Genomic DNA, 144,179 nt, shown 5'->3' on the forward strand with positions numbered 1-144,179 from the left:
TCTCCATAGAGTATACAAGTCTCTATGTATATTAAATGAATCATAACTCACCTTTACAAATATTTTAGGAGATTCAGAACAGTGTCAGATACACACACCAATATTTCTTTAGCAGAGCAAAATGTATGTTCTCCAGACACTGCAAACCATAAAGGCACAGAAAACCTCTAATTCTACACACATATTGCTCATGGTAACCAATCAAATCTCTTCCCTCTGTATTTTCAAACCAGCACCCTTCCCCCCTCAGCCCTTTCTACCTGTTACCATAGCAACTCCCTCCTCACTGAGCTCCCAGGGTTAAAAGTTTATTCTACAATGTTGCAAATCACCTCATCAAGGATGTTTGACCTGCTAATACACCAGCTTTTCTGGTGCAAGGTTTCTTTAAATGACTTTTTTTTAACCATTCAAATTACTTCTTACACAGAACACAACCATGCACCCTAACTTTCAGTTTTCAACTATCTCATTCTACCAATCATTGCTTGTGATTCAAGAGCACTGAAACTCCACAGGTTTTTTTTTGCAAACTCCTATTGTTCCAACTGCCATTTCTTTTCCACACTTCATCTGACTGCATCAGAATCTCCTCTCACCATGTATTCTGTCTGGATTATTGGACATAGCTATTTCCACTGGGATCAAAGGTATACAGCTACCAGAAATTTTCACAACCTTGACTTACCAAATGTGAAGATTAAATGGATTGGCCACAGAGGATCGAAATGTCACCAATTGATACCATTGGTGAAAACCTTTTTGCATTTGCCACACCCTGACCTTTTAATTGTGCACTGTGGAGGAAATGACTTGGGCACTTTGACTGGGGTAGGTCTGGAAATGCTTATAAAGGACACCTTTGATCAATTGATGGCACTTTTTCCTCAAACTGCCATGGTATATTCCAATATATGCCAAAGGCAGAAATGGAAGTGGTCCAATCAATTTTGTCCACAATTTGAGAAAGCACGGAAACATGTGAATAAATCTGTTTCTGCTTACATGAGAGACTATGGAATGGGTTCAATATACAATAATAACTTGCGTTACAACATAGAATATTCCTCCTGAATTTAAGAATGTGCATTGGTACCTACTTGTAGGTACCTAAATCAGCCACAGAACCCAAAAGCCCTTTTCAGGGCTACCCTATCTCTGATCACTCCAAAGGATTATCTTTTTCTAACTTTTTTCACTATTTTTCACCATAGTACGCTCCCCGGTACGCTTCCCGGTACGAGTTCCGGGCGCTCCCCCCGCGAAAAATAAAAACTTTTTTTTTTTGTTTGCCTATTTCGGCCTCCTAAGACCCCCTCAGAAAACCTAGAGGGTCAAGCAGTGCCTACGATGCCCCCTTATACCCATTCCCAACGTTCTTTGTCCTCCATTTTCTGTCTCAAGTCTACCGAAACACAAAATGGAGGACTCCCGTAGCGCTGCCGGTACGCGCTCCCAAAAAATGTTAAAAGTTAATTTACATAAAAAGCACTGGAGACACTTTCACCAAATATAGAATAGCTCAAACTACATACCAATCCCTACCATTTTCCCAAATTCGATGGAATTCCATTGAGCCATTTGAGCTGTAGCACTGTCTAAATATCCTGAGGTAAATTACTTCACAAAAACACATCTGAAGTGTTAGAATTGACAACCAATTAAAATGTTACTTTCATTTTCTACTTTTTTTACCTGACATTTGATTCGTTATGTACCTGAATATATATAAAGAAAGAGAGGGAAACACAGCCATTTTGACTACTACTTCCTGGTGTACATTTCAAAAGGATTTTCACTAATAACTTCAACTTCTTTTTAAAGGTAAGTTGTTATTTTGAAAACTGAAGTATATTGTGCACTTTAAGTTAATATGGAAAACTTTTTCTGATAGTTATATACTATCCCTCTGCAATAGTTATAGATTTAGATAGACTTCTCTGTTTTAGTTATGGATGGATTTAGGCTTGTCTTGTATAATTATGAATTTACTTGGGTTTCATCACATACACTTTTTCATATTTCTACTTCCAGCCTGATACCATACACTGCCCAAAGATAACTTCACTGTTAAAAAATCAAAACTATCTGTCTGAACTTAAACCCAACAGTGCCCTATCTCTACTGATATATTTATTTTTTATGCAATTTACATCAACATAATGGAAGGAGATCAAAATAAATGTAATATTTCTTTCGAACTTGATCTTCAGGACAACCCAGAGGAAGAGAATAACGATTCAGATTTTTGGATCAGTCTCTTGATGAAGAGTTTCTGAAATATGTGTAAGAAATGGGATCATGTAATCCAAATGAGGACATTCCCGTCGACATAATGTTGGAAGTCTTATTAAATTTAGAAAAATCAGAGCAATAAATTTATATTTAATAATTAAAAATTGTTCCAGACATTATTCTTTTTTATATGTAATCAATGAAATAGTACCAAATTGAATATAATATAATGTGAGACTTATAGTATACTGTGCAACTTTTTTGTTTTACATAGTAATGTTGCTCATAGATACTTCCTTTCTCCCACTATATCATCTCCAAAGTGTATTTGACATCTCTTTTTCATCTCCTGCCTCCATGTTCTTTATGTTTTCCTGACAGACTATGGTATGCATTCCATATACCACAATAACTTCTATAACAACATGCAAATTATCTACAGAGTAAACGGTGTACATTGAATTTAAGACTCTGCATTGGTACCTACATGTTGGTACTTAAATCACCCACACAACACAACAACTCTATTCAGAGATACCCTACCTCTAAGCACTTTAAATTATTATTTTAGTGTTTCACTGAGTTTTCCCCATGTGTGGGGTTGGGGGAGGTGTGTGTGGGGGATGTGCAGGGTGTGTCTGTGAGGTGTGTATGTGTGTGTGTGTGTGTCTGGGGGGATGAGGTGTATATCTGTGTGGGGTATGTGGGTGTGGGTGGGGATGTGGGTGTGTAAAGTGTGTGTGTGGGTGTTGGTGTCATTCCATATACCACAATAACTTCTATAACAACATGCAAATTATCTACAGAGTAAACGGTGTACATTGAATTTAAGACTCTGCATTGGTACCTACATGTTGGTACTTAAATCACCCACACAACACAACAACTCTATTCAGAGATACCCTACCTCTAAGCACTTTAAATTATTATTTTAGTGTTTCACTGAGTTATCCCCATGTGTGGGGGTGTGGGAGGTGTGTGTGGGGAATGTGCGGGGTGTGTCGGTGAGGTGTGTATGTGTGTGTGTGTGTGTCTGGGGGGGATGAGGTGTATATCTCTGTGGGGTATGTGGGTGTGGGTGGGGATGTGGGTGTGTAAAGTGTGTGTGTGGGTGTGGGTGTGTGGGGTGTTTCGGTGTAGGTGGAAGTGTGGGTGTGTGAGGTGTGTTTGGGGTCTGTGTGGGTGTGGGGAGTATGTGTATAGGATGTGTGTGTATGTGTGTGATGTGTGGATGTGTCTGTGAGGTGTGTGTGTGTGGGGGGGGGAGGTGTGTGGGATGTGTGAGGTGTGTCTGTGAGGTATCTGTGTGTGCGTGTGTGTGTGTTGGGGGGGTGAGGTGTGTGTGTGTCTGGGTGTGTGGGATGTGTGGTTGTGGGTGTGGATGTATAAGGTGTCGGTGTAGGGCTGTGGGGTGTTTGGGTGTGGGTGGAGGTGTGCGTGTGTAAGGTGTGTGTGGGGAGTGTGTGACTGTGGGGGTGTAGGGTTGTGTGCGTGTGGGTGTGTGTGGGACGTACTTGTGGGGTACCTAAAACAGCCACAGAACCCAAAAGCTCTTTTCAGAGCTACCCTACCTGTAATCACTCAAAATGAATTTTTTACGTTATTATTTTCACTATTTTTCACCAAAGTACGCTCCCCGGTGCGCGTACTGGGCGCTCCCCCCGCGAAAATCGAAAAAAATGTTTTACTTTTTTTTTTACCCGAGGGACCCTTTTATGGCCCCCACATCAAACCTAGGGGGCCAGGGGGGGGGGGGGGTTACCCTGCCCCCTTTTCATTATTTTCCCTTTTGTTTTTACCACCTCTTGTGTCTCGATCCTACCGAGACACAAGATGGCGGCCGCTGCGGACTGTTTCGAATGTTTACAGACACCCGAGAGCCAATCAGCTTCCCGTGCGCAGGTCGCGTGGCGCACCCGGAGCGCTCCCCAGTACGCGCACCGGGGCGCGCTTACAGATATATAAATTTTTTTGAACCTAAATTACTCTAAATCCTCTGGAGCACATATCTTGAGACATAGCAAAGGCACATCGGGCTACCAGTCCCTACAATTTTGCCAAGTTTGGTGAAAATCCATTTAGCCGTTCGAGCTAAAAGTGCGACAGACCGCCCTATGGAAATTAACATGGGAAAAACACGTTTTGGGACCCCCCTTTTATCTCGGCCCCCACTGACGAATCCCCCCAAACTTTCAGAGAAGGAGCGGAGCGCCGCGAGGCAAAGTTGCTGAAAAATTCAGGCTGATTCCTCAACCGGCGCCAAGTTATTTCAAATAGAATGTTGCGATTTCCCTATGGAAATCGATCCTAACTATAACTACCTACTGGCGACCGCCAGTAGGTAATATATATATATATATATATATATTCACTGAAAAAACCATAGGTTATAGACCATATATAGTTAGGAATTAGCATTTAAAAAACCATTGAAATTCCATATATAGTTAGTTGTACTAACTATATATCGCGCACCCGCAATCCACTGCTGATTATGTCACATATTACATCATTCATGACATGGTCAGTGACATCACTGATGACATCACTGATGACATCTCAAATGACATCACTGATGACATCACTGATGACATCTCAAATGACATCACTGGTTTTGTGTGAGTAAAAAAAGGTTTTTTAAATGCTAATTCCTAACTATATATGGTCTATAACCTATGGTTTTTTCAGTGAATTTCAATGGTTTTTTAATAGCAAATAACAAAAGCTTTAAAATGTATTTTTCTTTAAATCAAAAAATATATTTTAAATGTTTTTAATACTTTTTTTTTTTAATTATATTTTTTGTTTCGCTCCCGGTACGCGAACCGGTTAGCTTCCCGTTAGCGCAATTTGGTGCCGCGACCCGGTCCGCGAACCGGTAAACGTTCCGATTCCGCAACTGCTGCGTTAGAAAACAACATTGTGACGCGTCGCGTCAGCGTGACGTATCGCGTTGTCGCGTAATACGTCATATGACGCGCCAAGGTAGCGTACCCGGAAGCGAACTGGTACGCGAACCGAGGCGCGAAACGCTGCTTCCCGGAAGCGATCCGGGACGCGGCCCAAAGCGCGTAACGTAAACACAACAAGTCATGTGACTCGGTAATAACACTTTTCATTGGTTCATTTCACTTTTGTTTCCTAATGATGTAAGACTAGGTCATGTGACCTAAAAGTAACACTTTTCATTGGTTTAGAACTATTTTTTTTCCCAAATGATGAAAACCCCTCCTTCTTTCCTCACTCTGACTTTCATCTTTGTGAGAGAAAGACCCTTTGTGATTAGTGAGCAATGGCTTCATTAGTAGCTTCAGCTGGTGCTTCCCCACCACCTCCACCACATCCAAAGAAGAGAGGACCACCTGCTGAAGTTATTATTCAGCAAGAGGAGGAAGAAGAGGAAAGGAGGAAGAGCAGCAAGAGAGGCAATTTTTGCGTGAGGAGCCCAGGAGGTCTCATGTGAAAGTAAATTATATTTGGCAATTTTTTACTTATCCCCAGGGCCAAAAAAAAGTCAATGCACGGTACGTAACTTGCCTTATATGTAAAGAAAGCCTGTCCAGAGGCACCGAGAAGAAGTACAGTTACGGCAATTACACGATGCATCGCCATATGAGTAGGTGGCATCCTAACAACTACAGTGCTGCGCAGTTACGTGACCAGCAAGATAATCCTCCTTCTATGGCCAGAAGATCAGTTGTGCAGGAAGTGACGGGACCAGAGGCGAGGGAGTTGGTCCCAAATATACAGATGAGATTCGGGGAAGTGAAACAAGTGTGCGTGCATTGCAATGAGTTCATTTGCTACAGAGAAAGTAGCATCACTCTGATCAACAGAGCTATCGACAATCATGTTTGTCCGAAACGCCGCAGACAATAGATTCTTTTTTTTTTGTTGCTCCTGTTGAGCCCGCCCTTTACAATGAATCGTTTTCGTTTCCCCCCCAAAAAAAACCAAAAAAATATAAAACTGTTCAGAAAATACAAAAAAAAGTAAAAAAATGTTCAGAAAAATAATAAAAAAAATATAAAACAACAAAAACAATTTAAAAAAAAGTTCTTTTCAGAACTACCTCCCTGTTATAAAAAAATTGGTAGAATATTTGGAACTCTGCCAACCTCTATTTCTTTTGGTTCGCTTCCCCGTTCGCTCTCCGGTACGCGAACCGGGAGCGAACCAAAAAAAAAAAAAAAAAAAGAGTAATTATAAGGGAAGGAAACAGACAGTTATGTTAAAAGAAAGACAGCTATAGGGAGTCAAGTAGAGATACTGTTTAATAGATCTATTTACTGAAGAAAAGATTTAAGAGAGTATAATTGTGAAAAACAAAATAGATAAGGAAGTGAGAAAAAAAAAGAGAGTAGAAGAATAACAAATCAATCAATCAATCAATCATGGGCATTTATATAGCGCACTACTTACCCGGAGGGTCTCAAGGCGCTTGGGGGGGGGGTGCTGCTACTGCTCGAACAGCCAGGTCTTGAGCTTCTTCCTGAAGGAGAGGTGGTCTTGGGTCAGGCGCAGGTCGGTCGGGAGGGAGTTCCAGGTCTTGGCGGCCAGGTGGGAGAAGGACCTTCCTCCTGTTGTCGATCTTCGGATGCGGGGGACGGCGGCGAGGGCGTGACTGGCTGATCGGAGGTGGCGTTTGGGAGCGTAGAAGTTGATGCGGTTGTTGAGGTAGCTCGGGCCCTGTCTCTAAGAAACAAGAGTTTCTTAGAGAATGTGAATGAATAATCAAATTAAGATTAAAACATCGGAATAACAGAGAGAAAAAACACAATGCAGAAAAGAAGAAGTAACAGAAAAGGAATGATTGAAACAGCAAAGAAATGTAAATAACATAGGGGCATATTATCAACATAGGCGATAAAAATTTTGCTGCTTTTATCAGCAGAAATCTGACACTAAAGACGCTTTTGCGGCAGTTTTCTGCCAATAATTACTGCTTTTATCGGCAGAAAACTGCCGCTAAAGCCGCTTTTCCGGAAGAAAACTGCTGCTAAAGCCACTTTTGCGGCAGTTTTCTGCCGATAAAAACACTGATAAATGTATTGCCTGTGTTGATAATATGCCCCTTACTGTGCTTGAACTACAGAGAGAAAGCATAATGAACAAGTAGTGAAAGAGTGATCAGTCAGAAACAGTGAGAGTAATAGAGACAGAGTGAGTGAACAAGAGTGACGAAGTATGAGAAGAGAGGGACTGACAAAAATAGTGGAAGGAGTAGAGTAAGTAAGTAATAGAGAAAGGATTGAGGGAAGTAGCAAAGGCAGGAAAGTGAGGGTTAAAGAAATGAAGTAGTGAAACTAATAGAAGTTAAATGTGATAGAAATGTAACGAAAAGAGTACAAAACATTTACCTTATAATTGTCGTTAACTTAGTCACTTGTAATTTTTATACTTTCAATCTGTGAAAGAGAGAACAAACATTTGAAAAATATTAAAACATGTATTTAAAAATTAGAAAAGACAAGGGAAAAGATTGAAGGACAAACAGTTTTTCAATAACTTTGACACTTACAGAAGCCTCTGCTTCTCCATGCCCCTACACAGTCCTAAAAATATACATTTTAAACTAACAGTATCTTGATGCAGATGAAGTGAGGCCTATCTTGCAACATGGTGCATCTTTTGCACTGTTGCTGTCTCACAACAGTGATGCAATGGCAGCGCAAAAGAGGTGCAAAGCCATCATAAAATTGCCCTTAACATTTTAAATAATTGTTTCAGGATGCCAATAAGATGTGTCCTATCCAGAGGTTTGTTTCAGGTGAGGCCTACTCAGGGTTCCAAATGAAATTTCGAGTTGTTGAAGAGTACAGAGGAGATAATACATGTGAAGGCCTACCAATGAAGTAAGTCATGTCCACTTCACTCTTGAACAAAGGCCAGACCTCTTCTGTGTCCGTGGACAGACCTAAAGTTCATCTGCACAATGTCATTCGTAAACTTAGGAAACACAGGTGATGTAATTTAAAAATGTGGAGTTTCTTTTCCTCATTTCACAATCACATCACCTGTGTTTCCTTTGCTTAGGTACCTCATAGTGCAGATGGAGTCTAGCATATCAAAGAGTACACAGAAGTTGAGCAGTGTATACAACAATTTTGACATTTATAGAAGATTCAGCTTCTTATCTTGTTGGAGATGAAGTGAGGCCTGTCTTGCAACATGGTGCATCTTTTGCATCACTGCTGCATCGTTTCATGTGGCACAGGTTTTTTACAGCATGACACATCTGCCTAGATGCATTAATTTGTAATTTTGTCGCCTCATAGCAAATCTTTTCCACCGCCACTGCGTCACAAAAGTGACGCACAGTGGCGCAAAAGAGGCATACACCTATCATAAATCTGTCCCTAACATTTTAAATGATTAATTCAGGATGACGATAAGGTGTGGCCTCTCCAGAGGTTTGTTTAAGGTGAGGCCTACTCAGGGTTGCAGATCAAATTTACGCGTGTTGAAGAATACAAAGGAGATAATACATGTGAAGGCCTACCAATGAAGTAAGTCATGTCCACTTCACTCTTGAACAAAGGCCAGACCTCTTTTGTGTCTGTGGACAGACCTAAACTTAATCTGCACAATGTCATTCGTAAACTTAAGAAACACAGGTGATGTAATTGAAAAATGTGGAGTTTCTTTTCCTCATTTCACAATCACATCACCTGTGTTTCCTTTGCTTAGGTATCTCATAGTGCAGATGGAGTCTAGCATATCAAAGAGTACACAGAAGTTGAGCAGTGTATACAACAATTTTGACATTTACAGAAGACTCAGCTTCTTATCTTGTTGGAGATGAAGTGAGGCCTGTCTTGCAACATGGTGCATCTTTTGCATCACTGCTGCATCGTTTCATGTGGCACGGGTTTTTTACAGCATGACACATCTGCCTAGATGCATCAATTTGTAATTTTGTCGCCTCATAGCAAATCTTTTCCACCGCCAATGCATCACAAAAGTGACGCACAGTGGCGCAAAAGAGGCATACACCTATCATAAATCTGTCCCTAGCATTTTAATTGATTAATTCAGGATGACGATAAGGTGTGACCTCTCCAGAGGTTTGTTTAAGGTGAGGCCTACTCAGGGTTGCAGATCAAATTTACGCTTGTTGAAGAATACAAAGGAGATAATACATGTGAAAGCCTACCAATGAAGTAAGTCATGTCCACTTCACTCTTGAACAAAGCCAGACCTCTTCTGTGTCCATGGACAGACCTAAACTTCATCTGCACAATGTCATTCGTAAACTTAGGAAACACAGGTGATGTAAATGAAAAACGTGCAATTTCTTTTGCTCATTTCACAATCACATCACTTGTGTTTACTTTGCTTAGGTATCTCATTGTGCAGATGTAGTCCAGCATATGAAACAGTACCCAGAAGTGCAGCACTGCATGCAACAACTTCGACACTTACAAAAGCTTCAGCTTCTGCAGGCCCCCTACACAGTGCTAATTATATACATTTTAAACTGATGGTATCTTGCTGGACATGAACTGAAACCTATCTTGCAACATGGTGCATCTTTTACACAAAAGTGACCCACAGCGGCGCAAAAGAGGCGCACGGCCATCATAAATCTGACCCTAACATTTTAAATGATTGTTTCAAGATGCCGATAAGGTGTAACCTATCCACAGATTTGTTTCAGGTAAGTCCTACTCAGGGTTGCAGAAGAAATTTAGGTTTGTTGAAGAATACAGAGGAGATAATACATGTGGAGGCCTACCAACGAAGTGAGTCATGTCCACTGCACTCTTGAACAAATGTCAGACCTCCTCTGTCTCCTGGAACAGGCCTAAACCTCATCTACACAATGTGATGTGTAATGTTAGGAAACACAGGTAATATATTTGAAAAACTTGCAATTTTTTTTGCTCATTCCACAATCATATCACCTGTGTTTCCTTTGCTTAGGTATCTCATTGTGGAAATGTAGTCTATCATATGAAAGACTACGTAGAATGTGAGCACTGTATGCAACAACTTTGACACTTACAGAAGCCTCTCCTTCTCCATGCCTCCTACACAGTTCTAAATGTACATCATAAATACAAACAGTACAGAATTAATTATACATGTTAAATGGTTTATTTTTGCTGTTCTCAGAATGTATCAAATTTCACTAAAAACAGTGACTTGAAGGTATTCATCATATAACAGCGGGGAAAAAAAAACACAATCAAAATGATTGTGTTTAAAAAACCCATACAACATAACAAATCAGAATTCAGAACTCCTTAAAATTAACTTACTTTCCATGACGTCGAAGGATGTCCTATGAACAGCTTACACTCTGTTGTGCTGTTATTACTTTCAGCCCGCCACTTTCTGAAAGAAAACCTCCATCGTTTTGAAAAATATGTTACATACAATAAATGACTTCTCGCTCTCTACCACACGTTTCCACAAGGCCAAATCATGTAAGAGCCATTTATAACTCTTGGAATTCTTGTAAGCCAATCCCGTCATTTTGTATTTCCGCAACTTTCAGAATTAAAATGTTGAAGATCATTTTCACAATCCTGGACTAGTAATATCTTACCCTTCTTGCTCACTCATGTTCTACATTTCCTATGACACTGATACTGCTTACTATGAAGCAGACTTACACTACCTCTATGACTACTACAATTATTTAATTCTCTACATCACTTTTAATCACAAAGCAATATAAAACAGTAGACAGCATTGCAGACTTACATTCCCTCTACTCCATGTTTTGATTGGCTGCTTCAATTAGCTTATAAAAAGAAACAGTTTTTCTGAACTCATTCAAAGTGCAGTTATTTTTCCATGACGTCAGGTGTTATGGTAAGAAGTTATGTCTCTGTACTACACTTATCCTCAAGGCCAAATCGTGTAGGAGCCATTAGAACCTCTTGAAATTCCTCAGAGCACATCCAGAGATTCTTTCCCTAATATTTTGGTTTTAAAAACACCAGGTAAGAATTTTTAAGGTCATACGGCAATTTGTTTTTGAAAATTAAAACAGAATCGTTGCAGAATGACCAGCCATTTCTACACTTTAAATAAGCTGTGTAATGTCCTGATGTTATTGAAGGACCGTCATGATATATAATTGCTGCAGTTACAAAAGTCCTTCCTGATATTGACAACTGTGAAGCCACAACATTTTTAATTAAAGTTGTCAATTTTGTTCCATCAGGCCTACATCGTTGGAACATTAAAATGACATACTGGCCATATGTTCGTATAAATAATGTTGACATCATTTCAGATTTACATTGGCTACATTCCATGTTGTGATCAGCTGCTTTTACTAGCTTATTAAAGGAGACTGATTTACTGTCTGGCAAAGTTAAATATATAAATCTTTCTGAGTCTACACTAGTAGTACTTGATACCCTACAGTTCTCGCAGTCATGCTGCCATTGATAAGAAAGCCCAAACAGGTGATCTACATCTACACCTTCAGCATGCAATACATCAAGCATATACATTAAAAACTCCTGACAATCTTGCTGAATATTTTGAGAGAATTGTGTTTGACCTGAACATCTGTCTAACAGATTTCGAATTTCAGACACACTTTCTATTTTTGTTCTATCAGTGCTACATTTCTCTAACACAGAATTTAACAAACTGCAAAATCTTTGATCAGAATTGACCACGATCTCTTCTTTTACATTTTCTAGAGAAAACAAAACATTAACCACTACATTAGCATAGCAGTTGACACCAGAACTGTTTTCAAATTGAAAACCAACAACATCTTCAACAGAATCCTTTTTGTTTCTGCTTATAATTTCAGGTTCATCGACTTTTCGTCTTTTTGCTACAACCTCCCTAGTATTGGTCACATTTCTTCGTTTCCGGCCTACCACACGTTTCTCAAACAAAGGATATTGAGGCAAATGTGGCGCATACTCTCTTCTTAACCTATTGTATTCCTTAACACAATCTAGATCTGCACAAATGTTTGTGACATCACACTCAATCAAGTACAATCCCGATAAAGTTCTAACTCGTGACAATGCCACATATGCCATACCCTCCTTGAACACAGAACTGCCAATATTCACCAATGCATTGTCTACACTTAAACCTTGCGATTTATGGATTGTCACCGCATATGCCAAGCAAACAGGAAACTGCTTACGGCGAACATATAAGTCTTTTACAAGCAAAAATCTAGCAGAGCAACGACCAATTAGCTGTACTTCCTCAATGCCATCAAATTTAATTTTTAAAAATTCAATTCCATCTCTATTTCTGTATTTCACAAAATCAACAACATTACCCATTGATCCATTTACCAGACCTCTTTCAACATGTAAATTCCTTCTTAAAATTATACGGCAGTTTAAGCACACATTCAGACTCTTTTCAAAACCTGCAGTTTTAGATATAGTCTTCTCTAATGAATCCAATTTTGATTTCAAATTCTCAGACAAAATAATTGTTGATCCCATATGCTCTACTCTGTCAATAGCTTCCAGTTTCACAATCTCTTGGTTTTCTAAATTCAACATTTTGTTGTTGAAGATGGCACATTCTGCAAGAGTTGGCATCAAACATATTCCAGATTTCTTCTCAGTAATTTTCTGAAAAATATTCTCAGGCACAACATCTTGTTCTGGATATAAATTTGACAGTAATCGTGCATGTAAAGCTTCTTTCCCATGCTCGGTCACTTTTCCAATTCTAACATCTTGTAGAATATTCTTGTAAACTTCATCCTTCGCCTGACGCATATTTTCATGCAGTTCAGCATAATTGAAGTTTAACCATATATTGACGTTGCCAATGCTCCCTAGGCACTTCCTGGTATCTTCATGCGTGAGCATTTTGAACACAGGTTGTCCTTTCACTGGTGTCAGCTGCAGAAGATCTCTGAAAACAATGATGTGTTTGCCACCAAATAACACATCCTACTCTGTTTTGAGAACTTCTTGCATTCTCAAATGCACAAAGGCAAGCATGACATTGGAAACCATGCTTACTTCGTCAATGATAAGAAGTTTCATTTTCCTCAAGACTCTTGAAACTTCACAACAAGCATCTCCAGATAGCTTGTGATATTGTAATTTGTTGTCATGCTCCACTGGCAGCATCAGTAAACGATGTAAAGTAATCCCTTTAATGTTATGTGCTGCCAGCCCAGTTGGAGCGGTAACAACACAAGACAGCGGTGATTCAGTCCTTTTCTGCAGATAAGATGCAATTGCTTTAATCAGAAAACTTTTTCCAGTTCCCGCTTCTCCACTCACGTACAATCGGACAGGCTTCAACGACGTACATGAGCACTCTTTCTTCTCATGACTTAATCCATGATCAATTTGCTTGGTAACTTCGTCATATATTTTCCTCTGCTCAACGTTGAGTTGTCTTTCCAAGTCTTCTAAGTTAACCACATCCTCCTGAGCATGTGCCATGGCTCTTTCCACTTCATTCATGGCAGTGGCAGCTTCATTTTCGATAACAGGTCCTCCTAGTGGATCCTGACTCAATGAAACAGAACTCTGACTGTCCTGAGAACTGTCTCTGGCAATCTCGGCTGCAATCGTTACTTCCTGCTCGATTTCCGCATTCAACATTTCTACATATTTGGGAAAAGCAGGACATTCTATGGTCTCCTTGGCGGCAGTGAAAGACTCTTCGTAACAGAGGAAATCTCCAAGCAGTTCCTCTTCTGCACGCCAAGGCTTGAAAAGTTGCAAAAGTGCTAAATAGAAAAACTCCTTTTTTTCAGGAGATTCGCCACTCAATTTTCGATGGTTTACCAAGTGGCATTTTCTTTGCTTGACCAGACATCCCTCACTTCCAATTACAGCATACACTCCTTTCTCAGTATCTTCTTTGATGTTCCTCTTGAATATGTAATTTTGTAGAACCTCATACAGACAAACATTCTCGAGGTGACTGCTTCGATTTGGATAATATGTATCCAACATGTTGGTCTTCAAAATGTCGGTACTGTTTGGCTCCTTTTCCGCCAAATACTCAATTTCCCCGCACAGGTTTCAGAACTCGATTACGCGTTGCAGCAAGACCAAGACTCACCCAAACGATACTCCTAGATTTGGCATAGAGACTTGCTGAAGACAACCGGTCAGAACATTCGTAAGCTCCGATTTCTCGATGCGACAACATCTTCAGACTGAAACTGTACAACTTCTTACTGAGGCTCTTTTCATGGGAAATGTCCTCCCACATATCCTTCAATTCTGTCTTTTCTTTTTTGGTGATGTAAGATGTCACATACCGAGCCACAGCCATACAGTTATCAGCCACAAACTGTATATCCATGTTAGCATTCCACATGGACAAAATCACTGAGTTGTAGTCGTTGATGTACTTGGACTCTTCGTTCCTCTTCAAATTGTATGTGTTTTTAGGTGATTTCTTCATCACATTATGTCGCAGCGAAGACATCAAACTGATTACTCTTCCTTTAGAAATCACCGGTCGTGGAAAGCCGAAACGACATTTGGTGTAGAACTTGTCCTTGTTTCGGAATTTACGACGACAGTACTTTCCACAACGATGGCTTTGGAAACGTAGAACTTTTTCTCTTAGGCTTTTCTTCTCCTTTGCGTTTGGAACAGCACACGTAGAATACTGTTGTATGAAACTCATCACTGAGTCTTCTGGATCTGTTCCAAATTTAGGTGCATCCTTGATCCACAGCAGCATATGTATATGAGGAGCACCTCTTGCTTGGTACTCCTTTCTCCAGAAGAAATCCAACACCTCTCCAAGAGGTGGATTCTTCTTATTCATGATGAAAGACATCATAGCTTCAAATCTATGATTGAAGTACCTGCATACATTGACTGGATCCAAAGAGCACAGTTCTCCGGGTGTCTTGAATTCGATGTTTTCAATGTTTCCATTTGCCTCTCGTAGAAATTCAAGTAAGTCTTCCCAGCCATACTCGGCACAGCTCAGAGTGAGGAACCATGTGGGAGTTCCTAAGTTCCTCAGCATACATTTTAAATCACCATGACGACGGTACCAGTACTCATTAGTACCACGCTGACACGCCATGAGATTAATCAGGTGACAATCCAAAATACTGTCTTGGACATTGACTTTATCCATAAAGTCACTTGCCGAGATGTTTTGCATGTGTATACCACTTTTCAAGATGTGGTTCACTGCATATGACAGTCCAGACAGATCACTTTCAAACAGGAGATGAAACAAATAGGGAATACATTGTCGAAACCTAGCATCTCCTGCATGCAATCGCAAAGTCCGGTATTCAGAAGCAGGAATTTGATGAGGTCGCTCATCATATCTTCCTCCCTGACCTGTTGGAAAAAGCTGTGGGAAACACCGAGCTTCCAAACTTTCCTCCCAAACACTAATGGGACTCCCTTTGGCTTGTTTCATTTGAAACAACTCAATAGCATTCCCCATGACGTCCTTGGAATGCAAAGGATGAACACTATAATGTTCATATATTTCTTCACTAGTAGAGGGTTCTACTTTCTCAATTTGACCAGCACACAAATCGCTATCCTCTTCCTCACTTACTTCCTCTTCTGCAACATATACATTCTTATAGTACTTATTATTTTTTTTCAAATACAATGTTGCCTTTTTGACTTTCCTAACATCCACTAAATCTTGCCATATTTTCTTATTCTTTGTCGGAACCCCATTAACTAAGATAACCAGAGGTTCCTCTTCCACTTTTTCTACTCCAATTGTGTTAATGTTTTTCTTCAAATCTAGAGGCAAATAAACAACTCTTCCCTTTAATCCTCTCTGTAAATCTGATGGAGGCAATTTCCCTGTCTTTGGCTCCATTCTTACAATAGCCTGAAAGGGATGGATACTTTGAATCAAAATAGATTCATAAGTATTTAAATCCTTCAATTCAGAAGGAATCTGAACCAATTCCAGATTATTATGAACTGCTCTAGCAGGCATCTGGTTTTGATTTAATTTGTTACAACAATAAGTACACACACGTTGATCCGATCCCAAATCAAAACAATTTTCTACCATCAAGTATGTTGTGAAATCCTTCCATTCACTATTATTTTCCCTTTCACTTTTTGCATATAAATCCACTAACTTAGTCTGATTCTTATAATAAGTGCGTCGACAACACACGCAAGTGAAATTAGGCCTCTCACTTGATTTCACCTGAAACGTCGCAATTTCCCTCTGAAAATTATCTGTACTGGAAACCTGTACACTATCTTCCACATTACCCTCTTCTTCTTGGTCAATTTCAACATTCTCCTCTTTACTTCCAAAGTAACAAAACTCAATTTCTGCACAAGTATTCTTCACATCTACTTCTGAACCATGCAAAAGAGCAGCGCATAATTGTTTAAGCATAATTGCTGGACTCTTAGCATAATACAACATTATAACTAATTTCCTCACTTTATTATGATGCACTGCTAGCATCCTGAAATGATGAAAAACACTCTGGCATACTCTCCTGGAAAGACAAGCCAGTGAATGACCATGCAAACCTGTCACTCTGCAAGGATCTAATTCTTGCAACAACTTCATTTTCTGCTTCAAACTTTTCTTATTAAATGTCCGTACAAAATCACAAAGCAAATTGATGGAATCCTGTTGCACACTGCAAATACTACTACACTTCCAGGTGTACACAGGACCCTTAGGACGTCTTCCTAAAACCTCATTACCTAACACCTCTTCTGTCTCTGTTGTCTTAAGTTTTTCTTTTTCAACTGGACAACCATCTTTCACCTCATAAGCTCGACCGCTGGTGTCAACTGCATGCACCAAATCATTATCCTGGAAATAACTCTCCTCATTGAAAAATGCCTCACAACTTGAACTATGCATCCATTCTCCGGAAAAAACTTCACAAAAATTACTACGATTAACTATTCTCTTCCATCTACTATTTCTTTCGAAATCATAAATTGCCTTGTTTAGCTTCCTAATTCTATTGATTATCAAAATAAATAACTTACGTTTAATTTCAAATGCCTGATCAATAACTTTCTCAACTTTTTTTTTCTCTTATAAAAAACCACTTTCTGTTGACCTTTCTTAATATTTTTTAACAAATTGCCAATTATCCTGTTGCGGAACATTCGTTTACGAATGTCCCTAAACTGTTGTTTCCTTCTACTATCATGCACAGAGTTATCTCTTGCTCTAGCAGTAACACTTTTCATTGGCCTTTCCTTTCCGTTTAAATTGCTTCTCTTTTTCTGGACTGAAACATTTTCTGTAGTAATACTTTTTTTACTACAAATATTACTTATGAATGATTTCGTGGTCTTAACCGGTGTTTTCTTGGTGACTTGACAACTTTTTTTTGTAGAGGACTGCTGCAGTATTTGATACACCTGCTGTCTTTGACGTTTTGTAGCCTTTCTAATTCGAGCCTTAGTTGGCATTTTCAAATTTTGAAATGGTCTGCAGTTGAATCTGTGGTAAAATATAATAAAAAATGTTATTAACCACTATTACCAAACAGTAAATCAATAACAGTCGTCAAAAACTTAACACACTACTTGACATTTTTACATAGAATATTTTTTAGTGCGTTGGCAAATTTAGAATACACAAATAGCAGAAAAGAAATGGAATTCTTCTTCATTTACCTGTCCTGTTTTATATGTGAATCTGATCTAATTTTATGACCATATTTTAATATTTTATTGAAGACACTACACATAACCTGTTTTTGAAGGTGTGTTTAATTTAAAATTAAACAGTTTACATTTTTACTTTTCATATATTGTAAAAATAAATGTTTATAGTTCCATAGGCTCAAGCAGGTCAGCTTCCCACCCTATGTCATACAATTCTGACAAATCGGCATCCTCATCATATTCTTCATCATCCTCAGGATTTAAATCATCCAAGGGATCTACTTCCACTGACGTTTCAATTACAAGTTCAATGATGAGGTCGAGATCAACTGATTGCTGATTGTCGCTCATGTTGATGTTGTCGTTATCTTTAAAGAAAGATAACAACAATGACATGTTGCAGAGTAAGAGACAAATCTCAGAGATTATAATAGTAAAATTGTTTAACAAGAGTAACATTTTGCAGCTATTATTTAGCCATGTCCAGCGATGCTGAGGAGGTGAGGCCTATGTCCAAGTTTTCAGTGAACAGGACTCATCTCTTCTTAACCTTGGATAAGCCTCACCGACTCTGTGTCCCCTGCTGATACTTAAATGTACAGGGGCAGATTTATGCTAAGTGGCGCATCCCCACGGATGCACTAGTTAATGTGCACCGCTGCTCTGCCAGCCATAGTGTGCCGAATTTACAATGTGGAGCACCATTGAGCAAAAACAGCACAGATGCGTCACACATCTGTGCCGCAAAAGCAGCACATTGCAGGAATCACGTCATAAGCGCGACATGTCTACTGCAATGCACAGGAGGAACCCTCACATTGCATGGTGCATCACTTCTTATGCCTGTTTCAAACAGGCGTAAGGATTTGATTCAGCAATGCTATAAAGCTGACTCAGTGAAATCTTCTAAATTTCACTGTGTTAGTTTTACAGGGCTTTCTTGCAAATTAATGCATACCTTGCAACAAAACACCTATTTGAAAACTGACGCAGGTTTCATGTGGCACAGGACTTTACAGCATGACACATCTGCCTAGGTGCATCAATTTTTAAATATGTCGCCACATAGCAAATCTTTTGCACCACCGCTGCGTCACAAAAGTGACGCACAGCGGCGCAAAAGAGGCACACACCTATCATAAATCTGTCCCTAACATGTTAAATGATTGATTCAGGATAACGATAAGGTGTGGTCTATCCAGAGGTTTGTTTAAGGTGAGGCCTACTCAGGGTTGCAGATTAAATTTACCCTTGTTGAAGACTATAGAGGAGATAATACATGTGAAGACCTACCAATGAAGTAAGTCATGTCCACTTCACTCTTGAACAAAGGCCAGACCTCTTCTGTGTCCGTGGACAGACCTAAACTTCATCTGCACAATGTCATTCGTAAACTTAGCAAACACAGGTGATGTAATTGAAAAATGTGGAGTTTCTTTTCCTCATTTCACAATCACATCACCTGTGTTTCCTTTGCTTAGGTATCTCATAGTGCAGATGGACTCTAGCATATCAAAGAATACACATAAGTTGAGCAGTGAATACAACAATTTTGATATTTAGAGAAGATTCAGCTTCTTATCTTGTTGGAGATGAAATGAGGCCTGTCTTGCAACATGGTGCATCTTTTGCATCACTGCTGCATCGGTTTCATGTGGCACGGGACTTTACAGCATGACACATCTGCCTAGATGCATCAAGTTGTAAATATGTCACCACATAGCAAATCTTTTGCACCGCCGCTGCGTCACAAAAGTGACGCACAGTGACGCAAAAGAGGCATACACCTATCATAAATCTGTCCCTAATATTTTAAATGATTGATTCAGGATGACGATAAGGTGTGCCCTATCCAGAGGTTTGTTTGAGGTGAGGCCTACTCAGGGTTGCAGATGAAATTTACGCTTTTTGAAGAGTACAGAGGAGATAATACATGTGAAGCCCTACCAATGAAGTAAGTCATGTCCACTTCACTCTTGAACAAAGGCCAGACCTTTTCTGTGTCCGTGGACAGACCTAAACCTCATCTGCACAATGTCATTCGTAAACTTAGGAAACACATGTGATGTAATTGAAAAATGTGGAGTTTCTTTTCCTCATTTCACAATCACATCACCTGTGTTTCCTTTGCTTAGGTATCTCATAGTGCAGATGGACTCTAGCATATGAAAGAGTACACAGAAGTTGAGCAGTGTATACAACAATTTTGACATTTACAGAAGATTCAGCTTCTTATCTTGTTGGAGATGAAATGAGGCCTGTCTTGCAACATGGTGCATCTTTTCCATCACTGCTGCATCGGTTTCATGTGGCACGGGACTTTACAGCCTGACACATCTGCCTAGATGCATCAATTTTTAAATATGTCGCCACATAGCAAATCTTTTGCACCACCGCTGCGTCACAAAAGTGACGCACAGCGGCGCAAAAGAGGCATACACCTATCATAAATCTGTCCCTAACGTTTTAAATGATTAATTCAGGATGACGATAAGGTGTGGCCTCTCCAGAGGTTTGTTTAAGGTGAGGCCTACTCAGAGTTGCAGATCAAATTTACGCTTGTTGAAGACTATAGAGGAGATAATACATGTGAAGACCTACCAATGAAGTAAGTCATGTCCACTTCACTCTTGAACAAAGGCCAGACCTCTTCTGTGTCCGTGGACAGACCTAAACCTCATCTGCACAATCTCATTCGTAAACTTAGCAAACACAGGTGACGTAATTGAAAAATGTGGAGTTTCTTTTCCTCATTTCACAATCACATCACCTGTGTTTCCTTTGCTTAGGTATCTCATAGTGCAGATGGACTCTAGCATATGAAAGAGTACACAGAAGTTGAGCAGTGTATACAACAATTTTGACATTTACAGAAGACTTAGCTTCTTATCTTGTTGGAGATGAAATGAGACCTGTCTTGCAACATGGTGCATCTTTTCCATCACTGCTGCATCGGTTTCATGTGGCACGGGACTTTACAGCATGACACATCTGCCTAGATGCATCAATTTTTAAATATGTTGCCACATAGCAAATCTTTTGCACCGCCACTGCGTCACAAAAGTGACGCACAGTGGCGCAAACGAGGCATACACCTATCATAAATCTGTCCCTAACATTTTAAATGATTAATTAAGGATGACGATAAGGTGTGTCCTCTCCAGAGGTTTGTTTAAGGTGAGGCCTACTCAGGGTTGCAGATCAAATTTACGCTTTTTGAAGAATACAGAGGAGATAATACATGTGAAAGCCTACCAATGAAGTAAGTCATGTCCACTTCACTCTTGAACAAAGGCCAGACCTCTTTTGTGTCCGTGGACAGAGCTAAACTTCATCTGCACAATGTCATTCGTAAACTTAGGAAACACAGGTGATGTAATTGAAAAATGTGGAGTTTCTTTTCCTCATTTCACAATCACATCACCTGTGTTTCCTTTGCTTAGGTACCTCATAGTGCAGATGGAGTCTAGCATATCAAAGAGTACACAGAAATTGAGCAGTGTATACAACAATTTTGACATTTACAGAAGACTCAGCTTCTTATCTTGTTGGAGATGAAGTGAGGCCTGTCTTGCAACATGGTGCATCTTTTGCATCACTGCTGCATCGGTTTCATGTGGCACAGGTTTTTTACAGCATGACACATCTGCCTAGATGCATCAATTTGTAATTTTGTCGCCTCATAGCAAATCTTTTGCGCCGCCACTGCGTCACAAAAGTGACGCACAGTGGCGCAAAAGAGGCATACACCTATCATAAATCTGTCCCTAACATTTTAAATGATTAATTCAGGATGACGATAAGGTGTGGCCTCTCCAAAGGTTTGTTTAAGGTGAGGCCTACTCAGGGTTGCAGATCAAATTTACGCTTGTTGAAGAATACAGAGGAGATAATACATGTGAAAGCCTACCAATGAAGTAAGTCATGTCCACTTCACTCTTGAACAAAGGCCAGACCTCTTTTGTGTCCGTGGACAGAGCTAAACTTCATCTGCACAATGTCATTCGTAAACTTAGGAAACCAAGTGATGAAAGTGTTTTTTTAAAGCCTTTGCACCATTTTTGGGTCACTTTTAACATGACTATGTAACTCAAAGAATCAAAATCTAAATTTGCCAAGCACAGGTGCGAGCATATTTACAAGGAATTTGCACCACGGGGAAAGGTCTTAAATTAAAATGGGAAAAATAACATCAGAGACACTCAAATGCCTTATAAATATGCCCCAAACAACCTATGAAGCTCTAGCAGTACATATCCAGAAATGTAATTGATTTCAAAAAACGTTTTTAAACACAACATATAAATCAATTGTATACCTATATTCATGGGGAAATGACTTAAAATGTCCTTAAGACACATGAAAGCGTTTTTTGATTGCCCTTGCACTTTTTTTGGGTCACTTTTAACATGGCTATGTAACTCAAAGAATCAAAATCTAAATTTGCCAAGCACAGGTGGGAGCATATTTACAAGGAACTTGCCCCACGGAGAAAGGTCTTAAATTAAAATGGGAAAAATAACATCAGAGACACTCAAATGCCTTATAAAGAAGCATATTTACAACACGGGGTGGTGATGGACAGAGTCTCTGAATTAAGCAGAATACTCTCACCCAGTCAAGAGATCAGGGCTGGATCCAACACCGTTTTTTAGCTCATTGCACCATCCCAGTTTCAGAACCTGGCTGTATGCAAATTAGTCTGTCCCTGGCCCAGTGCATCATGGGAACAGGGCAGACCAGACTACAAAAGCCAATTCTTACACTGGGAAGGAAACCAGCTTCCGGGGACCGGTTTCTGGCATTTCAGCCGTCTTCGGCCCGGCTTGCTTGAATCCTGTTGGTGCAATGAGCAAGGGACTCACATCTGAGTATACCCTTCCACGCTTAGGGTGGACAAAAATATTTACAACACGGGGTGGTGATGAACAGAGTCTCTGAATTAAGCAGAATACTCTCACCCAGTCAAGAGATCAGGGCTGGATCCAACACCGTTTTTTAGCTCATTGCACCATCCCAGTTTCAGAACCTGGCTGTATGCAAATTAGTCTGTCCCTGGCCCAGTGCATCATGGGAACAGGGCAGACCAGAATACAAAAGCCAATTCTTACACTGGGAAGGAAACCAGCTTCCGGGGACCGGTTTCTGGCATTTCAGCCGTCTTCGGCCCAGCTTGCTTGAATCCTGTTGGTGCAATGAGCAAGGGACTCACATCTGAGTATACCCTTCCACGCTTAGGGTGGACAAAAATATTTACAACACGGGGTGGTGATGGACAGAGTCTCTGAATTAAGCAGAATACTCTCACCCAGTCAAGAGATCAGGGCTGGATCCAACACCATTTTTTAGCTCATTGCACCATCCCAGTTTCAGAACCTGGCTGTATGCAAATTAGTCTCTCCCTGGCCCAGTGCATCATGGGAACAGGGCAGACCAGACTACAAAAGCCAATTCTTACACTGGGAAGCAAACCAGCTTCCGGGGACCGGTTTCTGGAATTTCAGCCGTCTTCGGCCCGGCTTGCTTGAATCCTGTTGGTGCAATGAGCAAGGGACTCACATCTGAGTATACCCTTCCACGCTTAGGGTGGACAAAAATATTTACAACACGGGGTGGTGATGGACAGAGTCTCTGAATTAAGCAGAATACTCTCACCCAGTCAAGAGATCAGGGCTGGATCCAACACCGTTTTTTAGCTCATGGCACCATCCCAGTTTCAGAACCTGGCTTTATGCAAATTAGTCTGTCCCTGGCCCAGTGCATCATGGGAACAGGGCAGACCAGACTACAAAAGCCAATTCTTACACTGGGAAGGAAACCAGCTTCCGGGGACCGGTTTCTGGCATTTCAGCCGTCTTCGGCCCGGCTTGCTTGAATCCTGTTGGTGCAATGAGCAAGGGACTCACATCTGAGTATACCCTTCCACGCTTAGGGTGGACAAAAATATTTACAACACGGGGTGGTGATGGACAGAGTCTCTGAATTAAGCAGAATACTCTCACCCAGTCAAGAGATCAGGGCTGGATCCAACACCGTTTTTTAGCTCATTGCACCATCCCAGTTTCAGAACCTGGCTGTATGCAAATTAGTCTGTCCCTGGCCCAGTGCATCATGGGAACAGGGCAGACCAGACTACAAAAGCCAATTCTTACACTGGGAAGGAAACCAGCTTCCGGGGACCGGTTTCTGGCATTTCAGCCGTCTTCGGCCCGGCTTGCTTGAATCCTGTTGGTGCAATGAGCAAGGGACTCACATCTGAGTATACCCTTCCACGCTTAGGGTGGACAAAAATATTTACAACACGGGGTGGTGATGGACAGAGTCTCTGAATTAAGCAGAATACTCTCACCCAGTCAAGAGATCAGGGCTGGATCCAACACCGTTTTTTAGCTCATTGCACCATCCCAGTTTCAGAACCTGGCTGTATGCAAATTAGTCTGTCCCTGGCCCAGTGCATCATGGGAACAGGGCAGACCAGACTACAAAAGCCAATTCTTACACTGGGAAGGAAACCAGCTTCCGGGGACCGGTTTCTGGCATTTCAGCCGTCTTCGGCCCGGCTTGCTTGAATCCTGTTGGTGCAATGAGCAAGGGACTCACATCTGAGTATACCCTTCCACGCTTAGGGTGGACAAAAATATTTACAACACGGGGTGGTGATGGACAGAGTCTCTGAATTAAGCAGAATACTCTCACCCAGTCAAGAGATCAGGGCTGGATCCAACACCGTTTTTTAGCTCATTGCACCATCCCAGTTTCAGAACCTGGCTGTATGCAAATTAGTCTGTCCCTGGCACAGTGCATCATGGGAACAGGGCAGACCAGACTACAAAAGCCAATTCTTACACTGGGAAGGAAAGCAGCTTCCGGGGACCGGTTTCTGGCATTTCAGCCGTCTTCGGCCCGGCTTGCTTGAATCCTGTTGGTGCAATGAGCAAGGGACTCACATCTGAGTATACCCTTCCACGCTTAGGATGGACAAAAATATTTACAACACGGGGTGGTGATGGACAGAGTCTCTGAATTAAGCAGAATAGTCTCACCCAGTCAAGAGATCAGGGCTGGATCCAACACCGTTTTTTAGCTCATTGCACCATCCCAGTTTCAGAACCTGGCTGTATGCAAATTAGTCTGTCCCTGGCCCAGTGCATCATGGGAACAGGGCAGACCAGACTACAAAAGCCAATTCTTACACTGGGAAGGAAACCAGCTTCCGGGGACCGGTTTCTGGCATTTCAGCCGTCTTCGGCCCGGCTTGCTTGAATCCTGTTGGTGCAATGAGCAAGGGACTCACATCTGAGTATACCCTTCCACGCTTAGGGTGGACAAAAATATTTACAACACGGGGTGGTGATGGACAGAGTCTCTGAATTAAGCAGAATACTCTCACCCAGTCAAGAGATCAGGGCTGGATCCAACACCGTTTTTTAGCTCATTGCACCATCCCAGTTTCAGAACCTGGCTGTATGCAAATTAGTCTGTCCCTGGCCCAGTGCATCATGGGAACAGGGCAGACCAGACTACAAAAGCCAATTCTTACACTGGGAAGGAAACCAGCTTCCGGGGACCGGTTTCTGGCATTTCAGCCGTCTTCGGCCCGGCTTGCTTGAATCCTGTTGGTGCAATGAGCAAGGGACTCACATCTGAGTATACCCTTCCACGCTTAGGGTGGACAAAAATATTTACAACACGGGGTGGTGATGGACAGAGTCTCTGAATTAAGCAGAATACTCTCACCCAGTCAAGAGATCAGGGCTGGATCCAACACCGTTTTTTAGCTCATTGCACCATCCTAGTTTCAGAACCTGGCTGTATGCAAATTAGTCTGTCCCTGGCCCAGTGCATCATGGGAACAGGGCAGACCAGACTACAAAAGCCAATTCTTACACTGGGAAGGAAACCAGCTTCCGGGGACCGGTTTCTGGCATTTCAGCCGTCTTCGGCCCGGCTTGCTTGAATCCTGTTGGTGCAATGAGCAAGGGACTCACATCTGAGTATACCCTTCCACGCTTAGGGTGGACACAAATATTTACAACACGGTGTGGTGATGGACAGAGTCTCTGAATTAAGCAGAATACTCTCACCCAGTCAAGAGATCAGGGCTGGATCCAACACCGTTTTTTAGCTCATTGCACCATCCCAGTTTCAGAACCTGGCTGTATGCAAATAAGTCTGTCCCTGGCCCAGTGCATCATGGGAACAGGGCAGACCAGACTACAAAAGCCAATATTACACTGGGAAGGAAACCAGCTTCCGGGGACCGGTTTCTGGCATTTCAGCTGTCTTCAGCCCGGCTTGCTTGAATCCTGTTGGTGCAATGAGCAAGGGACTCACATCTGAGTATACCCTTCCACGCTTAGGGTGGACAAAAATATTTACAACACGGGGTGGTGATGGACAGAGTCTCTGAATTAAGCAGAATACTCTCACCCAGTCAAGAGATCAGGGCTGGATCCAACACCGTTTTTTAGCTCATTGCACCATCCCAGTTTCAGAACCTGGCTGTATGCAAATTAGTCTGTCCCTGGCCCAGTGCATCATGGGAACAGGGCAGACCAGACTACAAAAGCCAATTCTTACACTGGGAAGGAAACCAGCTTCCGGGGACCGGTTTCTGGCATTTCAGCCGTCTTCGGCCCGGCTTGCTTGAATCCTGTTGGTGCAATGAGCAAGGGACTCACATCTGAGTATACCCTTCCACGCTTAGGGTGGACAAAAATATTTACAACACGGGGTGGTGATGGACAGAGTCTCTGAATTAAGCAGAATACTCTCACCCAGTCAAGAGATCAGGGCTGGATCCAACACCGTTTTTTAGCTCATTGCACCATCCCAGTTTCAGAACCTGGCTGTATGCAAATTAGTCTGTCCCTGGCCCAGTGCATCATGGGAACAGGGCAGACCAGACTACAAAAGCCAATTCTTACACTGTGAAGGAAACCAGCTTCCGGGGACCGGTTTCTGGCATTTCAGCCGTCTTCGGCCCGGCTTGCTTGAATCCTGTTGGTGCAATGAGCAAGGGACTCACATCTGAGTATACCCTTCCACGCTTAGGGTGGACAAAAATATTTACAACACGGGGTGGTGATGGACAGAGTCTCTGAATTAAGCAGAATACTCTCACCCAGTCAAGAGATCAGGGCTGGATCCAACACCGTTTTTTAGCTCATTGCACCATCCCAGTTTCAGAACCTGGCTGTATGCAAATTAGTCTGTCCCTGGCCCAGTGCATCATGGGAACAGGGCAGACCAGACTACAAAAGCCAATTCTTACACTGGGAAGGAAACCAGCTTCCGGGGACCGGTTTCTGGCATTTCAGCCGTCTTCGGCCCGGCTTGCTTGAATCCTGTTGGTGCAATGAGCAAGGGACTCACATCTGAGTATACCCTTCCACGCTTAGGGTGGACAAAAATATTTACAACACGGGGTGGTGATGGACAGAGTCTCTGAATTAAGCAGAATACTCTCACCCAGTCAAGAGATCAGGGCTGGATCCAACACCGTTTTTTAGCTCATTGCACCATCCTAGTTTCAGAACCTGGCTGTATGCAAATTAGTCTGTCCCTGGCCCAGTGCATCATGGGAACAGGGCAGACCAGACTACAAAAGCCAATTCTTACACTGGGAAGGAAACCAGCTTCCGGGGACCGGTTTCTGGCATTTCAGCCGTCTTCGGCCCGGCTTGCTTGAATCCTGTTGGTGCAATGAGCAAGGGACTCACATCTGAGTATACCCTTCCACGCTTAGGGTGGACAAAAATATTTACAACACGGGGTGGTGATGGACAGAGTCTCTGAATTAAGCAGAATACTCTCACCCAGTCAAGAGATCAGGGCTGGATCCAACACCGTTTTTTAGCTCATTGCACCATCCCAGTTTCAGAACCTGGCTGTATGCAAATTAGTCTGTCCCTGGCCCAGTGCATCATGGGAACAGGGCAGACCAGACTACAAAAGCCAATTCTTACACTGGGAAGGAAACCAGCTTCCGGGGACCGGTTTCTGGCATTTCAGCCGTCTTCGGCCCGGCTTGCTTGAATCCTGTTGGTGCAATGAGCAAGGGACTCACATCTGAGTATACCCTTCCACGCTTAGGGTGGACAAAAATATTTACAACACGGGGTGGTGATGGACAGAGTCTCTGAATTAAGCAGAATACTCTCACCCAGTCAAGAGATCAGGGCTGGATCCAACACCGTTTTTTAGCTCATTGCACCATCCCAGTTTCAGAACCTGGCTGTATGCAAATTAGTCTGTCCCTGGCCCAGTGCATCATGGGAACAGGGCAGACCAGACTACAAAAGCCAATTCTTACACTGGGAAGGAAACCAGCTTCCGGTGTTAAAGGTCAGGCTACCAATCAGATTAAAAGATCCTTAAGTATTGCCCGGCGGTGTCGCCTCCTAAACCCACAAGATATTAATCAATGAAGAGGCAGGCGCTGGAGACTGGAAGGCAGGAAACAAGGGTTTTTATTCAGAATCTCTCCGGAGGAGAACACATCAGTTCGGACAGCAAGTATCGTCACGAGGTGCTCTAACCGCATCTCAGAGTCCTGGCCTCTTATACACAGTTAAATGAATTTTATTGCAGGTAACACAGTCTTGTAATGCTTTGAAGTATGAAAGGACATCCTCTGAATCTCCCCTACAGGCCCGTTCCCACACACATTTACAGTTGAAGTCCCCACCCCGGTCACAACAGGTGATGATTATCGCGCAGCTGGACATTCCACCGATTCACGGAATATGGGGGTTTGATCGGATCTCTTAGGGTGGGGACCTTGATCAACTCGGGGGTCCTTTGATGAGGGAAGCTTTCTACTGTACGGGGAGGGGCAATAAACAGTATCGGCAGAGCTAGGTGTCGGCCTGGGAAAGAGGAAGACAAACGGGCACACAGGAAAGGGGGTTTGTATCAAAGGGCCTGGGACCATGAAAGGAATGAAGGGAGGTGTCGCGCTGGGAACAGGATGGGGTTCCGAGGCAGAGCCGCGCTGAAGAGGGGTTTATGACCCAAGGCATGTGCGAGCGGGGGTTGTCAGCGCGCGGGGGGGTTGCCTGCGAGGTCGGGAGAGAGAGAGAGAGACGCTGGCGAGGGGCAGGGAGGCCATGGTGTACAAAATGGCTGCCGCTTACGCGCACGAATGGGCCCAAGGAGAGCAAGATGGTGCCGATAATGTTGACATTCTCAATCTAACTTTTAACAGTCCTCCCTTTTCAACATATCTAGCCAACTTGCCTACTCAATGTCAATCTTCATCAAATTCCCAACCTCGGCATCATATAATGCTCCCATGCGTTCGTTTCCAAAGTCCACGGCCTTAGGGCAAACACAGGGGTGGCAGACATTGAATTCCTAAGCATAGGCCACATATTACTACTACAGGAATTAGGATAATGGTGAACAGTCTCCAGCCCCAGTTCTTAACGGTGTTCCAGAACCAACCACCGAGCGACCATTCTTCCTGTTCCTGGTGAACTTCCGAAGAGAGTCTGTGAAGATGTTCGATGGCTTTGTACACTGAGGGCGAGTTGTCCGGTATGTATGTACAGCAGCTGGACCCAATAATGCGGCATGCTCCACCACGGTCCGCAAGAACCACATCTAGGACAAGGCGGTTCTGTAGGGCCACCAAGCGGACCGCTTGGAGTTCGGCGGTGTTGTTGGCAAAGATACCAGCTGTGATATTCATTGTTGTCTCAACTGCCTGAGTCAAATGTCGGATGGCCTGGCTGTTTGCCATCGGGCCCCAAAGAGGAACAAGTCCCTTCATAGCATCGAGGAACTGTGCTCCTGTTGAGTCGGCTTGCTCAATGTCCTTGGCTCGTTTTTGCCTATGATGATTCGCTGGGGCCACATAAGTCGGAGGAAGGACGAAGGAGATGAAACAAGTGCCCCCCCCAGCCTTTGGGGAGCCAGGTGTAGGCCTTTGTGCCGCAGACGAAATACATGTTTGGGGACGATACAAAGGAAGGTGGATCCGCAGTGTCCAAAGTTCGGGTAAATCGGCACGCGCTGCGGCCCACCAGCTGTGTCCCATGTCCTTCTATGCACATGTGGCCTGTGACGTTGATGACTGATAGGGCCACAGTCAGAGTGGCAGCCGTTCGTTTCCGCAGGTAGGAGAAGGTGGGTCTGGTTGGATTGTTGAACACCTGCATTTCAATTCGTTCTTTAGCAGGGATGTCCATGTGGATGGAGTCGTTGGAGGTCTGTGGGCAGAAGGGTGTCTTTGTTTTGTTTCGCCGGACCCCGTGGGAGAAAGGCGTTACGGTTTTGCTGGAGGTGGCATTGTCCTTATAGCTTTCTTGCAGGAGGATCAGCCAAGCAAGGCAGGAGCCATGAACCGAGAAGGGTGAGGGGATGAAGGGTATCGAGTGTCCAGTGGCGTGGGGTAGCAACCCACAGATCCAACAGTTGGTGGCATTGGTGGCGAGATTGTGCTGGTGAAGGAGCTGTACGAAAGAGTTATTCCAAAACTCCTTTCGCCTCTCTCTGAGTTGGGGAGAGAGCGAAATCAGATAATGTTCCTTCGTGGTGATAGGCTGAGCAGTGGTCAGGAATGTCTCATGAGCAGGTGCATTTTCTTCCACGATCCAGAGCGTGGTCATGAGGAGAAAGCAAAAAAGGATTGCGATGAAGAGTGCAATTGTCTTTGAGCTGTGGAGTCTGTCTGTTCTTGGGTTTCTGTAGTGGGTATTTCCTGTTGTCCCCATCATCTTCTTATTTGGCGCTTCCATCATCTTCTTATCTGGCGCTTCCATCATCTTCATTTTCAAGGTGCTCGGTAGTGGGCAGAACCACAGACTTAGTTTAGCCTCTCTCTAGGCAACCCTTGATTGCTTTGGGTCACCGTTTCGAGATTCAACTTAGTTTGTGGTTTACTTAGCCGAAGCTCCCTCCTTTCGACGCAGGAAATACCCTTCTCTGGATGGCACAGTGGGATCAGAGAATTTAGAAAGTTCAAGTGCTTCGGTATCAGGATAGCAGGTTAGTGACGGTCGGTCCTTGTTCAGGAGCTCTTCTTGGTCGCCGATGTTTTCTGCCATGGCCAGGGTCGGGGAGACCTTCTTACAGTGGTGCGCGTGCAGCCAATGCCTTTTCCCCTTCACACGAAGAGCCGTCCGGGTGGTGATTAACACTTGCCAGGGGCCCGTCCACCGGGGTTCCAAACTTTTCGTCCGCTGAAAGTTTCGAATCAGCACGAAATCCCCGGGTTGGATGGCGTGACCCGGACCCCTGGAAGCATCGGGGATGGCCTGCTGCACCTGCTGATGAATGACAGACAGAGTTTCAGTCAATTTATACAGATAATCAGACATTAGGACGTCCGGGACGTCGTGAATGGAAGTTGGTTTCGGTGCGGACCAGATACTCATGGGTCGACCGAAAACAACTTCATAGGGTGTTAAGTGATGTCTGGTGGGGGTGGAGCGCATTGATAGCAATGCCAATGGGAGGGCGTCTGGCCATTTCAGACCCGTGGTAGCCACTATCTTGGCCAGTTTAAGCTTTAGAGTGGCATTGTGTCGCTCAACTAGTCCAGCAGACTGGGGGTGGAAGACTGCGTGGAATTTCTGCTTGATGCCCAACCCCTTTAAGATGAACTGGATGACTTCGGCTATGAAGTGGGGGCCGTTATCGCTCCATAAAATACGACAAAGGCCGTAACGGGGGAAAAACTCCTTTAACAGTACTTTTGCGGTGGCCATAGCAGTGTTGTCACGTGTTGGGTATGCTTCCACCCATTTGGTAAAGGCGCACACCACGACAAGTACATATTTCAGGCCTTGGCACCTGTCTAGCTGGATGTGGTCCATTTGCAGGACCTCAAATGGGTGGTTTGGGACCCCAAATCCTCCCCGGGGCACTACAGTTCCTTTCCCGGGGTTGTGTTGCAGGCATATCAAGCATTGTTGGACCAGGCGTTTGGCGGAATCTGTGATTTTATCATTGTGCCAAACTCTGGAGACAAGTTCAATCATGGGGGCTGATCCTATGTGGGCAGGGGAGTGTGCCATAGCCAGTATGGGAATCAGGTATGAATCAGGTAGCAACCATTTGTTTGTGTCTCTTGTCCGCCAGCAGCCTTCATCGTCTTGTAATCCCACCCGTGTCCATTCAGTCAACTCGTGTTGTGTGCTAGCCGTTTGAATGTCCCTAATAGTGTCTCTAGCGTCAGTCCATTTTTCTGCTTGTGACCTGGTCACGTACATATGTGTTGTCGTCCTATTTTCAGCTGTCGTTCGGGCAGTGATGTCGGCTAGCGCATTTCCCTGCCCAATGATGTCTGTCACCTTTTTGTGTGCCTGGCATTTGACGACTGCAAGCTTGTTGGGGAGAAGGACGGCCTCGATCAAGGCGGAGACTAGATCCCCGTGCAAAATGGGGGTGCCGTGTGAGGTCAAGAATCCCCTTTCCCTCCAAAGGAGCCCAAAATGGTGAACCACCCCAAAGGCATACTGGCTGTCGGTGTAAATGTTCGCTGTAGTTCCTGTTGCCAGGATGCAGGCTCGGGTCAGGGCAATCAGTTCCGCCGCCTGGGCAGATCGTTGCGTGATACGGGCTGTCTCAACTACAGTTCGGGCCGTGGTGACTGCATAGGCAGCGGAAGTGGTGCCATCGGGGAGTTTGATGCAAGAACCGTTCACCCACAGCTCTCCGTCAGGGTCAGGGAAAGCCGTGTCTCTGAGGTCAACCCTACTTCTAGTCTGTTCGTCCGTAAGAGTCACGCAGTCATGTAGAGGGTGCACGTTGGGATCGTTCTCTGGCAAGGGTAACAGAGTTGCCGGGTTCAGCGTGGTGCATCTTTTCAGGGCGATATGGGGTGCAAGCAAAGTCAGTTCGTATCCAGTCAGTCGTGCACTCGTCAGATGTTGCGTCTTGGTTTGGTTCAGGAGGGTGTCGACTGCATGGGGTACCAGTACCGTGAGGGAATTCGAGAGTACGATCCCCTCACTCTGTCGGATAGAGATCGCAGCAGCAGCTACGGCTCAAAGGCAGGCAGGCAAGGCTCTGGCTACAGGGTCAAGAGTGGCAGAGAAGTAAGCACACGGTCGTTGCTTAGGGCCAATGGCCTGGGTCAGGACAGATAAAGCGCACCCCTCCCTTTCGTGAGTGTAAAGGGAGAAGGGCTTTTTGTAATCAGGGGTACCTAGGACGGGGGCTGAACAAAGGGCATCTCGTAGTTCCGTGAAGGAGGTTTGACACTCAGGGGTCCAAGGGAGTGGGAAAGGGACGTCTTTACCTAGCAGAGAAAGCAGTGGTTTCACAACGAGGCTAAAGTTTGGTAACCACTGTCGGCAGAAGGAGGTGAGGCCTAATAGGGAGCGAACCTGCTTCTGGGTCTTAGGGACAGGAGTATCTAGAATGGTTTGGATTTGATCAGGAGTGAGTTTTCTTCCTTCTTTGGACAAAAGGTGGCCTAGGTAAGTGACCTGGGGTTGGCAGAATTGCAACTTCTTCTTGGAGACCTTGTGGCCATTTTCCGCAAGGAAGTGCAGGAGTTGAATGGTGGCTGTGGCTGTGACTGCTAATGGAGTGGTGTCGGCCGCTAAGAGGATGTCATCGACATATTGTACTAACACCACTCCGTCGGGTAACTGGACTTGATCTAGTTGTCTCTTGAGGGCCTGGCTGTAGATGCTAGGGCTTTCTTTGTAGCCCTGGGGTGCTCGGCAGAACCTATATGAGCGGTTTTTTAGGGTGAAGCCGAAGAGGTATCGGCTGTCTGGGTGGATGGGGATGGAAAAGAATGCATTTTTGAGGTCAATGACAGTGAAGGTGGTGGCAGTAGAAGGAATCAAAGTCAGGATGGTGGTGATGTCCGAGACCACAGGGTACTGGGGTACCACCACTTTGTTGATCTCTCGAAGGTCAATGATAAAACGGTATGCTTTCTCATCTCCCTCTCCCTGTTTCTTGATGATGGGCAAGATAGGGCTGTTGCAAACGTTGCTAACTACTTCCTCCACCACTGCGGCGTCGACTAGCGACTGAATAATTTTTACCAATGCCTTCTCGCCTTCGGGCGATATCCGATATTGTGGAAGTTTTGGGAAAGTTGCGTCTGTTCGGACAGTAATGTGCACTGGGTCGATCAACATGCGCCCTACGTCCGAATCCGTCTTGGCCCATAGATATGGAGGCAGAGTGTCAAGTAGGGATGTGTCAGTGTCGGTGATGGAAAACATGCGTCGGGGAGGGCAATGTCTAAGCAGGACAGGGTTGTCGTAAAGAAAAACTCGAACTCCGTCTTGAGAACATCTAATCGTCGCTCGGAAGTGTTTCAATCGGTCAAGTCCCATAATGGCGTCAGGGCTATTGGAGGAAAGCAAAAACGTGGTGTCAGTGGTGTTGTTTTCTACGTCAAAGAGGATCGGGCGGACAAAGGGTTAGTGGAGGGCGTTCCATCGAAACCTGTCGATGTTATAAGTGAGCCAGACAAGGGTGCCCCCGGAATCAGTCGTTTAGATAACGCACTACGTGTTGCGCCAGTGTCTACCAGAAATGGAGACTTGGTACCCAGGACCTTAGCAGTGACGTAAGGGCCTTGCTGGTCAACATAGAGCTCGACTGGATCCCTCCCTTGCCCTTGGCGGTCCTATGCAAAGTTGTGGGTGTCATCATAGTCAGATTGCTGGTATTGGTTCTGCCTGGGTCGATCAAATGTATTTGGTCTACCTGATCTGTCGTTAGGCGTGTCATTTGGGGGCCCTCGCTGTTGTCCCTTATTTCTCGGCCCATTTGCTATGTCCTTGGGGTCTTTGTTTCTGACCATGTCCAGAAGAACTGGGCACTGGGATTTCCAATGGCCAGTCCCTTTACAGAAAGCACACTGGTCCTCTCTAATGTCTGTACGTCCACTGTGGGGAGTCGAAGTACGGTCTTGGGATTTAGGGGCGTTCGTCTGATAGTTTCCCCGGTATTGGTCTCGTCCTATAGTCACCCCTTGCAGCTGGGCTATCATCACCCTTTCTTTCAAATCCTTCTTCTTTCTCTCGGTTGCCCTATCGTTTTCATTTTTCTGATGTTCATAATATTGGGCCATCTGGAGGATAGCCGTAGGTTTGGAGGCTGCCCAACTACTCTCGCTAGCCTGCAGTTTGTGGGAGACCTCGGATGACAGACCCTTAACATAATTCTGGACAAACAGATGGTGTCCGGTTGCGGTGGTCATGTCCTGGCCGCTGTAATCGGAGAACACCGTTTCGAACCGGGAGAAGTATTCCGATACATCCTCCTGGGGTTTCTGGCGACAGGCCGTTACTATCGACCAGTCCACTTTCTTTTCTGGAATCAGGGTTTTTAATTTCTGTACGATTTTATCCGGGAGGTCTAAAATGGATTTCAAAGGCTTTTGTCCCGGTCCCCGTTGTTTGTCAATTTCCTCGAGTTGTGTCCAGGTATGTCCGAGCAGCTCAAGGTGGTCGACTTTCCGGATTTGCTTCCACACATCAGCTGGTAGACATAACCCGAATAACAAGTCGATGTCAGCCAGGGTCATAATCGTTGAACCTAGGGCTGTACCCAATTCAGTATAGAAGGCAGTGGGGTTTTTACGTAGGTCAGGCAGAGATTTTCGGAATGTCAGAATCTCTTGTCGGTCCCATGGCTGGTAGACCCAGTTGTACACTACTCTTCCTTTTGCATCTTGGTGGTTTGCATCATCGTGAGTCCCTGCACCTCGTGGAGGAACCCAGTAAGGGGCAGCCTCTCGTATTGGCATCATGGTGCTAGGTTGCTCAGTTTGTGGTTCGGTCGCCACGGATGTCGTGGGCTTAGTTCCCGATTCTCGTTCAGTGAGGTGGCGGAAAACCTCAAGCGTGCGCGTAAGGAGGTCCGTCACATCACACTCGCCCTCATCCCCAATATCGACCTTCCGGTACAGAGTCGCTAGGCTCTCGGGACCTTGGTCTCGATATCGGTCCTCGTATGCGTTCAAGACATGGTAACACAGTCGTACAGTAAAGTGTCGTCTGTGACTCCCTGTATATGATTTAAACATATCCGTGATGTACTCTTCGCCTTCCTTCCTTTCTACCAGTGTCCTTGCTATCTTATCGATCCCTGTTCGCTCATCTTTCCTTAGTCTGTTTATTCTTGCGGAACCGGCCCCTCGGGTCTCAGGGTCGCCCAACGTTGTTGTTTGCGGAGTATTTGGTACAAGGGGTTCGGCCGGCACAGGGACCATGGGGGCCGAAGCTGTGGCACTTCCCTCATTTGCACCTGGGGGTGGTGGGTGCTGTGCTAAGGGTTGGGAAGGGGCATATGGAGGGGGCATGTAGATGGCCGGAGGGCCTAACAGCAGATCATCGCTCGCTCGTTTTTGTCTCGAGGATAAATCAGGGTAGAGCATGGAGGGCGTTCTAACTGGGCACTGGCTTGATGTTTCCATTTCTAGTTTCTGTTTGGCTTTCTCTCTTTCCTTTATCTCTCCTTCTAGCTTCTGAGCAGCTAGGTGGGCTGCTTTTCGCAGCTCTTTTTCCAACCTACTCTCAATTTTCCTTTTATGTTGTTCAGTTTCTTTGCGCCACATGCCGAAACTATCAAGCATAGTGGGCGTTGTCCTATTTTTACCTAGGGCTGTTTCTAGCGCGTTTATTTTGTCATCATCGAAGGATCCTATCAGTGGCCACTGACTTTCTCCATTCTTTTTCGTATATTTATGCCACAGTTTGTTATAGGCTATAGCGATCAATCCATGCTTCATGAACATGTCCTTATTAGGGGTGCCTTCCGGTGGAGCCGGATGGTTCATCTCTAATAAGCGGTCCGGGCTAAACAGGCTACCGATCAGTGGGGAGAAGACAGACATGACGGCTCGCAACGAGGGACAAAAAGTCAGCACTGCCTATCTTATCACTGCGTGCAAAGACTGGACAGAATATTTCTATTCTACGTTGTTTGCAGGCAGTGAATACCTCATGAACCAATATCAAAAAAATAAAAAAACAATTCAGTGGGGAGAATAAGTAGGCTCGCAAAGGTCTGCGTTACCTACCCTTTCACTATCTGTAAAAAGGGGGGGAGAGGGGCTCTTTCCTGTTTTCAGACAGAGAATCTCCAGAAGACAGTCTGTGAACAATAGTTCAGTTTCAAGTAATTAATCAGTGGGGGAGAAAGATAGACACGACAGTTGCATTACCTATCCTCCACTGTTTACAAAGGGAGAGCCTGTTGTTTCTCCGTTTGCAGACAGAGGATCTCCAAATAAATTAACAAAGAGTAATACTAGTATTTTCTGGACAATTCAAATAACCATTTCGCAATTCGTCGTGTTTACACGACCTTACCCGGACCGCATGGACAGTTTCTTGTCTTCCGAATCCAGCGCCCGATCGTCCTCTTTTCCTCGTATTCCTCGCGGCACTCCTGATGGTTCCCAGTCAGGACCGTAGATCACTCGAGAGAGGTCTGTTCGGAACCAGTGAAGTTCGGATGATCGGCTGTCAGACGAGGGTCTATCGGACAGGCGCGCTCCCGATCGTTGCAGTCGTTCACTCTGTCGTCAGGACCTCTCCCACTAGATCCATGAGTCACTGATGGGCCCCACGTTTGGGACGCCAATTGTTAAAGGTCAGGCTACCAATCAGATTAAAAGATCCTTAAGTATTGCCCGGCGGTGTCGCCTCCTAAACCCACAAGATATTAATCAATGAAGAGGCAGGCGCTGGAGACTGGAAGGCAGGAAACAAGGGTTTTTATTCAGAATCTCTCCGGAGGAGAACACATCAGTTCGGACAGCAAGTATCGTCACGAGGTGCTCTAACCGCATCTCAGAGGCCTGGCCTCTTATACACAGTTAAATGAATTTTATTGCAGGTAACACAGTCTTGTAATGCTTTGAAGTATGAAAGGACATCCTCTGAATCTCCCCTACAGGCCCGTTCCCACACACATTTACAGTTGAAGTCCCCACCCCGGTCACAACAGGTGATGATTATCGCGCAGCTGGACATTCCGCCGATTCACGGAATATGGGGGTTTGATCGGATCTCTTAGGGTGGGGACCTTGATCAACTCGGGGGTCCTTTGATGAGGGAAGCTTTCTACTGTACGGGGAGGGGCAATAAACAGTATCGGCAGAGCTAGGTGTCGGCCTGGGAAAGAGGAAGACAAACGGGCACACAGGAAAGGGGGTTTGTATCAAAGGGCCTGGGACCATGAAAGGAATGAAGGGAGGTGTTGCGCTGGGAACAGGATGGGGTTCCGAGGCAGAGCCGCGCTGAAGAGGGGTTTATGACCCAAGGCATGTGCGAGCGGGGGTTGTCAGCGCGCGGGGGGGTTGCCTGCGAGGTCGGGAGAGAGAGAGACGCTGGCTATCGGCGAGGGGCAGGGAGGCCATGGTGTACAAAATGGCTGCCGCTTACGCGCACGAATGGGCCCAAGGAGAGCAAGATGGTGCCGATAATGTTGACATTCTCAATCTAACTTTTAACACCGGGGACCGGTTTCTGGCATTTCAGCCGTCTTCGGCCCGGCTTGCTTGAATCCTGTTGGTGCAATGAGCAAGGGACTCACATCTGAGTATACCCTTCCACGCTTAGGGTGGACAAAAATATTTACAACACGGGGTGGTGATGGACAGAGTCTCTGAATTAAGCAGAATACTCTCACCCAGTCAAGAGATCAGGGCTGAATCCAACACCGTTTTTTAGCTCATTGCACCATCCCAGTTTCAGAACCTGGCTGTATGCAAATTAGTCTGTCCCTGGCCCAGTGCATCATGGGAACAGGGCAGACCAGACTACAAAAGCCAATTCTTACACTGGGAAGGAAACCAGCTTCCGGGGAACGGTTTCTGGCATTTCAGCCGTCTTCGGCCCGGCTTGCTTGAATCCTGTTGGTGCAATGAGCAAGGGACTCACATCTGAGTATACCCTTCCACGCTTAGGGTGGACAAAAATATTTACAACACGGGGTGGTGATGGACAGAGTCTCTGAATTAAGCAGAATACTCTCACCCAGTCAAGAGATCAGGGCTGGATCCAACACCGTTTTTTAGCTCATTGCACCATCCCAGTTTCAGAACCTGGCTGTATGCAAATTAGTCTGTCCCTGGCCCAGTGCATCATGGGAACTGGGCAGACCAGACTACAAAAGCCAATTCTTACACTGGGAAGGAAACCAGCTTCCGGGGACCGGTTTCTGGCATTTCAGCCGTCTTCGGCCCGGCTTGCTTGAATCCTGTTGGTGCAATGAGCAAGGGACTCACATCTGAGTATACCCTTCCACCCTTCCTACAATTTTGCCAAGTTTCGTGCAAATCCATTCAGCGGTTCGGGCTAAAAGTGAGGCCAACCGCCCTATGGAAATTAACATGGGAAAAACGCGTTTTGGGACCCCCCTTTTTTCTCAGCCCCCCCTTGACGAACCCCCCCAAAATTTTCAGGGCCTGCCCAGAAACAGAATGTTCCATTTTCCTGAAAATTTCAGCCAATTCCGTCCACAAACGCCAAAGTTATTAGACATAGAATTTTCAAAAATCCCGTAGAGAAAAAATCCTAACTATATATACCTACTGGCGACCGCCAGTAGGTAATATATATATATATATAAACACATATACATATATATATATATTACCTACTGGCGGTCGCCAGTAGGTAGTTATAGTTAGGATTGTTTTCCATAGGAAATTCACAACATTCTATTGGGAATAACTTTGGCGCAGATTCAGGGATCTGCCTGTAATTGTCCTCAGATTTGCCTCGCTGCGCTCCGCTCCTTTCCTGAAAGTTTGGAGGGGATTCGTCAAGCAGGGGCCGAGATAAAAGGGGTGTCCCAAAACGTGTTTTCCCCATGTTAATTTCCATAGGGCGGTTGGACTCACTTTTAGCTCGAACGGCTGAATGGATTTTCACCAAACTTGGCAAAATTGTAGGGACTGGTAGCCCGATGTGCCTTTGCTATGTCTCAAGATATGCGCTCCAGAGGATTTTGAATAATTTAGGTTTAAAAAAATATATATATCTATAAGCGCGCACCGGGGAGCGTACCAGCGCGCACCGCGAGTTCGCGCGCGGAAAGCTGATTGGCTCTCGGGTGTCTGTACACATTCCAAACAGTCTGGAGCAGCCGCTATCTTGTGTCTCGGTAGGATCGAGACACAAGAGGTGGCAAAAACAAAGGGGGAAATGACCAAAAGGGGGCAGGGTAGACCCCCCTGACCCCCTAGGTTTGATGTGGGGGCCATAAAAGGGTCCCGCGGGACAAAAAATGTTTTTAATTTTTTTTTGATTTTTGCGGGGGGAGCGTACCAAAAGGCAAACCCAGTGAAACAGTAGAATAATAATTTAAAGTGCTTAGAGGTAGGGTAGGTCTGCATAGAGTTGTTGTATTGTGTGGGTGATATAAGTACCAGCATGTAGGTACCAATGCAGAGTTTTAAATTCAATGTAGATTGTCTCCTCTGTAGATAATTTGCATGTTGTTACAGAAGTTATTGTGGTATATGGAATCCATACCATAGTTTGTCAGGAAAGTAGAAACAACATGGAGGCAGGAGATGAAAAAGAGATGTCAAATACGCATTGGAGATAATATAGTGGGAGAAAGTGGGAGAAAGGAAGTAACTATGAGCAGAATTACTATGTAACAAAAAAAATTGCACAGTATACTATAAGTCTCACATTATATTATATTCATTTTGGTACTATTTCATGAATTACATATAAAAAAGAATAATGTCTGGAATTTTTTTTAATTATTAAATAATAATTTATTGCTGTGATTTTTCAAAATTTAATAACACTTCCAACATTATATCGTCGGAATGTCCTCATTTTCAGTCCATGATTCAATTTCTTCCACACAATTAACTAACTCTTCATCTAGAGACTGATCCATAAAGTCACAGTCTTCCTCAGGATTGTTTTGAGGAACTATTTCAGAAGAAATATTTGCTTCTCCTTCCATTTTCTTGCTGTAAATTGCATTAAAAATAAATATATCAGTAGAGTTAGGGCAGTGTTGGGTTTAAGTTTAGACAGGTACTTCTGAGTTTTTAACAGTGAATTTATCTTTGGGCAGTGTATGGTATCAGGCAGGAAGTAGAAATATCAAAAAAGTGTATGTGAAGAAGCCTAAGTAATTCCATATTTATACCAGAGAAGCCTAACTCAATCCATAACTATAACAGAGAAGCCTATCTCAATCTCTAACTATAACAGAGGGACAGTAAATAACTATCAGAAAACATTTTTACAAATTAACTTAAAGTGCCCCTTACAAATTAACAACTTACCTTATTAAAAGGTGATGAAGATAAATGGAGAACATTTTTTCAAGATGTACCTCAGGTAGGTGTAGTCAAAATGGCCGTGTTTCCCTCTCATTTTTCATTTATATTCATGTACATAACCAATCAAATGTCAGGAAAAAAAGTAGAAAATGAAAGTAACATTTTAATTGGTTGTAAATCCTAACACTTCATATGTGTTTTTGTCATGTAATTTACCTCAGGATATTTAGACAGGGCTACAGCTCAAATGGCTCAATGGAATTCCACCAAATTTGGGAAAATGGTAGGGACTGGTATGTAGTAGAGCCTATTCTATATTTGGTGAAAGTCTCTCCAGTGGTTTTTATGTAAATTAACTTTTAAAATTTTGGGGGAGCGCTCACCGGTGCGCGCCCCGGTACGCGTACCGGTAAGCGCAACGGGAGTCCTCCATCTTGTGTTTCGGTAGATTTGAGACACAAGATGGAGGACAAACAACATTGGGAATGAATAAAAGGGGGCACGGTGGACACCCCCCTGACCCCCTAGGCTTTCTGAGGGGGGCTTAGGAGGCCCATATAGGCTCCCCAAAAAAAAATATATTTTTTTTCGCGGGGGAGCGTACCGGGGAGCGTACTTTGGTGAAAATTAGTGAAAAAAGTTAGAGAAAAGTAATCATTTTGAGTGATCAGAGGTAAGGTAGCTCTGAAAAGAGCTTTTGGGTTCTGTGTCAGGGTCTGACCTGTGCCTACCCAGTTATGACAACACGAACTACATCTCCCAGAATTCTTATGGGCACCTGGAAGGGGAGAGTCTTTAAATATGTGTGAGACGCTGGGGGCGGTGCACGTGATTTGTCTTTGTTTGTCTTGGAGTTCGAGGGCGGTGGAAGCTCTGAGCCTTCGTGTCTTGAGAGACTTGGTTGTCCTGCAGTTACTTTACCGCTGCTGTGCTTTTTCCGGTTGGTAGTTACCGAGCCGGCTCAACAGCAGAGGATTCTTTGGCTGATTGTGTTGGACGCTTTGAACGGATCGGAGACGCGGGTTTCCTCCGATCTGTTGTTTGTGACATAGTGCTTTGGGTATCGCTTGGGACGCTGGATTTTCCCCCCTCGCGGTACTATTGATTTGGTACTTAGCAGACTCTGAGAGACGCTGGATTTGCACCCTCTCGAGTCAGTCTGCATTAGAACCGGCAGAGAGACGCTGGATTTCCCCCTCTCTGAACCGGAGGACGCAGGGTTGTTAATGAGAGGTGTAGAGCGTTCCCTTACTTGCAGCGGAGCGGCTTTCATCAAGGGTTCTGGTAAGACCCATGTCCTAAGAGTGGACGGCGACAGTCTTTTGAAATACTGTGACAATAATACTTTGTTTCTTGATTGCTATATCTTTTTACGTTTGGGACTATCACTGGAGTGTTACAAGTGTGGATCCTAGGATTCCTTTGTGCTACGGGGCGAGAACGTATGGTATGTATGTGGCGTTATGTGGATTGTGAGAGACATCGAGTGAGAGTCCAGTGGTGCCTCTAGAGTGTTATTCATTGTGCTTCTGTAATTACAGGCGCTTATCCTTAGAAGTGAGAGACGTCATCTCATGTACTTGAATAGAAGAAGGAAGGGCCTAGCAGCATCTGAGACGTATCAGGTGGGCACTTGTCCTAGGGTTGTAAGGGAGTAGGGGGTGGAGCGAGGACACTTCTAATACATGTTCTCTTGTCCTCTACAGATTCCCCTTCCATGACGGTTCCCGCCCCGGCTTCTTTTTTCCCTCACCTGCTGACCATCGTGCTCTGTACCTCAGTTGAGTTGGAGCACGGGGACAGCTGGAGGTGGACCCCATTATAGCATCTCATCGATCCTGAGGAATCGTTGGTCCGTGACAGAATCACGTGCCCAAGACATATTCCTCCTGATCGGTGTGAGATATGGCCTCTATGGATGACGTGATGGCGGCTCTGGTGTTAGTACAACAAGAGTTGGCTACCTCCCGCGCTGAAACCGCGGCTTTAAAAGAACAGGTAGAGAGACAGAACAGGAACCCTTTCAATGCCTCGGGGGGTGCTCAGCAAATCCAGGTCACTGTTCCGCCGCCTATTCCTTTAGCCAGCCCTGAGAGGTACTCAGGTGACCCACGCGCTATCCAGGCTTTCTTAACGCAGGTATCTTTGCATTTTTCCTGCCGTCCTGCTTCTTTTCCCACGAATTTGTCCAGAGTGGCTTTTGCCATATCGTATCTGTCAGGGGATGCGGCGAATTGGGCAGGGCCTTTGGTTCGGAACGACGATCCGCTTTTGTCGGATTGGAATGCGTTTAAGAGAGAGTTTGAGCGTGTATTTGATCGGAGGGCTACCACTCTAAGTGCGGATCGTGACCTCCTTACCTTGAAACAGGGCAGGAATGATTTGGTGACATATATGACATCGTTCAATAGATTAGTTGCGGAGACCGCGTGGCCTGAAGAAAAGAGAATGGCATTGTACTATCAGGGTCTGTCGGATGAAATCAAGGATGTGTTGGCACAAATTGATCCGCAGCCCACGACATGTACGGCCTTGATAAACTTAACATTAAGACTGGATCATCGTCTCTCAGATAGAATGGGAGATAGGAGAAGAGGGAATCGTAGTCATGGAGGAATGGGAGTAAGTGAGGTTGTTGGACAGGCGGACAAGGGAGGTTTGTCTGAACCTATGGAAGTGGGGGCGGTACGGGCACCTTTGTCTAGGGCAGAACGTGAAGCTCGTCGCTCCCAAGGACTCTGTATGTACTGCGGAAAAAAAGGCCATTATGTAAAGGATTGCACGATGAAACCAAAAAGAACGCGTCCTTTTGGCGCTGGAAAGAATTATTCTCTACCGGCAGTACAAACAGAGGAGAACGAGACTACAGTTAAAACGCCTACGGCCCTTGAGGGTGCTGGATGGCAATTGCCATCGTTGGCAGGCGCTGTTTCGGAGGGTGCGGTGTCACACATAGTGCTCACAATGTTCTTACAAGTAAGAGGAGAACAACATGCCGTCCATAGCATGATCGATTCCGGGGCCACCGGTAACTTCATCGATATGGGGTTAGTCAGTCGGTTGGGGTTGGTTCGGATCTCTATTCTAAAACCCGAAAGAGTGCTGGCGGTGGACGGCACTCCGTTGAAGTCCGGTCCAGTCACAGAACAGACTGAACGTGTAGAGCTGAGGTTACCAGGGGTTCCTTTGGATCATGTAGAGACCATCGTTTTGAACATTATTGAAGCCCCTCAATACGAGGTCATCCTGGGAATGCCCTGGCTAGGGTTACACAATTCTACGATGGATTGGAAACTCAGGACGGTTAGGTTCCTTTCAGAGGAGTGCCAGTCGACCTGTTTGAGAGAGGCGAACAGTCCTTTGGCTGCCTTGGCGCAAGGGTTGCAAGTGGCTACGGCAGCGGAGAAAGATGTAATCTTGCCATCGGTTTACAACGACTACAGCGAGGTGTTCAGTGAGGTCAAGGCGGCGGCGCTACCCCCCCATCGTGAATGCGACTGCCGCATTGATCTCATTGACGGGGCAGTGATGCCTTCTTGTAGAGTGTACGCACTTTCGGAACCAGAGACTGAGCACCTACAGGGGTATTTGAAACGGTTCTGTGAAATGGGGTATATCCGTCCATCCAGGTCCCCTGCGGCATCGCCTCTGTTTTTCATTGCAAAGGCGAACGGCGAACTGCGCACTTGCATTGACTACCGCATGTTGAATAAACAGACAGTGAGGAATCGGTACCCTCTTCCGCTTATCCCCGTGTTACTGGACCAGGTGAGAGAGGCCCACATTTACACCCGATTGGATCTCAGAGGCGCGTACCATCTGGTGAGAGTCCGTAGCGGAGATGAGTGGAAGACGGCCTTCAAGACGAGGTATGGTCTTTTCGAATACTTGGTTATGCCGTTCGGGTTGTGCAACGCCCCGGCGGCTTTCCAGTTTTTCTTGAACGACGTCTTGAAGGACTACATAGACCTGTTCGTCATCGTGTATATTGACGATATCTTGATATATTCGGTGTCTGTGTCACAGCATGCGGGTCATGTTCTTTTGGTCCTGAAGAGATTGTTGGATAACAGTCTTTACTGTAAGCTCAGTAAGTGTGAGTTTGGAGTGAGTGAAGTGGAGTTTTTGGGCGTTATGCTGAGTCCCAAGGGGTTTAAGATGGCAGACGGAAGGTGGAGGCAGTACAGCAGTGGCCTATTCCCAAGACAGTGAAAGAAGTGCAGAGCTTTCTCGGTTTTGCGAATTATTATAGGAGATTCATAGCCCAGTTCTCCTTGGTGGCAGCTCCGATCACTCGTTTACTCAGAAAAGGAGTTCCGTTTCAGTGGACCGTGGAAGCATCAAACGCTTTCGATCTTTTGAAAACTCTGTTTAGTACAGCTCCGATATTGCGACATCCGCAAATGGATGTGCCATTTGTGGTGGAGGTGGATGCTTCCGATACGGCGGTTGGGGCGATACTGTCTCAGAGGGACAGAGTAACAGGACAATTGCATCCAGTGGCGTTCTTGTCACAAAAGCTAACCTCGGCTGAACTGAACTATACGGTGGCGGAGAAGGAGTTGTTCGCAATAAAAAAGGCCTTCGTGGAATGGAGACACTATCTGTGGGGTGCAAGACACACTGTAACGGTGTACTCGGATCACAGGAACCTGGTGTATATGAAGACTGCCCGTCATCTCTCACAAAGACAGATGAGATGGACACAGTTCTTTGCTGGGTATGACTTCGTCATCACGTTCCATCCAGGGTCCGATAACCGGAAGGCTGATTCCCTCTCTAGACAGGAGGAAGGCAGCGCTTCCATCCGAGAAAAACCACAAGCCATTATATCACCTGAGAAGGTACTGTGTGCGGTCTCGGCAGACAGATTCGTACAGCAGGTAGTGGATTTCCGCAGCCCAGCACAGTGGAGGGTGTGGGCAGAGCAGGAAGCCTGTCGGACTTTGCAACATGGGGTTCCCCTGTATCGAGGAAAACTGTATCTCCCTTCGCACTCCCTTCGGTTGCAGGCGTTCAATTGGTGCCACAATGCAGTCATGGCCGGCCATCCCGGTAGAAGGAAGACGCTACTTTTGATGCAGCATCAGTTCTGGTGGGAAGGTATGGTGAAGGAGGTGAATGACTGGGTACAGCAGTGTGACACGTGTGCTCGCGCTAAAGGTGAACAGAACAAGACGAAGGGGAAGTTGATTACCTTACCCACTCCTGTCCATCCATGGCATACCATCAGTATCTACTTCATCGTGGGGTTGCCAACAGATCAGGGTTGTAACGCTATCTTGGTGGTCGTAGATAGTCTTACCAAAATGGGACACTTTATTCCCTGCCATAATCTACCCACAGCCAGTCAGACCGCTCACTTGCTGTTAACCCATGTGGTGAGATTACATGGAATACCTCGTGTTATCATCTCCGACCGAGGGCCTCAGTTTGTGGCCCGATTTTGGCACATGTGGTGTAAGGCCATGCACACGGAGGATGCTCTATCTACGAGCTTTCATCCGCAAACTGACGGACAAACCGAGCGGATGAATCAGACCCTGAAAAAATACCTAAGGTGTTACGCGAAGGAGGCGGAACAGTCCTGGGTTTCTATGTTGTGGTTGGCGGAGTTGTCCTACAACAACACTTGGCATAGTTCGATCAATGAGACTCCTTTTCGGGCCAACACTGGGTACCATGCCAATACTCTACCACTGGTGATCCCGGGGGAGATACAGAACCACCCCTCTGTGGCCGCACACATGAAGACTCTGCAACGACTCCATCGTGTGGTACAAAAGTCGTTGGATCGGGCCAAAGTCTCCTATAAGAAATGGGCGGATGTACACCGTCAGGTGGGACCAAAGTACAAGATAGGGGATCGAGTTTGGCTCTCCACTCGGAACATACGATTCCGGTACCGTAGCATATTTCACCCTCGCTTTATCGGTCCCTACGTTGTGATACGTAAAGTCAATCCGGTGGCATACAAACTCAAGTTGCCAGCTTCGTTGCGGATCCATCCGGTGTTCCACTGCAGCCTGTTGAAACCAGCTGGAAGGGCCAAGGTGGTGGCGACACCTCCGGTGATGAGAGACGGGCAACTGGAGTATGAGGTCCGCAGAATCCTGGATTCCAGGTTTCGGCAGGGGAAGTTGTGGTTCCTAGTCTCCTGGAAGGGGTACCAGGCGGAGGACGACTCTTGGGAGCCATGTACCGGGGTCCATGCTCCGGAGACGGTTCGGAGGTTTTTCTTGCTGCATCCGGGGAAGCCTGGAGCTAGGAGGCACCTGGGAGGGGGCGTACTGTCAGGGTCTGACATGTGCCTACCCAGTTATGACAACACGAACTACATCTCCCAGAATTCTGATGGGCACCTGGAAGGGGAGAGTCTTTAAATATGTGTGAGACGCTGGGGGCGGTGCACGTGATTTGTCTTTGTTCGTCTTGGAGTTCGAGGGCGGTGGAAGCTCTGAGCCTTCGTGTCTTGAGAGACTTGATTGTCCTGCAGTTACTTTACCGCTGCTGTGCTTTTTCCGGTTGGTAGTTACCGAGCCGGCTCAACAGCAGAGGATTCTTTGGCTGATTGTGTTGGACGCTTTGAACGGATCGGAGACGCGGGTTTCCTCCGATCTGTTGTTTGTGACATAGTGCTTTGGGTATCGCTTGGGACGCTGGATTTCCCCCCCTCGCGGTACTATTGATTTGGTACTTAGCAGACTCCGAGAGACGCTGGATTTGCACCCTCTCGAGTCAGTCTGCATTAGAACCGGCAGAGAGACGCTGGATTTCCCCCTCTCTGAACCGGAGGACGCAGGGTTGTTAATGAGAGGTGTAGAGCGTTCCCTTACTTGCAGCTGAGCGGCTTTCATCAAGGGTTCTGGTAAGACCCATGTCCTAAGAGTGGACGGCGACAGTCTTCAGAAATACTGTGACAATAATACTTTGTTTCTTGATTGCTATATCTTTTTACGTTTGGGACTATCACTGGAGTGTTACAAGTGTGGACCCTAGGATTCCTTTGTGCTACGGGGCGAGAACCTATGGAATGTATGTGGCGTTATGTGGATTGTGAGAGACATCGAGTGAGAGTCCAGTGGTGCCTCTAGAGTGTTATTCATTGTGCTTCTGTAATTACAGGCGCTTATCCTTAAGTGAGAGACGTCATCTCATGTACTTGAATAGAAGAAGGAAGGGCCTAGCAGCATCTGAGACGTATCAGGTGGGCACTTGTCCTAGGGTTGTAAGGGAGTAGGGGGTGGAGCGAGGACACTTCTAATACATGTTCTCTTGTCCTCTACAGATTCCCCTTCCATGACGGTTCCCGCCCCGGCTTCTTTTTTCCCTCACCTGCTGACCATCGTGCTCTGTACCTCAGTTGAGTTGGAGCACAGGGACAGCTGGAGGTGGACCCCATTATAGCATCTCATCGATACCTGAGGAATCGTTGGTCCGTGACATTCTGTGGCTGATTTAGGTACCTACAAGTAGGTTCCAATGCACAGTCTTATATTCAGGAGGAATATTCTATTCCCCTCATCTGAGAAGTGCACACCATCTCCTCTGTAGATATCTTGCATGTTGTAACGCAAGTTATTGTTGTATATTGAACCCATTCCATAGTCTCTCATGTAAGCAGAAACAGATTTATTCACATGTTTCCGTGCTTTCTCAAATTGTGGACAAAATTGGTTGGACCACTTCCATTTCTGTCTTTGGCATATATTGGAATATACCAAGGCAGTTTGTGGAAAAAGTGTCATCAATTGCCCAAAGGTGTCCTTTAAAACCATCTCCAGACCTACCCCAGTCAAAGTGCCTAGGTCATTTCCACCACAGTGCAAAATTATGAGGTCAGGGTGTGGCAGATGGTAAAAGGTTTTCACCAATGGTATCAATTGATGGCATCTCAATCCTCTTTGGCCAATCCATTTTTTGTGCACATTTGGCAAATCAAGGTTGTGAAAATTTCTGATAGCTGCATACCTTTGAGCCCAGTGAATGTAGCTACGTCCAATAATCCAGACAGAGTACATGGTGAGAGGAGGTTCTGGTGCAGTCAGATGAGGTGTAGGAATGAAATGACAGTAGGAGTTTGCAAACAAAATTTTTTTTTGAGTTTCAGTGCTCTGATTGATCTGGATTCAGATAGTTGAAAACTGAAAGTTAGGGTGCATGGTTCTGTTCTATGAAAGAAGTAATTTGAATGGTTAAGAAAAAGTCATTAAAAGAAAGATTGCACCTGATAAGCTGGTGTATTGAGAGGTCAAACATCCTTGCTGAGTTCATTTGCAACATTGTAGAATAAACTTTTAACCCTGAGAGGTGAGTGAGGAGGGAGTTGCTATGGTAACAGGCAGAAAGGGCTGAGGAGGGAAGGGTGTTGGTTTGAAAATAGAGAGGGACGAATTACAGGTTTTCTGTGCCATTCATGGTTGCAGTGCCTGCAGTACATACCTTTTGCTCTGCTAAAGAAATATTGGTGTGTGTATCTGACACTGTTCTCAATCTCCTAAAGCATTTGTAAAGGTGAGTTATGATTCATTCAATATAGATAGAGAGTTCAGATTAGGAAGCACATTGAGCTTTTTTGCTGTTGGTTTGTGTCATGCTTTTTAAAAATGCATGGTATCAATATTTGCAAGATAGAGGATTCGTATTTTGTAAAATAGTGAGGTTTTAGTAGTGAAATTGAATGCTTGTACATAGGACCTGCGCTCTGTTTCTAAAATGTTATTCAAAAAACGATTTTGGGGCAAATCAATGGCTTTTACATTTTTGAGAATGAATAAATAGTGTGTGCATGATTACATAAAAATATTTGAACTTTTCACAATCATGTCACCTGTGTTACCTCAGATTAGGAAGGACACTGAGCTTCTTTGCTGTTGGTTTGTGTCATTTTTTGGTAATGCTTGGTAGGAATGTTTGCAAGAGAGAGGAAATGTATGTTACCTGTGTTTCCTCAAATTAGGAAGTGGATTGTGCAGATGAGGTGAGGCATGTCCAGGGGCGCAAAGGAGTTGAGGTCTGTGTCCATGAGTGCAATTGAGAGGACTTACCTCCTCTGACCCTTAGACAAGCATTATCTAATCTGTGCCCCTTGGACAGGCCTCAATACATTGAGTATAATTGATGGTAACAGGGTGCAGATGAGATGAGGCGTGTCCAGGGGGTGTAGATGAACTGAGGCCTGTCTAGTGGTGCAGATGAGTTGAGGTCTATTCAGGGTTGCAGATGAGGTGTTGAAGAGTGTAGTGGAAGAGAGGTCTGTCCAGGGGTGGAAAGGAGGTGAGGGCTGTGTCTCAGAGTGCAGTGGGGGATAGGCTTCATGAAGTGCAGTCCAGTGCACTCTTAGACACCGGCCTCAGCACCTATGCTCCCCAGGACAGTCCTTACCTCATGTGTACAATCTGCTTACTAATCTGAGGAAACACAGGTGATATGATTGTGAAATGTGGAAATATATTTTTTTAATCATGCAGATACTATCGAATCATTGTGAATAATGTAAAACCAATTCATGTGCCCGAAATATTTTTTTAGAATTATATTTAAAAAACAGAGATACGGTCATATGTATAAGTATTATAGTGTTTATATTGTTTGCTTATTGTCATTGTTTTGTTTTTTGGTAATAGTGGTCTATAATGATTTTTTTATTTTATTTTTTGTTTTCCACAGATTAAAATCAAGATTTCAATAGTACGGAAATATGCCCTCAAGGCAAAGGAGACGAAAAGATGCTAAGCGGAAAAAATCTAAAACTGCAACGGAATTAAAGCAGTCTCCTACAACAAATACTTCAAAAAACAGGAAAAAAGCTCCTGGTAAGACAACTAAGTCTTTCTTACGGAACATATGTAGATACAAAAAAAAGGTTGGACAGAATGTAGAAAAAGAGAAGGAGAGAGCAAATTTGAAGAGGAAGGAAAGATTCCCAAAAAATGTTACTAGTGCAGCAGGAGACAATAATATGTATAGGAATAGAAGGCAAAATCAATTTAGGGACATTCGTAAACTAATGTTTCGCAATAGGGTGGTATTACATTTGTTAAAAAATATTAAAAAAGGTAAACAGAGATCTGCTTTTTATAAGAAAAAGAAAAGTGTAGAGAAGATTGTTGATCAGGCTTTCAAAGTTAAGAAAAAATTATTTATTTTAATAATCAATAGAATTAGGACACTTAACAAGACAATTGATGTTTTCAAATCAAACAGTAAATGGAAAAGAGTAATTTTTGTAAAGTTTTTTCTGGAGAATGGATGCACAGTTCAAGTTGTGAGCCATTTTTTAATGAGGAGAGTTACTTTCAGGAGAATGATTTAGTGCATGCAGTTGACACCAGTGGTCGAGCATATGAGGTGAAAGACGGTTGTCCGACTGAAAAAGAGAAACTTGTGCCTAGAGAACCAGAAGAGGTGTTAACTGATGAAGTTTTAGGGAGACGTACTAAGGGTCCAGTGTACACTTGGAAGTGTAGTAGTATTTGTAGTGTGCGACAGGAATCAATCGATTTGTTTTGTAATTTCTTACGTACATATAGTAAGAAAACTCTAAAACAGAAAATGAAGATGTTGCAAGACTTAGATCCTTGCAGAGTGAGAGAAAACACAGGTTTGCAAGGGCATTCGCTGGCTTGTCTTTCTAGAAAAGTCTCTCAGAGTGTTTTTCATCATTTTAGGATGTTAGCAGTGCATCATAACAAAATGAGGAAATTAGTGAGAAGGTTGTATTATGCAAAAAGTCCAGCACTTAAGCTTAAACAATTAAACAGTGCTCTTTTGCATGGAACTGAATTAGATGTGAAGAAGATTTGTGAAGAAATTGAGATTTGTTATTTTGGTGAAAAAGAAGACAGTGTAGAAATTGACACAGAAATTCAAGGTAATGTGGAAGACAATGTACAGATTTCAAGTACAGAAAAGTTTGACCAGGAAATTATCAGGTTTAAGGTGAAATCAAGTTAAAGGCCGAATTTTACATGTGTGTGTTGTCGACGAACTCATTATAAGCATCAAACTAGATTAGTTGATTTATACGTAAAAAGTGAAAAGATAAATAATTATGAGTGGAAGGATTTTGCAACTTATTTGTGGGTAGAGAATTCTTTTGATTTGAGTTCTGATCAGCGTATTTGTAAATATTGTTATGATAAATTAAATCAAAACTGAATGCCTGCAAGAGCTGTTCATAATAATCTGGAATTGGTAGACATTCCTCCTGAATTGATGGATTTAAATACATATGAGTCTATTTTGATTCAATGTGTCCATCCTTTTCAGGCAATTGTTCGCATGATGCCTAAGATAGGGAAATTGCCTCCTTCAGATTTACAGAGAGGATTAAAGGGAAGAGTTGTTTATTTGCCTCTAGATTTCAAGAAAAATATTAATACAATTGGTGTAGAGAAAGTGGAAGAGGAACCTCTGGTTATTCTAGTTAATGGGGTTCCGACAAAGAGTAAGAAAATCTGGCAAGATTTAGTGGATGTTAGGAAAGTCAAAAAGGCAATGTTGTATTTGGTCAAAAACAATGAGTACTACAAACATGTATGTGTTGGAGCAGAGGAAACAGCTGCAGATGAAGACAGTGATTGTTCAGCTGGCCAAATTGAAAAAGTTGATGTGTCTAGAAGTGAAGAAATATATGAACATTATACTGTTCATCCTTTGCATTCCAAAGAAGTAATGGGGAATGCAATTGACTTGTTTCAAATGAATTCAGCAAAAGGAAGTCCCATTGTGTATGGGAAGAAAGTTTGGAAGCTCGTTGTTTTCCACAGCTATTTCCAACAGGTCGAGGTGGACGATATGGCGATCGACCACTTCAAATTCCAGCATCTGAATACCGGACTTTAAGATTATATGCTGAAGATCCAAGGTTTCGTCAATGCATCCCATATTTGTTTCATCTATTGTATGAACGTGACTTTTCTGGGCTTTCTTATTCAGTAAACCATATACTGAAAAGTGGAGCACATCTGCAAAATGTTTCGGCGAGGGACTTCATGGAGAAAGTCAATCTGCAAGACAATATTTTGGAATCTCATCTAATCAATCTCATGGCATGTCAGCGTGGTACAAACGAGTATTGGTACCGTCGTCGTGGGAAATTGAAATGTATGCTAAGAAACTTAGGAACTCCTACATGGTTCCTCACTCTTAGCTGTGCTGAGTATGCATGGGATGACTTACTTCAATTTCTACGAGAGGCAAATGTAAACATACAAAATATAGAATTCAAAACACCTGGAGAACTGTGTTCTTTGGATCCAGTGAATGTATGCAGATATTTCAATCATAGATTTGAAGCTATGATGTCTTTCATTACCAACAAAAAAAATCCTCCCCTTGGAGAGGTTTTGGATTTCTTTTGGAGAAAGGAGTATCAAGCGAGAGGTGCTCCTCACATACATATGTTGTTATGGATTAAAGATGCACCCAAATTTGGAACAGATTCGGATAAAACAGTGATGAGTTTCATTGAAGAGTATTCAACATGTGCTGTTCCGAAAACTACTGAGGAAAACAGTTTAAGGCAACAAGTTTTACGCTTTCAATCCCATCGTTGTGGGAAGTATTGTCGTAGAAAATTCAAAAACAAGGAAAAGTTCTACACAAAATGTCGTTTCAGCTTTCCACGACCAGTGATTTCTAAAGGAAGAGTAAATAATTTGATGTCTTCTCTACGACATACTGTGACGAGGAAATCACCCAAAAATACATTCAATTTAAAAAGAAACGAAGAATCCAAGTACATCACCCAGTGATTTTGTCCATGTGGAATGCTAACATGAATCTTCAATTTGTTGCTGACAACTCTATTGCTGTGGCTCGATATGTGACATCTTACATCACAAAAAAAGAAAAGACAGAACTGAAGGAAATGTGGGAGGATATTTCACATGAAAAGAGTCTAAGCAAGAAATTATACAGTTACAGTCTGAAGATGTTGTCACATCGAGAAATTGGAGCATATTAATGATCTGATCGATTGTCATCAGCAAGTCTATATGCCAAATCTAGAACCATCATTTGGGTGAGTCTAGGTCTTGCTGCAACACGAAACCATAGAATGTCCTGTTTTTCCAAATTATCTGCAAATGTTGAACGAAGAAATAGAACAAGAAGCAACAATTGCTGCAGAGATTGCGAGAGACAGTTCTCAAGACAGTCAGAGTTCTACTTCATTGAGTCAGGATCCACTAGGAGGACCAATTATTCAAAATGAGGCTGCCACTGCCATGGATGAGGTGGAAAGAGCTATTTAAACAAGCTGAAGAGGATGTAGTTAACTTAGAAGATTTGGTGAAACAGCTAAACATTGAGCAGAAACAGATATATGACGAAGTCACAGAACAGGTTGAACATGGATTCAGTCATGAGAAAAAAGAGTGCTCATGTACATCATTTAAGCATGTCCGACTGTATGTGAGTGGAGAAGCGGGAACTGGAAAAGTTTTCTGATTAAAGCAATTGCAACTTATTTGCAGAAAAGGACTGAATCAGCGTTGTCTTGTGTTGTTACTGCTCCAACTGGGCTTGCAGCACATAACATTAAAGGGATTACTTTACATCGTTTATTGATGCTACCAGTTGAGCATGATAGCAAATTACAATACCACAAGCTATCTGGAGATGCTTGTTCTGAAGTTTCAAGAGTCCTGAAGAAAATGAAACTTCTTATCATTGATGAGGTACGCATGGTCTCAAATCTAATGCTTGCTTTTGTGCATTTGAGAATGCAAGAAATTCTTAGAACAGACTATGATGTCTTATTCGGAGGAAAACACATTATTGTTTTTGGAGATCTACTGCAGTTGACTCCAGTGAAAGGACAACCAGTGTTTAAAATGGTCACGCATGAAGATACCAGGAAGTGCCTAGGAAGCATTGGAAAAGTTAATATATGGTTAAATTTCAAATATGCAGAACTACTTCAAAATATGCGACAGGCAAAGGATGAAGATTATAAAAATATTCTACAAGATGTAAGAATCGGAAAAGTAAGTGAGCATGGGAAAGAAACTTTACATGCACGATTAATTTCAAATTTGTATCCAAATGAAAACATTCTTCCAGAGAATATTTTTAAGAAAATTAACGAGAACAAATCTGGAATATGTTTGATGCCAACTCTGAAAGAATGTTCCATTTTCAACAACAAAATGTTCAAGTTAGAAAATGAAAAGATTGTGAAACTGGAAGCTATAGATAAAATAGAGCATATGGGAGCAACAATTATTTTGTCTGAAAATTTGAAATCAAAATTGGATTAATTAGAGAAGAGTATATCGAAAACTGCTGGTTTTGAAAAGACTCTGAATGTGTGTTTAAATTGTCGTATCATTTTCAGAAGGAATTTAAATGTTGAAAGAGGTCTGGTAAATGGAGCAATGGGTCATGTTGTTGGTTTTGTGAATTACAAAAATAGAGATGGAATTGAAATTTTAAAAATTAAATTTGATGGCATTGACGAAATAGAACAAATTTGTCGTTGTTCAGCTAGATTTTTGCTTGTGAAAGACTTATATGTTCGCCGAAAACAGTTTCCTGTTTGTTTGGCATATGCGGTGACAATTCATAAACCTCAAGGTTTAAGTGTAGATAGTGCTTTGGTGAACATTGGAAGTTCTGTGTTTAAAGAGGGTATGGCATATGTGGCATTATCACGAGTCAGAACTTTATCAGGATTGTACTTGATTGAGTGTGAAGAAACAAAGATTTGTGCTGATCTAGATTGTGTTAAAGAATACAATAGGTTAAGAAGAGAGTATGCTCCACATTTGCCTCGATATCCTCTGTTTGAAAAACGTGTGGTAGGCTGAAAAAGAAGAAATGAGAATAATTTCAGTGAGGTAGTAGCAAAAAGACAAAAAGTAGATGAAACTGTAATTGTAAGCAGAAAGAAAAAGGATTCTGTTGAAGATGTTGTTGGATTTCAGTTTGAAAACAGTTCTGGTGTCAACTGCTATGCTAATGTAGTGCTTAATGTTGTTTTTTTTCTTCAAAATTTACAAGAACAGATTGTTGGAAATCGTTATCAAACATTCTGCTGTTTATTGGATTCTGTGTTTGAGAAATATAGCAGTGATAGAGCAAAAATAGAAAGTGTTTCAGAAATTAGAAATCTTCTAGACATATGTTCTGGTCAAAATAAATTTTCACAGAATATTCAGCAGGATTGTCAGGCATTTTTAATGTATATGTTTGATGTTTTGGAAGATGAAGGTGTAGATATAAAAAATCTTTTTAGCCTTTCTTATCAATGGCAGCATGACTGCGACAACTGTAGTTTATCAAGTAGTACTAGAATTGACACTGAAAGATTTATATATTTGAGTTTACCAGACTGCAAATCAGTGCCTTTTAATAATCTAGTTAAAGCAGCTGATCACAATATGGTGTGTACCCAATGTAAGTCTGCAATGCTGTCCACATTATTTTTTCAAACTTATGGTAAATATGTGAATTTAATGTTCCAACGATGTAGACCAGATGGAAGTAAATTGTCAACTTCTATTAAAAATGTTGTGGCTTCTCAGTTATCAATTTCAGGAAGAACCTTTGCAACTGTAGCTATTATTTATCATGACGGTCCTTCAACAACATCAGGGCATTACACATGCTATTTAAAAAGTCGTAAAGGTTGGACCCACTGTAATGACACTCATTTGACTTTCAAACAACGTTTGCCTTTTGACTTAAAAAATTCATACCTAGTGTTTTTAGAACCACAATTTAAGTAAAGGTAATTGGCCTATGAAGACGGGAGCAGTTAATAAAGGTTAGTTTGCTGTTTAAAATTATATTCTGAGTAAATGTGATCAAGATAATATAAAAAATTGAGTTGTCATATAGGTACTGTAAGTGGATCTCATAGTAAGTGATATCAGTATTATAGGAAATGATGAACATGAGTGAGTCAGAGATGGAATTACGAATATTTAAATATTGTGAAAATGTTGTATGAGACTTTCTTTCAGAACGTCGGAAAAACGGTAATTTCAGAGTTTCTTTTAATTAATTTGAAAATATAATGATATATCTGACACTATTTGGCCTTAAGGAAAAGTGAAGGAATGAGCAAAGAGTCATGACTGAAAAAAAGAGTATATGGAAATAATGAAAATATTTCAGATGTTCTTGGAGCTTTTCTTCTAGAAAGTCGATTAAATGGATTTTTTAGTGAACAGCAGAGTACTCTCCAACGAAAAGGACCTTCATGATATACTATTTGGCCTAAAGGAAAAGTAAGTGAATCAAAGATTAGTGTACATTTGTGATTTTTAAGTTTAGATGTTTTTTTTAAAACACAATCTTTTTGATTGTGGTTTTTTTCCCCGCTGTCATATGATGAGTAGTTTGAACTCACTTTTTTAAGTGAAATTCAATATATTCTGAGAACAGCAAAAATAAACTATGTAACATGTTGTAAAAGTTTGTATTGCGTAATTTAAATTGTATTCCCATTGTCTCACACTCACTTTCCTTTTTCCACCCTCTTTCAGCTCTTTTTACCCACTTATAATGTCTTTCTTTCACTCTCTTTCAGCCCCGTTCCTTTACTCCACTTCTTTCACAACCCCTCATTCTCATTTCAACTGTCTGCATCCCCTCTCTCCCTTGCATAACTATTCAGCTTTCAGTCTCTCTGCTTTACTTCCCTTTTCCGTCTTTACCTCCTTTGCTCTTTTAGTAATTCCTCTTTACTCACTCAGCAGTATTGTCGCACTCTATCACTATAAATCACCCACTCTCCCTCGCTTATCTTTGTTTGCTCCTTTCTTTTGACCTCTTCTCTCTATTTTCCGTTCACTACCTCTATGTCCTCAGTCCCTCACTCTCCTTGTGTTATGTTCACTTGTGTTTATCTACCTTCTATCATTTCTCTTACAACAACTTCACTGCTCCTCTCTCATCGTTCTTCAACCCATTTCTTTTAGTCCGGTTCCATTACTACCCCTCATTTCCTATCTTTCAGTGTCCTTCTCTTTACTTTCATCACCGAATCACTTTCTCTCAGTACCACTGCTTTAGTCCTCTTCTCCTCTCTTTCCTTCTTTTGCTCCCTTACTCATTTTTCTTTCCTCACTCATTGTACTCCACTTCACTCAGTCCTGCCCTTAGTCTCTCTGTCTACTAACTTCCTCACTCCTTTTCCCTCAATCCTTCTATATTATCCTCTCTCCCTTCATCCCTTCACTCTATGACTCTCCTTCACTTACTCTCGGTTATCTTCCATTCCTCATTCTTCTAAATGCATCCTTATTTAGACTCCTTTCCCTCTCAGTCATAATCTTTTTACTTACTCCTGTTTCCTGATTTAGTTTTGCTAACTCACATTCTTTTAGTATCTTTCTTACCTTCAGTTCATTTTTCTCTTCTTCTCTTCCTTTCTGTCAGTGAATCTATATGCCTTACTCTTAGTAATTTACTCTCCCTCTTTTTGTCCTTTTACCTTACTTTATTTCCCTTTCTGTGTCCTTCATTCTTACTTTATTTCTAAATACACTGTTATGATTTTTAACCTCTTCAATTGTATCTTTTATTTTAAAATATATATTTTACTAATTATAACTTATTATTTCTTCTCTCTTTCACAGATACAAAATGTAGTAAAAAAATATAATTAAAGTTACATTTATTATATGGTAAGTGTGACTAAACAAATGTATTTTGTCATCACCCTTTGCTTTAACTTCACTACTATTTTCTCAACCTACCTCACTCCTGTTTCTTTACTCTGCTTCCCTCACTTATTCATATTCTCCATGTTTACTCCCCTTTCCCTATTTCCCCTCCTACATTCAACTTCTTTCAGTCCCCATTGTTTACTTCCCTTACCCTCTGTTCCCTTCTTTTGCTCCCTCACTCATTCTCTTTCCCTTATTCATTTACTTCACTCCTACACACACACCTCCCCCCAACACACACACACACCTCTGACATACACCCCACACACACACCACACACACACCTTATACACACACACACACAGCCACACACACACTCCTCACACACACACACCCACACATCCCACAAACACACACACTCCACACACATACCCCCCCACACCCCCCCACACATATCTCACACACCCACACCTCCACCCACACCCAAACACCCCACACACCCACACCCACACACACCTTACACACCCACACCCCCACCTACACCCACTGACCCCCTATAAGTCACCCACACTGCCTTACTTACCTTTCTTTCCTGTTTCACTCAGACTCTGTCAGTCACTCCTTCCTTTACTCTCTCTCTCTTTTCTCTCTGTCACTCCCCATGGCTTACCCTTATTCACTTTTATCCACCCTCTTTCACCCCTCTTTACTTACACTCACTGCTCTTTTCTCACCCTCCCTCACCGTTGTTCATTTATTCCGGTTCCGTCACTACCCCTCATTCCCCATTCTTTACTGTCCTTCCTTTTACTTTCAACACCCACTCACATTCTACCCGTACCTCTACTTTAGTCTTCTTTTTCTCTCTTCCCTTCTTTCGCTCCCTTATTCATTTTCCTTTTCTCACTTACACCCTATTACACCTTCTCTGTTTTTTACTATGTAATAAACAATCCCTCTGTGTTGCTCCCTGTAGCTCTTTTTCTATTAACATTACACTCTCTGTGTTCTTCCCTCATGCTCACTCTTTCTTTCTTTTTTTTTTTTTGGGTGCACGCCCCGGTGCGCGCCCCGGTGCACGTACCTGTACGCGTACCCTGCAGAAAAAAATTGACAGAGATTCTTTAAAAATATAGGTTTATTTTTATAACTTAAAGGTAGTTCTAAAAAGAACTGTTTTTTTATTCTTTTTGTTGTTTTATATTTTTTTATTGTTTTTTTTTAACATTTTTTACTTTTTTTGGCTTTTCTGAACAGTTTTATATTTTTTTTGTATTTTTTATGGGGAGAAACAAAAAACAGGGAATTGTAAATGGCTCAACTGGAGCAAAAAAAAAAACTGAAAAAATTAGGGTTTTTTCGGGCACTTATGGTTATCCCCACCACAGATGATAAGTTTTATACTTTGCTCACCATAGCAAAGTGTCTTTCCACAATATTTGCACACAATTTTAAAATCGTGAAATTTTGGTTGTATGATAGGCATCGTCTCTATTGCCTCTGAACCCGATGGAGTTGGTTCTTTCGATGTTGAGGGTCTGGATGTTGATGGGGGTAGCTTACTGCAGAGGTCCCTTACCTCTGCAGCAGAATAGTTGATTGGGTGCCAACGGATCATGTGCCGAATCATGGTATGATTCCCGAAGGAATATTTTTTGTTAGGGTTCCCCCTGGACACCTCAGCACCACAAATCAGACAAGTCACCTTCGCAGCAAAGTGTTATTTTCAAGTCACATGACCAGGGCTTTCATCATTTGAAAACCAAAAGTGTTGTGAACCAATGAAAAGTGTTATTTTCAAGTCACATGACCAGGGCTTTCATAATTTGGAAACCAAAAGTGTTGTGAACCAATGAAAAGTGTTATTTTCAGGTCAAATGACCCGACGCGTTTACGTGGGGCGCGTTGCGTAAGCGCGTCAGGACGTTTCGCGATCGTATGCGCTTGCGTGCTTGCGGGTGCGCTTGCGCTGTGCGTCATATGACGCATCACGCGGTTAGCGATACGTCACAATGTTGTTTTAGTTCGCGGGAATAGTGCTAACGGGACGCTCACCGGTACGCGCCCCGAGGCGCGCCGTAGCACTACGCTTACCGGTGAGCGCATCGGTACGCGCCCCGGGAGCGCTCCGGGGCAAAAAAATAAAAAAAAATTATTACATAATTATACAATATAAAATTCGTTATAAAAAATATTACATTTCATACCTATAGAGATTTGCTATTAAAAAACCTATGAAATTCACTGAAAAAACCATAGGTTTCACACCAGTTATAATTAGCTGGAAATTTTACTCGCATAAAACCATTGAAATTCCCACGTAATAGTTAGTTGGACTCACTATAACTTGCGCGTGCAATGCACTGCTGATGACGTCACATATTACATCACTCATGACATGGTCAGTGACATCACTCATGACATCACGGATGACACCATCCTTTGTGATACAGTGACAGACCTCCTTTTACTGTAAAGTAACCCTTAAAACACATATTCAAAAATAGAAACTAAAATTTTCAAAAAAATGGAGATACCCATACCAGTTACAACAACCAATTCAATAATTCCACCATCTATATACACATCCACTCATTCACCAACAGTTCTATATAATCACTCATACGTATACTCACTCATCATATGTAGTGATACACCTATACATCCTGTTACACACCGACAGTCATCCAAAAGATACTCTCACACATACTCACACATGCAAATAAACTATTGAACATCCATTTATTTGCATATACAGCTATACACACACTACCACCTTACTTCTAAGGAACCTTACACATACTTACTCTCTTAAACAATCACTTATAGAAACACATACTTATTTAAAAAGGAACTCTTACAATCCCTTACTCTCACATATACTCACTTATATACATCAATATTCACATATACTACATTAAAACATATGTAGTTACTGATAAAGACACTAGTGAGACAGTCATTCAGTCAGTAACACACACATATACACAGTCATCCACCCATACAGTCCTGCACATATGCTGTCTTCAAAACACATACAAACAGAGAGTCAGTCACTCATGCATCTATGTTCTAAGTAATACCCCCACCAAACATATAGACACTCATATTGATATTAAAAAAAACATCTAATAACCCATATACATACACATGTAGCTACTCACCAACCCATGCAGCCACTTATACACAAAGTGAAACACTAATCCTTATATTTAAATATTTAAACATTACTCACTAATATATGTATACACTAAGATACACTTAATAAGCCAGTGAACCAATCACTTAAAAAAAAAAAAAAAACATCCATGTAAACCCTTATTTAAACATTTATTCTTCCATCAACTTTTACATATACATATATAACACATTTTTTTTTTTTTAATACACACATTCACTGGATGGTGTCATCAGTGATGTCATGAGTGATGTCACTGACCATGTCATGAGTGATGTAATATGTGACGTCATCAGCAGTGCATTGCACGCGCAAGTTATAGTGAGTCCAACTAACTGTAACGTGGGAATTTCAATGGTTTTATGCGAGTAAAATTTCCAGCTAACTATAACTGGTGTGAAACCTATGTTTTTTTCAGTGAATATATATATATTTATATATATATATATTATTTTTTTCTCCAAAGCCCTTGCGCTCAGGATATGCACTCAATGATTCTCCCACCACGTTCGTGGTCCTTGTTAGCCTCGTAGCAGCATGCTTCCCCTCTGTCCACATTAGAAATGATCCACGACGCATTTCGAGGCAACTATAATATACATATATATGTATACATCCACTCCACTTCCCAAGTGCTTCCTTGCACAAACAGGATCACGGATACAAAATTGACTGTTGCCAGATTTTATTTGCTGTTCTGGAAAACGTTCATGCCTTATATATATATATATATATATATATATATATATATATATTACCTACTGGCGGTCGCCAGTAGGTATATATAGTTAGGATTTTTTCTCTATGGGATTTTTGAAAATTCTATGTCTAATAACTTAGGCGTTTGTGGACGGAATTGGCTGAAATTTTCAGGAAAATGGAACATTTTGTTTCTGAACAGATTCTGAAAATTTGGGGGGGTTTGTCAAGGGGGGCCGAGAAAAAAGGGGGTCCCAAAACGCGTTTTTCCCATGTTAATTTCCATAGGGCGGTTGGCCTCACTTTTATCCCGAACGGCTGAATGGATTTGCACGAAACTTGGCAAAATTGTAGGGAATGGTAGCCCGATGTGCCTTTGCTAGGTCTCAATATATGTGATCCAGTGGATTTTGAGAAATTAACGTTCAAAAAAAGATATATATCTGTAAGCGCGCTCCGGGCAGCGCTCCGGTTCGCGTACCTGACGCGTAACGGAACTTCGCGTAGCGAAGCTGATTGGCTCTCCGGTGTCTGTCAACATTCTAAACAGTCCGGAGCGGCCGCCATCTTGTCTCTCGGTAGGATCGAGAGACAAGAGGAGGCAAAAACAAAGGGGGAAATGACCATAAGGGGGCATAGTAGATCCTCCCTGACCCCCTAGGTTTGATGTGGAGGCTTTAAAAGGGCCCCGCGGGGCAAAAAAAAAAAAAAAAGTTGTTTTTTTTGTGTGGGGAGCGCCCGGTACACGCACCGGGAAGCGCTCTGGGGAGCGTACTATAAGGAAAAAAGAATGATAGACTTTTCAAATATTGTATGTTAATTGATTGTTTGTTTGTTGATTTTTTTGTATTTCTTTATTTTTTAAGCAATTATTTATTATTGTGATTGTGTTTCAAAATTTAATAAAATGTCTAACATTTCACTGTCTGAAATGTCGTTATTTTCATTGAACATAGCTTGTAATTTTTGAGTGTGTAAAATGTCCTCATTTTCAAGGAGGACATCTACTGATTGCACACATTGCAGTAGTTCTTGGTCCAAGTTTCATCCATAAATTCAATGTCATTTGGATCAATGATTTCTTGGTTGGTCTCTGCAAGGACAATTTCAAATGAAACTTTCTGTTCACCTTCCATTTTGTCTGAAATTTGCATAAAAAAAATATATATTAGTAGAGATAGCACTTTTGGGATTAATTTTAGATAGGCAGTTTTTAACAGTAAATTTATCTTTGGGCAGTGTATAGTATCAGAGTGGAAGTAGGAATATAAAAAAGTGTATGTGATTTAACGTAAATAAATTCATAATTATACAAGAGAAGCCTAAGTCCATCCATAACTATAACAGAGAAGTCTATCTAAATCTATAACTACTACAGAGGGATAGTATATAACTATCAGAAAAGTTTACCATATTAACTTAAAGTGCACAATATACTTCAGTTTTTAAAATAACAACTTACCTTTCAAAAGAAGTTGAAGTTATTAGTGAAAATCCTATTGAAATGTACACCAGGAAGTAGTAGTCAAAATGGCTGTGTTTCCTTCTCTTCCTTAATATATTTTCAGGTACATAACCAATCAAATGTCAGGTAAAAAAAAATAGAAAATGAAAGTAACATTTTAATTGGTTGTCAATTCCAACACTTCAGATGTGTTTTGTGAAGTAATTTACCTCAGGGTATTTAGAGAGGTCTACAGGCTAAATGGCTAAATGGAATTCCAACCAAATTTGTGAAAATGGTAGGGATTGGTATGTAGTATGAGCTAATCTATATTTGGTGAAAGTGTCTCCAGGGTTTCTTCTGTAAATTACTTTCCCACTTTTTTTGATGGAGCGCTTCCCGGTGAGCGCCCCGGTACGCGAACCGGCAGCGTTACGGGAGTCCACCATTTTGTGTTTTGGTCGAATTAAGATACAAGATGGAGGGCAAATAATGTTCAGAATGGGTAGAAGGGGGCACGGTAGACGTATCTTGACCCCCTAGGTTTTCTGAGGGTGGCTGAGGAGGCCCATATGTGCGGAAAAAAAACATTTTTTTTTAAAATTTCGCGTGGTTAGCTTCCGGTTCGCGTACCGGGTAGCGCTCCGGGGAGCGTACTTTGTTGAAAATTTGTGAAAAAAGTTAGAGTAAAATAATAATTGTGAGTGATCAGATGTAGGGTAGCTCTGAGAAGAGCTTTTGGGGTTATGGTACATTTAGGTACTTATACGTAGGTACCAATGCACAGTCTTAAATTCAAAATGAAACTCTGTTGCCCTCATCTGAGAAGTGAACTCCATCTCCTCTGTAGATATCTTGCATGTAGTAACGCAAGTTATTGTTGTACATGGAGCCCATTCCATGGTCTCTCATGTAAGCTGAAACAGATTTGTTTACATGCTTCCTCGACTTCTCAATTTGTGGACAAAATTGGTTCGACCACCTTCATTTCTGTCTTTGGCATATATTTGAATATACCAAGGCAGTTTGAGGAAAAAGTGCCATCAATTGCTCAAAGGTGTCCTTTAAAAGCATTTCCAGACCTACACCAGTCAAAGTGTCCAAGTCATTTCCTCCACAGTGCACAATTAACAGGTCAGGTTTAGGCAAATGCATAAAGGTTTTCACCAATGGTATCAATTGGTGACATTTTAATCCTCTGTGGCCAAACCACTTAATTTCCACATCTTGTAAATTGAGGTTAGGTAAATTTCTGTTCTCAGCATACCTTTGAGCCCAGTAGATGTAACTATGTCCAACAATCCAGACAGAAAACATGGTGAGAGGAGGTTCTGCTGCAGTCAGATGAAGTGTGGCAATGAAATGGGAGTTGAAAAAATAAGAGTTTAAAATGAAAAAAACTGTGGAGTTTCTGTGTTAAGGAAGCAGTAGCAGTGATTGGTGGATTTTGATTGCTGAAAACAGAAAGTTAGGGTGCATGGATGTGTTGTTTGAAAGGTGTAATTTGAATGGTCAAGAAAAAATCATTTAATGAAAGATTGCACTGGATACGCAGGTGCACTGAGAGTTCAGAGTTCAATTGAAACATTGTTATGTGAACTTGCAAACATGAGAGGTCTTTCAGGAGGTGGTTGCTATGCAAAAAAGGCAGAAAGGCCAGAGGGGGGAAGGGTGTTGATTTGAAAAAGTGAGGGAAGAGTTTTGATTGGGTGACATGAGAGATATGTGTGAAGAATTACAGCATTTCTGTGCTTTTGATAGCTGCAGACTCTGGAGTGCATACCTTTTGCTCTGCTGAAGACAAATTGGTGTGTTTCTGAGACTGTTTTGAAACTCAAAGTATTTGCTAAGGTGAGAAAAGATTTCTTTTATTTAGATAGAGAATAGTGTGCTTTAAGGAGAAAATTATGAAGAAAGTTGTGTTTTTCAAATGTTGCTTTGTGTTAAGTGTTTTACAAATAGATTTTGTTTCTTTGTGTTACATAGCCATGTTAAAAGTGATGCAAAAAAAGTGCAAGGGTCTTACAAAAATGCTTTCATGTGTCTTAGGGTATTTTAACTCACTTTCCCATGAATGTATGAATATAATTGTTTTACAAGATGTGTTTAAAAACGTTTTTAAAAATCAATTAGGTTTCTTGATATGTACTGCTAGAGTTTCATAGGTTGCTTGGGGCATATTTTCAAGGCTTTTGACTTCCTTTGATGTAATTTTTCCCATTTTAATTTAAGACCTTTCCCTGTGGTGCAAGGTCCTTGTAAATATGCCCCCATCTGTGCTTGGCAAATTTAGATTTTAATTCTTTGACTAACATAGCCATGTTAAAAGTGACCCAAAAATGTTGCAAGGGCCTTAAAAAAAACGCTTTCATGTGTCTTAGGCCATTTTAAGTCATTTCCCCTTGAATGTAGGTATCTAATTGATTTAGTTGATGTGTTTAAAAACGATTTTTGAAATCAATTAGGTTTCTTGATATGTACTGCTAGAGCTTCATAGGTTGCTTGGGGCATATTTATAAGGCCTTTGTGTCTCTCTGATGTTATTTTTCCCATTTTAATTTAAGACCTTTCCCTGTGGTGCAAGGTCCTTGTAAATACGCCTCCATCTGTGCTTGGCAAATTTAGATCTTGATTATTTGACTTACATAGCCATGTTAAAAGTGATCTAAAAATGGAGCAAGGGCTTAAAAAAAACGCTTTCATGTGTTTTAGGGTATTTTAAGTAACTTCCCCATGAATGTATGAATGTAATTGCTTTACAAGTTGTGTTTAAAAACGTTTTTTGAAATCAATTAGGTTTCTTGATATGGAATGCTAGAGGTTCATAGGTTGCTTGGGGCATATTTATAAGGCCTTTGAGTCTCTCTGATGTTATTTTTCCCATTTTAATTTAAGACCTTTCCCTGTGGTGCAAGGTCCTTGTAAATACGCCCCCATCTGTGCTTGGCAAATTTAGATCTTGATTATTTGACTTACATAGCCATGTTAAAAGTGATCTAAAAATGGAGCAAGGGCTTAAAAAAAAATGCTTTTATGTGTCTTAGGGCATTTTAAGTCACTTCCTGATGAATGTAGGTATATAATTTATTTAGATGATGTGTTTAAAAACGATTTTTGAAATCAATTAGGTTTCTTGATATGTAATGCTAGAGCTTCATAGGTTGCTTGGGGCATATTTATAAGGCCTTTGAGTCTCTCTGATGTTATTTTTCCCATTTTAATTTAAGACCTTTCCCTGTGGTGCAAGGTCCTTGTAAATACGCCCCCATGTGTGCTTGGCAAATTTAGATTTTGATTTTTTGACTTACATAGCCATGTTCCATACAGTTGTAACCTTCTGCGTAGTCTTTGATATGCTAGACTCCATCTGCACTATGAGATACCTAAGCAAAGGAAACACAGGTGATGTGATTGTGAAATGAGGAAAAGAAACTCCACATTTTTCAATTACATCACATGTGTTTCCTAAGTTTACGAATGACATTGTGCAGATGAGGTTTAGGTCTGTCCACAGACACAGAAAAGGTCTGGCCTTTGTTCAAGAGTGAAGTGGACATAACTTACTTCATTGGTAGGGCTTCACATGTATTATCTCCTCTGTACTCTTCAAAAAGCGTAAATTTCATCTGCAACCCTGAGTAGGCCTCACCTCAAACAAACCTCTGGATAGGGCACACCTTATCGTCATCCTGAATCAATCATTTAAAATATTAGGGACAGATTTATGATAGGTGTATGCCTCTTTTGCGTCACTGTGCGTCACTTTTGTGACGCAGCGGCGGTGCAAAAGATTTGCTATGTGGTGACATATTTACAACTTGATGCATCTAGGCAGATGTGTCATGCTGTAAAGTCCCGTGCCACATGAAACCGATGCAGCAGTGATGCAAAAGATGCACCATGTTGCAAGACAGGCCTCATTTCATCTCCAACAAGATAAGAAGCTGAATCTTCTCTAAATATCAAAATTGTTGTATTCACTGCTCAACTTATGTGTACTCTTTGATATGCTAGAGTCCATCTGCACTATGAGATACCTAAGCAAAGGAAACACAGGTGATGTGATTGTGAAATGAGGAAAAGAAACTCCACATTTTTCAATTACATCACCTGTGTTTCCTAAGTTTATGAATGACATTGTGCAGATGAGGTTTAGGTCTGTCCACGGACACAGAAGAGGTCTGGCCTTTGTTCAAGAGTGAAGTGGACATGACTTACTTCATTGGTAGGTCTTCACATGTATTATATCCTCTATACTCTTCACCAAGCGTAAATTTAATCTGCAACCCTGAGTAGGCCTTACCTTAAACAAACCTCTGGATAGGCCACACCTTAATGTCATCCTGAATCAATCATTTAACATGTTAGGGACAGATTTATGATAGGTGTATGACTCTTTTGCGTCACTGTGCGTCACTTTCGTGACGCAGCGGCGGTGCAAAAGATTTGCTATGTGGCGACATATTTAAAAATTGATGCATCTAGGCAGATGTGTCATGTTGTAAAGTCCCGTGCCACATGAAACCGATGCAGCAGTGATGGAAAAGATGCACCATGTTGCATGACAGGCCTCATTTCATCTCCAACAAGATAAGAAGCTGAATCTTATGTAAATGTCAAAATTGTTGTATACACTGCTCAGCTTATGTGTACTCTTTGATATGCTAGAGTCCATCTGCAGTATGAGATACTTAAGCAAAGGAAACACAGGTGATGTGATTGTGAAATGAGGAAAAGAAACTCCACATTTTTCAATTACATCAACTGTGTTTCCTAAGTTTACGAATGACATTGTGCAGATGAGGTTTAGGTCTGTCCACGGACACAGAAGAGGTCTGGCCTTTGTTCAAGAGTGAAGTGGACATGACTTACTTCATTGGTAGGTCTTCACATGTATTATCTCCTCTATACTCTTCAACAAGCGTAAATTTAATCTGTAACCCTGAGTAGGCCTTACCTTAAACAAACCTCTGGATAGGCCACACCTTAATGTCATCCTGAATTAATCATTTAACATGTTAGGGACAGATTTATGATAGGTGTATGACTCTTTTGCGTCACTGTGCGTCACTTTTGTGACGCAGCGGCGGTGCAAAAGATTTGCTATGTGGCGACATATTTAAAAATTGATGCATCTAGGCAGATGTGTCATGTTGTAAAGTCCCGTGCCACATGAAACCGATGCAGCAGTGATGGAAAAGATGCACCATGTTGCAAGACAGGCCTCATTTCATCTCCAACAAGATAAGAAGCTGAATCTTATGTAAATGTCAAAATTGTTGTATACACTGCTCAGCTTATGTGTACTCTTTGATATGCTAGAGTCCATCTGCACTATGAGATACCTAAGCAAAGGAAACACAGGTGATGTGATTGTGAAATGAGGAAAAGAAACTCCACATTTTTCAATTACATCACCTGTGTTTCCTAAGTTTACGAATGACATTGTGCAGATGAGGTTTAGGTCTGTCCACAGACACAGAAGAGGTCTGGCCTTTGTTCAAGAGTGAAGTGGACATGACTTACTTTATTGGTAGGCCTTTACATATATTATCTCCTCTGTACTCTTCAACAAGTGTAAATCTCATCTGCAACCCTGAGTAGGCCTCACCTCAAAGAAACCTCTGGATAGGCCACACCTTATCGTCATCCTGAATCAATCATTTAAAATGTTAGGGACAGATTTATGATAGGTGTGTGTCTCTTTTGCGCCGCTGTGCGTCACTTTTGTGACGCAGCGGCGGTGCAAAAGATTTGCTATGTGGTGACATATTTACAACTTGATGCATCTAGGCAGATGTGTCATGCTGTAAAGTCCCATGCCACATGAAACCGATGCAGCAGTGATGGAAAAGATGCACCATGTTGCAAGACAGGCATCATTTCATCTCCAACAAGATAAGAAGCTGAATGTTCTGTAAATGTCAAAATTGTTGTATACACTGCTCAGCTTATGTGTACTCTTTCATATGCTAGAGTCCATCTGCACTATGAGATACCTAAGCAAAGGAAACACAGGTGATGTGATTGTGAAATGAGGAAAAGAAACTCCACATTTTTCAATTACATCACCTGTGTTTCCTAAGTTTACGAATGACATTGTGCAGATGAGGTTTAGGCCTGTCCACGGACACAGAAGAGGTCTGGCCTTTGTTCAAGAGTGAAGTGCACATGACTTACTTCATTGGTAGGCTTTCACATGTATTATCTCCTCTGTACTCTTCAACAAGCGTAAATTTCATCTGCAACTCTGAGTAGGCTTCACCTTAAACAAACCTCTGGATAGGTCACACCTTATCGTCATCCTGAATCAATCATTTAAAATGTTAGGGACAGATTTATGATAGGTGTATGCCTCTTTTGCGTCACTGTGCGTCACTTTTGTGACGCAGCGGCGGTGCAAAAGATTTGCTATGTGGTGACATATTTACAACTTGATGCATCTAGGCAGATGTGTCATGCTGTAAAGTCCCGTGCCACATGAAACCGATGCAGGAGTGATGCAAAAGATGCACCATGTTGCAAGACAGGCCTCATTTCATCTCCAACAAGATAAGAAGCTGAATCTTCTGTAAATGTCAAATTTGTTGTATACACTGCTCAACTTATGTGTACTCTTTGATATGCTAGAGTCCATCTGCACTATGAGATACCTAAGCAAAGGAAACACAGGTGATGTGATTGTGAAATGAGGAAAAGAAACTCCACATTTTTCAATTACATCACCTGTGTTTCCTAAGTTTACGAATGACATTGTGCAGATGAAGTTTAGGTCTGTCCATGGACACAGAAAAGGTCTGGCCTTTGTTCAAGAGTGAAGTGGATATGACTTACTTCATTGGTAGGCCTTCACATGTATTATCTCCTCTGTACTCTTCAACAAGCGTAAATTTCATCTGCAACTCTGAATAGGCCTCACCTCAAACAAACCTCTGGATAGGCCACACTTTATCGTAATCTTGAATCAATCATTTAAAATGTTAGGGACAGATTTATGATAGGTGTATGTCTCTTTTGCGTCACTGTGCGTCACTTTTGTGACGCAGCGGCGGTGCAAAACATTTGCTATGTGGCGACATATTTACAACTTGATGCATCTAGGCAGATGTGTCATGCTGTAAAGTCCTGTGCCTCATGAAACCTGCGTCAGTTTTCATATAAGTGTTTTGTTGCAAGGTATGCATTAATTTGCATGAAAGCCCTGTAAAACTAACACAGTGAAATTTAGAAGATTTCACTGAGTCAGCTTTATAGCATTGTTGAATCGAATCCTTACGCCTGTTTGAAACAGGCATAAGAAGTGATGCACCATGCAATGTGAGGCTTCCTCCTGTGCATTGCAGTAGACATGTCGCGCTTATGACGTGATTCCTGCAATGTGCTGCGTTTGCGGCACAGATGCGTGACGCATCTGTGCTGTTTTTGCTCAATGGTGCTCCACATTGTAAATGCGGCACACTATGGGTGGCAGAGCAGCGGTGCACATTAACTGGTGCATCCGTGGGGATGCGCCACTTAGCATAAATCTGCCCCTGTACATTTAAGTATGAGCAGGGGACACAGAGTCGGTGAGGCTTATCCAAGGTTAAGAAGAGATGAGTCCTGTTCACTGAAAACTTGGACATAGGCCTCACCTCCTCAGCATCGCTGGACATGGCTAAATAATAGATGCAAAATGTTACTCTTGTTAAACAAATTTACTATTATAATCTCTGAGATTTGTCTCTTACTCTGCAACATCTCATTGTTGTTCTCTTTCTTTAAAGATAACGACAACATCAACATGAGTGACAATCAGCAATCAGTTGATCTCGACCTCATCATTGAACTTGTAATTGAAACGTCAGTGGAAGTAGATCCCTTGGATGATTTAAATCCTGAGGATGATGAAGAATATGATGAGGATGCCGATTTGTCAGAATTGTATGACATAGGGTGGGAAGCTGACCTGCTTGAGCCTATGGAACTATAAACATTTATTTTTAAAATTTACAATAAATGAAAAGTAAAAATGTAAACTGTTTAATTTTAAATTAAACACACCTTCAAAAACAGGTTATGTGTAGTGTCTTCAATAAAATATTAAAATATGCTCATAAAATTAGATCAGATTCACATATAAAACAAGACAGGTAAAATGAAGAAGAATTCCATTTCTTTTCTGCTATTTCTGTATTCTAAATTTGCCAAAGCACTAAAAAATATTATATGTAAAAATGTTAAGTAGTGTGTTAAGTTTTTGATGACTGTTATTGATTTACTGTTTGGTAATAGTGGTTAATAACATTTTTTATTATATTTTACCACAGATTCAACTGCAGATCATTTCAAATTTTGAGAATGCCAACTAAAGAGAGAATGAGAAAGGCTACAAAACGTCAAAGACAGCAGGTCCATCATTTACAGCAGCAGTCCTCTACAATAAAAAATCGTCAAGTCACCAAGAAAGCACCGGGTAAGACCACGAAAACATTCATAAGAAACATTTCTAGAAAAAAAAGTAGTACTACAGAAAATGTTTTTGTCCAGAAAAAGAGAAGCAATTTAAACGGAAAGGAAAGGCCAATCAAAAATGTTACTGCTAGAGCAAGAGATAACTCTGTGCATGATAGTAGAAGGAAACAACAGTTTAGGGAAATTCGTAAACGAATGTTCCGCAACAGGATAATTGGCAATTTGTTAAAAAATATTAAGAAAGGTCAACAGAAAGTGGTTTTTTATAAGAGAAAAAAAAGAAGTTGAGAAAGTTATTGATCAGGCATTTGAAATTAAACGAAAGTTATTTATTTTGATAATCAATAGAATTAGGAAGCTAAACAAGGCAATTTATGATTTCAAAAGAAATAGTAGATTGAAGAGAATAGTTAATCGTAGTAATTTTTGTGAAGTTTTTTCCGGAGAATGGATGCATAGTTCAAGTTGTGAGGCATTTTTCAATGAGGAGAGTTATTTCCAGGATAATGATTTGGTGCATGCAGTTGACACCAGCGGTCGAGCTTATGAGGTGAAAGATGGTTGTCCAGTTGAAAAAGAAAAACTTGTGACAACAGAGGCAGAAGAGATGTTAGGTAATGAGGTTTTAGGAAGATGTCCTAAGGGACCTGTGTACACCTGGAAGTGTAGTAGTATTTGCAGTGTGCGACAGGATTCCATCAATTTGCTTTGTGATTTTGTAAGGACATTTAATAAGAAAGGTTTGAAGCAGAAAATGAAGTTGTTGCAAGAATTAGATCCTTGCAGAGTGAGAGAAGTGACAGGTTTGCATGGTCATTCACTGGCTTGTCTTTCCAGGAGAGTATGCCAGAGTGTTTTTCATCATTTCAGGATGCTAGCAGTGCATCATAATAAAGTGAGGAAATTAGTTAGAATGTTGTATTATGCTAAGAGTCCAGCAGTTATGCTTAAACAATTATGCGCTGCTCTTTTGCATGGTTCTGAAATAGATGTGAAGAATATGTGTGAAGAAATTGAGTTTTGTGACTTTGGAAGTAAAGAGGAGAATGTTGAAATTGACCCAGAAGAAGAGGGTAATGTGGAAGATAGTGTACAGGTTTCCAGTACAGATAATTTTCAGAAGGAAATTGCCACGTTTCAGGTGAAATCAAGTGAGAGGCCTAATTTCACTTGTGTGTGTTGTCGACGCACTTATTATAAGAATCAGACTAAGTTAGTGGATTTATATGCAAGAAGTGAAAGGGAAAATAATAGTGAATGGAAGGATTTCGCTACATACTTGATGGTAGAAAATTGTTTTGATTTGGGATCGGATCAACGTGTGTGTACTTATTGTTGTAACAAATTAAATCAAAACCAGATGCCTGCTAGGGCGGTTCATAATAATCTGGAATTGGTTGAGATTTCTTCTGAATTGACGGATTTAAATACTTATGAATCTATTTTGATTCAAAGTATCCATCCCTTTCAGGCTATTGTAAGAATGGTGCCAAAGACAGGGAAATTGCCTCCATCAGATTTACAGAGAGGATTAAAGGGAAGAGTTGTTTATTTGCCTCTAGATTTGAAGAAAAACATTAACACAATTGGAGTAGAAAAAGTGGAAGAGGAACCTCTGGTTATCTTAGTTAATGGGGTTCCGACAAAGAATAAAAAAATATGGCAAGATTTAGTGGATGTTAGGAAAGTAAAAAAGGCAACATTGTATTTGAAAAAAATAATAAGTACTAGAAGAATGTATATGTTGCAGAAGAGGAAGTAAGTGAGGAAGAGGATAGCGATTTGTGTGCTGGTCAAATTGAGAAAGTAGAACCCTCTAAAAGTGAAGAAATATATGAACATTATAGTGTTCATCCTTTGCATTCCAAGGAAGTCATGGGGAATGCTATTGAGTTGTTTCAAATGAAACAAGCCAAAGGGAGTCCCATTAGTGTCTGGGAGGAAAGTTTGGAAGCTCGGTGTTTCCCACAGCTATTTCCAACAGGTCAAGGAGGAAGATATGATGAGCGACCTCATCAAATTCCTGCTTCTGAATACCGGACTTTACGATTATATGCAGAAGATGCTAGGTTTCGACAATGCATTCCCTATTTGTTTCATCTCCTGTTTGAAAGCGATCTGTCTGGACTGTCATATGCAGTGAACCACATCTTGAAAAGTGGTATACAGATGCAAAACATCTCGGCAAGTGACTTTATGGATAAAGTCAATGTCCAAGACAGTATTTTGGATTGTCACCTGATTAATCTCATGGCGTGTCAGCGTGGTACTAATGAGTACTGGTACCGTCGTCATGGTGATTTAAAATGTATGCTGAGGAACTTAGGAACTCCCACATGGTTCCTCACTCTGAGCTGTGCCGAGTATGGCTGGGAAGACTTACTTGAATTTCTACGAGAGGCAAATGGAAACATCGAAAACATCGAATTCAAGACACCCGGAGAACTGTGCTCTTTGGATCCAGTGAATGTATGCAGGTACTTCAATCATAGATTTGAAGCTATGATGTCTTTCATCATGAATAAGAAGAATCCACCTCTTGGAGAGGTGTTAGATTTCTTCTGGAGAAAGGAGTACCAAGCAAGAGGTGCTCCTCATATACATATGCTGCTGTGGATCAAGGATGCACCTAAATTTGGAACAGATCCAGAAGACTTAGTGATGAGTTTCATAGAACAGTATTCTACATGTGCTGTTCCAAACGCAAAGGAGGACAAAAGCCTAAGAGAACAAGTTCTACGCTTCCAAAGCCATCGTTGCGGAAAGTACTGTCGTCGTAAATTCAGAAACAAGGACAAGTTCTACACCAAATGTCGTTTCGCCTTTCCACGACCGGTGATTTCTAAAGGAAGAGTGAACAGTTTGATGTCTTCGCTGCGACATAATGTGACAAGGAAATCACCTAAAAACACATACAATTTGAAGAGGAACGAAGAGTCCAAGTACATCAACGACTACAACCCAGTGATTTTGTCCATGTGGAATGCTAACATGGATATACAGTTTGTGGCTTATAACTGTATGGCTGTGGCTCGGTATGTGACATCTTACATCACCAAAAAAGAAAAGACAGAATTGAAGGATATGTGGGAGGACATTTCCCATGAAAAGAGCCTCAGTAAGAAGTTGTACAGTTTCAGTCTGAAGATGTTGTCGCATCGAGAAATCGGAGCTTACGAATGTTCTGACCGGTTGTCTTCAGCAAGTCTCTATGCCAAATCTAGGAGTATCGTTTGGGCGAGTCTTGGTCTTGCTGCAACGCGTAATCGAGTTCTGAAACCTGTGCGGGAAATTGAGTATTTGGCGGAAAAGGAGCCAAAGAGTACCGACATTTTGAAGACCAACATGTTGGATACATATTATCCAAATCGAAGCAGTCACCTCGAGAATGTTTGTCTGTATGAGGTTCTACAAAATTACATATTCAAGAGGAACATCAAAGAAGATATTGATAAAGGAGTGTATGCTGTAATTGGAAGTGAGGGATGTCTGGTCAAGCAAAGAAAATGACACTTGGTAAACCATCGAAAATTGAGTGGCGAATCTCCTGAAAAAAAGGAGTTTTTCTATTTAGCACTTTTGCAACTTTTCAAGCCTTGGCGTGCAGAAGAGGAACTGCTTGGAGATTTCCTCTGTTATGAAGACTCTTTCACTGCTGCCAAGGAGACCATAGAATGTCCTGCTTTTCCCAAATATGTACAAATGTTGAATGCGGAAATCGAGCAGGAAGCAACGATTGCAGCCGAGATTGCCAGAGACAGTTCTCAGGACAGTCAGAGTTCTGTTTCATTGAGTCAGGATCCACTAGGAGGCCACTGCCATGAATGAAGTGGAAAGAGCCATGGCACATGCTCAGGAGGATGCGGTTAACTTAGAAGACTTGGAAAGACAACTCAACGTTGAGCAGAGGAAAATATATGACGAAGTTACCAAGCAAATTGATCATGGATTAAGTCATGAGAAGAAAGAGTGCTCATGTACATCGTTGAAGCCTGTCCGACTGTACGTGAGTGGAGAAGCGGGAACTGGAAAGAGTTTCCTCATTAAAGCAATTTCATGTTATTTGAAGAAAGGACTGAGTCATCGCTGTCTTGTGTTGTCACCGCTCCAACTGGACTGGCAGCACATAACATTAAAGGTATTACTTTGCATCGTCTACTGATGCTGCCAGTGGAGCATGATAACAAATTACAATACCACAAGTTATCTGGAGATGCTTGTTGTGAAGTTTCAAGAATGAAACTTCTTATCATTGACGAAGTAAGCATGGTTTCCAATGTCATGCTTGCCTTTGTGCATTTGAGAATGCAAGAAGTTCTTAAAACAGAGTATGATGTGTTATTTGGTGGCAAACACATCATTGTTTTCGGAGATCTTCTGCAGCTGACACCAGTGAAAGGACAACCTGTGTTCAAAATGCTCACGCATGAAGATACCAGGAAGTGCCTAGGGAGCATTGGCAACGTCAATATATGGTTAAACTTCAATTATGCTGAACTGCATGAAAATATGCGTCAGGCGAAGGATGAAGTTTACAAGAATATTCTACAAGATGTTAGAATTGGAAAAGTGACCGAGCATGGGAAACAAGCTTTACATGCACGATTACTGTCAAATTTATATCCAGAACAAGACGTTGTGCCTGAGAATATTTTTCAGAAAATTACTGAGAAGAAATCTGGAATATGTTTGATGCCAACTCTTGCAGAATGTGCCATCTTCAACAACAAAATGTTGTATTTAGAAAACCAAGAGATTGTGAAACTGGAAGCTATTGACAGAGTAGAGCATATGGGATCAACAATTATTTTGTCTGAGAATTTGAAAACAAAATTGGATTCATTAGAGAAGACTATATCTAAAACTGCAGGTTTTGAAAAGACTCTGAATGTGTGCTTAAATTGCCGTATAATTTTAAGAAGGAATTTACATGTTGAAAGAGGTCTGGTAAATGGATCAATGGGTAATGTTGTTGATTTTGTGAAATACAGAAATAGAGATGGAATTGAATTTTTAAAAATTAAATTTGATGGCATTGAGGAAGTACAGCTAATTGGTCGTTGTTCTGCTAGATTTTTGCTTGTAAAAGACTTATATGTTCGCCGTAAGCAGTTTCCTGTTTGCTTGGCATATGCGGTGACAATCCATAAATCACAAGGTTTAAGTGTAGACAGTGCATTGGTGAATATTGGCAGTTCTGTGTTCAAGGAGGGTATGGCATATGTGGCATTGTCACGAGTTAGAACTTTATCGGGATTGTACTTGATTGAGTGTGATGTCACAAACATTTGTGCGGATCTAGATTGTGTTAAGGAATACAATAGGTTAAGAAGAGAGTATACGCCACATTTGCCTCAATATCCTTTGTTTGAGAAACGTGTGGTAGGCCGGAAACGAAGAAATGTGACCAATACTAGGGAGGTTGTACCAAAAAGACGAAAAGTTGATGAACCTGAAATTATAAGCAGAAAGAAAAAGGATTCTGTTGAAGATGTTGCTGGTTTTCAATTTGAAAACAGTTCTGGTGTCAACTGCTATGCTAATGTAGTGGTTAATGTTTTGTTTTCTCTAGAAAATGTAAAAGAAGAGATTGTGGTCAATTCGGATCACAGATTTTGCAGTTTGTTAAATTCTGTGTTAGAGAAATGTAGCACTGATAGAACAAAAATAGAAAGTGTGTCTGAAATTCGAAATCTGTTAGACAGATGTTCAGGTCAAACACAATTCTCTCAAAATATTCAGCAAGATTGTCAGGAGTTTTTAATGTATATGCTTGATGTATTGCATGCTGAAGGTGTAGATGTAGATCACCTGTTTGGGCTTTCTTATCAATGGCAGCATGACTGCGAGAACTGTAGGGTATCAAGTACTACTGGTGTAGACTCAGAAAGATTTATATATTTAACTTTGCCAGACAGTAAATCAGTGTCCTTTAATAAGCTAGTAAAAGCAGCTGATCACAACATGGAGTGTAGCCAATGTAAATCTGAAATGATGTCAACATTATTTATGCGAACATATGGCCAGTATGTCATTTTAATGTTCCAACGATGTAGGGCTGATGGAACAAAATTGACAACTTTAATTAAAAATTTTGTAGCTTCGCAGTTGTCAATATCAGGAAGGACTTTTGTAACTACAGCAATTATATATCATGACGGTCCTTCAATAACATCAGGACATTACACAGCTTATTTAAAGTCTAGAAACGGCTGGTCATTCTGCAACGATTCTGTTTTAACTTTCAAAAAAAAATTGCTGTATGACCTTAAAAATTCTTACCTGGTGTTTTTAAAACCAAACTTTAAGGGAAAGAATCTCGGGATGTGCTCTGAGGAATTTCAAGAGGTTCTAATGGCTCCTACACGATTTGGCCTTGAGGATAAGTGTAGTACAGAGACAATAGTTCCTGGAAAAAAAGAAGATTTTCTTACAGAAAGTGGTGGGCACAGATTAGTTGAAGGACAACAGAGTATTTCCCAAAGCAAACGGTCTTCTTACCATAACACTTGACATCATGGAAAAATAACTGCACTTTGAATGAGTTCAGAAAAACTGTTTCTTTTTATAAGCTAATTCAAGCAGCCAATCAAAACATGGAGTAGAGGGAATGTAAGTCTGCAATGCTGTCTAGATTATTGGTCCAAACTTTTGATTATAATGTCATTTTAAAAATCCAATTATATAAACCTGATGAAAGTAAGTCTTCAACTTTAATTACAAATGTTGTGGCTACACAGTTGTTGATTTTAGGAAGAAGATTTGTAACTGCAGCTATTATATTGCCTGATGGTTATTTGACATGATCCGCTTATTACACAGGTTATTGAAAATGTAAAAAAAATTGCTGTTTCGGAAATTATTGCCATTTGACTACGATACAATGTTGCCTTTTTACTAAAAAATATTCTTACTTTCTGTTTTCAGAAAAGAGAATTTAGGGTAGGTAACTGGCGTATAATGATTCTAGGGGTTGATATAATTTTATCTACTGTTTTATATTGCTTTGTGATTAAAAGTGATGTAGAGAATTAAATAATTGTAGTAGTAATAGAGGTAGTGTAAGTCTGCTTCATAGTAAGCAGTATCAGTGTCATAGGAAATGTAGAACATGAGTGAGCAAAAAGGGTAAGATATTACTAGTCTAGGATTGTGAAAGTGATCTTGAACGTTTTCTTTCTGAAAGTTGCGGAAATACAAAATGACGGGATTTGCTTACAAGAATTCCAAGAGTTATAAATGGCTCTTACACGATTTGGCCTTGAGGAAACGTGTGGTAGAGAGCGAGAAGTCATTTATTGTATGTAACATATTTTTCAAAACGATGGAGCTTTTCTTTCAGAAAGTGGCGGGCTGAAAAAACAGCACAACCGAGTGTAAGCTGTTCATAGGACATCCTTCGACGTCATGGAAAGTAAGTTACTTTTGAGGAGTTTTGATTTCTGATTGGTTATGTTATATGGGTTTTTTAAACACAATCATTTTGATTGTGGGTTTTTTTCCCCGCTGTTATATGATGAATACCTTCAAGTCACTGTTTTTAGTGAAATTTGATACATTCTGAGAACAGCAAAAAAAAACCATTTAACATGTATAGTTAATTCTGTACTGTTTGTATTTATGATGTACATTTAGAACTGTGTAGGAGGCATGGAGAAGGTGAGGCTTCTGTAAGTGTCAAAGTTGTTGCATTCAGTGCATACTCTTTCATATGCTGGACTACATCTGCATAATGAGATACCTAACCAAAGGAAACACAAGTGATGTGATTGTGAAATGAGCAAAAGAAATTGCATATTTTTCAAATACATTACCTGTGTTTCGTAACATTACGAATCAAATTGTGCAGATGAAGTTTAGGCCTCTCCAGGGAAACAGAGGAAGTCTGAACTTTATTGGTTGCCCTGCACATGTATTATCTCCTCTGTACTCTTCAACAAGGCTAAATTTGATCTGCAACCCTGAGTAGGCCTCACCTGAAACAAACGTCTGGATAGGACACACCTTATTGCCATCCTGAAACAATCATTTAAAATGTTAGGAACAGTTTTATGATGATTGTGCACCTCTTTTGCGCTGCGATTGCGTCACTTTTGTGAGACAACAGCAGTGCAAAAGATGCACCATGTTCCAAGATAGGCCTCAGTTCATCTGCATCAAGATACTGTTAGTTTAAAATGTATATCTTTAGGACTGTGTAGGGGGCCTGGAGAAGCAGAAGCTTCTGTAAGTGTCAAAGTTGTTGAAAAACTGTTTGTCCTTCAATCTTTTCCCTTGTCTTTTCTAATTTTTAAATACATGTTTTAATATTTTTCAAATGTTTGTTCTCTCTTTCACAGATTGAAAGTATAAAAATAACAAGTGACTAAGTTAACGACAATTATAAGGTAAATGTTTTGTACTCTTTTCGTTACATTTCTATCACATTTAACTACTATTAGTTCCACTGCTTCATTTCTTTAACCCTAACTTTCCTGCCTTTGCTACATCCCTCATTCCTTTCTCTATTACTTACTTACTTACTCTACTCCTTCCACTCCTTTTCTCAGTCCCTCTCCTCATAGTTCCTCACTCTTGTTCACTCACTCCGTCTCTATTACTCTTAGTGTCTCTGACTGATCACTCTTTCACTACTTGTTCATTATGCTTTCTCTGTGTAGTTGAAGCACACTAAGGGGCATATTATGAACACAGCCAATAAAATTATTGCTGCTTTTATCGGCAGAAAACTGTTGCAAAAGCGGCTGTAGCGGCAGTTTTCTGCTGCAAAAGCGGCTTTAGCGACACATTTCTGCCAATAAAAGCTGCAAAACTTTTATTGCCTATGTTGATAATATGCCCCTATGTTATTTACATTTCTTTGCTGTTTCAATTATTCCTTTTCTGTTACTTCTTCTTTTCTGCTTTCTGTTTTTTCTCTCTGTTATTCCACATGTTTTAATCTTATTTTGAACATTCACTCACATTCTCTAAGAAACTCTTCTTTGTTATTCTTCTACTCTCCTTTTTTTCTTTCACTTCCTTATCTATTTTCTTTTTCACAATTATACCCTCTTCCATCTTTTCTTCGGTAAATAAATCTATTAAACAGTATCTCTGGTTTAGTCCCTATAGCTGTCTTTGTTTTAACATTACTCTCTGTTTACTTCCCTTATACTTACTCTTCTTTTTTTTTTTTTTTTTGGTTCGCTCCCGGTTCGCGTACCGGTTCGCGAACCGGGAAGCGAACCAAAAGAAATAGAGCTTGCCAGAGTGCTAAACATTCTAGCAATTTTTTTATAAAGGGGAGGTAGTTCTGAAAAGAACTTTTTTTTTAATGTTTTTGTTGTTTTATATATATATATTTTTTTTCTGAACATTTTTTTTGTGTATTTTTTGCACAGTTTTTTGTTTTTTTGTTTTTTTTGGGGGGGAAACAACAAAAAACAGGCATTGGAAAGGGCTCAACAGGAGCAAAAAAAAAATTTACTTTTTGGGGCGTTTAGAGCACTTGTGGTTTTCAAATGCTCTGTTTATTAAGTTAATGCTCATATTGGCACATGAGAGCAATGTACCACAATATAAACAGGTAATCTTCATATGGACAAAGTTGTCCTGAATGTTTGGCACGGTTTCCCGTGCCTCTGGCCCCGACAGAGATACCTGTGACGATGTCCTGGCCACAGGAGTTGGTGGATTGTCCTGAAGGTCACGCATCTCTGCCCGGCTGTAGTTTAGTGGATGCCACCTCAGCATGTGACGGTGCATAGTATAGTTGCCGTAACTATACTTCTTTTCTGTGCCTCTAGATAAGTCCTCTTTACATATCAGGCACGTCACATATCGAGCATTAACTTTTTTCTGTCCTTCAGGAAATGAAAAAAACTGCCAAATGAAACTAGTTTTATGATGAGATACCCGGGGCTCCTCTTGTAAAAATGGTGTTTCCTGTATCTTCTGTTCCTCTTCTTCATCCTCTTCCTCCTCTGTGTTGGTAATGAACTGTGGAGGTGGTCCTCTCTTCCTATGAGGAGGTGGTGGTGGTGGTGGGGGTGCACCAGCTGAAGCTACTAATGAAGCCATTGCTCAGTGATCACAAAGAGTCTTCCTCTCACAAAGATGAAAGTCGGAGTGAAGAAAGAAGGAGGGGTTTTATCATTTTGGAAAAAAAATAGGTCTAAACCAATGAAAAGTGTTATTTTTAGGTCACATGACCTAGCCTTACATCATTAGGAAACCAAAAGTGAAATGAACCAATGAAAAGTTTTATTACCAAGTCACATGACCTGTTACGCTTAAGTTACGCGCTGCGGAACGCGCCCCGGATCGCTTCCGGGGAGCTGCGCTTCGCGCCTCAGTTCGCGGTCCGGAGCACTTCCGGGTGCGCTAACGCGGCGCGTCATAAGACGCATTACGCCGCAACGCGATACGTCGCGCCCCGGATCGCTTCCGGGGAGCTGCGCTTCGCGCCGCGGTTTGCGTACCGGAGCACTTTTGGGTGCGCTAACGCGGCGCGTCATAAGACGCATTACGCGACAACGCGATACGTCGCGCTTCCGCGACGCGTCACGATGTTGATTTCTAACGCGGCAGTTGCGCAAACGGAACGTTTACTGGTTCGCGGACCGGGTCGCGGCACCACATTGAGCTAACGGGAAGCTTCCCGGTTCGCGAACCGGGAGCGAACCAAAACATAATAATAAAAAAAAATAATAATAAACATATAAAATAAATGTTTTGATTTAAAGAAGAATACATTTTACAGCTATGGATATTAGCTTTTAAAAAACCAATGAAATTCACTGAAAAAACCATAGGTTATAGACCATATATAGTTAGGAATTAGCATTTACAAAACCTTGAAAATTCACTGAAAAAACCATAGGTTATAGACCATATATAGTTAGGAATTAGCATTTAAAAAACCTTTTTTTACTGACACAAAACCATTGAAATTCCATATATAGTTAGTTGTACTAACTATATATCGCGCACCCGCAATCCACTGCTGATCATGTCACATATTACATCATTCATGACATGGTCAGTGACATCACTGATGACATCACTGATGACATCTCAAATGACATCACTGATGACATCACTGATAACAACATCCAGTGATTTTATGTTTCTGTAAAGTTTAAATATGTCTTACATATTGATGAATGAGTGGATGTATAAGTGTCTGGATGAAGGATTTAGTAGGTGCATGACTGACTGTATGAGTGAGTGATTAAATATGTCTCACTGAGTGCATGAGTTAGTGACTAAACTGTCTTAATTTGTGTATCATTATGTCTGTTGTTCTGTAAACTGCTGCATGTGTTGATCAGTAGCTATATGAGTAACTATATGGGTTATTGATTGGTTGCCCAAGTATTTGTATGGGAGACTGAGTGTGTGTGTTGATGGTTGAGAGGTGTATGACTCTGTGCATAGATGTGTGAGCAGTTGCTTCACTAGATGTATGGGTTCAAAAGTGCATGTGGAAACAGCTCTATGGGTGGTTGACTGTGTGCATGAGTGTATTGGTGAGTGAATGTATATCTCAGTGCTACATGTCAAAGTAAAAACATATGTAAAACACAGTACATGTGAGAGTTGACATATATAAATAACTGTGCATAAGAGGCAGTGAATGTGTGAGTGGCTGTATGGATCATTATGAAATTGTATCAGGGATTGTATAAGAGAGTAAATATTTGTTAGTATCTGTTTGAATACGTAAGGTGTGTATAACTGCATAGTTGAGGAAATGGAGGTGTGATTGATTCTTTGCATGACTGACTAGGTGTGTGAGTAACTCCATGGATGAGTGACAGTCTGTGAGTGTCTATTTACACTGAGTGTATATAAGGTTATATTAGAGTCTGAAGAAGTTCATCGTATTATCACATGAATGATGTCATCAGTGATGTGATCAGTCATGTCAAATGAGATGTCATCAGTGATGTCATCAGTGATGTCAATTGAGATGTCATCAGTGATGTCATCAGTGATGTCATTTGAGATGTCATCAGTGATGTCATCAGTGATGTCATCAGTGATGTCATCAGTGATATCATTTGAGACGTCATCAGTGATGTCATTTGAGATGTCATCAGTGATGTCATCAGTGATGTCATTTGAGATGTCATCAGTGATGTCATCAGTGATGTCACTGACCATGTCATGAATGATGTAATATGTGACATGATCAGCAGTGGATTGCGGGTGCGCGATATATAGTTAGTACAACTAACTATATATGGAATTTCAATGGTTTTGTGTCAGTAAAAAAAGGTTTTTTAAATGCTAATTCCTAACTATATATGGTCTATAAACTATGGTTTTTTCAGTGAATATATATATATATATATATATATATATATATATATATATATTTATATATATATACAAACACACACATATATATATGTTTTTTTCAGGGGATTTCTAAGGTTTTTTAAATGCTAATTACTAACTATAATTTCCATGAAACCAGTGTTTTTTTTCAATTAATTTCTATGGTTATTCAAATGCTAAGTTCTAACTGTGCCTACATAGGTAAGGCATGTGCAGAAAAAGGAAGACAGGCACAGAAAGAAGCAAGAGAAGTGCAGAAAGAGGAAGAAAGGTGCAGAAAAAAGCAAGAAAGAGGCAACAGAAGTCCAGAAAGAGGAAGAAAGGTGTAGAAAGAAGCAAGAGAAATACAGAAAGAAGCAACAAAGGAGCAGAAAGAGGCCTTTTTCGACTGTACATTTCCACAAACACATTCAAAGTAGCCTAATCACTAATCCTTCTCCCAAGATGTCTTAAATCTCATTTTTATCTTGAAGTTTTGTTAGAACTGGGGGCCACTAGTTGGCAGAGGTAGGTACCACTGTCCAAATAGGGACCCTTGCTTCTAGTCAGGGTAAGGAGGAAGCCCTCTGAGATAACCCCTGCTCACCCCCTTGGTAGCTTGGCACGAGCAGTCAAGGCTTATCAAAGGCAATGTGTAAAGTATTTGTACCAAAACTCACAGTAACACAGTGAAAACAACACAAACTGACTCGGCAACAGTTTAGAAAAATAAAGGTATTTAATCTAAACTACACAAGACCAAAACGACAAAAATCCAACATACACAGTTCAAGAATATGATTGCAAAAGAGTTCCTAATGTTAGCGTTGAAATAGTCCACAGTTGCGTGAAAAGTTCACCGCTGCATTGCGTTTAGCCACAGTACCTTTGTTAGCAATAAAAATTTCCAAGCACAGAAGCTGTAGCGGTGGAAAACAAGCGATGCGTTGCTCCTGGGACCCTGGGGAGGCGTTAGCGACAGCCCCGCTGCAGCAACGGACGTATTGCGACTAATCCGGTCTATATGGGGAGGAAGGTGATAGCTTGTATGGATTCTGGTGCGTAGGTTCCGTAGGAAGTTTTCTCCTGCAAAGGCACGATGCAATGATTCTCGGGGGCTGCGACGATCTCCGGGGCGACAATGCGTGGTCCAGCGGTGATCTTCCTCTCGCAGCTCCTTGATGCGATGGCTCTGCGACGATTCTCGCAGCTACGTGATGCATGATCTCACCCAGCGGTGCCAGGCTCTGCGATGATGTTCGCAGCGGCGGAAATTTTCCCGCTAACGAAGGGTGCGACGTCTTCAGGTAGTTGCGACAGGCCCTGCGACGATCTCGGACTTCGTTGCAGCGCGAATTTTCTCGCTCTGCCGGGTTTGCGACAAAACTTGCAGAAAGTTCTTCAAAAGCATGATTTTCAGCTCCCCAACACAGGTGCAACTTCCAGAGGCACCACAACTGGTCCAAGCACTCTAAGAAGGACAGAGCTCTCTCAGCAGAGCTCAGGGAAGCTGGTGGTGAAGTCCTTTTGATCCTGGGAATTCAAAACAGGGAGCCAGCTCTTTTCAGGCCCTTGGAGATTCCTTCAAGCAAGGGGACACAGCACAAAGCAAAGTCCTTCCCCTCTCCTTGACAGCAAAGCAACTGCAGGTCAGTGCAGCATCACACAGCAGGACAGTCTTCCTTCTTCGGTCTTCCAGCTTTCTCATTGGCAGAGGTTCCTTCTTGGTTCCAGGATGATCTAGTTTTCTGGAGTCAGGGGTCCTGTACTTATACCCCTAAAAGTCTTTGATCCCTTTGTACAGGAGGGCTCTGAGCCCGGTCTGAACCAGTTCTGGGTGTTCCTTGAGCACTTTGTTTTCCTGGCCTCTCCTTTCCTTTCAGGGAGAGGGGCAAGGTTGTCAGCCGCCCAGCATGAGGTGGAGCCAGCATTGTGGAAGGCAGGCACAGCCCTATTCAGGTCCAGGTGCTATCACCTCCCACTACTCTAGATGCAGATGGAGCTATTCAGCCGAGGGATGGCCCACTCAGACTCTGGGAGCCACCCAGCCCCTGCCCCTCACAAACCAGACAGTCAATTCACAAACAGGCCAAGGCACACAGAAAGGGCAGACAAGAGAACAACAACTTTCTAATAGTGCTGTACTCAAACACAGGATTTAAAAACCACCTTTCCTAAAAGATTTGTTATTAAATTCTGAGTTCAGGGATACCAGACTTTTATGTCCTACCTTGCTCCTATGGGAAGATATGCTGGTAGCCACAGTAGCCAGCATTCCCCATGATAGCCTAGGGGCAAGGTAGCCTTAAAATAGTGAAAAACGAAAATGGCTGTTATTCACTACCAGAGCATGTCACCTGCACAAGTACATGCTCTACCTTTCACATACACTGCACCCTGCCCAAGGGGGTATCTTGGGCCTTCCATATAGAAGACCACTGTGTACAGAAAGGGAAGGGTTAGGCCTGGTCAGTAGGGACACTGACCAGGAGGACATGGCAGTTCACAGACTGCACACAGGCACTGTGGTGGCAGGCCTGAGACACCATTTTAGGGCTACTCATGTGGGTGGCACAATCAGTGGTGCTGCATGCCTGCTAGTAGCCTTTGTTATCACCAGCCCTGGCACACTTAGTGCACTTTACTAGGGACTTCTTGGTGACACAAATATGCCAATCATGGATAACCAATCACAATATCAATTTACACAGGGAGCACTTGCACTTTGACACTGAACCGCAGTGGAAAAGTGCCCCTCAGAATATTAAGCCTACCAAATGTAAAACAGCAATCCTAACTATATCACTGTTGTAAGTCTGGCCAAGTTTGTGAAGTTATGCATGTGTTTGTCTCTACGTTCATCTAGTGACATGTTACATAAAAATAAACATACAAATACTTGAATACCTGTGTTTCAATCAGCATACTCTATAACTTTGTGTACAAAAGGTGTATGAATTTTGTTCTTCTCATAATACAGGCCACATGGGTATTCAATAGGCTGAGGGGTTGGCCTAACGCCTAGGACGGGCGACCTTGAATCTGGGGAACTGGGTTTGAGTCTTGACATTGACACTGAACATCCTGTGATTCTAGGCAAATCACTTAATCTCCCTGTGCGTAACAAAAAAATGAATGTGTCCTCATGTAATGCAACTGGTGCTATGTAAAGCACTCTGATACCCGATTCGGGTTAATCTCGCACTATATAAAACTCTGTAAAAAAAAATGTTGTATTTTTATGAGACTCTATAACACCTATACATAAGACATGTCTGCCTATTCTGACAGAGCAGAACTGCAAATATTTGACCACCTATGGGAGAAGCTACCTGCTTTTTAAGCTATTATCTTCAGATGCTCTATAACACCTATACATACGACATGTCTGCCTATTCTGACAGAGCAGAACTGTGAAGATTTGACCACTTATGGGAGAAGCTACCTGCTTTATAAGCTATTATATTCAGATGCATTATACATTTGAGAATACATGTACAAGTAGACATATACCTCTGTAGGAAGAGCATGCAGACCTTTGAAATTGACAGCTTGCACTTCCCATTTGAGTACAGAAAGAGATGAAAGAAGTACAGGAAAAAGCAAGATAAGGGCATAAAAAAACAAGAGAGGTGCAGATGTAGTGTAGTTCCTATTATCCCAATAGGCTCTGCGCATTGGAATAATATCTTCAATAGTATAGACGTAGGACTGTGGTTAACTAGGTCTTCTACTGACGATATTAGACTTAAAGTTATGTGTGCCAGCTAGCTCAGAGTTCACTAGAAACTTTCTTGAATAGGCAAGGAGGAGTTTAACCTCCCTGGATAGACTAGAAGGGATTTAGTTTCTGACAACCATAGAACATGACAACTTTGCTCTCCCCTAATCAAGAGTATATCTCTAGAGTCGTGTGAAAACAAAAGACAACTATTTTACTCAGTCAGTACGTGCATTCTTAGTTTCACCAGTTCGTAGAGAAATAAGAGATGGGCGTGCTTCAATAAAAAGATGTTATTTATTGATCAGTCTCTTTTCTCATACAAGAGAAATGAATCGCTATTATTGCAATACTTATAGTTAAGTAAAGTGCATACAGTAAAAACAGAATTATAAAATAATACTGTAAAAGCATTTATATGGTTTCTTAGCCATATGATACTTAAAATGGATAAAAGATATACATACATATATACATTGACTAATCGTTCTCAACTGGTGCTTCTAACTACGCATACCCCGGTGTACCTGACCTAAGCCTAATACTTGGGAGGGAGTAAGTAAGTAGCAGTTTAAGTTGAGTTTGTTTTGCCAAGAATCTGACTCAAGAATTCTCTGCAAGGGGTTAGTCAGTTCAGTACCTGGGATTTAGAAGGCTGGAGGGTTGGTATCTCTGTCTCAGGACTCGATATCCCAGTTACCCGCGAGGGCGGCTGGAAACGCCGGAGGCTGGATTTCTCGGCAGGAGAAAAGGCAGCGTCTCTCTCAGCGCGTCAAAAGGGAGGGGCAGCGTCCGTGGGCTTTTCTCCATCAGCTGGGCTCTCCGGCAAGTAGCTCTGCTCCAAGCTCGTCACTACCGTGTCTTAGCTTAGGGCAGCGTCAGTATATTTATACCTGAAAGGTGCCATGTTTGACGTAAGGATGGACATAAGACGTCAGCAAGAATGTCATAAGGACTGGTCGTTCTTACATTCTTTGCAGGAGTTCTCGAGCGAAATCAAAACAATAGTTGCGGGGGATTTCCCAGGTCTGTTGGAGGTTTGATTTATTTTGAGAACTCGGTGTGCTTTCTAGGGGGCTGAAGGGATAGTGCTTGCTTAATGTGACAGCATGCACTATGACCTAATCTGAAAACGGGTTCCTGTGCCGGTGTATGGACATTAGTGAATTAATAACCGGACAAGGGTCAGAAATAGGAGTATCAATATGGGTACCTAGATAAACACACTACACCCACTCCACGAATGTATGTACATATTTACTAAACTAAGCAATAGTAAACATAACTAACACTGCATGTGTATACCGAACCACCCCCAAAAATTTTTTTTGTATTTGAAAAATGGTGTATGCGAAATGCACGAAATTAGTATAGGTACTGTATGCATTCAAGCAGTATAATCATTCAAAAAGGAGATGCACATTTTATATCGGCATGAATGATTTGCGAAATTACACATGAAATTGCTCTTGATACAGAAAAAAATTGCGAGACCATCTCATCACATATAAACACAATTAATTGCATATAAACTAGAGGTTGAGGTAATGTAATGTCTCTAGTATTCCTAAGAATAGAAGTTCTGTTCTCTAAGAATAGTTTTACTTTAAGCAGAAGATAAGTGCCAAAAAGGTAAATATTTTGGAATTGGAAAAAGTTTTCGCTATTCAGGGGAGAAGAGAAAAAATAGTTCACAGTCACTTTGTTTTCAAAAGACTGAAGGCCAAATTCAGAGTTCAGGGAACGCCGTGTGCAAGTTTGTTTAAAATCATTCTCTCTGTTCCGGTGAAAACATCATTTCATACAGATTCTCGAAAAAACAGTCTACAGCTTCTGGTGAAAGTTCGATCAGGTTGGAAAATGTCGCTACCATGCAGTCATGCGCATGATTGCTTTCAATGATGGTTTGATCAGAACTGCTTACAGAAGGTCGTACCTGGTTGATGCTGCTTTCATCTTGTACTTCACTACCCTTCAATCGTAGTGGTGAAGTCTCCACGAATGTCGTCATCAGGATAGTTAGCCGCTGGGGACAGCACAATGCATGAGCCTTTACTGGTCCCAACAAAGTATCTGCATCCAATGGTACGTCTGATTGTAGTGTAAGACAGGTGTCCAACACGCATTCTTCGCCGCATAGCATGCATCTTAATACAGGCATAACACAATTCTGCCAGATGGGTCTGAATGAAAGAAACCAGGTCATATTCAGATCCCGTAGCCGGGCTAAGCCAAGGACTTTAGTTATGCGGTCCCGGTAGCGGATAGCTAGGATCGTTTCTTCCATTGTTGCTGGAGTCTTCTCTGTGACATGGTTTGCCATAACGAAGCAATAGTAGCAAGAAGAAAAGGCCTGCTACGAGTCCCAACAGGAGTGGAAGTCCGCCAAAGATGGAATGGACGAAATTTGGAAAAATACCCAGGATCGCTTTGAATGGGGTTAAAGCGCCTGAAAAAACTGTCTTAAATACACTTGCGATACCACTTGTATCAGAAATATTTAAGATTTTGTTCAGCATTTCTGCGAAGTGTAGGGGGCAATTTGTTGATAACATTGAATGAATCTCTGCCGTTGTCCTTGCAACTTGGCGATCATATGTTTCTTTTGATGACGTCAACTGGGTTGGCGTCTGTAGGAGCACAGTCTTCATTCTGCTTAAAGTATCAATTCGAATAGAAGAGATTTTTAAACTGGGCCATAACCTTCCCTCCCTGTCTGGAGCATCATTCGGGAACAATACTCTTTCACAGCACATGACCCTGGAAGTCACGCTTACAAGATAAGGTTTTCCTGGTAGCAAGCCACAACATCTGTGATTTACAATTAGAATGTAACTCCCGTTCGAAAGTCTTCTAAAGAATGGTTCTATTTGTGTTGCAGGTGTGCCTAACTGGTGACATGAAAGGTTATTTGAAGTCCCTTCACATGCCCCATGCAAACTAATACCCTGACACAGAAGTATGCCACTTAGTGATTTTTCACAATTATTACCACTAAGAAATACACTCTGTCCGTTATTACTGACACATGTGTGTGTATAGGGCAAGTTCCATGTGGACTTAATGTATCCTTTACCCAACCTCTCATACTGACCTGCGTGTATATATTTTTGGCAGTATTGAAACTGGAAAGTTGTTATCGGAATATTTATTATCCCATGTATTATCCATTCAATGACAGGTCGTTCTGACATTGTCAATGGTAATCTCTCAAGTTTTTCAATGCTCAGAATTGTATAGTCAGCACCCTTTTGTGCCAAACTGATTTGTTTATCAGTAAGGTTAAAGATATTAAATAGTGACGTTGTGTTGATTAGACGCCAAGGCATATAGCCTGAAGGCAGATTTTGTAACGTCCAGCCAAGCTGTACAATAGAACGTAATTGAGACTGACCGTGTTGCAACATCAGTAAGTCTTGTTCTAATATATCGATTGCAGAAGATACAATACTGTCCAGTGAATATATTCTGGAAGACAGAGTCATTAACCCATTGTCCACAACAGAAAGTGATTTTTCCAAATTAACACGGTCAATTTCCCGTATTTTTTCTGCTGTCTCAATTTGAGTTACTTTCCAAGCTTCGTTGTAAGCTGCATATATAGAGGCCGCTATGAAACGTTTTAGACGCTGTTTGCGTGGTCCCATGATGAAATCACGCAAGTCAGCACCTTCTTTAAGTAAAGTTAAGTGTTGCTTAATTTCTGACAGTGTGGATGTATGTATCCATTGAAGGCAGAGTTTCCCCACAATATAAGTAGTTACAATCCCTGGATGTTGTCTCTGGGAGTATCTTGGGTCTGGCCTGGTCAATGTGAACCCCTGTATTTTGTTCAGGAATCTGTCTTGACAGTTATTTGTGTCTGTGGGCCAGATCAACCATTGTTTCCAATCAGCATGTGTTCTGTTTTGGTTTAAAATATGGGATACGTCTATCTCAACATCCGTTGTGCTATTACTGTTAGGTGTTGGTTTTGGAATAGACGGTTTATTTAAGTCTTTAATTTTTGCTAGGCCAAGACAGGATGTCTGTTGAATTGTATCATTCAAAAATATAATTTGTTCTGGGATCATGCAGGCTCTAAATAATGATTCTATACCTTGTACTTGCCAATCTTTTGTGCCCCAGATCGTTTTCGTTTCAATGTTATTGTTCCAGAAATCAAAACCGAATGTATTCATTTTTTCAAAGAAAGAGTCTGAATATATCAATTTTGTGTTTGTAAGCATGGTTTTCACTCCTGTCTTTTTTAACAATTTGAAATAAAATGATTCTGCATTACTTGTGTTGAACCCTGAAAAGTATGAATATTTATCAAAAAATGTCTTTGAACTGCCTTTTGGTGGAGTTGCACATTGTTCCCATTGGTTACATTTTAAAACATTTCTAGGTTGAGTAGATTTATGCAGATAATGGTTACCATAATGGTTGTAACAAAACATTTGATCGTAATTAGATGAACCTTGCAAATAATCATGTTCTGTAAATTTAGCTGACATTACTAGATCAGACATCATATCATTAATACTTTCAAAGTCCCAATCATCAGCGAATGTGCTTGGTTTTACAAAGTCACTTAATGAAATCTTGAATTGATGAGGATACTTCAGGAGCTCAACCGGACCATAGATTTCGTAATCAGTTTTGTCCCATGCTACCCCACCGGGTATAGGATTGGCTGTGAAGTTTACTGAAGAAAGTTCTCTTTTCTCTATGTGTGAAGACTTGTGTGGTTTCAGGACCAAGTTGATGTTCTGACTTGCTGTGTCCATTGTAGCATATTTTCCCTCAATGAAATGTCCCAAGCATAGTACCATGATGAGCCAAAGTATGAGGATGAATACTCCTAGTGCCACCCAAAGTTCAATCCATGGAGAAATCAAATAGGTTTCTTTTAGTTGATGAAAGAGTTCCTTTGCTTTATCTCTAAAGGTTTTTGTTGTCCGCTGTTCCTCAGGTTCACTCAGATCTTCAGAAAAATCATCGAAGTTGATGAAGTAGCCTGATGCTGTTCTGTCAATTGTTTCAATTGCTTCTGGAATCCTTTTCCTTTTTGGAATTTTCTTTGTTTCATTAGCATAGTCTGTGGTTACATCATTGTAGACTGGTGTTTCTTGATTTAAGATTTTAATTTGGGTTTCAAGAGGTTTAAGTTCCATGGCTTTGTTGCATAGTCCTTGTTGTTTTACTGTAGGTTTATCAATTGTGATTAGTCTTTCAGTTTGAACCTCTGTGTTTGTAGCAAACTTTGGTGTTCTGCTACTTCTTGGGAGTCCACTTGGCCTACTACTTGTTATCGGCCACATGATTGTGGTTTAACCAGGTCGATGGATACAACTCGGTTCTCCTTTTTACCAGCAAGGGGCGGTAGTACTACTGATCTTGTCCCATAGACAGACAAGACAGGAACTGCTTTTCTGTAAGAAGGCCCAAATTCCTTCATCACCGCGATCTTCTCTCTGACCAGATCCCCGATTTTTGGAATCCAGACAGGCCTTGCTGGGACAGGTGGTTTCTCTTCAGTGGTTATTGGCTGCTGTTTCAACTTTATGTTGTTCAGGTCTTTTCTCGTTTCGTTTAAGTCCTGTAAAATAGCCAAACGATCTTTGATATCAAAGCATTTTTCTTTAACCACTGAAGTTTGACTATCAAGGTGCTGGATTAACATTCTAGTCCCAAACAATAGTTCGTACGGACTGAGACCTCTCAGAGAATTTCTTGGCAGATTATTAAGACTACGTTGGACACTTATTAAATGTTTGACCCACCCAGCTCCCGAACCTAATACCTTTGCTGTTATAGATTGCTCTATGCCCTGGTTTTTTCTTTACACCATCCCGTTTCCCTCAGGAAGGAGGTGACAAGAGTACCGCAATGCTATGCCCATGCCGGCCATGTCCGCCTTATAAGCTCGAGAGCTAAAAGCAGGACCCTGGTCAGAATGTAGCATGCCAATTGCGTATATGCCATTATAGACTCGCAAATCTTTTTATAACAGTTCAGACGTCAGCCGAGAGCTGGGGGTCTACATTTTAAGTGAAAATAGTCTCTACATGTTAATATGACGCATTATTCATACTGGGTATTTTATGTCGATAGCCTAATCCTTTATTGAGCGAAACGCCATGGCAATACACCGTCTCGGTCACCACTGTGATCTCTGTTGCAGTTTGGACAGTTTTTTGCAAATTTGTGATGTTGCAGGCTCATTCCTGGCCACCAGTATGTTGATTGTAATTCTTCTAGAGAATCCTTAAGTGTAAGGTGTCTAAGACCCTCACCTATATTTGCGTCTGCTATTAACAAGCCTCTCCTGTCCATGTTTGGAATCACTCTATCCCCCACTCCAGGGATTCGAGCAAAAGGAACGGAGTTTGCATCGATTATGTATGTATAATTGAGTGGATACATGAGGGGTAGCGCTGAGCAGTCGCCTTTTGATGACGTTTTTACCGCCAGCATTGTTTCCCCGTCAATGTATTTTACTGAACGCTTTTTTGTAGCTACGGAAGCCGATTTAGTTGTTTCCGCTGTGGCTGTCTCAGCCAATGAATTCCCTGCAATGTGAACGCCATCACGCTGATGACTCAGTGTATGTATCACGTGAGTCTTTGGTAGTTCTTTCTTTAAAAGAACTATTTGTTCCCAAAGCGATTTTTGCTTTATTGTTGCACCTGTGTCATCTTTGTAACCATTCTGAATCCATTTCTGTAAATCGTTATTGTATGATTTGACGCAGTAATACGAATCGCACACTATTAGTGTCGGGAATTCGCGATCGGCATTTTCTAGCGCCATTTTTAATGCTATTATTTCAGTTTGTTGTTCTGAATTATTTTCCACTGAGTGTGTTTTTGAAAACAGAGGTTTTAATTTACGTCCGCGCCACACGTCTTTTGTAATCTCGCATGTGGCGTTATAAGCTTGTTCTCCCCAAACTGAGGGCTGAACATGTCCGTCTGTATGTATCACACAGGCGTACTGTCGTATGGGCAGAATGTCGATTGGCAGAGGATATTCTCTTTCATATTCTAGATTTTTTAATTTTGTCATTTCTGGATCAAAATAGTATTTCACTCTGTCTGTAGCAAGAGAATCTTCCCATTGTATCCATTTTGGATTTAGTGCCATTGTAGGTAAATTACATGGGCTTGTTAATGCCTCAAAGGCCGATTCTGCTGTTCTGACTGTAATCTGTCTGCCGTCAGCATGGTATCTTTCTCTTGCTACAGCTATTTGAACCGCGTGAACAATGTTTTCCTTAATGCTGAATGTTTTTTCAGCTTCTGTGTACAAATGTGATTTGTAAGCTATTGGTACCATTTCTCCCTCATTAGAGGTTAGGTATGTGAATCCGCATCTTCCTGGGATGACCCGAATCACAAGGTTGCGTGTGTTATCGCGTGTTTGCAGTTTTGTTTTAACTAACATGTCTGTTTGTAAAGATCTCAAAATTTCTGTATGTTTTTGAGTCCAATTGATTCTTTTAAAATCTGGTTTTATTAGATCATAGAGAGGTGTAACCCTCTCTGCATAACTTATAATGTAAGTTCTTCCGAAATTTAGGAAACCTAGAATTGATTGTAAGTTTTTCAGCGTTCTTGGTGCTTGGATTACAGCACATTTCTCCAGGAAATTGTCAGCCAGGCTTTTGCCTTCACTTGATAATTCATATCCTAAAAATAGGACAGTCAGATGGGCAATTCTTGACTTCTTGAAGTTGAATTTGTATCCCTCTGCTGCGAACCCAAGTATTATGGTGTTCACTCTTTTCAAGTGAGTATCCAAGTCATCGTCTGTTAGATAGATGTCATCGACATAAGATAATGCCTCATCATCATACATTTGTAGTAACTCTGTTACTCTCGCTGAGAATAATCCTGGGCTGTTCTTGAACCCTTGGGGCAAACGACAGAAATTTTTTTGCAAGCCATTTATTGAGAAAGCGGTCAAATATCTGCTTTCAGGTGCTATATTTTGACAAAAGAATCCATTAGAGATGTCTAATGTTGTTTTGTATTTTTTGCGCACTATGCTATTCATTAGTGCCGCACTGTGTGAGTTTTGTACTGCAAACGTTTTGCAGCATGAGTTAAGGTGTCTGTAGTCCAAAACTAGACGATATGAATCATCTGGTTTGGAGACAGGAAACAAAGGATTGTTCATTTGTGAGGTGCATGTTTCAATCACCCCCTGGTATTCAAGTTGATCTAAGATCTCCCTGACCTGTTTTTTAGCTTCTTGCTTAATTGGGTACTGCCTCTGTGCAGTCGGTTGAGATTTTAACTGGATCTTGGGAGGAGGTGAGTCCTCATCCCATCCCACATGATTTTTATATAGTTCAGGAGCCTGGGCTACTGCCCACTTTCTTGCAAGTGTATATTTTTTATGAATTGGAATATGATTTGAGAAGGCAGGCATAATCATTTCTTCGCAATGAGGGCACTCCCTGACAAACTCTGGTGGCCAGTCTTTTTCAGCTAGAAGGATGTCATAGCCCTTGGAGAGATTATCCCAAAATAGACCCCTTATTTTCCTAGTCTTATCTCCCTCTATACGTAAGGTTATTTCATATATTTTATGAGGTTTGCTAACTCTGGTATCTGCAGTTTCCACCTGAATGTACTCATTCGGGTCCACTGTCTCCAGATGATTCATCAGGATCTTGCCAGCTATGCTCACTTCTGCTGCGCTGTCTAGCATTGTCTGAGCCCACTCTCCGTTTTTCAGCAGAGTCCTCAGGATTCTCGACATGTTTGATTATTTTAATGCTGGCTACCTTCTTCTTGGAAATTGTAACTTTTTACTTTGATGAGCAGGTTCTTTGTCTTTGGACTTGACGTGCTCTTCCCTGTGTTCTGACCGTCCTCTTCTTTCCGATTTGTGCGAGGAAGTCTGAAAAGATCGAGAGGGACGTGTATCAATATCTTGATATCTATCAGGTTTCTTCAAATTATCCCTATTTCTAAGGTTGTATTTTTTCTCAGAGGGCTCCCTCTGGGGAGACTTGTGTCTTGGTCCGGAGATCTTTCTCTCCGCTGAGGAGACCTTCCTCTGGATTGGAATCTTTTTTCTTTGGGAGTGGATTGTTTATTTCCATCCCAGTTCTGTTTTGAAGTGTTTAGATTATTTTTAATAAATACTTTTTCAGGATTTTCAATTAGTTGGGTTTTCACTGGTTTCCCACCCAAACTATCACTTCCTAGTTCTTCATAGGATTTTTCTATGATTCTGGCAAGTTCAGATGGTTGGTCTGCTATATCTGTTTCCTTCAATCTTTGGCGGATCGCCACATTTGCTGCTTCCCCTTTTATGTTTGCTAGTAATATTGCCGAGACCTGCTTGAAGTCTTTCAGTAATTTCATACCCAAAGTTAAAGCAGGCTCTCGACCGTATTCATTTTGAATCTGTTTTAGCACCTCTGTGTAAATGGAAGCAAAGACTGTACCCCAAGTGTCACAGTCGTCCACATGTGGTGCGATCCCCATTGGGAGACAGATAGTCAGAATTCTGTGTTTCTCCACTGGGGTGGTATCTTGAAATACCGCCTCTATTTGAGTTATTTTCTGTGCTAACCAGAATGGAATTTGTTCCCTTTTAATGGGTACTTTACCTAGACAGGACTGTATCTTCTGTGGTGTGATTTTATTTGTGTTCCCCTGATGAGGGGTCAGCTGTGGAATTTTAATAGCTGGTTGGACTGTTGAAGTCCGCATTACACATTGGACTAGTTGTCTGTGTATTTTAATCAGTTGTTTTAACTGTGTTAAAAGTTCTGGTATTGAAATTTTTTCAATGTCTGGATGTGGTGTGTAGCTGGCTAGAACCGGCCACGTTGCTCCTGGTCTACCTAGTGGACCGAGCCTGGTGTTGTGATCATTATGTTTTAGGGCGCCTTTAAACCAGAGCAGGTGCTCTTGGTATTTGAGTGGTATTTCCACCTCCTCGAAAGGGGTGTACTCATCCGGAGGCTCCTCTATCTTGTAATAATGGAACTCCTTTGTTACAGCATTTGCTGCTGGAAAATGTATCCATGAATAGAATACCTCTGTCTGCCGATATTCGTGTGCATCGATTACGAATATGACTGTACCACCTCTCGGTGTTAGTCCATTTTCTATAAGTTTTAAAGTTATAGTTTTTCTTATGCTGACTGGGATGAGTATTGCACCCGGGTCAGTTTGCAGGAGACTTGTGTCATCCGCTAGGAGTTGAGCTGCTATTCTAGCTGCCTCCCTTTCTTCTTCATTGTCCGACATTTTACTGACAAGAAGGTTTTTTGATGCAGATCAGGTTTCCACGGAAACAAAGATTAGATGCACAATATTTTGGAACACTGTATCCTTCAACGTTGAATAAACCAAAAACCATACATAGGAGTCTCCTCCTACTAAGTTTGGCGGATTTAACCTTTCACCCACTCCAGACGTCTTTGGAGTTTTATGGAAAAAAAGGGTCTGTGTGAAAAAGCACGACTGAGTTACTCTAATGTCTTGCGTTAGATTTATCGCCTATCCAAACCGTTGGGCGCCATGTAGTGTAGTTCCTATTATCCCAATAGGCTCTGCGCATTGGAATAATATCTTCAATAGTATAGACGTAGGACTGTGGTTAACTAGGTCTTCTACTGACGATATTAGACTTAAAGTTATGTGTGCCAGCTAGCTCAGAGTTCACTAGAAACTTTCTTGAATAGGCAAGGAGGAGTTTAACCTCTCTGGATAGACTAGAAGGGATTTACTTTCTGACAACCATAGAACATGACAACTTTGCTCTCCCCTAATCAAGAGTATATCTCTAGAGTCGTGTGAAAACAAAAGACAACTATTTTACTCAGTCAGTACGTGCATTCTTAGTTTCACCAGTTCGTAGAGAAATAAGAGATGGGCGTGCTTCAATAAAAATATGTTATTTATTGATCAGTCTCTTTTCTCATACAAGAGAAATGAATCGCTATTATTGCAATACTTATAGTTAAGTAAAGTGCATACAGTAAAAACAGAATTATAAAATAATACTGTAAAAGCATTTATATGGTTTCTTAGCCATATGATACTTAAAATGGATAAAAGATATACATACATATATACATTGACTAATCGTTCTCAACTGGTGCTTCTAACTACGCCTACCCCGGTGTACCTGACCTAAGCCTACTACTTGGGAGGGAGTAAGTAAGTAGCAGTTTAAGTTGAGTTTGTTTTGCCAAGAATCTGACTCAAGAATTCTCTGTAAGTGGTTAGTCAGTTCAGTACCTGGGATTTAGAAGGCTGGAGGGTTGGTATCTCTGTCTCAGGACTCGATATCCCAGTTACCCGCGAGGGCGGCTGGAAACGCCGGAGGCTGGATTTCTCGGCAGGAGAAAAGGCAGCGTCTCTCTCAGCGCGTCAAAAGGGAGGGGCAGCGTCCGTGGGCTTTTCTGCATCAGCTGGGCTCTCCGGCAAGTAGCGCTGCTCCAAGCTCGTCACCACCGTGTCTTAGCTTAGGGCAGCGTCGGTATATTTATACCTGAAAGGTGCCGTGTTTGACGTAAGGATGGACATAAGACGTCAGCAAGAATGTCATAAGGACTGGTCGTTCTTACATTCGTTGCAGGAGTTCTCGAGCGAAATTAAAACAATAGCTGCGGGGGATTTCCCAGGTCTGTTGGAGGTTTGATTTGTTTTGAGAACTCAGTGTGCTTTCTAGGGGGCTGAAGGGATAGTGCTTGCTTAATGTGACAGCATGCGCTATGACCTAATCTGAAAACGGGTTTCTGTGCCGGTGTATGGACATTAGTGAATTAATAACTGGACAAGGGTCAGAAATAGGAGTATCAATATGGGTACCTAGATAAACACACTACACAGAGAGGCAAGAGAAGTGCAGAAAGAGACAAGAGAAGTGCAGAAAGAGGCAAGAGAGGAGCAGAAAAAGGCAAGATAAGTGCAGAAAGAGGCATGAGTGGTACAGAATCAGGCAAGAGAGGTACAGAAAGAGGGAACATGAGTGCAAAAAAGAAGCAAGAGAGGTGCAGAAAGAGGGAAGAGGAATGTAGAAATAGGTAAGAGGGTACAGAAAGAGGTGAGAGGGGTGCAGAAAGAAGCAATAGTGATGCAGAAAAAGGCAAGAGAGGTGCAGAAACAGGCAAGAGAAGTGCACAAAGAGGCAAGAAAAGAGCGGAAAGAAGCAACAGAGGTGCAGAAAGAAGCAAGAGAAGTGATGGAAGAGACACAAGATTTGTAGAATTAAATGAGAGTGGTGCAGAAAAAAACAATAGAAGTTCAGAAAGAGGTAGGTGAGGTGCAGAAAAAATCAAGAGAGCTGCAGAAAGAAGCAAGACAGGAGCAGAAAGAGGCAAGTGAGGTGCAGAAACAGGCAAGAGGGGGGCAGAAAGAGGCAAGAGAACTACATAAAGAGGTAAGAGAGTTGCAGAAACAGGCAAGAGAGGTACCTTAAAAAGGGACCATGTATGCAGAAAGAGGCAAGAGAGGTGCAGAAAGAGGGAAGAGGGATGCAGAAAGACGCAAGAGGGATATAGAATGCAGCAAGCGAGGTGCATAAAGAAGCAAGAGATGTACAGAAAGAAGCAATAGAGGTGCAGAAAGTAGCAAGAGGGGTGCAGAAAGAGGCAAGAGAAGTACAGAAAGAAGCAACAGAGGTGCAGAAAGAGACAAGAGACGTGGAGAAAGAGGCAGGAGAAGCGTAGAAAGAGGCAAGAGTGATGCAGAAAGAGGGAAGAAGGGTAAAGAAGGAAGCAAGGGAAGTGCAGAAAGAAGTAACAGAGGTGCACAAGGAGGTAAGGGAGCTGTAGAAAGAGACAAGAGAGTTGAAGAAACAGGCAAAAGAGGTGGAGAAAAAGGAAACAGGTGTGCAAAAAGAGGCAAGAGAGGTGCAGCTAGAGGGGAGAGAAGTTCAGAAAGAAGCAACAGAGATGCAGAAAGAGGCAAGAGGGGTGTAGAACGAGGCAAGAGAAGGGGAGAAAAAAGCAAAAGAGGTACAGAAAGAGGCAAGAAAAGTGCAGAAAGAAGGAACAGAAATGCAGAGAGGTAAGAGAAGTATAGAAAGAAGCAACATAAATGAAGAAAGAGGCAAGAGAATTACAGAAACTAGCACCAGAGTTGCAGAAAGAGGCAAATGGAGTGCAGAAAGAGGCAAGAGAGATACAAAGAGATAAGAGAGGTGCACAAAGAGACAAGAGAGGTGCAGAAAGAGGGTAGATGAGTACAAAAAGAGGCAACAGGAGTGCAAAAAGAAGCAAGAGAGGTCCAGAAAGAAGCAAGAAAAATGCAGAAAGAAGCAACCGAGGTGTAGCAAGAGGCAAGATAAGTACAGAAAAAGACAAGAAAGGTACAGAAAGAGCCAAGAGAGGTGCAGAAACAGGGAAGTGACATGCAGAAAGAGTCAAGAGGGGTGCAGAAAGAAGCAAGAGAGGTACAGAAAGTAGCAAGAGAAGTGCAGAAAGAAGCTACGGGGGTGCAGAAAGAGTCAAGAGGGGGGCAGAAAGGGGCAAGAAAAGTGCAGAAAGAAACAACAGAGGTGCCGAAGGAGGCAAGAGAACTGCAGAAAGAGGCATGATTTGCCTAAACAGGCAAAAGTAGTGCAGAAAGAGGAAACAGGGGTACAGAAAGAGGCATGAGGGGTAGAGAAAGAAGCTAAGAAGTTGCAGAAAAAAGCACAATAGTGAAGAAAGAAGCAACAGAGGTGCAGAAATAGGCAAGGGGGGGTCAGAAAATGGCAAAATATGAGCTGGAAGAAGCAACAGAGGCACCAAAAGTATCAAGGGAAGTACAGAAAAAAGCAGCAGAAATGCAGAAAGGGGCAAGACAAGTGCTGAAAGAAGCAGGAGAATTGCGGAAAGAGGTTAGAGAGGTGGGGGAAGAGGGTGCAGATAGAGACAAGAAGGGTACAGAATGAAGCAAGAGAAGTACAGAAAGAAGTAACAGAGATACAGAAGGAGGTAAGAGAACTGCAGGAATAGGCCAGAGAGTTGCAGAAACAGGCAAAAGAGGTACAGAAAAAGGGAATAGGTGTGCAGGAAGAGTCAAAAGAGGTGCAGATAGAGGGTAGAGGGATGCAGAAAAAGGCAGGAGGGGTACAGAAAGCAGCAAGAGGGGTACAGAAAGAATCAAGTGACGTACAGACAGAAGCAACAGAGGTGCAGAAAGAAGCAAGAGGGGTGCAGAAAGAGGCAAGAGAAGCTGATAAAGAAGAAACAGAAAGAGGGAAGATAAGTTCAGAAAGAAGCAACAGAAATGCAGAAAGAGACAAGTGAAATGCAGAAAGAAGCAACAGAGGTGCAGAAATAAGCAACAGAAGTGCAGAAAGAGGTAAGAGAGGTGAACAAAGAGAATAAGAGAGGTACCCAAAGAGACAAGAGAGTTGCAGAAAGAGGGTAGATGAGTGCATAAAGAGGCAACAGAAGTGCAGAAAGAAGCAAGAGAGTTCCGTACAGAAGCAAGAGAAGTGCAGAAAGAAGCAACAGAGGTGCAGAGAGAGGTAAGAGAAGTATAAAAAAACAAGAAAGGTGCAGAAAGAGGCAAGAGAGGTGCATGAACAGGGAAGTGGCATACAGAAAGAGGCAAGAGTGATGCAGAAAGAGGCAAGAGGGGTGTAGAAAGAGGCAAGAGAACTGCATAATGAGACAAGAGAGTTACAAAAACAGGCAAAAGTGGTACAGAAAGAGGAAACTGGGGTGAAGACAGAGGCAAGAGAGGCGCAGAAAGAGAGAAGAGGGGTGCAGGAAGAGGCAAGAGGGGTAGAGAAAGAAGCAAAAGATGAGCAGAAAGAAGAAAGAGACGTGCAGAAAGAAGCAACAGAGGTGTAGAAAGAGGTAAGAGTGGTGCAGAAAGAAACAAGATAATTGCTGAAAGAAGCAACAGAGGTGCAGAAATAGGCAAGAGAAGTGAAAAAAAGGAACAGAAATGCAGAAAGAGGCAAGAGAAGTACTGAAAGAAGCAACAAAGGTGCAGAAGGAGGCATGAAAACTGCAGAAAGAGGCAGGAGAGTTTCAAAAACAGGCAAAAGAGGTGCAGAAGGGGGGAACAGGGATATACACAGAGGCAAGAGAGGTGAAGACATGTGCAAGTGAGTTGCAGAAAGAAGCCGGAGAAGTGCAGAAATAACCAAGCAAGGTGCAGAAAGAGGCAAAAGCGGTGCAGAAAGAGGCAAGAGAAACACAGAAAGAAGCAACAGAGGTGCAGAAAGAAGCAAGAGAACTGCTAAAAGAGGCAAGAGAGGTACAGAAAAAGTCAAGAGGTACAGAAAGAGGAAAGAATGTTACAGAAAGATTTAAGAGGGGTGCAGAAAGAAGCAATAGTGGTGCAGAAAGAAGCAAGTGTAGTACAGAAAGAAGCAACAGAGTGTAGAAAGAAGCAAGAGACATGCATAAAGTACAGAACATGGGAACAGGGGTACAGAAACATGCCAGAGAGGTGCAGAGATTGAAAACAGGGGCACAGAAAGAGTTAAGAGAGAAACAGAAGGAGGGAAGAAGGGTGCAGAAAGAGGGAAGCAGGTGTGCAGAAAGAAGCAAGTCAGGTATAGAAAGAGGTACAGAAACAGGCAAAAGAAGTGCAGAAGGAGGCAATAGAAGTGCTGAAAGAAGCAACAGAGGTGTAGAAAGAAGCAAGAGAAGTGTTGAAAGAGACAGAGAGGTGCAAAAAAAGCAAGACAACTGCAGAAAGAGGCCAGAGAGTTGCAGAAACAGTCAAGAAAGGTGCAGAAAGAGGAAAAGGGGAGTAGAAAGAAGCAAGAGAGGTGCAAAAAAAGCAAGAGACATGCAGAAAGAGGCAAGTAAGGTGTAGAAAGAGGCAAGAGACATGCAGAAAGAGTCAAGAGAAGTGCAGAAAGAGGTAAGTGAGGTACAGAAACAGGCAAGAGAGGTGCAGAAAGAGGCAAGAGAAGTGCAAAAAAAGCAACAGAGGGGCAGAAGGAGGCTCAAAAACTGCAGAAAGAGGTCAGAGGGTTAAGGAAACAGTCAAGAAAGGTACAGAAAGAGGAAAAAGGGGTGTAGAAAGAAGCAAGAGAGGTATAGAAAAAAGCAAGGGAAGTGCAGAATGGCCAACAGAGCTGCAGAAAGAGGCAAGAGGGGTGCAGAAAGAGGCAAGAGAAGTGCAGAAAGAAGCAACAGAGGTGCAGAACGTGGCAAGAGAACTGCAGAAGGAGGCAAGAGAGGTGCAGAAAGGGACAAGAGAGGTATAGAAAGAAGCGATAGATGTGCAGAAGGAACTAGGAGAAGTGCAGAAAGAAGCATCAGAGGTGTAGAAAAAGGCAAGAGGGATTCAGAAAGAAGCAACAGAAGTGCAGAAAGAAGCAACAGAAATTCTGATATAGGCAAGAGACGTGCTGGAAAAGGTAGGACATGTGCAGAGACAGGCAACAGAGGTGCAGAAAGAGGGAAGGGAGAAGAGGGGTACAGAAAGATGTAAGAGTGGTGCAGAAAGAAGCAAGAGAAGTGCAGAAAGAAGGAAGCTAGGTGCAGGAAGAGGCAAGTGAAGTGCAGAAAGAGGGAAGAGAGGATAGAAAGAGGGAAAATGGGAGGCAGAAAGAAGGAAGAGAGGTGCAGAAAGAAGCAAGGGAAGTGCAGAAAGAGGGAAGTTAGGTGAAGAAAGAGGCAAGAATAGAGCAGAAAGAAGCAGCAGATGTGCAGGAAGAGACAAGAAAAGTGCAGAAGGATGAGAGGTGCAGAAAGAAGCAAGAGAGGTGCAGAAACAAGGGACGTGCAGAAAGCTGAAGGGACGTGCAGAAAGCTGAAGAGATGTGCAGAAAGAGGCAAGAGAAATGAATAAAAAGGAAGAAAGGTACAGAAAAAAGCAAGAGAAATGCATAAAAAGTGAAGAGGGGCGCAGAAAGAAGCAAGAGTGGTTTACGTACCATTAGTACCTATTTAACACCTACATTTAGCAATAAGTAGCAGTTGACCATTCCATATTTGCAAAGGGCCTTCCACCACGCTGTAACAGGTGTTGCCGCATTTTTTGTAACGTTTGAGTCGTTTGAGCTAGAAACAGGTTTTTTTGTTCTAATCTACAGATTATGCAGCAGATGATGAATTATGCGTCAAATGTGGAAAATATATAATTAGGCAAAAATGTGTGCAGCTAACAGTTGCATATTTCCAGTAGCCCTGCTCATACCTCTGACTAGGTCCAGAAGTGCTCCTCAGTGGTTCGTTCTTTTTTTGTTTCATTGAGTTTATTGTTTAGCTTCTATGGAAATGAGGAAGACTAAACGTGAGGTTACCACTCCACAACACAGAGTACCATACCACATAATTACTCTCCATAGCACATAATCCCACTCTACATAATTCCTATACTGTAAATACCACATACTTTCTATCCATATAATTTCACTGAACAAAATACTACATAATTCCACTACACACAACGTACATCCACTCAACTCCCAAAAACAATAGTAAAAAGCTTTTACATTTACAATGCCAGTAGCTCTAACTTTCGCAAATATAAGACCTATTACATTCCAAATGCTTCTTTAACTGCTAGCGTGTTTGCAGAGTGGTGGAGAAAGGGGGATGGGCCTCTGACCAGTGCTCAGGAATTCTGCTGTGTAGGCCAAACAGGAGGTACCAGGAGGGTTTATTGGCCCTCAAAGTACCCTCAGGAGTAAAGTGGACTTCATTCCCCAACCAGTAGTGTCCCTAAAGGCACATTTGCAAATGGGTTTGTGGCCTCCGAAGACCTCCTAGCAATCTTTCTGTGTGGGACTTACTGGATTTAACATCCTTGGGGGCCAAACTACCCCTCCTATTATGTCCAGTAAGTCCCACACAGCAGGATTGCTAAGTTCTCATAGCAGGCAAGTCTCCATTTGCCCACAACTCTGCAAACACTCTCCCTGGCATGCTCTTGGATGGGGATGAAAGTCCCTTCACTGCTGGGGGTCCTTAGGGGCCAACTAGCCTACCTGTTACCTCCAGTAATCCCCACACAGTGGGATTGCAGAGAGGTGTACACAGGCCATTCCCCCTTTTTCCACCACTCTGCAAACGTGCCTCTTCGTGTGCACTTGGTTGGAGCATGAAGTCCCCTTGCCTCCTGAGGGTCCCTTCAGGCCAACTAGCCCTCCTGTTACCTCTAGTAAACCCCACACAGCTGGTTTGCTGAGAGTGGTCAGAGGCAACGCTCCCTTTTTACACCACTCTGCAAACACGCCTCTGGTGCACTGCTGCTTGGGCAATGACGTCCACTTCAGTCCTGAGGTAATCAGGACATAAGGCGACCTCATCGCCCCACCACTAGTGCACCTTAAGGCGCGTTTGCAGATTGTTGTAAAAAGGGGCGAGGCCTTGGACCAACTCTCAGCAATCCCACTGTGTGGGGCTTACAGGAGGAACCTGTGGGGCTAGTTGGTCCCTAAGGTCCCTCACCAGTGAAGGGGACTTCATCCCCCAACCCAGAGCATGCTAGGAGGTGCATTTGCAGAGTGGTGGAGGGAGGCGCGGGGCATCCGGCAAGTTGCCAGTTTTTTTTTTTTATTCCCTTCACCCTTTTGGGCCCCGGGGACACCATCCCCGGGGCCTGACCCATTCTAAAAATAAATTGAAAAGGGAGCGGGCGTGAGGCTCCCTCCTGAGGCTGATTCTGGCCCCAGGAACCCCATCCCCAGAATGATTTTGGCACCAGGGACACCACCCACTGGGGCATGGCTATTTTTATTATTATATTAAAAAACAATATTTAAAGAAGGTGAAACGTGTTGCCCCCTGCAGAGGCCCTTTTCGGCCCTGGGGACCCCATCTCCCGGGACTTGGCCATTTTGAATTTACTTGTTTTCTGAAGGAGAGGGGCCCCATGGCCCTCCTCCCCGGGCTGATTTCGTCCCCGGGTACCCCATCTAACTGCTAGCGTGTTTGCAGAGTGGTGGGGAAAGGGGGCTGGGCCTCTGACCAGTGCTCAGGAATTCTGCTGTGTAGGCCAAACAGGAGGTACCAGGAGGATTTATTGGCCCCCAAAGTACCCTCAGGAGTAAAGTGGACGTAATTCCCCAACCAGTAGTGTGCCTGAAGGCACATTTGCAAAGGGGTTCGTGGCCTCCGAAGACCTCCTAGAAATCTCTCTGTGTGGGACTTACTGGATTTAACATCCTTGGGGGCCAAACTACCCCTCCTATTATGTCCAGTAAGTCCCACACAGCAGGATTGCTAAGTTCTCATAGCAGGCAAGTCTCCATTTGCCCACAACTCTGCAAACACTCTCCCTGGCATGCTCTTGGATGGGGATGAAAGTCCCTTCACTGCTGGGGGTCCTTAGGGGCCAACTAGCCTACCTGTTACCTCCAGTAAGCCCCGCACAGTGGGGCCCAGAAATCCCATTTTCTTTTTTTAAATAAAGGAGGGGTGGCCGAGTGGCCCTACTCCCTGGCTATTTTTGGCCCCAGGCACACCCATCCCCTGGAGTATAGCCATGACATTGGGGACCGTGGAAGGGAGCCCCAATGCCCCCATAGTCCCTCCCAGCTTCCTGCCTCCTGTGGAGACGGCATTGCTTTTGGACAACTGGAACTGCTAACATGAAGCTCCCTTTTCCCAAAAGCAATTCTGCTTCACTTCATGGAAGCAAGAGCAGTTTTCCTGCTCTCGCTTCCATGAAGCGAAGCAGAAATTTGCTATGGCAGGGCAGGGGCAGTGCTCCTGCCCTGCCATTGCAAACGACAATACCCCGGGGGTGGGCACCCCTGGACATTGCTGGAGCCGGCGCAGGGGGGTGGTGGTCCTCAGGGCCATGGAGGGCTTCTGGTGGAGTTACTGCTCCGGAGGCTATTCAACAAGTCTGACAGTGCCGGTGCCAGGAACGGCAGCAGCTACCATCCAATACGACATACAAATCCAATTCCAAGTCAAGAAATTAGGGATGCAGCACAACGGAGGATAGCACAATTATTTATTCTGCAAATAAACGATGCATTGCGGCAAAAAGCCTTTGTCAAGTAGCAATATATGCCCCTCCATCCAAAGAAATACGTTTTCATGTTCATGGAGACTGACAAAATACCATCAGAGTTATGTTTGTCCAATGGCATTGACCATTTACATAACAAATATGTTCTTTAACCCCTTCAGTGCTGATGACAAAGCCAGCTCGTCATGGGCGTTACCTGCGCTACGCGGATGACGAGCTGGCTTTGTCATAAACAAGACATTTTTTTTTTCAGCGCACAGCGGGAAAACGCGGTAGCGCGGTAGTGGTTAAACATCAATTGATGGTTTCACTCAGATTGTAAGTAAATTCCTTATCAATACCAGTTCATTGAGGTTAACCATATTAATTTTGTTATAAAGAAAGCAATCATTTGACATAACAAGAAAGATTTATTATTCAAAATCATCACCATTATTTGTATTTCTAAGCATAAATGGCGGCGACTCATAATTTAAAACAATAAAGGTGCATGATACTCACATTAGTGCAATTTAGTGCTAGAAGCGATAAATACATAAATAATGGTAGGAATTACATTATACCCCGCATTCAGCTATATTTGTCAAAAGTCATCAATTGATTCATGAAACCTAAAGGGTTGGAGAATTGTAATATCGCGCCATCCTATACCTTCTAATCATGTGCGAAATGAAAAACTGCTCAACAATCAATAAGTCATGCTAAAAGAAAGTTGTTGACATTACATACACTTCTAGAGCATTGCTTACATTTATAACAATCTCCACCACTGTAGTTGGTACCAGGAGAAGGCCCATGATATTTAAGAATTGGAATACCCTTCCTATTACTCCTGAATATTATTGCCTAGGGGAAATATCATTTGTTCAAATTAAAAGTGTTCTTATGTGATCTAAAATAATGTAAGAAAGTGTATATATGAAATAAAGGGAGAAAGGGAGACAGATATGTAATCATCACTAAATCAATGTAGGATCATTCAGAAACCAATATGTGTGGCTAATTCTTCCCCACTATTCATAACTTTAGGGATTCTGGTATTTTTGTATCATATTGCAATTGCTGTTATGCTTCTCATAAAAATTTCTAGCCACAGGTTAACTGAAATCTTTGTTGTTTATGGCTCGTAAGTGTGGTAGCATTCTTGTTTTTAGTTGTAGCTTAGTACTGCCCACATACCTTAAGCCACCAGGACATTCCAAAAGGTATACCACATAGTCAATGGTACATGTAATACATTTACAAATTTGCTTGATCTTTCCATTGTAGGCCGTATAGCATTTGAAAAAACGTATTGTGCTCTTAAACAGGAGGTAGTGGTGGGCTTTTCTTGGTAGCTATGGACTAACCTGTCCTTTAATGATCTCGGTTTCCTATATGTGACCAGAGGTGACTCTCCTATGAGTTCACCTATCATTGGAACGGTTTTTTAAACAACCCTATGGTGTTTCAAAATTCTTTTGAAATTGCTGGATCTTTTATTATAGGTGGTAATCAATCTGGAAATGTTAGTACTATCTTTGTTCTTCCTGGCCCTACTGCCATCAAAAAGAACCTTGTTCTGTGTTGTACCTTGAATGTTCTTTTTGGCCTGTGATAGAATTTTATTGGTGTAACCTTGTTGACTAAATCTATTCTTCATGTTGTTCTGCTCCTGGACAAAATTAACATCAGAGCTGCAATTACGACAAGCTCTTAGGAATTCCCCATTGGGGATGCTATGGAATAATGGGGTCGGATGACTACTACGGGCACATAGGATGGTATTACCAGAAGTTTCCTTCCTAAATAAATTGGTAAGCAATGTATTATTTTCGATGGAAATGGCCACATCTAGGAATTCACAATATGTTTTACTGATTTTATAAGTAAAAATTAGATTCAAATCATTCGGTCCTACAACATTGATGTATTCCAAAGCAAATTTTCTAGTCCATCCCAAATAGGGACATATATATATCTAATGCAAATTCGCACATGTTCAGTGTATATGTCATTGCCCTCTACCCATACCACCTGTTCCTCACACCAGCACAGAAATAAATTTGACAGGCTGGGGTGAAGCAGGTGCCCATAGCTCACCCTGGCCTCTGTGGATATAACGCTTTTTCAAAATGGAAGATGTTCTGTTCAAGACAGTTAGCATCAGAAATTGCAGCATATTGCTCTAATTGTGATATGGGTCTGCCATGAAAAAAGTACATACATGCATCAACCCCCATCCTTTGGTCGATACATGTGTACAAGGAGCAGACATCTAATGCTATCATCATATAGCTGCCTTCCCATTTGACATCATGTATTCTTCTCAAAAATACAATGCCTGATCCCGTCCGGTAGAAACACTCTCTATCAGTCAAAGACTTAACATCACTACTCCGTTCCTATGAACTACCGGTTCCCCCCGTAATACTGTGTATTCTGATAGCTTGCATAAACTTTTCATAATCCCCTCCATTCCCCCAAATGCACATAGAGGCACAAGACACATCTCTAGAGGTATAATGGAAAACAATCTCACACGAGTCCTCATCATACATAAACCCACCACAACATCCATCAAAACTCAGCTAAAATGTATTCTTCTAAACTGTAGGTCGGCATCAAGGCATGCAGACGATATAGCAGACCTCATTCTCACTAATGAACCGGACATAATAATTTTGACTGAAACATAGCTAAGCAAAACTTCCATGTCAATCCTAGACATACTAGTCCCCCCAAATCACAACATCACAAGACTTGATTGATCTGATAGACCAGGTGGAGGTTTGCCTGCATACATTTTAGCAATATCTCAGTGAACTTCTCCCACTCCCAGCTACTATTCTCCTTTGGATACCTCTATTTAGACATCACTAGTAATAATATATCAATATGTTCACTACACGCATTCTACCACCCCCCAGGTGAAAGCCTCAGCTTCATCGAACATCTCATGGATATTATAGCAACACATGATTGGCAACAAAATTTGCAAATATTCCTTGGTGACCTCAATCTTCACTGGGATGACCTTGATGACCCAGGAGTCAACAGCCCAAAAGCTTTCCTCTCTGACTTTAAACTTACCCAAATCGTGACACCCCCACACATGATAAAGGCTCAACCCTCGATCTATTAATTTCCAAAGTGGACTCCACTCAGCTTGAATCAATCCTCCCATGTGACAGGTCTGACCACCACATCATTATATTCCACATCAATGTAACAATTAAATTGCTTTCTATCCAACCCACAAGAAACCATTTTTGGACGAGGAACCTAAAAAATATCAGTTTTGACTTACTCACAACCTCCATTCCGAACATCCTCTTCCACTAATAGGCTTTTCGGATGTACAATATCTGACCAATCACTACTTCCAATCCAAGAACACGGTACTAGACAAACTAGCTCCCTTACAACTGAAAAGAGTCACCACAAAAGACTCAAAACCATGGTTTGATGGTAGACTAAATGAAGACAGACGAGTTCTAAGATGAATTGAACGAAGATGAAGATTGTCACCATCATCTGACCACCTAGAGCTATTAAGAAGCACAAGAAACTCCTACCACAGAAAGATCAGACGATCAAAAGCAGACTTCTTCAGTAAGCAAATAGACCAAGCCAAGAACTGCCCCAAAAAGCTATTCAAACAAATCAAATCTCAATCTAAGGATGCCCCCTACCACCCACAAGTTAACCCAGACTCACTTCCCAATTGCAAGGAATTGGCTGCCTTTTTTACTATGAAGACAGAAAACAGAAAGACGGACCTGCTCAACGGCTTACTATCTGATACTCACATGGACACTTCACGACTCCCGATTCACATGCTCCTCAAAGTTTGACCTAAAAAACAATGCATCCTGGTCCTCCTTCCACACCTACAGTGAAGAATCTATATTAAAAATACTCACAGCCCAGAATCCTTCCAGCCACTTCACCGACCCTCTGCCCGCAAAATACTTGAAAGACTTCATCCAACTGCTATTGCCTCTATGGACCAAGATTATCAACACCTCTCTCCTTCAAGGAACTGCCCCAGAAATCCTGAAAGCAGGTCAGGTATCCCCTGCCTTGGACTCCTCAGATTTAAATAACTATAGCCCAAGATCCAACTTCCCCACTCTGGACAAACTTTTAGGGAAATGTGTTCACACACAGCTTGGCAAACACATAGATCAATTCAATCCACTCAACCAATACCAATCCGGCTTCCGTGCAGGGCACAGTACTGAATCAGCTATGACCCACAAAATAGATGACGCATTAAAAATCCTTGACAAAGACTAAGCCTGTCTACTAATTTTGCTTGACCTATCCTTGGACTTTGACACCATTAAACACAACAACCTGATTGATCTCTTGAAATACAGAATGGGATTATCTGGATCTGTGGTAAATTGGTTCACCTCCGTCCTACAGAATAGATCACAAAGTTTCAAGGTTAATCAATCCTTATCCAAGCCCGTCCCAGTCACTTTGGGAGTACCGCATGGATCTTCCCTTTTACCCACGCTTTTCAATGGGTTCATGGAACGTTTCCCCAATCTTCTCAGCTCCCTGTAGGTCCATTACTATATGTACACAGACGACACACAACTCTATATAAAGATCTTCTCACTTAAAGACATCAAATCCCTCAATTCATTGCTTCAAAAAATGCAGAGATGGCTAGCTGAAAACCACCTGAAACTGAACACCCTCAAAACTGAATTCCTCTTAATCGCTCCTCTCAGCCAATCGACCACCATCCTTGAGTGGATGAACCACCTACGAGCACTCAAAGGTCAACCCCTCATTACAGACTCAGCGAAATTGTTGGGAGTAACTCTGGACAGAAATCTAAATGTGCAGAAACACACTAGCACATCTACAAAAGGAGTAAACTTTCAAATGAAAACCTTGAGAAAAATGAAACCCTTCCTGCTAGCAAATGAATTCAAACAGGCAGTTCAAGCTCTGGTTATCCCTAGAGTGGAATATGGGAGTGTCACTCTATGCGGCCTTCCCAGATCAACGGCCCCTCTTAGAACCTCACTCAACGCAGCTGCTAGACTCATCACAGGCTGCAAAAGAAACAGTCACATCTCCCCTGACCTGCGAGCCCTCAACTGGCTTCCTTTCAAGTGAGAATTCATCTGAAAATCGCTTTTATGACACAAAAGGCATTACATAACAAAACTCTTACAGTTATCTAGATCAGAAACTGGTGCTCTCATGTGGTAACAGATCCAACAGGAGCTCCAATAATCTCCTACTGAAACCACAACGATTCGTAAAGAAGAAAACATACAACCACACCTGCTCAGGAATGGCGCCCAGGATTCTGAACGCTTTCCCTCCAGAACTGAGACAGAATCCTTCTACTGCATTCTTCAAAAAAGAAGTGAAAGCTATTCTCATGGCTAAATGTACCTGAACTTTCCATATACACCAGTAATATATCTATTTATATATTATTGGTGACTATTTTGTACTAGACTACACTCACCTATATCTTTCTATGCTTGTTTGCTATTACTTACATCTGCAATGTAAAGTGCTCTGATACCCATAAGGGTCTTGTTCATGCTATACAAAACCTACAAAATAAAATAAAATAAATAAATACAATAAAATAAGATCTCAAATTAACAACAAAGTGTGCCAAGAAATAGTCAAGGAAGATAAAGGTGTTTTCCAGAAGACCGCCATTGGATGACACAATTGGCCTTCCTGTGGGTCTGGTGGAGTGTTTATGAATTGTATGTAGCATGGTATGCAGGGGTTGTCTGTTTTAAGAACATTATATTTCCAATCGTCCAACAGGCCTGAAAACACTGCAACTTTGACTGGGTCCCGAGTGTGTGTTTTTTACTTTTTGGACGTGTTGAATATATATATTGAGATAGTGTGTGTATATATCTATAGGCACACACACACACACACACACACACACACACACACACACATATATATATACTTCTACCAGTAGAATAAGGAGGATTTTGGGCAGGCCAACTACAATTCACCACTATTATGTATGTGATCAAGGGCTCACGAAGCCCGAAACGCGTCATGGCTGTTTACCTGTGCCAATAACTTATCTTATGGCCAGATCCTGTGGTCCGTCTCCTGTTATTAGCTTCGCCGGTCTGAGGAATTCGGAGGTGGCTTAAGGAGAGTTTTTTTGCATATATATATGCATATATATATATATAGATATATATATACACTCACACATAAATACATATTTATTTATTGAAAAAGGACAAAGGTCACAGGCATGTTATGGTTAGGCTCAGATTTCTCTCATACAAAACCATAGAAATTCAGTAGTTATAGTCACCTGAGCTAGCTAAATCATACGCCTCCACAATACCCTGCTTATAACCTCACATACTACTTCACTCATGACATTGTCAGTGACACCACTACAAAAGATCATTTCAACTTGTGTCCAATTCAAAATATAAAGGGCTTGTATTAAGCACAGCAAATCATGTGGTACATTCTCGATACCAATTTTTCCTACAATCTGCTATGATCAACGGAGTTGAAGGCTGTTCTTAAGTCCACAAAAAGACAGCAGCAAAAGAGCAACACAATTTCTTATTTATTTCTGTGGACTTCTTCGCAATTGAACACGATGCATAATAGTGGTGAATTGTAGTTGGCCTGCCCAAAATCCTCCTTACTCTACTGGTAGAAATTTATTTACGGAATCCCATTCCTCCAGCTTTTTCAACAGCACTTTAGAGAATACCTTTGTGGAAACATCCAAAAAGCGAATGAGCTTATAGATGGAAGGATTGATTCCATCCGTCTTCTTCTATAAGTGATCAAGTATAAAGGGGATGCTTGGGCTATTATGCTGATTCTTGATCTGAAGCAGGCCTGTGCCCCTGTCTATACTGCATTAATGTCCATCCATTTCTGGAGTCTATTTAATAGAACCCTATCCAGAATTTCCCTGCGCCATACGAAAGAGGAATGGGACGGTATTTTTTTTTTAATTTTTTTTTAAACTTTATTTGTGTAATTTTTGTGGACACACAGATTTACATCATAAAATGCAGTAATGTTACACAGGTGTGGCACAGGCACAGTACAAACAATACATGAAAGGAAGAGGAAATAGTACATTGCGTCTAAAACACATCAAGGTTGGCATAACAATCACAGGAAGCAGGGCAGCCAAGTAGAGTTCGGAGCCTAATGGTTCCTTTTTCCTGCATAACGCAGATCCCAGGAATCTCTAACAATTCAAACGTACATAGTGGATCACAAGTGTAGTCCCTTCTGCTGGGCCCAGAGTCGCAGCATAGTGTGCGAAGGTGAACCAGTCGCCAGTATTGTCCCTCCCACCCCGCAACCACAGCCCACGTTAGCACCTCGTACAGGCTCAGCATTGATGTACCTATCTTAACGGTCAGGTATTACGTTAGGTGGGTGCCCCCTCTACAGAGTTTGCATCATTCCTGGCAAGGTATCCCCGTAACGGAGCCCAAATGTCACATGGTCTAGAAGCAATCGGCAATAATTCCGAATACGTATTTAATTGATCTTGACAATATATTAAATCATTCATCCAGTCTTTAAATTTAGGGGCTCTGCCTCTGCCCCAGCGACACGCCTCCCTCCTTTTGGCCACCAGAAGGGCCAGCGCAACAAATCTGCGATGTGTCGCTTGTATGGGTTCCACGTATCCCAGTAGTGCCAGAACCGGGGAAGGATGTATTGTAGTGTGAGTCATCTCAGAAAGTGCGTTAATCACCTGAACCCAGTATTGGTTTATTGTGTCACATGCCCAGGCGAGATGTAAGAAGTCCGCCCCAGAGGCATGGCATCTATCACAGTTGTCCGTTGCCCGTAGCTGAAGTTTGCACATTCGGGCTGGAGTGTAGTGTAGGCGATGTATGAATTTATAGAGTATAATTTTGTGTCTACTGCTAGCCGAGATGCGTTCTGTGTGTTGTAGGGAGAATACCCATTGACTGTCCGTGAGGGGGCTACCAAGCTCCTGATCCCATCTCAGCCTAGCGGGTAGTGCCGTGTAGTCCACCTGCGTGTGTACTGCCCTGTAAATTGTCGATACCAATCTATATGGAGCATCCAGTTGGAGTAGGGTCTGCAAGGTGGCCAACACCTCCAGTTCCTGTGGGAAGTCAGGTGTAAGTGCCTTCACACCTTGTCGTAGCCGGATATATAAAAACACTTCAAGCGGAGTGGGTTATATCCCTTCATATAATTGCTCCATGGTGCAGAATGTACCATTGCGGTATAGATCACCCCAGGTCAGAACTCGTACTTTATGTAACAATTTACGGAAGCCAGGTTCTTGCAATATCGGCATGTCCGGAGGATAGCTCAACGGTAATGACGGAGCATATAATAACGTCTTACCCATTTTAGCCAGTATTCGGGCCCAAGCAGTGACCGTGCTAAGTACTGTCGAAGGCGTTTTGTCCCTTCCGGAGACCCCCACGTAAAGTGCACCATCTATGGGGATAGGGTGGGCTAACCAGTGTTCAGCAGCTAGTTGGGGCATTTACCTGGGCTGGTGCACCCAAAAATAGGCATAGTGGGCTTGTGCCGCTTGATAGTACAGTTCAAAATCGGGTACTCCGAAATCTCCGTGTGAGTAGGGGCGAGTCAGGGTGTCCCATTTGAGCCGGAGCGACTTCCCCCCCACACTAGTTTGATGAGTTCAGAGCGCAGCTGACTAAAAAAGGATCTACCCGGGTAAAATGGGATGTTCAAGAATAGGTACAATAATTTCGGAAGGATTACCATTTTTATCAGGGAGTTCCTGCCTGCCATCGATAAAGGCAAGGCGATCCAACGCGCCACATTATCCATTATGCGATTCATGGCAGTGCCATAGTTGGCACGCATAAGCTCCTCTCTGTTCTGCTCTATGTGGACCCCTAGGTATTTAAAATCACCTTCGCTCCAGGTAAGAGGGAAGTCTAGGTCAAACCGCTCAGTGGAGGGTGTAAGCGGAAAGATGCAGGACTTACCCCAATTAATCTGGACCCCTGACAGTCTACCGAAGCGCACGAATTCTCTGAGGATGGGGTTAAGATTAACACAAGGATTTCTGACGTATAAAGTGATGTCATCAGCATACAGTGAGATTAAGATTTGTCGTTGAAAGCATCGGAGCGCACTGTCATTATGATGTTGTCTCAGCTTAGCGGCCAGGGGTTCCGTGGCAATCGCAAAAAGTAGAGGGGAAAGGGGGCATCCCTGTCTAGTCCCTCTCGTGATGGGGAATGTGGCTGACAGTTTCCCATTAATAAGGGCTGTGGCCAAAGGGCGTTCATATAGAAGTTGAATCCAGGCGATGAAAATTGCCGGGAATCCCATTCTCTCCAACACTCGGAACACATAGTCCCATTCCAGGGAGTAAACGCCTTGGTGGCGTCAAGAAAGACGGCCGCCATGGGCAGGTCTTCATGCACCGAGTTGAGAACAGAAAAGAAGGTACGCAAGTTGTGGGAGGTAGCCCTGCCAGGGACAAATCCAGACTGATCTGGGAGTATCAAATTGGGAAGTAGAAGGCTGACACGGTTAGCAATGAGCTTGGCCAGTACCTTAACATCGCAATTTAATAAGGACAGGGGGCGGTATGAGTCACACATATGCGGTTGTTTGCCCGGCTTAAGGAGAGAGATAATAAGAGCTGTTCTCATTGAGGGCGGTAGATGGCCCACCTCCAGGGCATCCTCATAGACCTCTCGGAGTACAGGGGCCATAAATTCGATGTAAGTTTTGTAAGATTCTATCGGGATTCCGTCCAATCCCGTGGCTTTCCCTGACTGCATTCCCATAATTGCGTCCCGCACCTCATCCAGCTCAAAAGGCGCACTCAGGAAGGCTCTTTGGGCCTCACTGAGCCAGCCCAGTGATACGTCTGCTAGATAATCCTGTAATTGCAGTTCCCCCACCCTGGAGGAGGTATATAGTGCGCTGTAGTGAGAAACAAAGGAGTTGAGGATTTGTATCATGTCCCGAACCACCACACCATCTGGACCTTCAATTTCAAGTATGAGGTTGGGTTCACGCATCAGTTTAATCGTGGAGGCTAGAGCTTTCCCCGGACGGTCGCCTTCACCGTAGCGGCGAGCAGTCCAGTACTTGCCCCGGAAATTACATTCTCTTGTCGCTTCGGCCGTATATTCAGAGATTTTATCTTGGATCATAAGTAGGGTAGAGTCAGATGGGGCAGTGGCCAATGCCGTCTCCAAACCATTAAGCTCTTTTTCAATAGTCCGGATGCGGGAGGTAATGTCTTTTAACAAACCAGATCTTTAGCGATGCAAATCCCCCTCAACGTTACTTTGAATGCATCCCAAATGGTCTCAACATCTCTAACAGAGTCTTTGTTCCGTCTAAAGAATTCTAAGCATTCATCACGGAGTTCCTCCTAAAACGTGTCGTCTAGTAGTAGTAGTGAAGGGCGCATCCGCCAAGCAGTAGAAGGGGGGCCTAGTTCCGCTGAGCGTAGTGTGATTTTCACAGGGGAATGATCTGAGTAGGTTCTCGGGAGATGGTGTGCACGATGAAGTGATGTGTAGAGTTGGGGCGTCAAGAATATATAATCCAATCTGGCCCATGAGCGTGCTTGTGCAGTGAAGTGGGTGCCTTCCCTTAGACCTCCATGGAGGCGTCTCCAGGTGTCCACTAAGCTATAATCAGTAATTATTGCGCGGAGTTCCGCACGCGCCTTGGTATAGTGGTGTGGGGAAGGGTGTGACCTATCTAATGTGGGGTCTAGCGTTGTATTAAAGTCCCCCCCATACGATTTGGTGCGGTCCCGTCCCCATAATGGCTGCCCAAAGTTCCGTAAAGAATCCTGGGTCATCAATGTTGGGTCCGTAGCAGCACACAAGGGTGACTGCCGTGTGCCCCAGTCTTCCCCATAGTAAACAGTAGCATCCCTGAGCGTCCACCTTGGAGCCAGCCATGACAAATGGTGTGTTCCGCTTGACCAGAATCGCCGCCCCCCTAGCGTATGTAGAGTAGGAGGAAAATACAGCATTCATTGCCCATCTACTGGCAAATGTGTAAGTGGTGGACCTGTTAAGATGTGTCTCCTGCAGAAAGGCTATGTGTATTGAGTGCCTATCTAAGTATGATAGTATTTGCCGATGCTTCCTGGGATCCCCGAGGCCCCGAACATTCCAAGTTAAAATATTGAGATCAGTGTCACCCATCAATAATGTGCCGCATCATCCCAAATGTCATTTCCATTGTTATGTCTCGTCCATCTGTAATCAAGGAGGTCTTGAAATGTACCTCAGTGTGTATAGGTAGTCTGTGGCCTGTGTGTGCAACCTGTACCGCATGCCCTAAGTCTCGCATACAACAAGGTAAATTAGACAAATCACCCGTTAATGACATTGCAATCTGTATCGCAATCCTCAGTAGAACAAACCAAGTTAACCAAACAATCCCATCCCCCTCACCCCACCCTTGCAGAAACCGCAGCGATTTAGCGTTAGCAACTGGCCAAACATGAGGGATATACAGTGCATTATACTCCTCTAAAGAACATACTGCGCGGCTCCACTTCTCCATTGAGATACATGGGCCCTCGAACATAGCAGGCAGCGGCATAAAAACAGGGTTAGCATATAGGCATATATTATAGCAGCCTGGAAGTGCCCATTGTCGCCTGGTCATACAGCAAATGAACTGAAATACCAAAGCCTTACATGTATAGCTCGACATGGGTACAGCACTAGAGACACTATATGGCACAGCGGAAACTGACCAGAGCCCACAGCAACAGTAGCCAAGCATAAATATCACAGTAGATAGGTGTCTACAGAAAGGCAGAACACAATTAACAGTCCAAAGCGCACCGACGTTAACGCCCCCACCCCCACCCACTGGAGCAATCCCAACTTGCCAGTAATCCCTTCCTTCCCTCCACCCTTAACAAGTCCTAAACTCCCCAACATTTGTAGCAGTTTCAGTGAATTCAATGGGGTACACCCTGCAGGGTGCAGACTAGTAGCGCACTTAGCCTCCCCCCACTCCTTGGCCCCGTTTCTGATACCCAGACCAGTCCCGATTAAGGTAGTGGGGGGGTGCCTGGAATACGTTACCACCATCTTCTAGTGATCATCTGGACAGCAGTTGTAGTGTGAGGCTAAACAGCAGATCGGGTCCCATTCAGCCATGTTGCAGCCTCCACATCAGTGCAGGGGGGCTCGCATTCAATGAGTAATGTCATTCATCTTCGTTAGCTGAGTGAAAGTCTTCTTGCCTGTCATCTCCATGTCGTCTATGATCCGCGCGTTCCCTTTTAAGTTGTTTTACAAAGTCCTCGACCTGTTGCGGATTAGTAAAGAAGTGCTGCTTCTCTTGGTGTGTCACTCTTAATTTGGCAGGATACAGGAGCGCATAGTCAATTTGAAGGTTCCGCAGCTTCTTCTTGACTTCCAAAAACTTTCGCCGTTGTTCTTGCACCACTGGCGTAAAGTCCGGATATATGGAGAAATTGACTCCGTCACAGGACAGCGTGCGCTGGGTTCGGGCTGCCCGTAACGCAGCGTCTCAATCTTGATAATTGAGGAGGCAGGCAATGATGGGTCGCGTGGGGGGCTCCAGTAGAGGGCCTCGGCACCAGTGACCGGTGCGCCCGTTCGACAATAAATTGTTTGGAGAATGCCTCCGGGCCAATCGCAGCATTAAGTATCTTCTCAACATAGTCCTCCATGCGCCCCGTGTTGGTCGTTTCCGGCACCCCTACTTCGCGTATATTATTACGACGGCTTCTGGCTTCCAACTCCTCATTCTTCGCAGCTATGATCCTGAGCACATTGTCCATTCTCGCGATTTGGGTTGTGTGTGTAGTCGTGGTGTCATCATTGTCTGATATGCGTTGTTCTGTGGCGGTGATACGTTCTTCATGCACATCCACTTTATGCACTATTGCGTCCATTCTAGATGACATCCTGTCCACCTTATCAACAATAGTAGCGAACCCCTGTCGCATATCCTGCATCATTTGTTGGAAGTCCGGGGCGCCAGCCTGAGTCTCAACGTCTGCCAGAGTAGGGGCTTGGGAGCTGCCCGCCTCTTGCGTGTTACGTAGTCCCTTTTTGTTGGTAGTCGATTCAAACGACAATTTGGGCTGCCTGTTATCCGGTTTACCCATGGTGAGAGTCGGGCAAGGTCTGTAGCCGTTGGGAAGGTGTGGTGCCCGAAGCAGATAAAAGGTAATCGTCATCGCCAATGCTCGCCAAACACAGCACTTATCGCAGAATCGTCAGTGATGCAGCTCCTGCCTCGGTTTTAAAGCCTGGGAGTGCCCGTGCCCATGTAGGTAGAAGTGTATCCCCTGCCGCCACTCCAGTGCCAATTCTCATCTACCAATTCCACAAGCAGCTAATTATCTGGGTGCAGAGCTGCCTCAATCAGACTTCTTAGCAAATGTCAGCGGGCGAAGGAAGAAGCAGATGGGGAAGCCGCCAGGCGCTGCACATCCTCTCATAGTGAAATTAGGAGTTAGTGCACCAGTGATTATATCCACCATAAAGTTGCTTGCCAGTCTTCACACATCGCGCAGAGGAGGCAGCTTAGCGCATTGACGACATTTGCAACAGGTGGTGGGGCTGCAAGCACACCTTCAGTCTCTCACCGTCACGTTTCCCGTGCTGTCCCTTTGAATTGCAGGCCCGAGGCTGGTCACAGGAGAAGGCAGTCTCGATCAGCGGTCTTGCAGCGGTGTCCCAGACCCAGCCGCTCCGCGTGTGAGGGCAGCCCGCAAAGGTGCAGGTTCGAGGGGAACAGCCGGTTCAAGCGTTCTTTTATGCTCAGTCCTCCGCCACCTCAGCGCGAAATGGCCGCTGTCCCTCTCGGCCGCCGTCAGCCAGTCAAGGTGATGTGTCCGCCTCAGCAGTAGTAGCGGATATCTCAGCGGCCGCCACACAGACCTCGGCGCCAGCCCACGCACAGTGCACACACGTCGCGCGGTTCGGATCTCTCACCGCAGCCGTACCTGTGGGGGTCGCGCCTGGGCTGCAGCGCCGGGCCCACTCGCCTCGTGGCCCGCAGCGGCCCCGCGTAGTTTGGCAGGCCGGCTTCCCTCTCCGCCCGCCTCGTGCTCCACTCCTGGCAGATCTATCGGCAGGCGTTTCTCCGGGCAGACAGGTACTGGAGCGCTGCCACTTTCACCGAAGCTCAGGCTGGATCCCCTCTCTCATGTAGCGCTGTCTCAACAATCCGAGATGGTGAAAAAATGAGGATAATTGACGGATATTTATTCCAGGCTACAGGAGCCTCACGTCAGTGCGGCCATTCTGCAAGTGCGCCCTCTAGCGCCCCAATGGGACGGTAATTTGATGAATGTTTCCTGTCCCTTTCTTATGAATAACCACGAAAATTGCAGACCACTATGAATTTGCATTCCTACCCTCCTGTACTGCTGCAATTAAACACCTGTGCAAGAATAGGGCACCAGATTGTAGGCTGTTCGCATTAAAGATCCGGGGGGATTAGGTCTCTGAGACACCTTCAATCTCGAGGTGCAAACTGAGTTCAAAAGGAAGAGTAAGCATATGCTGCTGAGCTCTGCAGCTGCAGTTTCTCTCTACAGATGGAGGCATCAGGATACATGGTAGAAAGACTCTTTCCAAATCTACCAAAGAGCATGAAAGTCCAAACCATTTCTGTGGCTAATCCACAAATTCTGTAACTTTCTTTCAAAGGTCTCCTCACCTATACAGTTGCATGGGAGCGATGGGAGAAACAAGATGTGGAGACTGGGTAAACATATTACTAGAACCTAAAAAATGCCTTTTGTTGGAAACTTGGAGGATGGCATCACCAGTTGTCTGGTGTCTCTTGGAGATTGGTCAAAGGTTTTGCTGCACATGTGGCGGATATTGATTTCTATTTCTGGACATAGAGCAACTGACATCAATTAGTAGGCCTGTAAAGGTTGGTCACTCTGCTTACTGGTCATGTGAAAGCTGAACATACATATAGCTGCTTATGAGAAGGCTCAAATATCTGTTGCTTTGCATCTCAAAAGGAGCATGGCCTGTTGCTTGGCCTGTGTAGATGGGCATTGCCAGTTTCTGTAAACTTGATATTGGCATTATCCTTGTTTGGGTCTATCAGAGATTACATTTTTTCAATGTCCTAACTTATGCAAATATTCTTTAACATTAGTTGCTTGGCTTCAAATACCTTTAATCATTCAGAGCTCGTTCTTCGGACACTAGTTCATGGGTTCATGGTCAAGGAGCACACCTCAAAACTAAGCCTGGGTTCCACGGGTGGAGCTGCTTGTTCCTCCTGTTCTCTTAATGTTTCTGCCTTACAGCAATGTGGGTTGCGTGTTCGGGAGGAAATATTGTGTGAACTTCACCCGCGGTTGCGCATGGGCGTGGCCATCTTGTTTTTCTTCTCTGTTATGCTGCTGGGGCCTTCTTTTGAATCTTCCCTAAAACTTTTCAATCCTTTTTTGTCAAAACTTTTTTTCTGATCTTTTTTATTGATTATTTTTCCCTGTGTCTTGTTATTTGTATATGTTGCCTTCTAATTTGTTTGTGTTTTTTACTGAGTTTTGTACTGTTTTTCTATATTGCTTGCTTTCTCATTTTTTTTTTACTTCCTTTCTTTTTCCCCTCTCTTATTTTTTTAGTTCCTACAGTTTCTTTTCCACCCCATCCCCTCTAGGATCATGGCAGAGAATGCGACCCAGGGAAAGGGAGCCACCTATCTTGTGGAAGGTGGCGCCCAGAACGGGTGTAACCCCTGGCCTAGTTTTTGGAGGTAGAGGTAGCAGCTCTTGTTTTTTTCATACAGCGCCACCTTCCCTCCACAGCAGGCAGCAGCCCTGAGTCTTTGTACGGGGTCCGGGAGCAACAGCAGTGGTGAGCGAGGGTACACCGGGCAATGCATCGCTTCTCTGGGGTCCTGCACCACCCGTAACAAAGTAACACACTGGTGGTCCGATATCCTGGACCGAGAGCAGGACCTGTTGGACCTGCTAGGTGTTGAGGTCACGGGGCTTGGTGAGTAGCTAATAATAATTCATTTTGTGTGCATTCTTTGTGTTATTGTGCGAATATTATTTTTTTCCCAAATAGCAAGAATGCTCTACCTAATAATTTGTGCTCATTTGGGCTTATTATTCATGAGAACTTAAGTTAGGTAATGCAGACTAGAAAGACTCCTTTCCTTTGTCCTGTTACTAAGATAGTGGAAGTAGTTAGTTACTTAGTATTAGATAGTTATTTAGTGGCCAGCGTCTTTTCAATTCAGTCCTTGACTCCTTAGTAGAACCTGTTTTGTAGTTCGTATGGTGAGTGTATAGCAACCAACCAGTTTGGTGTCTGCAATATGCATGCATCCATCTATGCATTTAAGACAAAATGCAGACTTAGGGCCTGATTTCAATCTCGGTTGGAAGGGCTCCAAATCAACTGTGGTTTTACCTAAGCCGATCCGGAGCCCTAGTTTACGACTGACTGGTTCCCAATGCCGAACAACCAAATACGATGCCTGGAAACCCTTAGCGCTGACCGAATTGTTTCCAGAAGGCATACAGACAGCTAGAGCCCTCCGACAACCCCTTTTGTCAATGGGAGCCTGTGTACACATTCGGTACACAGGCTCCCATTAAAGTCAATGGGAGTCCAATCGAATCGTATCCGGATGCATTCAAATGTATCGTACTTGTTCGGTCAGACTCTCCCCTGACACGAGTCGTATGAAAGCATTCTGGACATGAGTCATTCGGTTTGTTTTCCGAACAAGATCAGAATCGGGCCCTTAGTGAATTGGCCCAACAAAGGGGTTTGAGATGATTGCGAATGATGTCAGAACTTAGAAGCAAATATAATTATTTATGCAAATTCATTCCAAAATCTTTGGAATAGGCAGGCTAGGTAGGTTTAGGATTCATATATTGGAATGGAACTGTGAAATAATAAATATAGGACATTCGGCGACCATGATTCTAGTCTACTACTAGTCGATCTGATTTAGGAAAGGTCAATGTGTTTGCAATTGCTGTTTCCTTTCAAAAAATCTTTTTGGAGTGATTATTTAATATTTATTTAACACCAATATTTTTTTGTTTCTTTAATTATGTCTTACATGACCATCAGCATCTAGGGGCAAGAAGACAATGTCATCCGAGGCAGGTGTGGGAGCTGGAGATGCCTCCCAGGAACACTCCTCATCGGATGGCTATGCTGGCCCCAGTAAGTCCTCTTCTTGTTAATATTAATATACAATTTGCTAACTATTACTGCTCCTTATTTTTTTTAACTCTGGGCCAGATGTAGGTGGCTAAATATCGGACACTGAAATTAGGTAAATTTCAGCATTACCGACTGGTATTTAGCCATGTGCGATGTAGGTAAGGAATCAGTAAATAAGGAATCGGTAAATAACGATTTCTTATGGCTCTTGCATTTAAGGAATTGGTAATACCGATTACTTAAATGCAATGTAGGTAGCACTAAAAACAGTGTATCTCAGCCTTAAGGAATCGCTATTTACCACCAACTCCAAGTTGGTGGTGAATAGCGATTTTCTTACAAAAAGCACTTTTTTGCTTTTTTTATGTGCCATGTGGCACACATCCATGCCCTCAGGGCATGGATGTGCGCCACATGTGCACACATGCACATTTCAGGGGTGCAACAGGGTATCCTTTGGACACCCTGGCACTCTTGAAATACCTCCCGGTATTACCGATTAGGTAATACCGAATCGCTAATACTGAATGTTTTCACATTCATTCCCATGGGCCTCCAAGCCCATGGAAATGAATGGGTAGGTATTCCTTATTACCAAATCTCAATTACCAATTTGGTAATAAGGAATATTTAGGATTCTGTATTTTTTACCAAATCTTTACCTACATAGGAAATACCGATTTCTTAATAGCAAATCGGTTAAATTCGCTATTAAGAAATCGGTATTGCACATTACTTACATCTGGCCCTATAATATTTCTGTGTTCTAATTTAATTTTTTTCCCAAATCCACCTTGTTCTATCTGTTTCTATATTCTTGTTATCCCTGCATTACCATAACTTAGTACTTTACATTTCTAGTGTCTTTTATTACCTCAAACTACCTCTGACTCTGTTTTAGTCTGTCTGTAGCTTTCCTTCTTCGAGTTTTTCTGTCAGCTTTTCCTCTCCCCTTATATATTTTGTGGACTGCCTAGTGGTGGTACTGTAAAAACTCAGAAAACCCATTGGTCCTAAGTACTACTAGTACTACTACTCTGCTGTGAAGATTGCACTCCCAAGTAAGGAGTTCTACGCATGTTTGTTGAGATGAGAAGGCTTTCTTTTACTTTCTCATGCTCAAGTTGTGTCTTCTTCTTGTCTAGGCCTAATATTATTATAATAGCAGCAGTTGTTGATGAAATGATTACCATGCACCATGGCCGGAAAGAAGTCTGAGGAGGAGGAGGATGGCACCATTACATTTTCCAATCAAGAAGACGTTATGTCTGATTGTTCGCCCTGTTGGCCACTCTTTTTCTTCTCAAAGACTCAGATTATACAAAAGCTCTAGCCACTGAGTCCAGCCAGGAGGGAGCAGCTGCGGCAGCTGCAGGGGTTGAGGCAGCAGCAGTGGTGGGCGGTGGTAAGTCAGAATCCTTTCTTATTGCCAATCAAATTTATAGTATATACACTTGCTGCAAGGGTGTACACTGCACTGTTGAGAATAAGTTGTGAACAGTTGAAGAAGACACCATTTTCTCGCATTAGCATTAGCGGGAATTGAGTAACTAATTGCCTCTTTTTGTCTTTAACTCTGCAGAGAAAGTTGTATGAAGAAGATTAAGAGTCTGACAGAGCAGGTGGCCTGGGGATGCATATAGGTGGATGATATGATCACATGGGTGGTTGAAGCAGGGTGGATGAAAGGTGAAATTAAGGATGTCTGCCTGAGTGGGTGAAACTGTTTGGGTAAAAGGAATCCTCTGGGTGGTTTGATGGGTCAAACTCAATGGCAAAGAAGAAAGACGCTTGTGTGGTTAAACAACAAAAATGTATGTTGGTGAAAGGTTTATTGAGAATAATATATTATAACAGTCATGTTTGGATGGATAGATGGATGGATGCCTGGATGCTATTCAATTAAAGGTGAAGACTGGACAAAGACAATGTAAAAAAAAATTAAACCATTCCAGAGTAGCAAACCCAAGGGTGAAGAATAAAATCATGCTATAAGAACAATGTAATGATAAATGGAATAATCCCTGAGAAGAAGGATAAAAGAAATGATTCTTTGTTTCAAGGTTTTTGATTCAAAGGTTTACTTTGAAGCTGTATTTCAGACTATTCCCTTGACTCACAGTAGTGTGCAAGCACAGCATATATATTATGTATGTATGTATGTATGTATGTACCCACCCATCATCAATTGCCTCTCTCTGAATCTGAGGCCCACTCCCTCCCTACCCATGTCATTTCGACAGTGTCAGCCATGGGTGGCCTATCTGCTGCATGGTTAGAATTGTAGGACCACTTATCACATCACGTTGTGACATTTATCATCCTTTACATGAATAATTAATCATATCATCTGCCTTGTTGTAGTAGTCAGGGTGAAAGTAAACTTGAGCATCTGCCATTGATTTAACAGTATGGCCATAATAATAGAAAAAGAGATAATTGTGTAGTACAGCTGCCTCATCTGCAGACAGTAGTTAAGGAACGCAACTCTATGACACAAGTATGTCTGTCTAGGCTGCAAGGTGAGCTGGAATGCCTACAAGATTAATTTAGCTAAACAAGTGTGATGTATTCCTATAGGTTCTGTATCGATCCCCCTATTCCTGACCCTATTCTGGTTAACAAGTTAACTAGCAGCCATCCCATGAGGCAGAAAACCCCCATGATGCAGGAACCGTTATCTGATTAAGCCACACTACGGCACAGGAACGTGTTATCTGATTAGGTCATAACGCTTCCCATCTAATTAGACAAGCGATATTCCTCCAGCCCCTGATAAGGCATACGGAGTTCTCAAAACAAATCAAACCTATGACAACCTGGGAAAAACCCTGCGGCCATTGTTTTGATTTCACCGAGAACTTCAGCAAAAGAATGTGCTAACGACCAGGTCGTATGACATCCTTATTGACGTATCTATGTCCATCCTTACGTCAATCTCGGCACCTTAAAGGTATAAATATTACCGATATTGCCCTATGCAAACACACGCAGTGGTGACGAGATCGGAGCAGCCAGACTTGCCGAAGCCCAGAGCAGAGCAGACCCCGCTGGCGCAGCCCCGCCTTCCTGACGCGCTGAGAACGAGACGCTGCTTTCTCCTGCCGAGAAATCCAGCTCCGGCGCTTCCGGGTAGCCCTCGCAGGCAGCCTGGAATATCGAGACCAGAGACGAGAGATACCATCCCTCATTCATCCTAGATTCCAGGTACAGAACTGAATAACCCCTTGCAGAGAATTCTTTAGTCAGTCACTTGGCAAAACAAACTTAACTTAAACTGCTACTTTCTATTCCCGCCCACGTATTAGGCTTAGGTCAGGTACATCTGGGGTAGGCGTAGTTAGAAACACCAGTTGAGTACGATTAGTCAAATGTATATGTGTATGTATCTATTTTATCCATTTTAAACCATCATATGGCTTAGAAACCATATCAATGTTTTTACAGTATTATTTTATACTTCTGCTTTTAATGTATGCACTTTACTTAACCATAAGTATTGCAATAATATCGATCCATTTCTCCTGTATGAGAAAAGAGACTGATCAATAAATAACATCTTTTATTGAACACGCCCGTCTCTTCCTTTTCTCTACAATCTGGTGAGACTAAGAATGCACGTACTGACTGAGTAAAATAAGTCATCTTTTGTTTTCACACGACTCTAGAGATACACTCTTGATTAGGGGAGAGCAAAGTTGTCATGTTCTATGGTTGTCAGAAACTAAATCCCTTCTTGTCTATCCAGGGAGGTTCAACTCCTCCTTGCCTATTCGAGAAAGTTTCTAGTGAACTCTGAGCTAGCTGGCAAACCCAAAACTTTAAGTCTAATATCGACAGTAGTAGACCTAGTTAACGTCTGGTCTAGGCCTATACTATTGAAGGTATTATTCCAATGCGCAGAGCCTATTGGGATAATAGGAACTACACTACATGGCGCCCAACGCGTTTGGATAGGCGATAAAACTAACGTAAGACATTTAGAGTAACTCAGTCGTGCTTTTTCACTCAGACCCCTTTTTTTCCCATAATACTCCAAAGACGTCTGGAGTGGGTGAAAGGTAATATCCGCCAGACCTCGCAGGAGGAAACTCCTATGTATGGTCCTTGGTTTAGTCAACGTTGAAGGATACACTGTTCCAAAATATTGTGCATCTAATCTTTGTTTCCATAAGAACCTGATCTGCAAACAAACAAAATAACCTTCTGGACAGTACAATGTCAGACAGTGAAGGAGAAAGAGAGGCAGTTAGAATAGCAACTGAACTCGCAGCAGCTGATACTGCTATGCAAGAAGCAGACCCGGGTATAATAATCATCCCGGTCAACACAAGAAAATCTATAACTTTAAAACTTATAGAAAATGGACTGACACCTAGAGGTGGCACAGTCATATTCGTAATTGAGGCACACGAATATCGGCAGACAGAGGTATTCTACACATGGATAAACTTTCCAGCAGCTAATGCTGTAACAAAGGTCTTCCACTATTACAAAACAGAGGAACCTCCTAATGAGTACACTCCTTTCGAGGAGGTGGAAGTACCACTTAAATTTCAAGAGCATCTGCTCTTATTTAATGGCGCCCTAAAACATAATAATCACATCACCAGGCTCGGTCCATTAGGTAGACCAGGAGCAACGTGGCCGGTTCTAGCCGGATACACATCACATCCAGACATCGATGGGATGTCTGCAGCAGAGCTTTTAACACAGCTAAAACAATTAATAAAATTACATAGACAATTAGTCCAATATGTGATGCGGACTTCAACAATTCAACCAGCAATTAAAATTCCACAGCTGACCCCTCATCAGGAGAACACAAATAAAGAACCACAGAACATACAATCCTGCCTAGGTAAGGTACCAGCTAAACGGGAACAAATACCATTCTGGTTAGCACAAAAAATCACCCAAATAGAGGCGGTGTTTCCAGACACCACCCCGTTAGAAAAACACAGGACTCTGACTATCTGTCTTCCAATGGGAATCGCACCACACGTGGAGGACTGTGACACTTGGGGTACAGTCTTTGCTTCCATCTACACAAAAACGCACGGTGTTCCATCCATTTCGGTAATACCAGATGTGCTAAAACAAATTCAAGACGAATACGGTCCAGAACCCGCTTTAACTCTTGGTATGAAATTACTAAAAGACTTCAAGCAGGTCTCGGCTATATTATTAGCCAACATAAAGGGAGAAGCAGCAAACGTGGCGATCCGCCAGAGGTTAAAGGAGACAGATATAGCAGACCAACCAGCTGAAATTGCCAGAATTATAGAAAAATCCTATGAGGAACTAGGTAGAGATAGTTTAGGTGGAATACCAGTAAAACCACAACTGATTGAAAGTCCTGGAAAAATATTTTTTAATAATAATTCAACATCACAAAAAAAGAGCTGGGATGGAAACAAACAATCCAATCCTAAAGAAAAGAAATTCCAGTCCAGAGGAAGGGCTCCTCGGCGGAGAGAAAAATCTCCGAACAAAAGACACAGGTCACCCCAAAGTGACCCCTCTGGGAAAAGATATAACCTTAGAAATAGGGATAATATAAAGAAGCCTGATAGATATCAAGACATTGGTACACGTCCCTCTCAATCTTTTCAGACTTCCTCGCAGAAATCGGAAAGAAGAGGACGATCAGAACAAAGAGAAGAGCACGCCAAGTCCAAAGACAAGGAATCTGCTCATCTAAAAAAGAAACTACAATTTCCAAAAAAGAAGGTAGCCAGTATCAAGGTAGTAAACAATGCCGAGAATACTGAGGACACAACTGAAAAACGGAGAATGGGCTCAGACAATGCTAGACAGCGCAGCAGAAGTGAGCATAGCTCGCAAAGTCCTTATGAATCATCTGGAGACAGTGGACACAAATGAATATCTTCAAGTGGAAACTGCAGACACCAGAGTAAGCAAACCTCACAAAATATATGAAATAACTTTACGTATAGAAGGGGATAAGACTAGAAAAATAAGGGGACTATTTTGGGATAATCTCCCCAAGGGCTATGACATCCTTCTAGCTGAAAAAGACTGGCCACCAGAGTTTGTCAGGGAGTGCCCTCATGGCGAAGAAATAATTATGCCTGCCTTCTCAAATCATATCCCAATTCATAAAAAATACACACTTGCCAGAAAGTGGGCAGTAGCTCAAGCTCCTGCTTTATATAAAAATCATGTAGGATGGGATGAGGACTCTCCTCCTCACAAAATCCAGTTAAAATCACAACCTACTGCACAAAGGCAGTATCCAATCAAGCAAGAAGCTAAAAAACAGGTAAAAGAAATTCTAGATCAATTAGAATACCAGGGGGTGATTGAAACTTGCACCTCACAAATGAACAACCCTTTGTTTCCTGTCTCCAAACCAGACAATTCATATCATCTAGTTTTGGATTACAGACACCTTAACTCATGTTGCAAAACTTTTGCAGTGCAAAATTCGCATAGTGCTGCACTAATGAATAACATAGTGCGCAAAAAATACAAAACAACATTAGACATCTCTAATGGATTCTTTTGTCAAAACATAGAACCAGAGAGCAGATATTTGTCTGCGTTCTCAATAAATGGCACTCAAAAACAATTCTGTCGGTTAGCCCAGGGGTACAAGAATAGCCCAGGGGTATTCTCAGCGAGAGTAACAGAGTTACTACAAACATATGATGACGAAGCATTATCTTATGTCGATGACATATACCTAACAGATGATGACTTGGATACTCACTTGAAGAGAGTGAACACCATAATACTTGGGTTCGCAGCAGAGGGTTACAAATTCAACTTTAAAAAATCTAGAATTGCCCATCTAACAGTCCTGTTCTTAGGATATGAATTATCAAGTGAAGGCAAAAGCCTGGCTGACAATTTCCTAGAGAAATGTGCCGTACTCCAAGCACCTAGAACACTAAAAAACCTACAGTCAATTCTAGGCTTCCTAAATTTCGGAAGAACATACATTGCAAATTACGCAGAAAGGGTCAAACCCCTTTATGATCTAATAAAACCAGATTTTAAAAGAACCAATTGGACTCAAAATACACACAGAAATTCTGAGATCCTTACAAACAGACATGTTAATTAAAACAAAATTAGAAACACGTGATAACACACGCAATCTTGTGATTCGAGTCATCCCAGGAAGATGCGGATTCACATACCTGACCTCTAATGAGGGAGAAAAGGTACCAATTGCATTCAAATCACACTTGTACACAGAAGCTGAAAAGAAATTCAGCATTAAAGAAAACATTGTTCATGCAGTTCAAACCGCAATAGCTAGAGAAAAAGATCAAGCGGACGGTAGACACATCACAGTCAGAACAGCAGAATCAGCCTTTGAGGCATTAACAACACCGTGTAATTTACCAACAACAACATTGAATCCGGAATGGATACAATGGGTGAATTCAATTACAACGGACAAAGTATACTACTACTTTGATCCAGAACTAAAGGAATTGAAAAATCTAGAATATGAAAGAACATTCCCTCTGCCAATCGACATTCTGCCCTTACGACAATACGCTTGTGTAATCTATACAGACGGACATGCTCAACCCTCCGTTTGGGGAGAACAAGCATACAACCCCACATGTGAGATTACAAAAGAAGTGTGGCGCGGAGGTAATCTAAGACCTCTATTAACAAAAACACACTCAGTAGAAACTAATTCAGAACAACAGACTGAAATAATAGCATTGAAAATGGCGCTAGATAATGCGGATCGCGAATTCCCGACACTTATAGTGTCCGATTCATATTGCTGCGTCAAATCATATAACAACGATTTGCAGACATGGATTCAAAACGGTTACAAAGATGACACAGGTGCAACAATAAAGCAAAGACTGCTTTGGGAACAAATAGTTCTGTTACAAAAAGAACTACCAAAGACTCACGTGATACATACACTGAGTCATCAGCGTGATGGCGTTCACGTTGCAGGGAATTCATTGGCTGAGACAGCCACAGCGGTAGCAACTAAATCGGCTTCCGTAGCTCGAAAAAAGCGTACAGTGAAGTATATTGACGGTGAAACAGTGCTGGCGGTGAAAACGTCATCAAAAGGCGACTGCTCAGCGCTACCGATCAACTATCCACTCAATTATACATACATAATCGATGCAAACTCCGTCCCTTTTGCTCGAATCCCTGGAGTGGGGGATAGAGTGATTCCAAACATGGACAGGAGAACCTTGTTAATAGCAGACGCACATATGGGCGAGGGTCTCAGACACCTCAAACTAAAAGATTCTCTGGAAGAATTACAATCAAGGTACTGGTGGCCAGGCATGAGCCTGCATCATACCATGTTTGTAAAGAACTGCCCAAACTGTAACAGAAATCGCAGTGGTGAGAGAAACGGTGTAATACCGTGTCGTTTCACTCCAGAAAAGATCAACAGTAAAAAGCAAAGCGTCCGATTAACATATACAGGCTAGTTTCCACTTATAATGTAGATCACCAGCACTCGGCTGACGTCTGGACTGTTATACAAAGATTTGCGAGTCTAAATGGCATACACGCTAGAAGCATGCTACGTTTGACCATTGTTTTCACTCTAGCCCTCCAGCCTGAGGGGAAACATGGCCAAATGAGCATAGCACAGCGGGACTCTTCTCACTTCCTTCCTGAGGGATACGGGATGGTGTAAAGAAAAAAACCAAGGCATAAAGCTATCTATAACAGAAAGGATATTAGGTTCGGGAGCTGGGTGGGTCAAACATCTAATAAGTGTCCAACATAGTCTAAATAACCTGCCAAGAAATTCTCTGAAGGGATTCAGTCCGTACGAATTATTGTTTGGAACTAGGATGTTAGTCTTAGACCTCGACAGTCAGACTTCAGTGGTGAAGGAAAAAAGCTTTGATATCAAAGATCGTTTGGCTATTTTGCAGGACTTAAACGAAACAAGAAAAGACCTGAGCAACATAAAGTTGAAACAGCAGCCAACAACCACTGAAGAACCACCACCTGTCCCAGCAAGACCTGTCTGGATTCCAAAAGTCGGGGATCTAGTCAGAGAAAAGATCGCGGTAAAGAAGGAATTTGGGCCTTCTTACAGAAAAGCAGTTCCTGTCTTGTCTATCAACGGGACAAGATCAGTTGTACTACCGCCGCTTGCTGGTAAAAAGGAGAACCGAGTTGTATCCATCGACCTGGTAAAACCACAATCATGTGGCCGATAACAAATAGTAGGCCAAGTGGACTCCCGATAAGTAGTAGAACACCAAGATTTGCTACAAACACAGAGGTTCAATCTAAGAGGCTAATCACATTCGAAACACCTACAGAACTACAACAAGAACTATGCAACAATGCAATGGAACTTAGACCTCTGAAAACCCAAATAAAAACATTTAGCAGAGACACACCAATCTATAATGAAGTAACAAACGACTATGCAAGAAACAGTAATCCTGAAGCAATTGGAACAATTGACAGAACTGCATCCGGCAACTTCATAAACTTCGATGATTCCTCTGAAGGCTTCACTGAATCAAAAACACAGCCATCAACAAAAACCTTTAAAGATAAAGTTAAAGTACTTTTGAAACAACTGAAAGAAACATATCTGATTTCTCCATGGATTGAATTTTGGGTGGGTTTTGGTGCATTTATCCTCATACTTTGGCTCATCATGGTACTAACTTTGGGACGCTTCATTGAGGGAAAATATGCTAAAATGGACACAGCAAGTCAGAAAATCAACTTGATCCTCAAACCACACACATCTTCACACGTCGAGAAAAGAGAACTTTCTTCAGTCAACTTCACAGCCAATCCTATACCGGGTGGGGTAGCATGGGACAACACTGACTACGAAATTTATGGTTCGGTTGAAATCCTGAAATATCCACACCAAATTAAGATCTCGTTGAGTGACTTTGTAAAACCAAGCTCATTTGCTGATGATTGGGACTTTGAAAGTATAAATAATATGATGTCTGACTTAGTGATGTCTGCTAAATTTACAAAACATGATTATTTGCAGGGTTCGACAAATTATGATAGTATGTACTGTTATAACCACTATGGTAACCATTTTCTACATAGATCTGCACAACCTAGAAATGTTTTAAATTATAATCAATGGGAACATTGTGCAACCCCTCCAAAAGGAAGCTCAAGAACCGTTTATGACAAATATTCATACTTTTCAGGTTTCAACTCAAGTAATGCTGAAACATTTTATTTCAAATTGTCAAATAAGACAGGGACAAAGACCATGATAACAAACACGAAATTGATATATTCAGACTCATTCTTTGAACAAATGAATACTTTTGGTTTTGATTATTGGGACAAAAATGTTGAAGTAAAGAGTGTTTGGGGTACAAAAGAATGGCAAGTACAGGGTATAGAATCTTTGTTTAGAGCCTGCATGATCCCAGAACAAATTATATTTTTAAATGACACTGTTCAACAAACTACCTGTCTCGGCCTAGCCAAAATCAAAGACTTAAATAAACCGTCCATTCCAAAACCAACAATGAACAGCAATAGCTCTACAGATGAAGAGATAGACGTAAATTATGTATTAAACCAAAACAGAACACATCCTGATTGGAAAAAGTGGTTGATCTGGCCCACAGATACTAATAACTGTCAAGACAGATTCCTGAACAAAACACAGGGGTTCAAAATGACCAGGCCAGACCCTAGATATTCCCAAAGACAACACCCAGGGATAATAACCACCTACAGTGTGGGCAAATTATGCCTTCAGTGGCTACAAACTTCCACACTGGCAGAAATTAAGCAACACCTAACTTTACTTACTGATGGTGCTGACTTGCGTGATTTCATTATGGGACCGCGCAAACAGCGTCAGAAACGTTTCATAGCAGCCTCTGTATATGCAGCATACAACGAGGCCTGGAAGGTGACTCAAATTGAGACAGCAGAAAGTATACGGGAAATTGACCGTATTAATTTGGAAAAATCACTTTCTGTAGTGGACAATGGGTTAATGACTCTGTCCTCCAGAATTTTTTCTCTGGACAGCATTGTGTCTTCAGCAATCGACATATTATCGCAAGACTTACTGTTGTTACAACACGGTCAGTCCCAATTGCGTTCTATTGTACAGCTTGGCTGGACGTTACAAAATCTGCGTTCAGGCTATGTGCCTTGGCGTTTAATCAACACAACGTCACTATTCAATATCTTTAACCTCAATGATAAACAAATCAGTATGGCACAAAAGGGTGCTGATTATACAATCCTGAGCATTGAGAAACTCGAGAGATTACCAGTGACAATGTCAGAACGACCTGTCAGTGAATGGATAATACATGGGATAATTAATATTCCAATATCTACCTTCAGGTTTCAATACTGCCAAAAATATATACAGGCTGGCATGTACGAAAAATTGGAAAAAGGGTACATTAAAACAACATGGAACTTGCCCTATTCACATGCATGTGTCAGTAATAAAGGACAGAAAGTGTTTCTTAGTGGCAATAATTGTGCGATGTCACTGAGCGGTACACTTCTGTGTAATGGAATTAGTTTGCATGGAGCCTGTGAAGGGAACTCAAATAACCTTTCATGTCACCAGCTAGGCGCACCTGCAACAGAGATAGAACCATTCTTTCAAAGACTCTATAATGGGAGTTACGTTCTAATTATGGACCGCAGATGTTGTAGTCTTATGCCCGGGACTCCTTATCTCGTAACTACGACTGTGAAGGTCAAGTGCTGTGGACGCTTATTGTTCCCCAGCTCCCTTCCAGACAGGGAGGCAAGGGCATGGCCCAACTTGAAAATTACTTCTATTCGAATAGATACTTTAAGCAGAATGAAAACAGTGCTTCTTCAGACGCCGACCAGGCTCACGTCATCAAAAGAAACGTATGATCTCCTAGTCGCAAGGACGACTGCAGAGATTCACTCATTGTTATCAACTAATTCCCCCATACATTTCGCAGAAATCCTGAATGAAATCTTAAATATTTCTGATACCAGTGGAGTCTCAAAAGTATTTAAGACAGTATTTTCGATGGCATTAACACCATTCAAAGCCATACTGGGTATTTTTCCAGATTTCGTCCATTCGATTTTTGGCGGACTTCCCCTCATTTTGGGACTAATTGCAGGAATCCTATTCCTAGTCCTTATATTTCGTTATGGCAAACCATGTCACAGACAAAACACCTGCGACATGGGAAGAAACAATCCTAGCCATTGGATACCGGGACCGGATATCAAAAATCCTGGGACTATCCCGGCTTAGAGACCTGAACATGACTTGGTTTCTTTCATTTCGACCAATGTGGCAACGATGTGTTTTACCTGTATTAAGGTGCTTGCTATGCGGAGAAGAATGCGTGTTGGACACCTGTCTGACGCTACAATCGGATGCGCCAATGGATGCAGAAACATTGTTGAGTCCAATAAAGGCTCATGCTTTGTGCTGCCCTCAACGGCTACCAATCCTGATGACGGCATTCGTGGAAGCTTCATCACTACGATTAAGGGGTAGTGAAGTTCAAGATGAAAGCAGCATTGATCAGGTACGACCTTCTGTCAGCAATTCTAATCAAAACGTCAATGGAGACAATCATGCGCACGAATGCATGGTTACACCTTTTTCCGAGTTAGTGGAACTCTCCCAGGAAGCTGTTGACAGCTTTTTCGACAGTCTAAATGATATGATGTTCTCACCAGAGCAGAAATAGAGACTTTTGAGCAAGCTCGCACACGGCGTTCCCTGAATTTGGCCTTCAACTAGAATAGCAAAATACCATGGACAATTTTCCCTCCAGTTCACGGACAGCAATTTTTTTCAGCAGCCCCAAAATATTTCTACATATTTTTCGGGACACTTATCTTCTGCTTAAAGTAAGAACTATTCTTAGAGAACTAAAATTTCTATTTTTAGATACTTTATAGACATTAGCTGCCCGCTGGTATGTTCATAATTATTTTATTCTGTGATGGAATGGTCTCGAACCTTTTTTCTGTATTAAGAGCCATTTCATGTGTAAATTCTCATATACAAATTAGTGATAATGTATAGATATGCGTGATTACTTTAGCATTATTCTACAGCTTGAGTGCATATATTACATGTGACTGTTTTTTCCGTATATTTGATAAATTTCAAAATGCATTTTATGTATTTTGGGGTGGTAAGGTATACATGATACTCTACAGTATGTTTTACTATGCATAGATTCGTAAATATGTCCATAGTTAGCGTGGAGTGGGTGTGATGTATTCCTATAGGTTCTGTATCGATCCCCCTATTCCTGACCCAATTCTGGTTAACAAGTTAACTAGCAGCCATCCCATGAGGCAGAAAACCCCCATGATGCAGGAACCGTTATCTGATTAAGCCACACTACGGCACAGGAACGTGTTATCTGATTAGGTCATAACGCTTGCCATCTAATTAGACAAGCAATATTCCTCCAGCCCCTGATAAGGCATACGGAGTTCTCAAAACAAATCAAACCTATGACAACCTGGGAAAAACCCTGCGGCCATTGTTTTGATTTCACCGAGAACTTCAGCAAAAGAATGTGCTAACGACCAGGTCGTATGACATCCTTATTGACGTATCTATGTCCATCCTTACGTCAATCTCGGCACCTTAAAGGTATAAATATTACCGATATTGCCCTATGCAAACACACGCGGTGGTGACGAGATCGGAGCAGCCAGACTTGCCGAAGCCCAGAGCAGAGCAGACCCCGCTGGCGCAGCCCCGCCTTCCTGACGCGCTGAGAACGAGACGCTGCTTTCTCCTGCCGAGAAATCCAGCTCCGGCGCTTCTGGGTAGCCCTCGCAGGCAGCCTGGAATATCGAGACCAGAGACGAGATATACCATCCCTCATTCATCCTAGATTCCAGGTACAGAACTGAATAACCCCTTGCAGAGAATTCTTTAGTCAGTCACTTGGCAAAACAAACTTAACTTAAACTGCTACTTTCTATTCCCGCCCACGTATTAGGCTTAGGTCAGGTACATCTGGGGTAGGCGTAGTTAGAAACACCAGTTGAGTACGATTAGTCAAATGTATATGTGTATGTATCTATTTTATCCATTTTAAACCATCATATGGCTTAGAAACCATATCAATGTTTTTACAGTATTATTTTATACTTCTGCTTTTAATGTATGCACTTTACTTAACCATAAGTATTGCAATAATATCGATCCATTTCTCTTGTATGAGAAAAGAGACTGATCAATAAATAACATCTTTTATTGAACACGCCCGTCTCTTCCTTTTCTCTACAATCTGGTGAGACTAAGAATGCACGTACTGACTGAGTAAAATAAGTCGTCTTTTGTTTTCACACGACTCTAGAGATACACTCTTGATTAGGGGAGAGCAAAGTTGTCATGTTCTATGGTTGTCAGAAACTAAATCCCTTCTTGTCTATCCAGGGAGGTTCAACTCCTCCTTGCCTATTCGAGAAAGTTTCTAGTGAACTCTGAGCTAGCTGGCAAACCCAAAACTTTAAGTCTAATATCGACAGTAGTAGACCTAGTTAACGTCTGGTCTAGGCCTATACTATTGAAGGTATTATTCCAATGCGCAGAGCCTATTGGGATAATAGGAACTATACTACACAAGAGAGAGAAGAAGAATACTTGTCTACTGCATAGTGCCTAATGCCTGAAACTATAATCACATCCAATTCTTAGGGGCAGAAGGAATTGATGATACCACAAATTTTATGTACTGCTAGTGCTACTGTGACACTTTAATGTTATGTGTATAATTTTAAATGTTACTGTTTTGCTAAGAGTTTTGGTTACAATTGTCTTTTTTCTTCCTTAATATAGCTACTCCTTCCCAACGCACCAGGCAGGAGATAGCAGCAAAGAACCAGCAATGGAAGTTGAAGCCATCAGGGATGAATATCAGCGGCTGGTGGTTCTGGTGGAGGAGGAGGAGGAGGCAGCAGCTGTAGCCTCCAATGCCCTGGGCCCCAGCCATGCCCCCCAGTGCCTCCGGTGATACGGCGCTGTGGTGCATCAGCCGCCCAATGCCACTCTTTATATTCTACTGCTGCTACCCCCTTGACAGATAAAGCACTTTAGCACTACATGCTCCTTAGGATGGCGCACCTTGAAAGCCAGATAGAGGAGTATTTTAACAGACTAGAGATGAAAATCTGACTCCTAGCCCTCTGCTAGGCCTGTCTTGCCCCTTTTTTAATGTTGGGATGTGGGAGTTGGGGAAATTAGACTGGGATTTTAATGACAATTGGACAATTTGGATTTTGGACACTCATTGGACATTGGTAGGGTTGAGGGAGGGAGGGAGTCAGGTGTTGTGGGATTTTCTAGTTTTATATTTGTTAGAGGAATACTTTTTACATTTTACAAAATATATGATTTAAATATTTTTTCAGTGGGATTTACTCTTTTACTTTGCACTGTTTCCTTTGCAGCAGGGCCACAGCCAGTTTTTGAAATCTGTTGATAGTGTTCCATACCAACAGATAGATGCAGTGCCCTCACTTGTCCCACTACTGTCAGTCTCTCCTCCTAGTCTTTGCAATCTGCAACTAACACCCCTATGGACTCAGAAGGGGTTTGAGTGTGTGAATTAATTAATTTACTTAGTATATACATTATTGCATCCCACACACTTCTTCTCTTACATGTGATTGATGACTAGGTGAAGTGATGGCTGCATGGTGATGGTTTGGTTTTCCAAGGTGCAATGGTGGTGGTAGTAGTAGACAGTAGCAGTTGCAAAAAAGAAAAGGAGGCAGTCCTCTGAGGGAGACTAGAGAATGACTAATAGAAGTACAGTACACAAGAAGAAGACTACCAAACACGAAACCATGATGACGAGCAATACTAAAGTAAAAAAAGAAAACGGAATGGTTGGTTAGCCTACTACACTTTACCAACTGAAGTCAACTCGAGCTATGAGCTTTTGAAGTGGACAAGCGTAACTTTTAGTGCTGGAAGGATGATGATGCTGGCAATTATGAGGGATTATGTTTCTCTGAAAACAATTTGAATATTGAATATTGTCTGTGCATGGGTGGTCAATCTTATATATATATTGCCAGAATGGACTATAGTTATACTTATAGCAGAACTTAAGACCCTCGCCCTGCCTGCCCTGCCTTGAGTTGGTGTTGCTTTAACCACATCCCCCGCACCAAGTGTCTGATCAGTTAATGGTTTAAATTAAATTTAGTCACAACAATAAATCAGAGAGTTCGGGGGAAGAGGGTTAGGGGTTTGATGAATGGATAGGAAAGGGGATTTGAGGGAAAGGTTGACAAAGACAAACACTTCTAGAGAAGGACAACACATTCATCTTGGTGGCCGGCCATCATCAATCTGTTAGGGGAGGAAAAGGAAATTCATGCATGATGATGAGCACTAGACCAGTACAGGTACATTGATTTTCTGTCTGCCCCCAGAGAGATCCGCTTTATATTTATGTTCTTGCAGCAGGCTTTGAAAGATAGCAAATACAATGTGAATATCTATAGGAGTCGAGTAAAGAAACATAAACACACGCACAGTTGTAACGATTGAAGAGAAAAAATTATACTGAATGTATTGCCAAATTGGGTGTTGCATCTCTGCACTGCAATCCTCTTGAACTGAATGTTAATCTTGAGTGCCTGGCGGATGTGGTTCGGTAAGGTAAATGTGAGTTGTTTTTCAGTATGGCGCAGGGTAAGGGAATGTAGATGGAAAAAGAGATATTGAAGAATCAAGGATGAAAGATAAACCACAGAAAGGAGTGCAACAAGAAGACTTTGGTTCAGAGGCAGCATGGTGTAGTAATTAAGACCATGTTTGTAAAATGATGTTCATGTAGATTTATTCAGGTAACTAGACGGGTAGTATCAGTAAGTCCTTATCAACAGGTAGATCATCATTAACAGGTATATAAGTCCTGTAGGGCAGCCCCACCAGGAGCAGCCTGCTAGCTGCTCAGGCCCATCCACCAACTGTCACTCCTCATCCAGTCACCCAGGCATTCTACTCAAGGTCCTTTCACCAACATTCCATGCATAAGACACACACACAGGCTGAGCAGCTAGAACAGAGAAACATAGGGAATAAAACATCATGCAAGAATACTACACATGGCTAAATGTCAGTTTCCTGCAGTTACCTCCTACAACAGGCCCCCACCCAACCTCCACTGAACTTCGAATTTGATCCAGACAGCACTGAGCACGGACGCATACAGCAGCATAGCATGCCATTTTCCCAATTAATTGAAACATTAATGCATCGCTATCAGTCAGTCATACCATACTCACCACCATCACCACTACACAGGCATGTGTAGGTCTGGTGTTGTTGTTGTTTACCTTTAGGCCACTTCAAAGTCATCATCATCCAAATCTGTTGGTTTCAGTGAATTTGAAAACTTCCATCTTCTTCTGGTGGCAGTTCCCAAATAAGTCACGCTCACGCTCACACCCTGAGTCATTCCATCATCTCTGATCCTCCTGAGTCTGACAATGACTCTGAGTATGGTGCCCAACTCCTAGAAACAGTGTCCCAAATGAATCCCAACTCAATGTAATTGATCAGCCTGTAGTAGTACAATTTTGTTATTCAACAAGAAGGGAAAGATTGACTTGACAGACTCACTATAGAGTAGACTAGAGTAGACTAGATTTGTGTTTTCATGGTTTGCATTAAATAAGTGATTGGTCAGGTCTGAGCCTTTGAGGAGTATAAACAAGCATAAAACAATTTAAAAAAAAGCAGTGTGGATAGTGTGGAGTGTACCTGGTGAAGGAAAAAAAAGAACCTTCAAGGGTAAATTATTGATCAGCTGTCGGTAGGCCACCACAACTTTGTGAATCTCAATCATCATCATCACTAAAACATTAAGCATAATAAACAATCACCCAGTCTCACACTGCCTGCTGTTGCCACATGAATCATCATGTTTCTTCTACTCAAGTCTCAACTCAAGTTGACAGACACATGATTGATGATGATGACATATCACCATTAACAAGTTGACATCAGAACACACAACAATCACTCAGAGTGCAATGCGTGCCATCATTTACCAGTTCATCCGGTGTGCACACCATATTCCATTGGTGGTGGCACATTGCAGAATACAGATCATCCATTGCTTCGCTGTAAATCAAATTATTAATAATTTCACATTTGGGTGGGGCAGTTCCTCTAGGCTAAGAGGAACAGATAGGTAGATAGTGAGGGTCCAGGGTAGGAGGCAGAGGTAGGCACACATGTGTTTGTATTTTAATTTCTCCATTAAATGTCTGACTTGAGGCAAATGGCTTTAGGATGAGTCGGGACTTCTATACTGCACACTGTTGCAATTCCAATCCATCAATAAAATGTGTTTAAGAGTAAGACGGTGGGGATGGATTGGTCAACCAGACACATACACAATTAATAAAGTACATATTGTTCCTTAGCTATAGCTTTTTTTTGGGACGGGGGTTTGGACGTCAAAGAAAGAAAGAAAGAAAAGCCTAGTTGTCAGGGAAATAGAGCTCGTTCTCAAACTCTGGTGGTTCGCAATGGGTTCTGATCAAAGTAGACCTCTGTTGGGTCATCCAGACAGGCCTGAACCATC

The sequence above is a fragment of the Lissotriton helveticus genome, chromosome 1_1, assembly GCF_964261635.1.
Source record: "Lissotriton helveticus chromosome 1_1, aLisHel1.1, whole genome shotgun sequence".
In the NCBI taxonomy this organism is placed as follows: domain Eukaryota; kingdom Metazoa; phylum Chordata; class Amphibia; order Caudata; family Salamandridae; genus Lissotriton; species Lissotriton helveticus.